The sequence below is a fragment of the Moschus berezovskii genome, chromosome 20, assembly GCF_049115385.1.
Source record: "Moschus berezovskii isolate FMDL1 chromosome 20, NW_MosBer_1.0, whole genome shotgun sequence".
In the NCBI taxonomy this organism is placed as follows: domain Eukaryota; kingdom Metazoa; phylum Chordata; class Mammalia; order Artiodactyla; family Moschidae; genus Moschus; species Moschus berezovskii.
In genome coordinates, this window is record NC_142479.1 from 55,872,485 (window position 1) to 55,983,478 (window position 110,994).

Below are 110,994 nucleotides of genomic sequence, written 5' to 3' on the forward strand. Positions count from 1 at the left end.
CTTTAGTAGATAGGGAAGACAAACAGTTTTGCCAAAATGGCTGTACCAGTTTACGCTCCCACCAGCAGGATAAGCGTCCCGGTTGCTCCACATCCCTGTCAATACATAGCATTTTGGCCATTCTGATGGATGTGTAGTAGTAGTTCATTGTGGTCTTAATTTGCATTTGCCTCCAGGGACGGGGGAGCCTGGTGGGCTGCCATCTATGGGGTCGCACAGAGTCTGACACGACTGAAGAGACTTAGCAGCAGCAGCAATGACTAATACGGTCTTCCCCTGTGGCGCAGTGGTAAAGAATCAGCCTACCAATGCAGGAGACTCCAGTTCGATGCCTGAGTCAGGAAGATTCCCCTGGAAAATGAAACAATAACCCACTCCAGTATTCTTGCCTGGGAAATCCCATGGACAGAGGAGCCTGGCGGGCTACAATCCATGGGGCCACAAAGAGTCAGGCAATACTTAACAACTAAGCAACCACAACAACAATCACTAATAAAGTTGACCATCTTTTCATGTTTATTGACTTCTTTTGTGAAATTCCTGTTCACGCTTTCTATCCAATTTTTTAAATCAAATTGTCTTTTTCTTATTGATTTGTACAAGTTCTTTATATATATTTGGATATGAGTCCTGTACAAATCTCTTCTTCCACTCTGTGGCTTGCTTTTCCACTCTCTTAGTGGTATGATCACTAGAGTCCAATGTTATAAATTTCCATAAACATTTTAAGTCGGCAGTCAAAGAACATATGCATTCTTTAAGGAACTGGATGAAATTATCACTGCATAGACACACCCCCAGCTCTGTCCAGCTCTGCCTGGGCAGGGACGGGGTCTCCAGAACCCCAGAGGATGGAAGCTCTAGCCACATGCACACTTGAACCCACTTTCTTACCCACACACATTTCCCCAACCCTGAATCTGAATGGCAGGTCAACAACACTAGTTGGCAAACATCCTCACTTCAGAGTGAATGGGCTGAGAATGACATCTCAGAGTGGCAGGCTGTCAGAAAAGGCCAGAAGACTCAGGAGCACAGATTGGATGGGGTCAAACCACTTGTGTGTGTGTGAGCCATAGTGTGTTCTCCATGCATACACATGGCCCTGGGCGCCTGCGTGGCCTCCCTTCCTGATCAAGGACTTCATGGGGAGGCTGCCACACGCTCATATACACTACTCTATGTCTACAATGTGAACAGTGCCCCTGAAGGTCAATGCTCTTGTGCAGTGCACAACCTGGATCCTAGTACCTGGCGGTCTTTCTTTCAAGCAGGAACAGGGCAAAATCAGAGAATGTTTGAGCCATGGCTCTAGCCAAAGTAAGGAAATACAAAAACAGGCTTAAGTATGTGGCAGGCTCCTGTGTCTGCTCAGACATGACTGGACAGAATTGGACCATCTTTCAACCTAATCAGATGTCAGTAAGGCTCTGTTGTTGTTTAGTCGTCAAGCCGTGTCCAACTCTTTTGGCCAGTTTGGGCCGAACTGGATTCTGCACTCAACTGGAAATCTGGGCCGTATGCCTATGACCCATCTATGTTTGGCAGGTTTCCCTGGTCTGGGGCAACTGCTCATTCTGTTCCAGATAAGATGGTTTCTCCCGCAGACAACCCTGGGCAGGGGGTGCCCTAAGGAGGAAGAGGAGGGTGGTGGCCCCAAGTCTGAGGTCCCCAGCAGTATAATGAGATCCTGAAGGCAGCTCAGAGTGGAAGATGCAGCCAAAGGAGGGATGTGGGGACAGAGCTGACAGCCCTGGGACAAAGGAGAAAGTGAGACATGGGGTGGCCTTCCAGGGGCTCTCTGGCCCTGACCCCTGCCTGGTGACACCCCCAACTCTGGGGCCTGCTCAGTGTCCCCCAGTCCCAGCCCTGCTGGAACACAGGCAGCCTGAGCTTCCCACTCCTGGGAACCCAGGGGTGTGGGTGCCTGTCCCCAAGGGCAGGAAGGTGAGGCTTGTCAAGGGGCAGTGGACAAGTAGGTCCCCGCGGCCTGGCTGGAGGGGATGTGCTGGATGTGCCCTGGGGGCTCACACTCCACAGGAGGCCTACTAGCGCCCACTGCCAACTCCCCGCAAGCTCGGGCAGCCAGCTCTCACCCTCAAGGACATGGACACCGCACACACACTCCCCCGGGCTCAGGGGGACACACTCTAGAAACTGACAACGCCCCGCAGTTTGCCCCATGCCCCGCCAGCGCGCTCCCATCCCCCACACTGCTCAGCTGTGGCCAGGAAGCCACGGTCGCGCCTGCCCCGGGTCCTGTGCGGCCAGGCGAGTGGCGCCTGTTTGCGCAGCTAAGTGGCGTCTGTGTACAGAGCTGCGCCCTTATCTCTCGCAAACACGGAGCCCACTGCCTGCTTGCATTAGGCCCGGGCCCGGAACCCTTCGTCCTGCGCGCTCATCCGGCCATCGCTGATAAAGAGCGGGTCCAATGGAGGGCACCACCCCTCCCTGGCACCCCATGGCCTCCGATCGCCCCGTGGGGCCAGGAAAAGTGACCGGATACCTATCAGCGGAGCTCTAACCCTGGGAAGGCCGGTGCCCTTCCAGCGCCTCCCCAGCAGCTGCCCCACACCTACTGGTCAGCCCTGATCCCTTCCTCTCCAGACGGCCGGGACTGTGGCCATCAGCCTGGCTGCCCCTCAGACGCCTGGCTGTACTGGCCTCCTTCCCCTTGTGGTACCCACGTCTTGACCTGGATTCTCAATGAATGGGAGCAGGAGACACAACAGGAATTCCTAAATATTGCCACACCCACACAACCACCCCCCACTGCTGCTGCTGCTGCTCCAACTACTACTACTATTAAATAATATCATCATCAAAATAATATCTAACGTGACTAAAGCTTAACCGGGGCACAGAGCTGCCTGAGAAGCATCACTGTCATCTGATTTCATCTTCCCAGCCATTGTCCAACAATTTAGTGAGGAAGACATTGTTATTTGCACCAGCTTACAGAGGGGGAAGGGTGTCCCTTGTAGCTCAGCTGGTAAAGAATCTGCCTGCAATGCAGGAGACCCTGGTTCGATTCCTGGGTCAGGAAAATCTGCTGGAGAAGGGATAGGCTACTCACTCCAGTATTCTCCGGCTTCTCCGGTGGCTCAGCTGGTGAAGAATCTGCCCACAATGTGGGAGACCTGGGTTCGATCCCTGGGTTGGGAAGATCCCCTGGAGAAGGGAACCCACTCCAGTATTCCGGCCTGGAGAATTCGCAAAAAGTGGGACATGACTGAGTGACTTTCACTTCACAGAAGTGGAAAACTGCTGACTTAGAGAAGGTGAAAAGTTTAGCGCACAGCATTTGAACCTGATGCTGCCTGAATTCAGAGCCTGCACCCACCTCCTCACAAGAAACCAGCGGGTTCATCCAGCATCCTGAGTCTACCAATGGAGAAACTGAGGCACGATCAGGAAGGGAACTCCCAGACAGCCTGCAGTGTGCCACGTCTGTGCCCTGCCCACTGCATTCAGGCCTCAGGCAGCAGGTTGGCTCTGGGATTGCTGATATTGATCATCTAAGTCTAGATCTGGACCTGCGACATTGCTACATCTCGGTTTTGCTCTTAATTAAATTCAGTCCAGTTAAACAAGTCCATGAAAAAAGTCAGAGACCCCTGTTTTAAACTGTGAGGAAGGGTAATGCACAAATAACTTACAAATGGGAATTGATTCCATTCCACTATTAATCAAAAAATGCAAATTAAAATAAATCGATGCTTTATTTCCTATTAAAAATTTTTGGCAAAGATTTTTTTTTTATGATAATGCCTAGTGCTGCCCAGGCCCCTTTGCAAACACTAGAGATAAGACTACAAGAGAACTTTCAGAAGGCTGGTAACATGTGTATAACTTTCATCCAGAGTTTCCATTTCTGTGAGTGTAACCAATGGATACATCCAGGGATAAGCAACCAGATACACATCACAGCTGCAATTAACAACAGCACACACACAATAAGGGAAAAACAAATCCCCCAAAGTGTCCAACAACAGTCAAATTATAGTATGTAGGAAATATGTACCATTTTAATGGAGTCATTAAAAATTATGTTTTAGAAAAATGTTAAGGGATATAGAAATGCTTATGACATGTGCTTAAATGGGGGAAAAGCAGAGTACAAAAATCATTCATATAGAATGATTCTGAGTTTGTAAATATATTATGTATATATATGTACTTATATATACATAACCTAGGTTCGGTACCTGGGTTGGGAAGATCCCCTGGAGGAGGACATAGCAACTCACTCTGGTATTCTTCCTTGGAGAATTCCATGAACAGAGGACCCTGGCAGGCTACAGTCCATGGGGTCGAAAAGAGTTGGACACAACTAAGCGACTTACACCGTTCCGTTCCGTCGCTCAGTCGTGTCCGACTCTATGCGACCCTGTGGACTGTAGCCTACCAGGCTTCCCTGTCCATGGGATTCTCCAGGCAAGAATACTGGAGTGGGTTACCGTTTCCTTCTCCAGGGGATCCTCCCGACCCAGGGATCGAACCTGGGTCTCCCGCATTGGAGGCAGATGCTTTAACCTCTGAGCCACCAGGGAAGCCCAAGTGACTAACACATACATATACATTTATAGAAAGAAATGTTTCTACACATCTATTTCTAGAAAGAAATCCTGCAGGGATATACTATACATTAAAATGTTCATATATGTATAAAAGATTCACTTTGCTGACACCTGAAACTAACACAGTATTGTAAATCAACTTTATTCCAATAAAACATTTTTAAAAATTAAAACATATTAAGAGTAAATATCTCTTGGGATGGAATTATAGATTCTTTTTCTTTATATTTCTCTACTTTTTCTAGCTTATAATGAATATGTATTTAGAATCAGAAAAGTGTTAATTGAAAAAATTAAAAACAAAAGAAATGAGAACGAAAAATGTGGAACTGACCGCTGCCTTCCTCGCCCAGTGTCAAAGTCCAGGCCCCCCTTCCACCTCCTCCAGTCTCTGGTCAGGAATGAGGAGCCTGAGTTAGGCCCAGACCCGAGAGGGGCTGTGGTCTCAGCTGGGAAACAGTAGCAACCAGACTTCAGACCGGAGAGGAGGACAGACCCATGGTTCACCAGGATTAGGTAACAGGGTAGGTACACCCCCAAGGCCCATAGAGAAGTGAGTATCCAGCTCTTTCTCTCCTGAAGACACATGCTCAAGTGTATCTCCAGGAAGAAGGCCTTTTGGGTGACTGAGGAGGAGGCTGGGTGCTCCATCACTCCCCATGGAAGTTATGGAGCCTTGTGAACCCCAAGTTTCTATAGCCTTGCAGCCTAAAGGGAAGAGTCATTTGAGGAATATGGTACCAGACAGGCCTAAGCTAGAATCCCAGCTCACAACCCTCTGTTTTTCAGTAAGCCGCTTTGCCTCTCTAAGCCTCAGTTTCCTCATCTGTAAATGGGCATAAGAACACCCTTACAAGGATAATTGCAGGAACCACACATAAGGGGTGTGGTCCCATTATATTTGCCATTATATTTTTCACATAATGGGAAAAAATAAATAAAAAAAAAAATCACAGAGTAAGTGTCTGTTAGCAATACCCGAGGCTGATGTGCCTGCCCCAGGACTCAGAACCACAGACCACCATCAGGGCAGCCTGCGAGTTCCCTACTCCCCACCCGGTCATCTGCTCCCCCGGGGACTCTCACACCCAGCTGTCACAAACTACTTTTTGGATCCCAGCTCCACGTGTGTGTGCTGCTTGCTGAACACTCTGCTCACTGTTTTACTTTTAATCTGCAGAGCAGTCCTGTGAGGTCCGAGTTATTAGCTCCATGCTAATGATGAGGAAACTGAGGCTCAGAGAGGTGAAGCAACTTGCCCCAGGTCCCACTCCAAGCAGGTGGCCATGCCAGTCTAGCCCTAGCCAGAGCTCCTTCCTCTGCTTCAGGCTGCCTCATGGAGCCAGGTGCCAGTGCACTCCTGGGCCCCTGCCCCTCTGGTGTCAGCACAGTTGTGGGTGACTGAGGCCGTGAATCCATGTCTCTATTACCTAAATTCCCAGACTGGGCAGAGCTCTGCCTTCCTGTGCCCTGATTAATTATACTGAGAGCCTCCTGAGAAAATCAGGCTCTTCTCCCCCCACCCCTGCTGCTCTCTGGCTTAATTACTTCTCCTCCTGGCTGCAATGAATGTCTCGGAGCCCCCAGACAGGAAACCTCATCAGGAGTGGCCGCCTCCATGATTCAGCCCCGCCCCCCAGCCCCATCCCTTCAGACCCAGACGCAGGCCCAGCCTCTGCCTCTGACCTGCTTCAGCCACAGAGAGCATCTGTGGGAGGGAGACCCCCAGCCCCTCCACCTCCCTGCCCCCGATCAAATGCAGACCTGAAAACCAGACACAATAGATCTGCCCCAGGTGGGGGGAAGGTTGGATCCTTAGAGTGCCCCCAAACAATCTGCCCTCGGGCTTTGAAGCAGATGATGCGAATGGCAGCTCCTCCTGGCTCCCTACCTGCCCACACTCCCCCATAGGACCAGCCCGAAGAGGCCAACCTTCCTTCATTCACCCAACATTCCCTGAGCACCTGTTCGGTGCCAATCCCTGTTCCCACCACTGGGAACACGATAAGGAGCAAGAGAGACAAGGTATGTGTGTCCTCCAGGAGCTCACAGTCTAGCAGGAACACAGCCCCAAACCAGCAAACAAACAGATAAATACAATTATTTCTGAGGAGGTGGAGAGTGGGAGCAGAGAGAATGATAGCTTGGGTTCAGGGATGGGCAAGGACAGATGACACATACGCCTCCTCCCCATCTTGCTTGATCCTTATCCTGGAAGTTCTGACAGCAGTCTGCTCTACAACTTTCATCCTGTTAGGCCAACGTGGTCTTACTGGATCGTCACCTCCAATGACCCAATGCTTCAGTCACACACCCACCCCAGCTACCACCTAAAAGAACCACAAGGAGTAGAGGGTGATCCGTGGGAGTCCAGGAGCCACCACGTCAGGAAAGAAGACGGGATTCCCTGCAGCCACCCAACCTCCCCTGTTGGTCTCTTTGCCCTTCCGCCGGGGTCCCTGATCCCTGCATCAACCACCAAAATAATTTCCAGGTAGATCAGAGAGTTAAATACAAAAATAGACTGAACCCTAGGAAACCAGGAAGAAACAGGATGATCAGACCTCTTGAGGAAAGAGCTCTTTACGAGTGAGCATAAAAGCACTGGAAGAAATCACAGAGAGAAAGGTCAACAGCAGCCGTGCCCACGGAAGCGTTAAGCGTGTGTGCCCATCATAAAAGCATAGCCAATATTACGACTTGGATCACCTCCCTCTGCCAGGCTAACTACTAATGTGTTCTAGATTCAGCCCTGCAAGGAACTTTCCCTGACCCCCACCCTAACCCTCACCCACTCTGGGTCCCTCTGGATCGGCTGTCACCCTTGACTGCTCCCTACACCCCAGCTGCTCAACCCTCTATTAAAGCAGAGATGAAGCTGTGCTGAGAACGGTGGTTTCTACTTTGATCTTCATGGTCCGTGGGCACCTTGATATCTCCTTGTGTTTATTTTCATTTTTGATGTTGCTGTTCAGTTGCTAAGTCAGGTCTGACTCTTTGCAACCCCACGGACTGCAGCATGCCAGGCTTCCCTGTCCGTAGGATTCTTCAGAGAAGTCCTAGGACGTTATTTATAATTGGATGTAAATTGGATGCAAATTAGGCATTTAATAATAGAAAGCTGATTAAGTCATAAATGAGAGAATTTACCCTTGTTGAAGTCTTAAGCAGTCACTACAAGGCACCGTTAGGAAGTGCTATGGGTTGAATTGTGTCCCAAAAAGATATGTTGAAATTCTAACCCCTATACCTCAGAATGGATTACATTATAGGATGGTTATCAGTTCAGTTCAGTTCAGTCGCTCAGTCTTGTCCAACTCTTTGCGACCTCATGAACCGCAGCACGCCAGGCCTCCCTGTCCATCACCAACTCCCGGAGTCCATCGAGTCGGTGATGCCATCTAGCCATCTCATCCTCTGTCGTCCCCTTCTCCTCCTGCCCTCAATCTTTCCCAGCATCAGGGTCTTTTCAAATGAGTCAGCCCTTCGCATCAGGTGGCCAAAGTACTGGAATTTCAGCTTCAACATCAGTCCTTCCAATGAACACCCAGGACTGATTTCCTTTAGGATGGACTGGTTGGATCTCCTTGCAGTCCAAGGGACTCTCAAGAGTCTCCTCCAACACCACAGTTCAAAAGCATCAATTCTTCAGCGCTCAGCTTTCTTTATAGTCCGACTCTCACATCCACACGTGACCACTGGAAAAACCATAGCCTTGACTAGACGGACCTTTGTTGACAAAGTAATGTCTCTGCTTTTTAATATGCTGTCAGGTTGTTATAGAGGTAATTAATTAAGACAAGGTCATACTGGGTAGGGTGGCACTTAATCCAATATGATTGGTGTCCTTATAAGAAGAGGAGAAACACAGGGAGAAAGCAGCCATGTGACTGTGGAAGCAGAGATCAGAGGAACTCGTCGACAAGGCAAAGAATGTCAAGGATTGCCAGCAAACAGCAAAAGCCAGAAAAGGCAAGGAAGGCTTCTTCCCTACAAGCTTCAGAGAGAGCACGGCCCTGGCGACACCTTGGTCTTGGACCTCCAGCCATCGGAACTGTGAGACAAGAAGTTTCTGCTCTTTTAAATCACTTAGTTTGTGGTACTTTTTAGGGCAATCCTACCAAATGAATTTGTTGTTGCTGTTCAGACCCTCAGTTGTGTATGACTCTTTGCAACCCCATGGACTGCAGCACGCCAGGCCTCCCTATCCTTCACCATCTCCCAGAGTTTGCTCAAACTCATGTCCATAGGGACGGTGATGCCATCCAACCACCTCATCCTCTGTTGTCTCCTGCCTTCAATCTTTCTCAGCATCAGGGTCTTTTCCAATGAGTCGGCTCTTCCCATCAGGTGGTCAAAGTATTGGAGCCTCAGCCTTAGCCTCAGCATCAGTCCTTCCAATGAATATTTAGTATTGATTTCCTTTAGGATTATTTGATCTCCTTGCAGTCCAAGGGACTCTCAAGAGTCTTCTCCAACACCACAGTTCAAAAGCATCAATTCTTCAGCGCTCAGCCTTCTTTATGGTCCAATTCTCACATCCATACATGACTTTTTCCAAGGGCCTGGCTAGGATCTAGCCACTTTCCTCCTCAAAAGTCCTTCACTGACTACTCAGGCTCTTTAATCTGCACCCACAGCACCGGCCTCAACTCACCCTCGAGCTGAGCCCTTTCCTCCCCTTCGCCGGCCCCACCACACTAACAGTCCAGGCGGCAACACTGGTACTTTCCCCAGGGTGTCTCAGCCGACCCGGGCTAAAATTTTAGGGAAAAGAGCTGGAGTAACTGGATCCGAGAGAGGCGCGCTAAGATGGGGTGGCTCTGGGAAGGTGCTGCTGGCTCGGGGTGGGGGTGGCCAGAGCTCGCGGAGAGGGGCGTAAGTCGGGCCATGAAGGACCCCGGGGTCCACCCCCAGATCCACCGCTCAGGGTGAGTTCCCACTAGCCCCTCGCGCAGATCGCTTTCCTGCGGAGATTGCTACACAGGCGGATGGGACGCGGCCAGTCGCAGGCTCACCAGGATCTCGTACCGCGTGGCCGGGCCGGCGTCACCCCCTCGTGGCCAACAGTGTGTAATTACAGCCTGCGGGAGCACAGGGAAATCCGCGTCCACCGCCCGCTGAGGACCAAACGCAAAGTTTGGGGTGCGGAGCTGTCCCCTAAGTTCCCTGAGTCCAGAAGGCTGACTATTCACCCTTAGGACAGTTTCCTGAACCTTGCTGCCCCTTAACCCGCTGCTGCTGCTACTGCTGCTAAGTCGCTTCAGTAGTGTCCGATTCTGTGTGACCCCATAGACGGCAGCCCACCAGGCTCCCCCGTCCCAGGGATTCTCCAGGCAAGAACATTGGAGTGGGTTGCCATTTCCAATGCATGAAAGTGAAAAGTCAAAGTGAAGTCGCTCAGTCGTGTCCACCTCTTAGCGACCCCGTGGACTGCAGCCCACCAGGCTCCTCCGTCCATGGGATTTTCCAGGCAAAAGCCGCTACCTACACGTTAACCTCACCTCTAGACATTCACATCTCAGGATTAACCCCATGAAATTTCCATTGGTTGGCCTTTTTAACGTATAAAGAACACACAAAAGCATCTCAGTACAAATGACACATATGAACTCTGTCCCACATCTCATCTTCATACCTGCAACACACACACACACACCTTCCTGTCTCTTCTGGAGAACACAAGAGCTTTCAGCCAAATGACACAGAAACACCAAGTAGCGCCACAGTACTTTAGCCCTGAGTGCCACATAATACCTCAGTCCCCGGACGACCATAAGCACACACACAACACCCCTCGGTCCAGCTCCCCAACCCCAGCCTCTTCACCTCTCCCTCTCCTCCTCCTCAAACTCACTAGGGACCTCCCCATATCGAAAACCACCACTGCTGACCTCTAGGCACCAGCCCACGTCTCTACAGCACTACTTTTCAGACTTTAATGTCCATAGAATCCCCTAGGGGTCTCGTTAAACTGCAGGTTCTCACTTGGTAGGCCTAGAGTGAACCCCAGATTGGGCATCTCTAACCATCTCCCAGGTGATGCCACCCACACTTTGAGTTCCGTGGCCCTGCTTCTTTCTCCAGCCTCATTTTTCCCAGGACTTCCATGCTATGGTCTTATCCCATGCCCCTTCCCAACTCCCTGCCACCTGACTCCCCACCCTACCTCTCCACCACCACACTGAACAGTCACAGATGAGTGAAGCCAATGGCCCTTTCTCAGGCTTTGGGACATCTGCACAGAGGGCTGCCCCTTCCTTCTTGAAACATGGATTCAGGGTGACTCCTGGTGGGCCTCCTGCGCTGCACCCTCTCTAACCTCTCCTCTTCCTACAGCCCTCCTTGACAGCTCATGCCCAGGCCCACGGGCTCATCTACCACCCTCTCCATGCCTCTCCAGTCCTGACCTCTCTCCTGAGTTCCAGGGCCCTTTTCCAATTGTCTGCTAGGAAGCTTTGCCTATGCCCCGAAAGAACCTTACGTTCACTTATCTGAAACCAGCCTCCTAGAATCTCTGTAATAATGGTGGGAATTCCCTGGTGGTCCAGTGGTTAGGACTCTGTGCTTTCACTGCCAAGGGCATGGGTTTAGTCACTGGTCAAGGAAATAAGAGCCCCTAAGCTGTGTGGCATGGCAAAAAAGTAATGCCTAACTTGATGGCCTTGTGTGAGAATCAAGTTAATACATAACACATGCCTAGAACAGGAAGAGTCTGCCTTATTTGTTTTGCTGTGAAGCACAGCTTCTGGGATCTTACTTCCAGGCCATAGCAATGAAAGCACCAAGTCCTTATCCCTGGACTACCTGGGCATTCCCAGAATTTGCTATTATTATAGTGCGTGCTCAGTCGCTGAGCCATGTCTGACTCTTGGCAACCCTATGGACTATAACCCTCCTTTGTCCAAGTGAGAATCTATAGGGCTCCTTTGTCCATGGGATTCTCCAGGCAAGAATACTGGAGTGGGTTGTCATGCCCTCCTCGAGGGGATCTTCCCGACCCAGGGAATGAACCCGCCTCTTTTATGTTTCCCGCATTGGGAGGCGGGGGTCTTTACCACTGGTTCCACCTGGGAAGTCCATTATTATAGTAGCCCTTCATGAAATAAATATCCTCAATACCTAGAGATTATAAACTCAAGAAAGACCTTCTTATCATAAGGTTATGGACAAATCCTTCTTTCTCCCTCTGTTTCCTTCTGTCATCTCAGATAGAAGGGCTCTATCAGATGTTAATATGTCTGCATGCCAGCCTCATCTTTCTTAAACTGCGGATAGTTTATTCCTTTTAACAAATCCCCAAGACAGCAGGGTGAGCGAGGCGGAGAGTAGAGAGCCCCCTGCTGGACAAGAGGCTCATGACACACTCAGAACTGAAAATCTTAAACCCATAAATCTGCAGGTTTCCTCCTCCACCTTGTACTATGTATTTGTGGAGTATTTAGTATTTCACATATTTATGCCTTGGAGGAAAACTGCTTGGAAGGAGAAAACTAGTTTTTATTAAGTGTTGACATTATGTCAGACTGGGAACATACACATATGGGAATTCATTGAATCTTGCATTTTGCAAATGTCCAAGCATTCATAAAAGCTGAGATTGTATAGTGAATCCCCTGGAGCCATCACCCAGCTTCAACAAGTGTCAGTTTCTAACTCATGGTCAGTCTTGTGGTTTTGTTCCTCCACCCCACTTTCCGTTCCCTTGGCTTTTTTGAAGCAAATTCAAGGCATCTTATCATTTCATTTATAAATATCCCATATGTACACTAAAAACATGGAATCATTTAAAAAATATTAATGCACAATCATATCACACCTAAAAATTAATATACAAAATATCTTTTGTGCTCCAGTTTCCCTGATTGTCAAAATGCTTACTGTTTGTTTGAATCAGAATCCAAATAAGAAACAACAAGGTCCTATTGTATAGCACAAGGAACTGTATTCAATACCTTATGATAAACCAGAATAGAAAAGAATATGAAAAGGAATATATATATGGCTACCCACTCCAGTATTCTTGCCTGGAGAATCCCATGGACAGAAAAGACTGGCGAGCTACAGTCCATGGGGTCACAAAGAGTTGGATATGATTGAGCGACTAACACACACACACACACATATATATAACTGAATCACTTTCCTATATAGCAGAAATTAACACAACATTGTAAATCAACTATACTTCAACTTTTAAAAAAAGGAATCCAAATAAGGATGAAAAGGGACTTTCAAAATACATCTTTTGACTTATATGTTCATCCTTTCCCCTCCTCCTCTTTTCCTTGAAATTTGTTGAACAAACCAGGTTGTTTGTCCTACAAAATTTACCAGGAATTGAATGAGTGCATGCCCACCGAGAACTTTACATCTTCACCATGATGCAATGGGATCAAGTTTTATGATCTTTCCCCCATTTTACAGGTGAGAAAACTGAGGCTCAGAGAATACATGCCTTTCCCAAACCTCTATAACCAAAGAAGTGGCAGAGCCCAGGCCTCCTGTCTTCCATCCAGAAAAAAAAGAAAGGAACCTCATCCTCAGAGCACCTGGTTCAGTACCTGGCATGTACGTACTGAACAGTGAAGAGGGCTGCCTCAGGGCAGCCTGTGAACACAGATTCCACAGACCCGGCAAACCGTGAAGCCAACTTTTCCTTGCCACAGGCTCTGCTTTTTATTTTTATTTTTGGTCACACTACAAGGCCTGTGGGATCTTAGTTCTCTGACCAGGATGAGATCTGCACCCCCTGCATTGGAAGCACGGAGTCCTTAACCACTGGACCGCCAGGGAAGTCTCACACAGCCTCTGCTTCTTTCTCTCTGTTCTCTCTTCAATAATTCATCCAATAAATAGTTGCTGGACACTTCTCACATGCCAGATGCCATCATGGCATGTGAATGAGTGCGGCTGTGTGCCTCTGTACATGGGTAGATGGATGTGGTCTCAAGGAGGAGTGGGTTGGGCTTCTAACTCTGGATGTTGTATGTGTGTGTGTGTGCATGTGTGTGTACACAAATCTGTGTACATTTCAATCTCCAGATCTACATGTTCCTGAAATTGTCCATGACTACAGCTGGATGTATACCTACATGCGCTCAGTACCTTTGCACATATGTGTGCATGCGTTTCTATGTATGACAGCTGCTGAGAAAGTCTGCAAATATGCAAACGTGTGTCTGAGCAGAATTCTCTCTCTCTCCATCTGTGTGTCTACACTTGTGTGTCTCTCCATGTGTGCATGTGTGTCTGAGAGGCTATAGATGCTGGGAGTCTCCAGGTTATGTACTCTGTGTCTCTGCATATCTGTGTGCATCTTAATGGATGGTGTGGGTCTCTGCTTTTGTCTGATCTGTGTATCTGTGTGTGTGTTTCTTCCTGTGCTATGATTGAGACTGTCAGCTATCAGCCCTAGCCCCTCACCTGCCCAGATTCCTGTTACTTCCATGTCCACTTATACTAAGTGACAGCCAAGGAGGACTCTAATGGGAGGGAAAACCTTGACCCTTCAAACCTGCCCCTATGCCCAGGGCTGAGGCACCTGCTGAGGGGAGGTGTCTGGAGGGGTTGGAAGGTTGTGTCTGCTCCCAGCATCTTGAGGACCCAAGACCTGAGAAGTGTCCTGGGACTTCCCTGATGGTCTAGTAGTCAAGAATCCACCTTGCATTGCAGGGGATGCAGCTTGGATCCCTGGGCAGGGAACTAAGATCCCACATGCCTCGCAGCAACTAAGTGTAGCTTGCTGCAACTACTGAGTCCCCATGCCACAACGCCACAACAAAGGCTCCCACATGATGCAACAGAGATCCTATGTGCTGCAAATAAGACCTGACGCAGTCAAATAGATAAACATTAAAAAAAAAAAAAGATAGGAGCCCAGTTCTGAGCACATTGACAACAGGTCTTGCTCTGAAAAATGAAACATCAGCCAGTTCCAGAGGGAAAAACAAAATTCAAGCTGGAACCATAGACCAACAGTGATCCTGCAGGACTTCAGGTCAGAGTGGTGGGTTAGGTGAGGGTGCTGAACCCACACACCCACAGACATCTCCTCCAGAAGGCAGTGTCAGTTCCCAACCATAGGCTGGCCTGCCCCAGGGATAGTGACCCCAGGGTCATCTGGCCTGGAGTTAATCATCTACTTGGGGTATCCCTGGATCCCATTGGCTGTCTGCGGACACAGCCCTCTGGACTGAAGCCCAAGGAGAGGGAAGGAGATCCCCAGCCAGCCTCAGCCCCACCGGCCAGGGGAAATGGGGTAGATGCTCTTGGCTACTGGGCCTGGTGAGCCCTCGGGAAGCCCCCTAGATGAGGAGGGAGAGAGACATCAACCCTGCCCTCAGGGAGCCCAGTCTGAAAAGAGAGGTCGTCCTTGCCCTCACAGGGGCCCCAAGTTGGCAAGAGGCAGGACTCAACTGCAGCTGGTGGGAAAGGACCTGGAAGAATTGACGAGGGGCCAGGACAGAGGCAGGGGTCCAGAACAGCAAAGGCGGGAGAGACACAGAAGCGGGGAAACTGAGTAGGGAGGGGTTAAGGAGAGTGGGCATTCTGAGGAGCGGCTTGGATGGAGAGACCAGGAAGGGAAAGCACATGTGAGGGTGGGGCTGTCTGAGAGCAGAAAGAAGGAAAATCAAGATGTCCCAGTGGATTCTGGGAAGTGGGGTCGGGGTTGGGGGCAGCAGTAAAGAGAGAAGAGAAAGGCAGCCCTGGAGGTGGCCCCACAGGGCAAGGTGTACAAACCCTCCCTCTCATTGCTTCACTGTCTGTTGGAACTCAGGATTTCAAAGTAGGAAAATGGAAAAGTCAGTGGAGATCACAGAGGTCAGCTCCTGTCTCCTGCTGCCAGGAGCCTCCTGCCCAGGACAGTAGCACATGAACTGTGCTCTGTGTGTGTGTGCCTGCTTGTGCAACGTGCTCCTGTTCATGGGGATGTGTCTTTTAATGGGGGAGGCCCAGGAAGGGTCGGTGCACTCACCCGGCATCCTCTGCGGTACTCAGGAGAGAAGAACCCAGACTACACTCCCCACGCAAGCAAAGCCCCAGGAGTCCTGACTTCCAGCACAGGGAACACAGAGCTGTGAGGGGGTGGGGTCAGGGGACCTCAATATGCCAAGGGTCTAGCCGTGACACTAACAAGCTGTGTGACCTCAGCCAATTTGTCGCCCTTCTGCAGTTGGTTTCACCCTCCATAAGGACAGAGGGTGGGACCCCATCGGAGGATAATGTACCCAAGGGCAGGATGTGTACCACTGATTGCGCACTGGGTGTTTTTAAGCGGCACACGTATACAATATTAAGCAATAATGAATCACATCCTATGAAAGCTTTCAAGTCCTTTGCACATCTTGCTTAATAACATGAATCAGGAACAAAACTGCTTTGCCTCAAAGACCAGCTCCACTGCTCATGAACTGTGTGACGTTGGCCCTCACATATTTCTGTGCCTCAGTCTCCTCATCTGTAAAATGGGTATAGTAAGAGTGTCCATTCTGGAGTCATTGTAAGGCTTCAGTGAGTTACTATTTGTGAAGTGCTCTGCACAGGGTCTGGTGTTCGGCGTGCATCAGCAGCTTTTCTACCAAGGAAGAAGCCTCAAGCTTGCCATGGGATCTCTACCACCTGGCGCTTCCTAACCATCTTTGTTTCCAACAGAAGCAGTCAACACTATCCAGCGGGAACTTGTAACATTTTTTAACCTGTTTATTTGTAAGGCTTTCTTACAAGTGGCATCAGCCTTCTAGTTACAGTCCTGATGTGGATAAATTATCCACAAAGACAAAATTCTTCAAGATGGCACCCAGTGGCTGGGGTTTGGCAAACCCTGGTAACCTCCACGTGATTCCATCTTCTTTGAGCTCAGACGGGGCAGAGGCTTCCCCGACCTCCGGGCTTTCACTCTTGCCCCATAAGTCTCCTTCCTTGGTCAGGCGGTTGCTCTGCCCTCTTGCCCTAGTCAGACTCCTTGATTGTTCAAGACCCTGCAGAGCGCCAGAGCCACCTTTGGGGCCCCTGAGCCCTTCGGAAACCGGCCTTGGCAGTAGATTAGACACGCAGCCACCCTTTATCTCGGCCTCGTGACTCTCGCTAGCGGGTTCCGTCACCCCTCCGGGGGCGGGGGATCCTGTCAGCGCCGCCCTCTGACCCATGGCCTGACCAGCGCCCACCACCCCGTCGTCGCCCCGCCCTGGGCTGCCCAGCCCCGCCCCGCTGCAGGTTAAGAGGCCCCTGAAGGCAGGAGCTCCTGACAGACGGTCACTTGTGTGGGGGGGCGATCTGGTCTGGTTGTCATGGCGACGGTGCGGATGGCCTGGGCCCTGTGGGCAGCGCCTGCGGGCGGGAAACTCCGGGGCCCCCGAGGCACCGGGAGCGCCCGGAGGCTGAGCTGCGGCGCGCGGCGGCAGGCGACCAGGAGTACCAGCCCGGGACGCCGGCTCAGCACGGCTTGGGGGCCGGCCCAGCTAGCCCAAGAGGAGGCCGAGGGAGCCAAGGACGACGTCCATCCGTCTGCAGCGGAGGAGCCGTTGTGGACGCCGCCCCCCGTGCTCCCGGTGCCCCCCGATTCCCCGGGGCCCCCCGCCGGCCGCTCGCTGCTGCAGCGAGACATCCAGACCTTCCTGAACCAGTGCGGGGCCAGTCCCGGGGAGGCGCGCCACTGGCTCACGCAGTTCCAGGCCTGCCATCACTCCGCCGACAGGCCCTTCGCCGTCATCGAGGTAAGCCGAGCCCGGCGTCGGGCTGGGTCACAGACCGGGGGTGGGGGCTGTGTGCCGATGTGTCGCCGAACCTGGCAGGACGGGCTGTCAATTGGGGAGGGGAACCAGGAAGGGGATCAACGGAGCCCTAACCAGTGCCCGGGACTGGGAGAGGCCGCGGCCCTCGAAAAGCCTGGCTTCCAGCCCGGTTGAGGAGTCTGGGGTCTCCAGCTCGTGGAATATGATGCGCCAGAGTAGTCCTCCCACCCTGGGCACAGTTAGGGGTTCAGTTGGCCATTGAGGAACCTGGAGAGAAGCTGCCTGTGTCACCCCTCCCCCTAAGGTGTCCTAGAGTCCAAGGTCGCAGGGAGGAGCCGAGCGAGGAACGCTAGTGTGAGATAAGAGAATGATGGCAAGACCCAGCGGGGCAAAGGGCAGAGCAGGTGGGCGCAGGTGACCAGAAATGGGGTCTGATAACTCCTGGACAGGATGGGGACTCCCCCCAGAGGGGACCCTGAGGACCAGGCTGGAGGAACGAGTGGGTGAGGAAGGAGTCAGGGTGGGCGTCGTGCCCCCTGAACGCCCAGGCCTCCGCAGGTGGAAGAGGAGGTGGTCAAGTGCAAGAAGGCCGTATCCAGTCTGGCCTTCGCCCTGGCCTTCCTGCAGCGCATGGACATGAAGCCGTTGGTGGTCTTGGGGCTGCCTGCTCCCACGGCGCCCTCGGGCTGTCTTTCCTTCTGGGAGGCCAAGGCACAGCTCGCCCAGAGATGCAAGGTGTTGGTGGACGCCCTGCGGCACAATGCGGCTGCCGCCGTGCCTTTTTTTGGCGGCGGGTCTGTGCTGAGCGCTGCTGAGCCAGCCCCTCACGCCAGGTGAGTGCCGACCCTGCCTGTCCCGGCGTCCTCGGATCACGCCGCTCCGCCCGCGCAGCCCCAGGCCTGCGGGGCCCGGAGGCGATCTCCTTGAGCCCCGCGTCTGGCCCACAGCTACGGTGGCATCGTCTCCGTGGAGACCGATCTGCTCCAGTGGTGCCTGGAGTCCGGAAGCATCCCCATCCTGTGTCCCATTGGGGAGACCGCTGCGCGCCGCTCGGTGCTCCTGGACTCGCTGGAGGTGACCGCGTCTCTGGCTAAGGCGCTGCGGCCCACCAAAATCATCTTCCTCAACACCACAGGCGGCCTGCAGGACGGCAGTCACAAGGTATGTCTCTTCCTTTCGGGCTCCAGTCCCCGCGCCTCCGCTGAGCGTCTCTCTTGCGGCCCCTTCTCGCCTCCCTTATGGGCCCCAGAGTCAGTCTCTGAGTGTCAGGGAGGGATTCAGCCAACGGTGTTCAGATCTGAGTCCTCTCTGGTGGAGGACTCCGGGAGGAAGTAAGGGAAAGGGGGTTAAGAGGAGAGGTCCTTAGGGCGGGGTTGCAGTCCTGGTGCGGCTGCAGGTCGGAGGCTCACCCCCTAGTCCCGGACACAGGTCCTGAGTAACGTGAACCTGCCCGCCGACCTGGATGTGGTGACCAGTGCAGACTGGGTGAGCACTAAAGAACGCCAGCAGATTCGGCTCATCGTGGACGTACTCAGTCGCCTGCCCCATCACTCCTCCGCCGTCATCACCGCCGCCAGCATGTTGCTCACGGAGCTCTTCAGCAACAAGGGTGAGGGCGAGGGCAGGGGCGCCCCGGGGTTTGGAGGGGGGCGGCAGGAGAAGCCACAGTAAAGGCTTCCTGCCCTTGCCAAACCTGGGGGAGGTTTGCAAGGAGGTGGACCGGCCTGGGCTGAAACGGGTGGAACTAGGCAGGCGGGCGGGACTTGGCTGGGTGGAAGGAACCACAGACTCAGAGGACCCAAGCGGAATGGGTAGCTCAACTGGTAAAGAATCCGCCTTCAAGGCAGACCTCGGTTCGATTCCTGGATCGGGAAGATACCCCGCAGAAGGGATAGGCTACCCACTCCAATATTCTTGGGCTTCCCTGGTGGCTCAGACGGTAAAAAAAAATCCGCCTGCAAGGCAGGAGACCCCGGTTCGATTCCTGGATCGGGAAGATACCCCGCAGAAGGGATAAGCTATCCACTCCAATATTCTTGGGCTTCCCTGGTGGCTCAGACGGTAAAGAATTCGCCCACAATGCGGGAGACCTGGTTTCGGAAGATCCCCTGGAGAGGGCATGGCAACCCATTCCAGTATTCTTGCCTGGAGAATCCTCATGGACAGAGGAGCCTGGCGGGCTATATCCAAGGGGTCGCAAAGAGTCCGACAGGACTAAGCGACTAAGTACACACACAGCACAGGAAAGGTGGGCGGGGCCAGGAGCCGGGGCGGGGCGGGGGCAGGGATGGGCGGGACTAGGGGAAGTAGGTGGAACCACAGGTAAGGCGGGTAACTCCAGGGACAAACTGCCTAGGAAAAGCATCTCCCTGAGTGAAAAGCACAGACGAATCTATGCAGACCATAGAAAGCATCTCATTGTGGAGAGCTCCCAAAGAAGGTAATTGTCCCACCAGCCACCTTCCTATCTGGAACCTCCACCAGGCTGCGCAAACGTAGGAGTGGAGGGGACCTGGATCTCGGGCTGAGCGAACCGCTCCTCTTTCATCCCACCCCCAGGTTCGGGGACGCTGTTCAAGACCGGCGAGCGGACGCTGCGAGTACGCTGCCTGGACAGCCTGGACCAGGGCCGCCTCGTGAACCTGGTCAACGCCAGCTTTGGCAAAAAGCTCCGGGACGACTACTTGGCCTCGTTGCGCCCGAGGCTGCACTCTGTCTACTTCTCTGAGGGGTGAGCCTGAGGCCCCAGAGGGCAGGGGCCACGGGACAAGCCAGAGAGCTTTGGGTCAAGAAGAGGTCCCAGCCTGCCTCTCCCCCGCTGCGCCAGGTACAACGCGGCCGCCATTCTGACCACGGAGCCGGTACTGGGGGGGACCCCGTATCTGGACAAGTTTGTGGTGAGCTCCAGCCGCCAGGGCCAAGGCTCTGGCCAGATGCTGTGGGCGTGCCTGCGGCGGGACATGAAGACGCTTTTCTGGCGCTCCCGGGTCACCAACCCCATCAATCCCTGGTAGGTTCTGCCCTTCCTGACCCCTCTCCAGCTCTCACCAGGCATGCCGGGGATCCACCAGCCTGGAAGGCTGGGCTTCCCCTTCTTTCATTAGCCACCCTTCCCCCATGAGAGATGGACAGCACATCAGTGTGGCCCCACATCCCCCAGGGAGCAGACCACACATGAAGCCTGAGAGTTCGCTAGAGGCAGAGCACACTTAACTCTGCTTTGCCTGTTAAGGTCGCTGCCTTGAAGACAGTCTGCACCGGGGACACAGCCTGCCTGTCCCAGGGTCTGGAGAAATTCAGCCCCTTACCGTTTTAATCCAGGCCCAGTTGCCAAGCTCTGACCCCACTGCATCTCCAGTGGGACACCCCCTCCTCTCTTTCCTTCTGCAGTTATCCCCTCATTCCCCTACTACTCTGCTCTGTGGGCACCAAGAACAAAACAAGAACTCCTCCCCGGGCTGCACAGCCAAGGCAGTGTGGAGAGAGGAAAAGGCAGCCTCACTCTAACCCTCCTAGCTGTGTGACTCTGGCTAGCTAGCTAACTTCTCTGAGCCTTAGCTGCTCCTCTGTGAAAATAGCGTAACACCAGGCTATTGGCTGGTGCTATGAGAATAAAATCCTCAGGTTCTAGCAGAGTGTTCAGCACATACATGCATACCCCAGAGATATTACCAGTTTGGTTCCAGACCTCCACTATAAAGTGAATATTGCAATGAAGCAAATCACATGAATTTTTTGGTTTCCTGGTATATATGAATGTTTAGACTATATTGTAGCCTGTTAAGTGTGAAATAGCATTATGTTTAAAAAAAAAACAATGTACATACCTCAAATTTAAAATAGTTTTATTGCTAAAAACTGCTAACCATCACTTGAGCTTTCAGTGAGCAGTCATCTTTTTGCTGGTGGAGGGTTTGAAATATTTCAAGAAATACCAAAATGCAACAGAGACATGAAGTGAGCAAACGTCCATTGGAAAAAATGACACTGATAGACTTGCTCCACATAGGGTTTCTGCAAACCTTCATTTGTAAAAAAACACAGTATCTGCAAAGCACAATGTGCTAAATTGCTTCAGTCATGTCTGACTGTTTGCAACCCTATGGATGGTAGCCTGTCAGACTCCTCTGTCCTTAGGATTCTCCAGGCAAGAATACTGGAGTGGGTTGCCATATCCTCCTCCAGGGAATCCTCCAGACCCTGGGATTGAACCCAGGTCTCTTATGTCTCCTGCACTGGCAGGCAGGTTCTTTACCATTAGCTCCACCTTAGTGAAACACAAAACGTGGTATGCCGGTAGTGGGTTCTCAATAAATGAACCAGTGAGTAGTGAGCCCTGGCCTTGCCTAAAACCAATCTCCCACCCCCACCAGGTACTTCAAACACAGCGATGGCAGCTTCTCCAACAAGCAGTGGATCTTCTTCTGGTTTGGCCTGGCCGATATTCGGGACTCTTATGAGCTGGTCAACCATGCCAAGGGGCTACCAGACTCCTTCTGCAAGCCAGCTTCTGACCCAGGCAGCTGACCCTCTCTACCAGCCCTTCAGGCCCTGGGACAGCCAGTGTGGACTAAAGGCCATGCCTGCTGGAGGAGACCCAAAGCAGCCACAGGCCAGACCAGACATGCTGGCTTAGTGAACTGCAGAGGAAGCAGCAGCAGCCGTTACTCTATCCTGCCCAGAGAAGGGCACCAAAGGGAGGACAAGCACGGGAAGGAAAAGGGCCTGCCCAAGACCCCCTACTTCCTCCAAAGCCACAACCAGATGGCCCTGAATTTTCAGTCTAGGAATTTGAAGGGAGGAGAGCTTGCCTTTAAAGGCTCTACTCAAGGCTGAGGGTGGGCCAGTGTCTTTGACCACTGTGCTGTTTTGAGGCTTCCTTGCCCAAAATATCAGCCACATCTGCCTTATATTCCACCATTCAATTCCTTCGGGTCTTGCAACTTCTCAGGAGGCCTTGATTAAAATGCAAGTACTTGTCTGAAAGTCAGCTCACACTTGAAAGGAAATTAGCATTGACCCTCTGGGAGCAACATCTTGAGGGCTGGGGAACCAGGGGACTCCTCAAGGGAAGAGAGGACCTAACCGAGGCCGAGGCCCTGAGACGAATGCTGCCACCACCTCCCTCAGTCAACTGTCAGCAGCCCCCAGAGGGGCTCCCCTACCCCTTAGTTAGGAAACATCTTCCATTCCACAAACTGGACTGACAGCAGCCCCATCTCCCTTGCCAGGCAGGGCTCAGAGCCAAGCCCAGACTCGGAGGTCTTCCCCTCAGCCCCGCCTGGAGGTTGTGTCTCCATCTTTGTAGGAGCGGGACATCTCAGACAGGCGAAAGTCCAAAGCCTGAGGTTGCATTCGACATTTCTGACCCCTACAATGTGCCAGGCTCCATACTGGCTGCTGAGGCTACTTTCTGTCAGGAGGCGTGTGGATGTGTAGGGAGGGACCAGGGCTGTTGAGAGACCAACCCCCCAGAGCAGCCTGTCTTCCCTGAGGAGAGGGGTGGCGTCGAGTACACAACTGGGTGTGGGCTGTAGACAGACCTGGCCTGGAATTCAGTTCTGCGGCTTCAGGCTAGCAGCTCAACCTTCTCTGAGCCTCCAATTCCCATCTGTGAAATGAAAATTCCTTGGCCTCAGAGTGGACCCTTAATCAGTCCTCTCCCTCTGCCCTCTCTGAAAAGAGCTGGCACCAAATGGGGAGGAAAAGACAAGCCACGAGAGGGACTGAGTGAAAGGTCAAAGCGTGTGCTGCAGGCAGCGCCTGCAGACTTGAAAGGAGAGCCCAAGGGCAGTGGGGACTCTCGGGACAGGGGCAAGGTCATGGGCAGGGCAAGGTGGGGCTTACCTGGGTACGGGCTTTCAAGAAACCCAAGATCAATCCCAGCCAATGGCAAAGTGCCCCGTGGGGAGAACAGAGAAGCAAAGTCAAATGTCTATATAAAATGTTTAATTTTGGAGGACTGTGTGGTCTGGTGTTTGGGAGGGCACTCACCCACAGCAGGCCAACCACGGAGCTGGAAACAGAAGGCCAGAGGCAGGCAGCTAGCCACTGCCTGCCCCACCCCTGCACACTTCAGAGTAGACTGGGGCCTGCTCTGCCCTCAAGGTAGGTGACAGCTAGTGCTGTGTCTGCTCCTGGCACACGCTGAGAGTCCACGACTTCCGTAGTGCCCAGCCCCTCTACTCCACCTGGGCCTGATCCATGTGTCAATACACACACTTGGTCTCAGTCTCAGAAAAGCACTGCAGAGCCTAGCTGCATCTGCCAGGCTCAAAGAGGGATCTTTCACACTGGCTCACTTCCGGTTCTTGGTCTTCCTCCCTCTGTCTCCCACTCTCAGTGTCCCCCGCCCTCACCCCCTGCCCCCATAGCCCTGCCTTACTCCGTTTCCTGGGACAGGAGACCCAGGAAAACAGCTGGCCTCAGCTCTCCTCAGAACAAACAGGAAAAAGAAACCCGTAGGGCAGAGTCATCAGGGCTCCCACCCCACCAAGACCTGAGCCCAGAACTGGGGAAGAGACCTGCCTCTTGCCAACATACACACACACACATGCACATAACGCAAAGGATCAAACAAACAGACCAAAAAGCATAAATAAACATAACTGGGCCAGCAAGGAGGAATGGACGGTGGCCTTCAGTGGCTCCCTGCACCCATTCTCAGACTCCCGCTGCGCAACTCAGCCGTCAGTGGCCAGGATGACAGCGGCCCCGAAGATGCCCACACTCTCTCCAAGGAGCTTCATCTGGTTCCAGAACTCAACGCGTCGCGTGCTATGCCAGTAGGCCACATTGCCGTCAATGAGCAGCATGACCGGGGGCAGCAGGACAGCCAAGATCTGGGCAGCCAGGGTCACGTAGTAGCCCGACAGGAAGGCCAGGGCCAGGACGCCATAGAGCACGAAGAAGAGCTGGACCATCAGCTCCCCACCTGGGAGATGGTTCAGATACGCCAGCCGGTCCTCCTTGCTGTGCTGCAGTGAGTAGGCCTAGAGACACACCGTCCTCTGAGGCTCTGAATAGGCTGAGAAGCCTATTCTGGGAAGGCCACCCCTGAGATGCAAGCCAGCCCCTACCAAGTGGGCTTTGGACTCCCCTCTCAGACTTGGGGCTTTCTGAAAGGAAGGCCTGTGTCTCCCCTGGGACGAGGGAGCTCCATGAGGTCAGGGTCTCTGTCTCTCCTGACCCTGGGGGCTCAGAAGGAGAGAGGGTCCACAGTCAGGCTGGGGCTCTCACCTCTGAATACAGAGCTCTGCACATGGGAGATGGTGCTCGTATCTAAGATGAAGCTAAGTGACTGGGGCCCGCTGACATTCCTTTCCACGTTGGCCCCACTCCCAGCACCAGGGAGGATGTAACTGGCTCCACCAGGCAGCCACATCAGCTCTCAGTGGCAGAGCCCCAGGTGGGACCTGAACTCTACCAAACCTCTTCTTTGTCCCCTCTCTCAGTGTTCTTTGTCCCCTCTCTGGTGAAGCCATGAGAGGCCTAGTCCCTCTTGTCCTCCTGGCTCTCAGGCTTGGGACTGAATGGCCAATCCACCCTCTTCTCTCCCTGGTGGCAATAATGTTGGAAAGGGACTCTCAGCCAGGTCTCAAGCACTTGAAAGGCTCCCAAGGCCCAGAAGCTGGAGGGGGCAACTGCTGGGAGTCAAGCCCTCAGGACCTACATGCAAGCCTTGTTCTCTCCACCTCCCTGGGTTCTGCCAGGCACCAGGCATTGGTTCACAGCTCACTCCCAGTAAAGCACCTCCAGTCGACAATCCCCCAACCTACCACACAGACGAGGTAGATGCCCAGGAAGACCTGGCCGGTGGACTGGAGGGAACGGCTGCGGGGTTTCCGACGGTACAGCTCCCCAGCACCGCTGGCCAGCACAAGAAAGCCACCGATGATAGCAACTGTGCGTGAGTACATACGGACCTAGGCCAAGGCGAGGGGACCCCGATCAGAAACTGAAGCCACTGCACTTCTCCTGGCTGCCCGCAGCGCAGACCTGCCCATCTCTACACATCCCAGTCCATCTGATGAACCCTCTTACCATTACCAGTGGGCAGGTAGAGCAAAGAAAGATAATTTTATCAGAAGTGGAAATTGAGGCCCAGAGGGGTTCATAAACTTGTCCAAGGTCCTACAGAAAGTGGCAGAACCCAGATACCAAGCGTTGCCCCCTCCCCATCCCCAGGTCTGCACATTCAAAGTTCAATATTCTTTCTGCCATAGGGTATATACTCTGTTCCCCAAACTAACCAATGATCTCACTGCCCAGTAGCTATTCTCACACCTGCCTCCCCTAATTGACTGCCAGTCTATTCCTTAGGGGTAATGCCTTGGTCCAGGCTCATCTCCAAGCCTGGAGTGCCTGGCACAGGTCCTGGAATCGACAAGATTAAATACTGCCCTCGGATTAGATAAATTTCATAAAATCTGATGGGTGGACTAGGTACTCTCTAAGGTTCCTTTCTCCCTGGTTCTGATAACTGAACTAATGGTGCAGAGTTCTGGAAACCAGGTGATCTGGGTTCTGGTCCCACCTGTAATGCTAACTGTGGTGTAATTTTGGGAAAGTCTCTTTCCCATCTCTGGACCTCAATTTCTGCACTCTGAGGGGGAGGTTTGCTGGTCTCTAAGGTCCTTCCATTCTTGCGGTCTGTAATAACAGCTGCAAACCAAGGGGTTCAACCTTCCCAGGCTTCGCGCTGTGCTCCTGGCTAGTTAGTATCAGGCAATGTCCAGCTGTCCCAGGAACCGGCTGCCCCGGCACTACAGCCAAGTCCCACCTAGGGGCGAGGTGCTCACCTTCAGCCAGTCCCCGTAGTGGACGTAGCCCCCGACGTAGGCGGCATAGGTGCTAATGGCAAGCTGGAGTGCGGCCCCCAGCGCGAACCAGCGCCGCTTCACTCCAAAGGACATGAAGCTAGCGCACAGCACGGCCGCCCCCATGTCGAAGTACAGGTAGGGTACTGGGATGTCGGGCTTCCTGCGAGTAGGGAAGGGGGAAGGAACGAGGATAGAGTGAAGCACGGGATGAAGCAGGAAGAAGAGTCTTGAGACCCCTCGGGTTCCCGCAAGCTCCATTGCTTCTCCAAACCTGAGCGCCCTCTCATGGCTAGGACCCCCGCACTGAGCTCCATACCCACCATGCTCCGGACCAGAGTCCCTAACAAGTCCGAGGTCCCAGTTCCTCCCAGTGCAAGGGTCCCAACTTCCAGGCCACAACTTCTTCCCCACCTCACCGCACCCCCGTTCCTGGGACGGGCCGGACCGCCCCCACCACATTCGGCGACCGCACGGACCCGCTCACCGGCGCGCCTCGGCCCTCTCAGCATACAGCATGAGCTGGCTGAAGCAGCCCCAGAAGGGGCAGCGTGTGAGCAACACAGAACCCAACTGCATGATCAGCTGCAACATCCACCGTCGCGAACCCATCTTCGACGCCATCTTGAGGAAGGGCAGTCCGCCGCAGCCTCACCCGGCGGCCGGGGAGGCCGGCGCGAGGATGCGACGCGCAACTTCCGGGCCTCGCGGGTTTTTCTTCCCCCCGCTTCCGTCGGGAAACAAAGCTCTCACTCTCTAGTTCTGGACTGAAGAAAGTATTGTAGCTGCAGGGTTCCGTTATTCTTTCTGCCCAAGGAGGCTCAAGGGTCCTTTCTTATAGCTGCAAAATTGAAAACTAGAGTACAGGAAGGAATAGTAAGCGAAATAGCCTTTGAATACAGCTAAACCTGGGCTCCAACTCTAACTCACCTCTGTGACTTTCAACATATCTCCTATACTTCCCAAATTCATCTGGGAAACTGGAATGACATCGACGTCACAGGGTTGTGAAGTTTAAATGTTGACAGTGTTGGTCCTAGCACATAGTAGGGGTTCGGTGAATGGTGTACAGCACACACACACACGAAATCCCTCTGCTTCTGTTTTAAGCTTAGGGTAAGAGGGTCTCCTCGGAGCCACTTGTAGAGAACTTTAGTCTTGGGTTGCCTTTCTTCTGTCTCCTGAGAGGAGAGAGACCTGATGAGCACACGTGGGTCATCCCAAGCAGTCCATTTCTCCAGCTCCAGTGCTCCGACTCCAGCCCAAGCTACCACTTGCTGTCAGTTTGGCTGCATCAGGCTTCCGACTGGTCTCCCCTTTTTCTTTGGCCTCGTTTGCTCTCAGATCCTCTGCTTTGTTCTCATAACCATCAGGCCCCTCTCCCTCGACTCACTTAGTACATTAACGACTGTGTATTTGAGATTTGTCTATTGATGACTAGATTAACACTAGATTGTGAGCTCCATGAGGGCAAGGACAATGTCTGGTTTCTGCCTATTATATCAACAGGGCCAGGTAGACGGGATGCATTCAGGAAATGTGTGCCAAAAAGATAAGTAAATGAACAAAACGTGTTACCACTATGTCATGTCTCAGTAACTGTTGAATAAATGAGCAAAAGTTCGAGGTGCTCTGGGATTGTCACCACACAGCCACCCCCACCTATCTTCCTGCACCCCCTCTACCACCCTGCGACATACAAATTCATCTTCTAATACTGAATACTCTATAAGCACTTTTGTAAGGTCCTTTAATTCAGGAGGTGTGTTCCCATTTCCCTGGGGAAGGGAGAGGGAGCTTATGTTCAAGTAGCATTTCTGAAGATAGGAATTTAAAATTCCCAATCAGCCAGTGAAAGCTGAACAACAAAACACTTTTCACATCTAATTTTTTTTACAAAGTCACTATGATTAAAGTCTGGGTGTATCAGAAAGAATGTGAGAAAGGGATATATCCAGGCAAAAAACTAGGATATGAGATTGTGTGATTACTGGGGTGAGGAGGTGAGGGTGAGGGTGGGAAAACTCCAGTCAAAGGGAATGAGAAAAACAATGGGTTAAAGGTTATTTTGCCTACCCTTCCTACCCCCTACCACCACATGAGGCAAGTTTTTTACCAAAATACAGGCACACATGCACACACACACACAATACAGGCACATACTACAGTATCAACTTTCCAACTGTTTTTCCAATCTCCTCACCTATCCCCAATTCAAATGGGACAAAATGCACAGCCATCAGGAAGGAGCAAAAGTGCTGAGAACTAGGATCAGTGTATGTCCTCAAAATAGTTCTAGAAGCCTGCCTGGCTTGTGACCATGGGAACAATACCCTTACCCATCCTACCTCCATCAAACTTTAGCAACCAGCTTCTGATCAAGTCCCCAGCAGCAGAGGCCAGGAAAATGTATAAGCAAGAGAAAGGAGAGTAAGATGAATGCCTTCCTTATAGGGCTTCCCTGGTGGCTCAGATGGTTAAGAATCTGCCTGCAATGCAGGAGGCCCGGGTTCAATCCTTGGGTCAGGAAGATCCCCTGGAGAAGGGAATGGCAACCCACTCCAGTATTCTTGCCTGGAGCATACCATGGATAGAGGAACCTGGTGGGCTACAGTCCACAGGGTTGCAGGGGTTGCAGAGTCAGACATGACTGAGCGATTTTGACTGTACCCATCCTACCCCAGTTCCCTCTGGTCTTTCTACCTTTTAGTTCCCTCTTCCCCAAAGAGGTGTTGAGGACTAGGGGCCAGACTGCTCTTCCCAGGGCTGAGAAAGATGAGAGCATTGTGCTAGATCAGGGGGAAATAGGTGAGGGAGGAGTAGTCGGTCCTAGGCCCTGAGAGTTGAACACAGCCATCTCTCTCCCCTCCCACCACTCCTCCCACCCTGCCTGGGCAGACAACTGAGCCCCAAAGACCTCTAAGGACCATCCCTTTTCCTTTCTCACAGCTCCATCTTCTCTCCCTCCCCCAGCTGCCTCTCGAGGGCTCCCCTGTTCTCTGGTTCCCCCGAGGCCTCGCCTACACTTGCACTCAACCATAACCACGGTCACAGCCACAGTCACCAGCCCAGCTGGGAATCCACACTGCTCAGCACCACCCCACCAGCTGCCCAGGGCCACAAGTCAAGTAACCCAGGCTGCTACACACAAGCGCCACAGGTCATCCAGGTTCCCAACGGCCTGTTGCAGGCCACAGTCACATACCCAGGCGTTTGAGGCAGCAGCAGCATCATGCCTGCTGTCCAGATGCCCGTCATGTCTTGAACCTGACATGCTGCAGTCGGTTGCCTACAACAGAGAGGAGGCCCAGTGCTCATGGGGCTACAGAGGCCTCGGCCTCCAGCTGACTGATGTCAGTCCCAGCCAGGGAGCACTTCCAGGCTGGCATGGGGGCCAGGGCTGCACCCCTGACTTGCTGTGCTGGTTCCCAGGCAGCTCTGCCAGCACAGGTGGAAGAGGCCCCCGACCCCAGCAGTGCCCAGCGCAGCCAGGCTGTGGCTCAGGTCTGGCTGCCCCAGGTTCCCAGGCTGGCAAGCAGGTTGTGAGAGGTCTAGACAGGGTAGAGAGCATGGGATGATGGAAAAGTCTGGGCGCGGGGGGGGCCAGCTGGTGTGGCTGAAATACAGCTGCTCCAGGACACCTAGGCCCCCCAGGGCTCCACCAGCCAAGTCCCACAGGACACTGGGAGACAGCAGCAGCACCCGCAGTCCACACAGGCCCTGGAAGGAGCCACCTGCCAAGTGGCCGAGACCACTGTGGCTCAGCTCTGAGAGCTAAACTGTCAGGGAACCTGGAAAGGGTCTAAGCAGGTGGAGGCCTCCACAGCCCACACAATGCCCAAAGCTGGGCAGTTTCATGGTGCTGGCCACCTGCCGCTAGACCCCAAGCAAAGCTGATGCCCCATTGTGGCCGTGGCCACATCTGCTCCACCCTTGCCCCATGACAGGATGGAGGATGGCACCAGGCAGTCATGGATGCTGAGAGCTTGTGTTACTCTCCTCCATCCAAGATATTGGGAAGCGTGGTGATGCTAGGAGAGAAAAATAAATGCAAACACGACTCAGACCTCACCATATGCCAGGTTCCCAATGTGGTCTCAAGGACACCTTCCCTCCATCTCTCAAGATCTTACCTGCTTACCTAGCAGGTAATAGTTAGGTAAATAGCAAAAGCTATTTCAGCCTGAGATCCCAGCCTCCTGACCCTCCCTCCCATCCCCAGCCACCCCATTCATCCTATTATTCCTACTAGGATGAAAGGCAATCAGGGCAATCACCTTTTTAATTCTCTAGACCTTTTTTACTCCTACTCCACACTCCACCTCACTTATGTCCCACACAATCACAGAAACTCCCCCTCCTCCTGCAAAAAGCTTCAACTGGATCTTGGCCTAATCTGACCACCGAGGTCAAGACTTCCAGCAGAACCCCTGTGTACTCAACCTCTATTCCTGGCACTATACTTGCTGAGTGCAGCAGCAGCTCAGGAATGGAAGAGGAATCTCAGCTCTAGTTATCTGCCTGCCTGGCCTCCTGCCAAGCCCCACCGCCCAAAGCAGGAGCAATCAGCTCTCAGGAAGCCATCATCGTGAGGGTGGGGATAGGGAACAGCTTGAGGAAGTCTCCAAGCCCTTTTGGCCTTCTATCCAGGGGAGCAGGACCCTACCCTGCTTTTCTAAGAGCAGGTGTTCCCCCTTCCACCTCCTTCTCTTCTGGAGCCCCAGGGCCTCCTCTATTTCTTGTCAACCATGGCAAATGGGAGAAGCCTTGGAGCCCTCCCTCAAGTCATAAAGCAGACAGGTGTCTCTTTTTTTCATTCCTACTTCCTGCCTAAGACAACTGGATACAAAGGAGGGGAATGTTCTCTCTTGTTCTCACTAGGCCAAAGGTCAAAGTACTCCTCTCTGGCCCTCAAGGAGTGCCCAGCCTTTCCTTCTGAAACAGGGGGCTGGGTTCAAGGTACCCAGTGCTTCTGCCTTGCCTTGGGAGGCCAAACATTTACTTTCTTTCGAGGTTCCTGAGTGTGCTCAGGAGCTCCACCCAGCAAGCTCTTTAAGAGAATAATAATGGCCATATGGAAGAAATGGTTACCAAGGGCCAAGCAGCTCATTAGAGGCTTCATTTAATCCTCAACTGAGACACTCATTTCACAGATGAGAGAACTGATGCTTGGCAAGGTTAGGTAAGTTGCCAAGTCATACTGCTCATTAGTGGCAGAGGTGAAATCTGATGTGACTCAGGCCTGTCTGAATCTAGGCAAGCACCTAACCACTAAGCTACAGTGACCCAGAGTGAGCCATCATCCCTTGTGCCGTCCAAACACCCCCCCTAAGATGTCAAGGTCACAGGTCAATAGTACATATGATGCCCAGAATGGTAAGGGCAGCTGAGCCATCACCAACCTAGGATATTACTCTCAGCTTGTGGTTGATCAGACTTGAGCCCCTTTGATTTAATTCAAGTGATCTGGTTCAAGCAAATTTTGCCAGAAAAACTTGAGGAATCTTTGAAAAAACATTACAAACAGAAGGTTGCCAGAGACTAGAAGAGAATACAAGTATCAATTTTTAAGTCAGTAGAGTGTAACAACCATTAACAAAATTTAGAGGACTCATGAAAGTCTCACCAGTTACCTAAATATGATGGCCACGAGGCCCACATGAGTCCACTAAAAACAAGTTATACCCAAACAACTTTATCCCCCTTTTTGATAAGAGTTGTTAGATGGTTATCACAAACATCTGGATAATATTAAAGTCTCATGCTATCACTTTAGATAATATGAAAACACAGTTTATAAAAACTGGAACACAACCCTGGGATAGATAAGTTGCACACCAGATTGTAGCACCAAGATTTTTTAAAAGTTCTTAGAAGAGGCTGGAATAGTTGGCTGAAAAAGATTACTGCACTGAGAAAACAAGACAGCTCCCAGTCGTATCTGCCTGCTTGGCTGCTTCAATGCCCCTCACTCACGGGAATGAAGAGCAAGGACCAGAGTGCAGGAGACGGGAGCTCTTGCCTCAGTTCTAGAGCTGCTGCAGGGCGGACAAAAGGGTGTGGTACAGCTAGTACATGTTGCTTCTTAAAGTAATGAGCTCCCCACCAATGAAGGTGTTCAAGTAGGGGCAGCCAGGCAAGGATGCTGTAAGCGAGGATATTTAAACTGGGAGGCAGTTTAAATATCCATAGAAGCTCCAAGATCATGGTCATTTCTAAGTGCTAGGATACCTGTGCTGAGCTTCATATACCACACATGGGCCACTCCGAGAACTAGAAGCATGCTGTCTGCACACTGTTCACAGAGTGCCTTCTGGAGTTACATGGCTGCATACCCTTCCCAAAGCCAACGCATGCGACTGACAGCAAGACACTTTCATAAAGGCTAATCTGAACTAGAACTGAACTGTATTTGACACTAGCCATGCACCTGGCTTCCCTTGTGGCTCAGACAGTAAAGAGTCTGCCTGCAATGCGGGAGACCGGGTTCGATCCCTGGGTCGGGAAGATCCCCTGGAGAAGGGAATGGCAACCCACTCCAGTACCCCTGCCTGGAAAATCCCATGGATGGAGGAGCCTAGCGGGCTACAGTCCACGGGGTCTCAAAGAATCGGACAACTGAGCGACTTCACTTTCACTTATGCACCTGGAAGGGTCAAGGGGACACTACTACAATCACCCTCTCTTGCAAACATCCTCAGCTAACTCCTTGATAAACCTCCTATTCTGCTCATACCAAAGAATCCAGTTGTCTACACCAAGTCACACTCAGTACAACTCACCCAGTGGCCACGTGGTTACAGCATAACACATGAGCATGCACCTCTAAAGGCCACTCAGCAACTTACAGTATAATGCATGAGCATGCACCTCTAAAGGCCACTCAGCAACTTATGGGAGTTCCCTTGTGTGTTTACTGAGCCACCAGCTACATACTCTTTCACCCTCGTCTCCCTGCCAAATCCACAAACACACCTGCAATGGTACTGTCTTCTCCTTCCTTCCTGTTTATTATGGAGGAAGGGCCCCATTCAATCAGAGGCCAAAACCCCTACTGTGGCCATGGATCTCACCCACTTCTCAGCGTTCAGGATAAGGGCACAACTCCTAAATGTCTAGCTCGTCTGGTCCTATCCTCAACTCAAAGCTTGTTGCCCATTCACCATCTGTTCTTCAGCGTTTCATGGGTGAGACAAAATAACAAAGCAGAACCCCATTTTCCCACAAACCTCCACCTCTCCACTGTCCACCATTCACAGAGAAGTCATCCTTAGTTCCTCTTTCCCTGACCACCTTGTCCTCACATCCCATCCGTCAGCCAGTCCAGTCTTGCACTCACGTTTGTCACCATTCTCGCCTGAACCACTGCAATAGCCTCAGAGTGCCAAGTCTCTTTTTCTCCTTAAATTTAATCTTGGAATATAGTTGAAAGGAAGTCTACTTCCACTGTTGCCACTTAACATTAGCCTAAATCCCTGACAGCTTGAAACCCTTTAACAGCTCCCACTGTGTCAAGAACAAATTCCGCTCCCTTAGACAATGGCTTCAAGGCCCTGCAAAATCTGGCTCCTGCCAATTTCTCTGTCTTACTCACTAGGCTTCAGCTGCCTATAGTCTGCTGCTGCTGCTGCTAAGTCACTTCAGTCATGTCAGACTCTGTGTGACCCCTTAGACGGAAGCCCACCAGGCTCCCCCGTCCCTGGGATTCTCCAGGCAAGAACACTGGAGTGGGTTGCCATTTCCTTCTCCAATGTGTCAAAGTGAAAAGTGAAAGTGAAGTCACTCAGCTGACCCATAGCGACCCCACGGACTGCAGCCTACCAGGCTCCTCCATCCATGGGATTTTCTAGGCAAGAGTACTGGAGTGGCTTGCCATTGCCTTCTCCGTCCTATAGTCTAGCAGTTCCTAAACATTCCAAGGGCTTCCCGGGTGGCATAGTGGTTAAGAATCCACCTGGCAACGCAAGAGACACAGTTTCCATCCCTGGATCAGAAAGATTCCCTGGTGGAGGAAATGGCAAGCTGCTCCAGTATTCTTGTCTGGAAAATCCCACAGAGACGAGCCTGGAGGGCCACAGTCCATAGGATCGCAAATAGGATGCAACTGAGCACACACACACAAACATCCCAAATTCCCGTCAACCTCAACTGACAACCTCAACCTGCTGGTCCCTCTATCCAAGCACCCTTGGCTGGCTCCTTGTTCTTCAGATTTCAGCTTAAATCACACCTCAGAGGCCATTCCAGAATATTTTCTTTAGAGTAGTACAGAGACCTCCCTACAGTAAGCATAAGCAACTACTTTAATCTAGGAGACAGACCAGAAAGGAGGCCAGAACAGAAAAGGCAGCCATCACTTTTTAGTCCCTATGCTAAAGACTAACTGCTGAAGTCAGCATGAGGATTAGTTTAGGGAAAGAAAGGCTGGCTGAAAAGTCACTAGAGAGAGAATTGCCTTACCCACACCTTACTCTATTGTCTTTTCAACAAAACTAGATATATGGGAGGCCACAGTCCAACCTGCCTTGGTCCTAGCTGCCAGTCTCCTCTTCAGAAACCTGCTGCTTTTCAAGCTGAAACCAGGTATACCCACCTTCCCAGTTCCTCCCATGTTCTTCATTTTTCTAAACTTGACTCCGAGCTTTCCTCAAAAGTCAGTCAGCCTGAGTCAGCCTCACTTTTCATCGTGGCTCAGGCAACTCATCCAGTTATTAAAATGATGACACTCAAAATGACTTCAGTTACGTCAATGGCTGAATGCTAGGGAATACTACATTATCCTTATCTTAGGGCCTCAAAATTCCCCATCAGACCATTAACAATAAACCAAAATAATTACAATGCAAGTCATAAATGCCACATATGAGTGATACAAATTTTAGAAATCACTTTCTATTTTCACCGTCAAGGATGGCTTCACAGGTGGCACTGAAGCAAGGCATTGTAGGAAAAGATAGAGAAGATAAAATTGAAGATTACTGAGGCTGTAAGTAATCTTAGAGGTCACCCAGCCTCCATGCCTTTCATGTATGTTAATTCTAAGATGCCCACAGATGACAGAGTGCACCTGTGGACTGGGGATGAGGGAATTGGTTGGCAGGTTTCTTTTGACACAGCGAAGCGTGCTGTGTTTTCAGAAATGTAAGGGGCAGGGAGAAGGGTGTTAACATCAAGAGGAAATGAAAGATGTGAATAACGTTCTGGGTGATCCTGAATGGAACATGTTTGCCTTGCTTTCTTGTGTGCCTGTAATGAGCCATGTAAGGCTTTTATAATATTAAAAAAAGAAACTCATTTTGAAACTTTATTACCCAGCAGCAGTCTATCACCAGTGGATGGCAGCCCCACAGCACCCCATTCTCACCTGTAAGGTACTTCACGCTGTTATGTTAAACCCCTGAAGTTGAGGCAGTACATGCCGAATTCAAGTTTCTTAAAGGGGAATGCTCTGGCACCAGTGGCCTCCAGCAGTGATGGGAAAGCAAATCTGCTATGTAAACAATGACCATCCTCCAACCCAGATGACCAATCCCAGTTCCCAAACTCTGGTCCCCACCACTCAACCCATACAGTGCAGCTTCTAGTAGCAAACATTCTCATTATACATTCTCAGCATCTGCCATACTGGCAGGACAGGAGTCTCTATTATATGACTGAAAGCATCCTTGATCTTCCTTTATGTCTTATGGGAAAACAGATTTTGACACAATTTGTAGCTTCAAAAACGTCAAGGAGCCTTTACCTTGAATCAGTGGTTCCCAAGCTGCAGCCCTTTAACTAATATTGAAGTGCTTGAGCAACTTTCAAAACACCAAACAAAAATCAGCCATGAACTGTTCAGATATCAACTCACTGTGGGAAGGCTGTTTACTCCGTACTGACCAGATGTTCTAAATAGAAGAAAACACAAAGGCACAGATGTGGCTGTGGGGTGGTGACCAGGCACTGGGATATAAGGGTTTGTGTGCGTGTGTGAGGAGAAAACAGAATGCCTCAAAACCAAGGAGACACTATAAAACCACCAGTTTGTGTTCTATCAGAGATGCAAGCCCTCAACACTGTGTCATTTCTTCAAGTCTAGGTAGCAATTCTTAGCACACTCACCAGTCTTCTCTGTACCCCACCCCAAACCTGGCTAACAGAAGTGAGCAATACGAAAATGCCATCAGTTCACCAAGCACCAGGGCAGCATTAAAGAGACCATGAGTGCATAAAGCCTGGGGTTCAGTCCAGCTCTGCCACTGTGGGCAGCGGCAGTACTCTCAGCAAGTCACTCAGCCCTGATGGAACCCACTCACTTTCTGTAAAATGAGTGGTTTTCATATAATCAAATTCCTTAGAAGCTTCAGTGAAGAGGTAGAGATGAGATCTGAGAAACTTGAGAGGGCAGGGCTCTTAGGACCCCAAATGTTTTACCTATTAGTCTCACTTAAAACGACATCTAGACAAAGACTTCTAAAACAAAGCTGGCACTTCTGAAAACCAGTTAATCCAGACTCATCTCCAGATTTTAACCATCCTAGGAACAAGCTAAAATGCATACTAACATTTATAGAGGACCTTCTAAGTAGTAACCATTTTAAACCATCCTATTTGAACCCTTACAAGCAACTCCAGGAGATGAGTTTCATGTTCACAACTGGGGAAACCAAAGCTTGGATGTGTAAAATGACTTATCCAGAGCCAGGAAGTGGGGAGAAGGAAGGGCGACAATTCGAAGCCAACTGTTTTTGTCTCCAAATCCCTTGTTCTTCCTTCTACACTGTTTGTCTTTCCCACCATACTGATCCACCTCTTGAATTGCTCTAAGCTCCCCCACATTATTTCGTAAACTGAAACCAGAGTCAAAAGTGCTTCCTACCGGAAACAGTTGGTACCTGCTACCTCCCATTCACAGACCTAGAGAATAATGGGGAGGAAGTAATGACATGGGACATGTGACACAGAGCTTCTTTCCAGGACTGCCATTTCCCGTGTATCACATTCACTTCTTTAAATGCCTCTCTCAGGTTTTCTAGACCTTGCACAGTAGGTCCCCTCTCTGCTCCCTCTTTTACCTTCTCCAGAAGTCTACACTTCCATGAAGACTAAATCAAAGGCTTGGTACTTTAAATCAAGTTCTGGCCAATGGCAGATGATATGCAAGTATACCTCCCAGTCTTCTCTCGCTTTTCCCCCAGTCCTGGAACAAAGGTCTTACATATGCACCCACCCAATTCGTTCCTCTACCCCACTTACACACAACTCCCAACCCCGGATCCCTTTCTTCTACACTTGGCACTGTATTTCTGGATGAGTTCTCAGAGGCAGAAGGAGAGAGGTAAGAGTAGGAAGCAGAGTTTAAAGTGAAAGTTTAACCAAACACACACATCCTCAGACCCCTCCCTCTGGGGCCTCTAAAGCATGCACAAACCCGAGACATGAGTGATGGTTAAAAAAATTTGGGTTTTATTGTTTTTGCTAAACAATACTAAAAAAAAAAAAATTTCATTTTGAAGGCAGGGCTTGAATTATTTAATTTTGATCCATTTATTTAATTAAAAAAAAAGGAAGGGGAAAGAGATCATGGCCAAAAAAATATTCATTAACCCCCACCCCACCCCCAAAGCTCTAGCCAGTTACATGAGCATCACCCATGTCCCACGCTACAGTGCCTGATACACACTCTGCCCCTCTGGACTGCCTAGGCACAGGGGCAAGGGTGCCAGGTAGCTCTCAGCAGGTTAGTCAAACCAGACAAACTGGTGGGCTAAAGTCCAGAAATTCTTCCCAGGTTTTCTGCCCATTGGCTGAGCACATACAAACTGTCGTAAGCTTGTAAAATTTTAGGGGTGGTAGGGAAGGTCATAAGAGCAGTAGGTTGGCAGAAGAGAAACGGCAGGTCACCCAAACTTTCTCCTGGGCTAGTGGCTCTGGATACAGACTTAAAGAGGTCAGGATAGGTGGACTCTGGGTTTCTTATGAAAGAAAATCATCCTTCAAGGAGGAGCTGAGATGTGCCATGCAAAACAGTTCTTCCTACAGAGGGCACAAAAGACGGGGCAGTTGACGCTCCCATCGAGGAGACAGGAGGGTGGTGAGAAAGTTCTTCTAGTACCATGAAGTAAGAAAAAGGCAGAAGGAGAATCCTGAGGTTTTTGCCAAATGTGAGACTGGTATACGTATAGTCAGAAGACTAAAAAGCCACCAGGAACCCTCAAAGCCAGATCCCATCTGCAAACAATGGCTCTACAAAGTGCTGCGGCAGAGCCTCCTGTGCACTAAGTTAGGTGCCTGGCTATGGGTGGTGGGGAGGACAATACATTTTTATTCTCAGAGGGATGAGGTGGGAAGAGTGGCCATGATCTAGTAAAAAGAGACCTGCAAGAAGCAGAAAATATTTAGAGAACATTTTAATATATATTTTCATATATATATTTAAAGTTAAGAAAAATAAAACTAATTCAAGCCATGCCCTGTGCAAAAAAAGAAAAAAAGGAAAAAAAAAAAGAAAAATTTTAAAGTGAGACCTTTGTCTGCTGCTCTAGTCTCAACTTAAGTATCACAGTCAGCTTGTTACTTTTATTTTGGAAGAGAAGATGTAAAAGTTTCTTTCAATCACTCGGAAGGCAAGTGTAGCCACTTATAAAAACAGAATGGCAGAGACAGACTGGGAAAGGAAAGTCAGAGGTCAAAGGGCAGAGCAGGAAAGGAATTTTCAAAAATAAAATTAACAAGGTGACTGTTCCAGAAGGGGGCTGTGAAAAGGACATGGTGGACCGAAGTCTGTTAGTCAAGTAATGATTCAACTTTTAAATTATTCTCTTGTTCTTTTTTGTTGGGTGTTTTGTTTGTTCAAGTCTAAGATTTGGAAATGCTGACCCTCTGTTAACAAGAGCCAACAGGAAATATAGGATCCCTTCCCTCCCCCGGCCTGCCTCCGCTGAAGCCACCACCATCGCCTCCTTGGCTGGATGCTGGAAGAGTCCTCCGTATGTGTGGACTCAGGATGACAGGGCAGCCTCCTTCTGTGGTTGCTGGGCTTGTGAACGCTGCAGTATCTTTTGGCTTTCCACGTCTCTAAAATGTTTTTCAACCTGAAAGACATCAGTCAGCCTAGATCAGAAAAACAGATGGGCACACAAGGCCTCCCACACAGTTCACTCTAGACTTCACCAGCCTCGTGCTGGCTATCCAGCTCATGGATCATTCAGCACCATTCCCCTTGCTTGCTGTCTGTTGACCTTCCCAACAAGGGAGGTGAGGGTCCTCTTGTATCAGCCACAGTTTCTGCAGCTTCAGATAAGACTGTCTAAAAGAAGGTAAATCTATAAAGTAGAACACGAAGGGAGACTATTATAAGCCAAACTCCCTCTCCCCTCCTTACACAAGTGCAAAATGAAAAGCAGGCAGGGAATTACAGCCTGAAAACTTTTTACATCCAACATGTTGGTCTCCCAATACTCAGTTTGTTTTTACAAATGCTTCAACTCAATCCAGAAAGTCAGATGACATTTGCAGGGTCACGGATTCCAACAGCCACTGATGTATACCAACCAGCCCTTCCTGAGAAGAATCCAGCCTGGGAAGAGAGGAACTGCTCAGGCCCCAAACCATGGAATGCTCTGAATAATTCCAAAAAGCCACAGTGCAGAGAACATAGGGTTGACCACTCGCTTTATTCTGCATTGCCTGGTGGTTTCATCCTCACAAGAGTATCCACACCATGGCTGCAGAGCACCAGCGTGCAGGGAGGCAAGGTGGTCAAGGCTGCTCACAGGCTGGCCATCAGAAAGCAGGGACTATGGCTAACGTCCTGCCCTGATGCTGGAGGAAAAGGCTGAGCAGCCATTCTCTCCCTAAGGTTTCTCGGCTCCTTTACTTACTATTTTGCGTACATGGCTCAGTGCACTCCCCTCTTTGCCTTTACAGTTTTCCACTTGATATGGGGGTGTAATAACAACTTCTTCCATGACTACGATGTTTTTTTCTTGCCATTTACAGTCTTTAATGCTGGAAGGAAAAGAGAGCAGGTGAAAGTTACCTCTTGCGAGGCATCCCACACTTCCTGCCTGATGAATAAATAACTCCAGAAAGCTAACCCCAAGTTCCTAGCTTACTACTCAGTCAATAACTAGATGCCAGCAGCCCACAGGGAGAAGTAGCCAAGAAACACTTCCTGGGTACCACTGGCTAGGAAAAATCAATGGAACTTATGCACACTTATTCCAAGGATGATCCAGAGTGTTACTCTGAAGTTTTAGGGGCCTGAAAAAACAGAAAATTTGGCGGCAGCCTCAGAAGTCCAAACTAATTTGAGTTACAAATAGACAGCTAGGCTCAGGTCACTAGATCCAATTTAAATAGCAGCCTAGGACAGGAGTTGGCAAATTCTTCTATAAAGGGTCAGGCGGTAAGTATTTCATGCCGTGCAGGCCATACACTCTCTGTCACAACTATTCTTCTGCATGCTGTTCCTCAAAAGCAGCCACAGATGATACATAGACACACCAGGAGATCTGGCCCTCTGGCTGCAGTTTGCCAACCTTTGGCCTAGGGTGAAATGGCACCTTTAAAAAGATAGGAGAACAAACTCCCGCATCTTACTGCAATCTTTACTCTGCTCCCTACTCCATAATGCCGCTCCTCAAAGAGGCCCCTCTCAATTATCAGACAGCTGGGTCCTTGCCAGACTGGGAAAACCCAACCCATTTCACACTCAGGGGAACCCAGAGCAGCTGATATTACTAACAGAGTTCCTTCACATACCTGTAAAGGTTCAGATACTCACACCATGGCCTCAAATGGCTCTGATGCCAGCTGCCATCTGTGCACCAGACCCAGGTGGTTAAATAGGGTAACAGAAGGCAGCAGGGGGGAGGGGGAGTGTCAAATGTTTCAGTTTTTCAGCAGCTAGGGAAGCTAGTGGAGAGTCAAATGACTTCTGCTGTGACAAAATGTCTTTTATGAGGTGGTAATAAGGTGGCCTTATGCTCTCCCTAATTCCCTATGTTCACCCCAATGTATAATTGGGAAGAGTGAGATAGATATAACTTTCCCTTACTAAAACTGCATCAGCTTTTAGAGAAAGGTACAAGATCAAAATAGTAAAAGAGAAAGAAATCACTAGTTCTAAATTATGGCATACAAGGTGTGGAAGGGACCCTTAGGGATAATCTAATCCAAAACTAAGTTCTACAGATGAAGACACAGAAGCCCAGAAAAGATAACCTATTAGTGATCTTCCAAATGGAAAAGCAACAAGCACCACATTCCTGGATGCAAGATACTGCCAACACACTACCTAACTTCCCTGGTGATGTTCAGAAACACAACTACCCACAAATCAGCCACCAGACATCTCAGCCAGGCAGCATCCCCAAGGCAAGGGACCCCTATGCTCCCCCAACTCACGTCTTGTGTATGGTCTGGAAGAGCTGCTGGCCCTCTAGGGAGACACCAGCGCTGATTGCATAGGCCTGGCTCAGCTTCTCCTCCTTCTCTGTCCGTGCTTTGCTGGCAAGCTAGGGTGGGCGAGAGGAAAGAGACTCAGAAAAACATTTACCTTCATCCTTCCCAACATCAGGACGTAAGTTGAAGAAAAGATGCTGGAAAAGACTGGTTTGGGTAGAGTCAGTTTTCTCAGAGATCAAAAGTGAAGCAAACAAGGGATTTTTCCCTGACAGTCCAGTCATTAAGACTCCGCATTTCCACTGCAAGGGGCACACGTTCGATTCCTTAGTTTGGTCAGGGAACTAAGATCCCACATGCCTCACAGCATGGCCAAAAATTTTTTTTAATTTTAAAAAGTGAAACAAACAAAAACACACACAATATACCTGAATAGTTACTGTTATTTCTGGAAAACACCTACTCCTTCTGATACTTACTGAATGCCTACCATGTGCAATACACTCACTACACTAAGCCAAAGATACAGCACTGAAAGGGGCAGGGAGACAGACAATAAACAAAAACATAAACAAGATAACTTCAGACAGGGCTAAGTGCTAGGAAGAAAACAGAGCAGGGCAAGGTTATAGAGCATGACTGGGGGTGGGGTATACCTGACAGAAAGTGACGGTCAGAGACAAAAGGCAATGCGTACATTTCTATGAAAGGAGAGAACTAAGGATATTTAATCAGCTACTGTGGTGGAGCCTCAGGATTAGAAATTAATATCTACCACACTTTCAAAGACCAGGATTTGAGGTTTTAAAGACTCAACCATTCTAGTACCGTTATCTGTGCTCACATGGGGAGCCAGGACTCAAGGAAACCGAACCAGGCACCGTTGACTTGGGCTACAGCTACCAGGCTCTTTAAAAAAAAGAATGATCTACATTCTATCTCATGTCTGCTCCTTAACTGCCCACTAGTGAAACAATCATAAGCTGATCAAAAGTTGCAGTAAAATCTAACAGTCTACTCAAATCCAGTAAATCGCTCCCAGTAGGGGTGGGTATCATGTCAATCCCTACTGCCCCTCTAATACATTTCTGGTCCCACCACACACTATTGGTTGCTGGATTACAAAAGAACAAATGTATTTGAGTGTAAGACAAAAGAAATATACTGATAGTTAAATCAAAAGGCAGATAACGCATTTGAAAGTCAAACAAATGACTTGGAGATTTTTCAGATCCATGAACAAGAACATATACTTAGTATGCTGACGCTGCAGCTACTAAAGACATATACACAAACATACACATGAGCACAGACAAACTGGCCCCAACACCAATTCCTTAATGCAAAGACAGATCATACCTCCAGCACATTCCCAAAGTACCTAGATGCTTGGAGTTCTTAAACATTCATATTCTGCCTTAAGACTAACCCTTGACACCATAAACCAAATATAGATCCACCAGGGGGGAAATAAGCAAAGTGTCTAATTGTTGGCAAAATGAAGCACTTTATTAAGCGTGAGTGTGACTATGAAGAAGAGAGAAAGTGCCCTTCAATCAGGTTATGGGGAACTGAGGAGTCTCAACTGCCTCTGAGTTTCAAAGACTATTTGAGAGGAGGGGGTATGAGCACAGCTCACACATGCTGTCATTTCAGTCTCCTTAGGTAAAAGGGGGAAGAAAAGCCAAGACTCTGTAGGGATTTAAAGCCAGAGCTCCCTTTTCACTTGGTCCCCAGGACATGGAGAGAAACAGATATAGCAGCAATAAATAATCATTCAAACCAGGGCCTGACACTCTGGACCCACCAGGCAATAACTTTACAGAGAAGGAAAAGCACAGGGCTGACAGCTTTCGGGGAGCACTGGCAATCCCAACTGCGGCAAGGAAGCCTGTGGCTGGAAAGCAGTCAGCCTCCACGGTACAAGAACAGCTAGGGGTGCATTTTCAAGCAACAACAAGCAAACCTTACTCGGTCACCAAAAAAACGCTGGTAACAAGGAATTTCCTTGAGTCTCACTTTCCAAACAACCCTGTAGGAAATCTGAAGTCTCCAAAGAAAGAAGGGAAAATTGGAGGGAAGGAGCATGCCCTCGGATTCACCAAGATCCTGCAGACCTCCTGGGAAGTGGCTCACGGTCAGGCAGATGTTTACCCCATGAACAGGCAGAAGGGTCTCACTCTGAGGTGTTTTTAAAAATATTTGTCCCTGAAGACCAAAAACACCTCCCAATGTGGGTCAAACAGAGCTGCTTCTATAAAGCTTGTGTTGACTAGACAGTACCATCACCCATTCAGGAAGACAAGAGTTGGTTCTGGAAAACCAGGCTCTATGCAGAATATTTAAGAGTGAAATTGACAAATTAAGTTGGGGGTGGCGGGAACCACTGGAAGAAGAACCACTTTTGAATTTTTGCCAGAGGCAAAATAAGACGACTATAAATCTCAGCTGTAAGTGATCTGTTTGGATGGCCTGAGTTAATAGCAACATAATGGTTAAAGAAAAATGATTTGAAAGTACATACTACCCCCTCCCCAAATACACTGCACAATCTCTTCTAAAGACATTTAAAGCAAAGGAGAATGGACCAGATGATTCTTCATGTCAGTCCACGGTGCAGACTGATCCCAAATACTAAATGATACAAAGGAGAGCCTTGAGAAAGTCGGCAGAAATCAGTGTAAACTGACCGTATTTCAATTTACCTCAATACCCTCAACTATTCCACCTGTACCTTCAAATATGGTTTGAGGACTTAAGATTCACAGCAAACCCTGAAGCCTCCAGTTGTTGGTTTATGAACTATATTTTCATGGCAATCTGAAAATGCTTAAATCTAATATTCAACTACAGATATCTGCATCACTAAGAAGTTCTATGAACATGGTGAATTTCTCCCAGGAGGACTGCATCGAGTGGGCATGAGGAAGATTACCTTCACAAAAAGAAACTAGAAACGTTTCTTCTCAAAATTGGGGTGAGAGGGGATGGGAGATTACCTTGCTCTTTTTAGACAAGTTATTGAAAACCCGTGAAAAATGTGGATAAGCCTCCTTTTGCAAAGTAAGTGACTCTCTCTACGCTCAAGTCAGCTGTGGCTCTACATTTCCCCACATTGTATTTCTGTAAACTAATGCATATCTATAAACGGTCCAGTTACTCCAAATTAGTAAGTTTATGGTTACTGTCAAATCACCAGAGAACCAATAAAAGCGGCTCCCAACAGAGGTGGTGTCAGATATGCCTTTTAAGCTTGGGAAGGTCATCAGGATTGCAATTTTTAAATTCAGTAACTATCACCATACTACCCCCATTTTCAATGCAAGCCTCTTCCAACTAAAACTGAAGTGCTAACTGGTTAGAATCTTAAAGAATGTTAAAGGCACCAACTTTAAAAAATACACTGGGTTTGCTGCTGCTGCTAAGTCACTTCAGTCGTGTCCGACTCTGTGTGACCCCACAGACGGAAGCCCACCAGGCTCCCCCGTCCCTGGGATTCTCCAGGCAAGAACACTGGAGTGGGTTGCCATTTCCTTCTCCAATGTGTGAAAAGTGGAAGTGAAGTCGGTCAGTCGAGTCCGACCCTTAGCGACCCCACGGACTGCAGCCTACCAGGCTCCTCCATCCATGGGATTTTCTAGGCAAGAGTACTGGAGTGGCTTGCCATTGCCTTCTCCGACACTGGGTTTAGGCAAACCTGAAATCTACAAACACATGTTACTAATGTGCATGTGGCCTAACTGAAATAACTGCACAAAACAACCTGCATTTACCTTCCTTTCATTTTGTATGATTCCCAATGAAAACATTCACTCCTTGTCTATAAACCAGTGCTTCCTCCCTTGGCCATTTTATATACAGGACCTTGATGTGGGCAACAGAGGAAAGTGCATGAACTTGACACCAAAGCACATCAATATCAGAAGGCTTCTAGTCATGCCTGCTGCTGGGTAACCTCGAGTGAGCGAATCAATGAACACTAATGTTATCTCTCTTCCTGCACTGTGACAAGCAGCAGCAGCCCCAACAACAACACAGTCCAGGCATCTTGCCTCATCTGTTACTTGGTCACCAGCTGGGCCATCTTATTTCCACATACACAGACCAGGAAGGCACAGGTGCTGTGGGGAATCCAGAGGGACTCCTACTGCAAGTATTTAACAGGCTGTGACAGCTGATCCAACAAGGGAAGCAAAGTCCAGAGAAGAACCTGCTGGATATGACCTACTGACTCCACTAAGCCACTCTGGGTTTGTCTTCCCTGTGTAGACAACCAGCTGTCCTCACAGAGGGGTTAGGAAGCACTGCAGCAGCTGCCCCGAACTGCGAGTGCTGCCTGCAAGGCCTGATGGAGAGTGAAGGGCGGGCAGGCCAGAACAACTGTCATCCGAAGGGCCCCGCTTGCTCCTGCTGTTTTCATTCTGGGAAGTACTCTTGGAAAGCCCTCATTCTTAGTCAGCAACAGGCAGGCTCAAAACTATGTCTTACAACTATCAGTATTCCCAAGTCTCCCTGCTCCCTAGTTGAAAGGTCCTGTCTGAAATTTTCTAATAAAATACTATTTTTTACAACCTCAGATAGCTAAGAACTCAAAAAACAGAGAACCCTGCTTGAAATCATGTCCCAGGATACCTAACAGTGAACCAAAACACTGAATCAAACGGAGGAACAGCAGAGCCAAAGAGGCCTGGCAGTTAACACTAAAACCCTTAAGAGCTAGCTTGCTAGGTGAGAACTTACCCCACACAACGCACTAAGCCACAGTTTACACGTATTAAACATTTCACCTGCCCAACCATTCTGTGAAACAGGGGCTAATTACACCTACTGAACGGATGGAGACACTAAGGCACAGCTGTTCAGAAACCTGCCTAAGTTTACCAAGTCACAAGTGGGACAGTCTAGATCTGAACCCAGACAGACCAACTCCAGAGCGTGTGTTCTGAATTCTACACTATACCCAAACAGTTCCATCTAAGAAAAATAAGTCTAAATTGTTGAAAACACAGTTATAAACTTGAATGTAAAAGAAATGTTTTTTAAAAAAGAAAATATTTTAAAAGACTCAGCTGTCATCTTATCAGTGAATTCTGACACTTCCATCAAGGTCCCCTGTCCAGAACACATCTGTCCGCCTTTTAGTGAAGGGCCCCAGTCTTGCCCTAAATCTCAAGAACATCCTTTATTTGTTTTGTTAAAGATAATTCATAGGAATGCTTTTAAGAAAACAGATCCTGTGTGAGAAAGCATTTCGGGCCAATAACGATAGGTACCCATCCTTTCCTGATGAGCCAAAACTAGAGAAGCTAAGTCAAGCAGGTCTCCTGCACTAAGAAGTTAAGGTACCTTAAGTGCTTTGAGCTGTGATGAAAAACACCCTGCAAATCCAGAGGCCACAATGCCACCTCACTCTCCAGGTTCTGGCCATCATACTGCTGTCATATAATAGAGGTCAGCCTCTAGTCAGTCAGCGCAGGCCAAAAGCAAAGTTCATGGCTCACCTGGCTTCGAACAAAAACTAGTCGTTGGCGAAGCCGACAGTTTTTCTTGATTATTTGTAATTATGTCACCAAAAGCTGTTCACAGTTACAACAGACAACCAAACTTCCTAGACACCAACAGAATAATTTTCCAGTCCTAAGAGCCTGACACCAGCGCTACCGTGGAACCTCCACAGGACTCTGCCAGGAAAGAAAAACAACTGGCTGGGATGTAAGCTGAAATCTGACCTCAACAACCTACCTGTGAGAGTGCACACTCATATTAAACATCTCACATGTGGCCGTGAAGAATAACATGGGTGAAAGCACCAGGTGAGTTGTAAAGCACTGCACAAATAGCACTGTTATTATTATTATAACATCATTATTATTAGCACAGAGAAGGTGGCTTATAGGTTATTTCGAAAAATTCATATAATCCAACCTTCCTTTAGCCAATGAGCTCAGGGCTCGCTCTCTTCTGCTTTCTGTAAGAGCTGCTAGAGAGGCTATAAATCCTTAACAGAATCTCTTCCAAAATACAACTGGAATAGTAAGCTGGAAAATGCACTTTATGTGCCAAAATGGGCGCTTCACTTATAGAATAAAGAGCTGATTTTATTCAGATAGTGAAAGAACCATGCACTGTCATTTCCTGGGCTCTAAAGAGGGCAGAAAAAGCAACGTAAAAAAGAAAAGCCACCCCCTTGTTTCTTACCCCCAAACAAAAGAGATTCCAGCTCAAACCCCCACCTACCACTCCCTAGCTGCACGAATCTGAGCAAGACGTATAGCTTCTCCTGAGCCTCAGTCCATTCATGGGGGCCCATCCTAAAGGTTGTTACTGGAGTTCATTAACATATATATCTAACAGTGCCAGTACAGTGGCATTAGTCCTCTCCCTTCTGAGAACCGCCACTGGTTTAACTCACTGACAAAACAGCAAAAGTTTTTAAACTGCAGAGATGGACAAACTGATAGCAATCCAAATCAGCTTGATTCCATTTAACTTCCCTCCCTTAATCTAACTGTCATTTATTCTTCAAGACCCTACTCCATTGTCACATCTGAGAAGCCTTTCCTAAAATGTTCACTACTCTATGCCAAGCATTGGCAAACTATACCTGTGGGCCAAATTCATCCAACCACCTGTTTCAGTTAAGTTCTACTGGAATGGTATCACCCACTGCTGCTTCTGCTACAAAGACAAAGCTGACAGTTGTGACAGAGATGTATAGTGCACAAAGCCTAAAATATTTATTATTGGGCCCTTAACAGAAAGTCTGCTGCTCCCTGCAAAAGTTAAACCCTACGGCCCCTCACCACTCCCAAACATGAGATTCTTAAGGGCAAAAGCAGTGCCTTAGTCATCCTGACATATGCAGCACCAGGAAGGGAGGGGTAGGGAGAGGGAAGTGGGATAAAAGGAAGAAACCTCGACTATCAGAGATTCACAGAACTAACAGTTCCCAATCGTTAAGTGACTAACACACGGTCACACAATTCATTAGCAGCCCAGCTGTGAAAAGAATCTAGTTCTTCAAACTCCCCACATGCTCCCACACCAGACTGTTAGCTTTTAGAATGGTATATAGCCCCACTAGTTTTCTAGTTCATGTACAATTTGCTTCTCTCTCCAGGGTAGTTTCTGATATTTACCTAAGCTAGTCTTAAATTCCAATGCTATAACTTGACTGCACTACTTGTTTTTTCTTCCCCCCAAACCTCATCTCTGCCAGGAAACTTTCGGTTAGAATGCCCCTTTCTTAACACTGTAAGAGACACTACTGCTGATATCAGTAAAGCGCTTAGTTTGAATCATCCCTGTGTCAGAGAGAGAGAATGTAGAGGGGGCTGCAACATCACACATGGCACATCTCTGCCAGTTGCTTGGGCCCAGCAATTTGTGTCTTCAGGTGGACGAATCTCCTCCTCTCCACCTCCCCACCCAGTGATGTCAAGAAAGCCCCCTTCAGAGCCAAACTCTTGACCTAAGGAGGCCCAACCAAGTCAGCAGGCTGCTGTGCATTATAGCCTAAACTGAGTCATGAGCCCTAGCCTGGAATGCTGCAGCCCCTACGGCTATGACCCCAGAGTTGAATGCTACTGAACATGACCTCCTTCAAAGGCCAGGGATTTTTAAAGTGGCATCACTCACTCTACCTCTGATTTCATCTCACACCACTCACTACTTAATGGGCCCTATTAACTTAGCAATGATAGGGTCTTCCTCTTCACCCTATACTTTTATCTTCATGACACTTCTGTGAGGAAGCAGCTGTCTGCTCAAAGCCAGATGCAAAACTTACTGGTGGGCTCTAACCTGGGACTGTGGCCTTGACAATATATTCTAATCAAGTGGGCCAGTAGGTAATATGTAGCTTCCAGGAGCCAGAAATTTTCACCTGATAGAAGAGTCTTGCTTCCCCTAGACAAGTCGTTACTTCCCTTCCTGTTTTTTAAAAACAATATTTATTTATTTATTTGCCTGCACAAGGTCTTAGTTGTGGCATGAGGGCTCTTTAGTTGTGGCATGCGAACTCCTAGTTGCGGCCTAGGGGATCTAGTTTCCTGACGAGGGATCGAACCTGCATTGGGAGCACAGTCTTAGCCACTAAGTTCCTTCCCTTCCTACTTTTATAGATAATATGAACACATTCTACCTTTTACTAATATATCTATACCTACTCATAGGGTGGCTAGGTCATCTGATCCTGCTGCTGCTGCTAAGTCGCTTCAGTTGTGTCTGACTCTGTGTGATCCCCATAGACAGCAGCCCACCAGGCTCCCCCGTCCCTGGGATTCTCAAGGCAAGAACACTGGAGTGGGCTGCCATTTCCTTCTCCAATGCATGAAAGTGAAAAGTGAAAGTGAAGTCGCTCAGTCCTGTCCGACTCTTATCGACCCCATGGACTGCAGCCTACCAGGCTCCTCCGTCCATGAGATTTTCCAGGCAAGAGTACTGGAGTGGGGTGCCACTGCCTTCTCCGTCATCTGATCCTACTTGCTAACAAATCCATACCTCAATATATTTGGGTCAAGATACGGTCAAGGGCCCAATTAACAGACTATGTCCATGAATACAAGCCACGATGCAGTTGCTACCAACTACCTCAGGAATTTGCTCATACTTGAGGATTATCCCTCACATCCCTCACATTTAACAGGTTATGCTAAATCTTAGCTTTCAAACTTCTCAGAACTCAAAACAAAAACCAAGTGAAGTTTTCCCGTGTGACACCATCCCTAAAGGTAAGCAAGGTCAGTTACTTTTAAAAGTGAATGTTGTGACTTTCCAATTTTCTCAGTCTTTCCAGGCCCTTCCACAGACCAATCTCCAAGTGTCACTTTTATCCAAAGGCAGCCAACTTATTCTTCATTACCACTTGCTGATGAAAAACTCCTTAAATCTCTTCTTCCTGGTTCTTCTCTATTTAATCACCGCTGTTTAGTAAGGTATAAATGGGTAATAAATACTCACACCAGGCTGATAAATCAGTCAGTGGTTTGGTAAGGGAGGTAGATGCCTTATCTGTGAAGTTCAATTTTCCATGCTTTGTCTCTTTTCCTGCCTCCCCTCACAACATACAAATATCTCCTCCAGAAAGTCGTCTCCAAGTCAGCAAAGTGATAAGACAACTTATACCTCGTTTGATGTACTGGAGGCATTTATCTAAACAGATGAATACATACACCTGCCTTGGCTGTCTCAATGAGTTTTTTACCTAAGAGTCTCAGAAGTTGAAAGCACAACCTCCTAGGTTCTGTGACTGCTCACTCTAACCTTCTGTACTCAGAAAAGTGTTTGCTTAATTATGCCACTCGATAACACTGCCCTAGAAATTCAAGTTAATTCTGGTCACCAACAAGAGGAATCCATATACTATTTTGTTTTCCCCAGTCTTGGGATGGCAAGTTTTGATACCTGAATGAATGTCAGATCCAGTATCAGGAAAGACTGACACAGTAACTAACACTGCCCATGTTCTTGGCTGCTTTCCTTTGTCATGATGCCCTCCTCCCCCTATCCTGCTCCTAAACCATAATTCAAACCACTGGCTGCACACAGCTAATGTGGGAGAATAGGACTAACATGTGTCATCACTGGTCAACCTGAACCAATCCTTCAAACAACTCTATGAGATAGGTTCTAACACAATTCCATTTCTATGGTGAGAAAACTGATGCTTAGTAAAGTTAACAGGCCGAGAAGTGACATAAGAGACATACCCACTTGCTTTTAATGTTCTTTCTGACCATACAACACAGACGTTTCTCTTTACTCAGAAATATTACTTAGGATTATAAACACTTACATACTCATTTCATTTCACTAACCTACCTACTCTGTAAGTTCTTTGGGTAAGCACACAGAAGCAGAAAATACATGAGACTCTGCCGTCAAAACATCAGACTTGAGTTCAAATCTCAGTTCAATTACTTACTAACTCAATGACCTTAAGCTAGTGACTCATCCTGAGACTCAGTTTTGGAAGATGGTGATGGTGAGTGAAAGTGAACATCGCTCAGTTGTGTCTGACTCTTTGTGACCCCATAGACTATACAGTCCATGGAATTCTCTAGGCCAGAATACTGGAGTGGGTAGCCTTTCCCTTCTCCAGGGGATCTTCCCAATCCAGGGATCTCCAGCATTGCAGGCGGATCCTATACCAGCTGAGCCACAAGGGAAGCCCAAGAATACTGGAGTGGGTACCCTATCCCTTCTCCAGCGGATCTTCCCAACCTAAGAATCGAAACGGGGTCTCCTGCATTGCAGGTGGATACTTTACCAACTGAGCTATCAGGGAAGATGGTGATGGTACCCACACCATAAGAATTATCGTTAGAAGTAAATGAGATGTTTGCTGATTGCTATTTCAGAAAGTGGCATGTAAAAATATTGGTTCCCACGCTACTTGCCATATAACCCAGAGCAAGTCACTTAAACTGCTAAGCCTGTTTATTCATCTCGTAAACATCTATTTCTGCTTCATTGACTATGCCAAAGCCTTTGACTGTGTCGATCACAATAAACTGTGGAACATTCTGAAAGAGATGGAAATCCCAGACCACCTGACCTGCCTCTTGAGAAACCTGTATGCAGGTCAGGAAGCAACAGACAGAACTGTACATGGAACTACAGACTGGTTCCAAATAGGAAAAGGTGTACATCAAGGTTGTATATTGTCACCTTGTTTATTTAACTTATATGCAGAGTACATCATGAGGAACGCTGGGCTGCACAAGCTGGAATCAAGATTGCTGGGAGAAATATCAATAACCTCAGATATGCAGATGACACTACCCTTATGGCAGAAAGTGAAGAGGAACTCAAAAGCCTCTTGATGAAAGTGAAAGAGGAGAGTGAAAAGGTTGGCTTGAAGCTCAACATTCAGAAAACAAAGATCATGGCATCTGGTCCCATCACTTCATGGGAAATAGATGGAAAAACAGTGGAAACAGTGTCAGACTTTATTTTTTGGGGCTCCAAAATCACTGCAGATGCTGATTGCAGCCATGAAATTAAAAGACGCTTGCTCCTTGGAAGGAAAGTTATGACCAACCTTGATAGTATATTAAAAAGCAGAGACATTACTTTGCCAACCAAGGTCCGTCTAGTCAAGGCTATGGTTTTTCCCGTGGTCATGTATGGATGTGAGAGTTGGACTGTGAAGAAGGCTGATCGCCGAAGAATTGATGCTTTTGAACTGTGGTGTTGGAGAAGACTCTTGAGAGTCCCTTATACTGCAAGGAGATCCAACCAGTCCATTCTAAAGGAGATCAATCCTGGATGTTCACTGGAGGGACTGATGCTAAAGCTGAAACTGCAATACTCTGGCCACCTCATGCAACGAGTTGACTCACTGGAAAAGACTCTGATGCTGGGAAAGGTTGGGGGCGGGAGGAGAAGGGGATGATGGAGAATGAGATGGCTGGATGGCATCTGTGGACATGAGTTTGAGTGACCTCCGGGAGTTGGTGATGGACAGGGAGGCCTGGCGTGCTGTGATTCATGGGGTCGCAGAGAGTCCGACACGACTGAGCGACTGAACTGAACTGAACTGAAACTAAAAGGAAAAAAAGTATACTCTAAAGATCACAAAGCATGGTTGAGGATGAAACAAGATGTGTCAAAGCTCTCTGTAAACTGTAAAGCACTAGAAAAATGTAAGGAATGGTCCCCAACAGAGCTTACCACAATGCTGTGCATAAAATAATTTTCAGTAAATGTTTGATAAATGCTACCAACATAAAACTTTCTTAATGTTGACATGAACCAAATCATCTGAGCACTGGTAACTCATGGTCAAGCTTTATGCCCAGAGAACAAGATGTAGAGTCAATTTAGAAAAACTTGTTAAGAAACATTTTACTTCACTCTACCACACGGACCCTGGACTCTCCTCCGCATGCAATATTTAAACCTTCCTCATGAAAGGAAACTAATAAGGAGATTTCCCAGGTGGTCCAGTGGTTAAGAATCCGCCTTTCAATGCTGGGGGCAGGTTCCAATGCATGGGTTCAATCCCTTGTCAAGGAACTAAGATTCCACGGGCTATGGGGGCAACTACGCCCGCACCACAGTTCCTGAGCCCACGCGCGAGAGCCCATGTGCCACACAGGAGAGAAACCTGCGCGCCACAATGAAGACCCGACACAGCCAAAAATTATTTTGAAAAAAGTAAACTAATAAGCCACGTGGCAAATAACTTGAACCTCACTTTGATTGGCTTTGGTGTGCTTTTGTACTTTTTAAAGTCAGGAAATTCGAAACAATTTTTACAGAGTACAATGTTACTGTGGAGTAGATAAAACAACATTCAAAGCTTCCATCTTCTGCAACCCCACTGTCCTCTTTCAAGCCTCCTCTTACATCCCACTGCTGTGGACAGACATAGGCCATCTTAGCTACAGTGAAAGTGCCAATCGAAAGCAAAACAAGCTCATTCCAAGGACTGCTAGTTCACACCGTCCTCAAGTTGAGCTGGAATTAAGTATTTCCTTTAAAAGGCCTGCTCTTCCATTTCCTGTTGGGTCAAAGTAAACATTCAGTTTGTATCAACAGGTTTAATTGAACACAGCACTTACTATTTCAGCAAGATGAACCATCATGTGATGGGATCTCCCACTGCACAGGTAGTATTCCCCAAGACCACAATTTTCTTCCAGGGATTTCAGAGCACTTTTAGATCCCTTCTAAAATGCTTAAACAATCCTCCATCGTAAAAACAAAACAAAACCCAGACTCATGCTCTTAAATGAGTTGAACTTTTCATGTCCTTCCAGCAACATGTAGCTACCCAGGTGAGCTGTTTTCAGTAACATAAAGAGCCCAACAGGCTCTTCTAACTGAATCTCAGCGAGAATCACAAAGCATCCTCAAAAGTTCGTTTCAAGGGAAAACCAATATAGCTTATTCATAAGCATCTCAATGAATGAAGAATGAACAAAAGAGCCCCAAAGAGAGCTCTTCAACCTAATTTTAGTCTTAGTTTCGGACTCCTTTTTCAAGACTTCGCAATCAGACCTTGTGGTAAGGTCTGAGAGTAAGAAAAGTGAAGATTTCTGGTATTCCCTAATCTATTACCTCCTGCTGTTTTCTGAAAGAGTGGGTAAACAACTAGTTTACAATAATGCTAGAAAACAACTGATCAGCAGAAAGCAAAACCTTAAAGGCAAAGATAATCCGCAAACTAATAACCAAGAACTATTTATATCTGAGGTCAAATGTAAGCAAAGAACTGCTTCTTAACAGCTCCCACATTTAACAGTCCCATCCACACCACACCAGCCTCTCTCACACAAATGGTGGCACTTTGTGGTACAAGAGCAGAATCCTAGTTATCTTTTAAATTTGAAAAAAATCTATCTTCTTTCAGATAATCTTTCCTCAACTACTTACTAAAGGCTGTTACGGACAAACTTCTCATACCCTGCAAACATTAAAGAATAACATAGAGCCTTTCTCCCTTCAACATACCAGGCATAAGCTATTTTATTTGAACCTTTTAAGATCTCTTCTGGTAATAGATCATCCAAAGATCTCTTAGGAGGAGTAAGCCAGGGTTTCAAAAATCCACAGGTATAAGAATGAGACAGTCTGTATGGAACAGCATTTAATATGAAACCCAAGATCTTTCTGAATCTGTCCTCAGACATCACTAAAAAAAAAAACCTACATGGGGCATTTCCCTGGAATTTAGAAAAAAGGGAGCTCCAGATTTGAGGTAACTACATTCTGCCAGCCTCAGTTACCCCGTGTTGTTTCAGCTGCCTGAGTGTTCCCTTGCTTTGCTGAATTGTAGGAAACACACAACATTCCCAAGTGAGGCAAAAGAATATACATTATTATAATTTTTATAGAGGGAAAAATTTCATCACACTAATTCGACAGACTTAATGAAAGACAGCTGCTACAAAAACTGAAGGCCTAACTTATTCATTCAACAAATATTTATGAAGCACCTACTCTGTGCAAGTTTCTGTACATTCAGTGAGGAACAAAACAGGTATAGTTACCATTCCCACAAAACAAAGTTTGGTGAGACAGAAAAGTATACACGATTATAATCACAAAAAAGCTATCAGTAGGATAACAAGTCCCAATTTGCCCAGGATACACCAATCTAAACTTGTCTCAGTGTAAAACAAAAGCACTGCCCTCCTCTACCCTCGAAAATGTCCCATACTGGACTGGAAATGATACGTCACCTTATCTCTGAAGGCTAGAGTACTGTAAGAGAAAATAATGGAGGCACCACTTTAGCCTGGGTGATCAGAGAAGACTTCCTGAAAGAGATGCCATTAAACAGTCCTGATGGATAAGGTTCTAGTCATTCTGAGAGGGTGTTCCAAGTACAGAGAACAGCAAAACTCAAACAGAGCTTGGGTACCAATATTGATCAACATGAACTTCGGCTGACGGAACTGAAGAATCAGAAAAGTTATTTGAAAGTTCCCAGACACCAATTTATATAGCCGAGATTAAAATATCTTAAGCCTCTAAATTTGTTAGACCTCGAAATTCAAGCAGAAAGACAAAAATGAAGCTCTATGGCAGTAGTTTTCAAATTTTTGTAGGTCATGAATCCCTCTGAGAATCTGAAAAATACTCCAGATCTTCACCCAGGAAACACATGTATATTCTTGTGTGTACACATACACAATTTCAGGAGGTTCAGAAGGAAAGCCCATACCCAACCCCACCAACACTGAAAGTTCACACATGGACTACAGGTTATGGGTGAGGGGGGAGTTCTCTTTCTCTATTCAGGCATTAAGACATTTATTAAAATCTTCTGAAGCTATCAGGGAACAAAGAGATAGAAACTACAGTGACATATGTATTTTTTAAATATGTCAAAACAAGCCAGTTGTAAATCACTGAAAAAAATGAAAAAAAAAAAGGACAATATATGTACCATCAACAGTCAACGAGACTCAAATTTCCCATCATTTTGGAGACCCAGAACTGCCCTCAAGTCCTTACCTTACTAACGTTGAGTGAAGCTAGGGGAGGAGGGGTTTCTGTTCGGTCATTAATTATTTCCACTTCTGAAACATACTGTAAGTTTATAAGCAAGATGTCTGCGTGGTTGGGCTTTCCACTGGAAGAGGGACATTCTGGTGAAAAAAAATAAAGTTAAGGAAAACAGGGGCAAGCAGAGCACTGACACATCCCAAAGGGGCGTGGAAAACACAGTTCTCACAAGGCTTGTGTAAAAGGTGTGCCACAAGCAAGAGGGGGGAGTCCCACAAGAATCACAGCTCTTCTCAGCAAATCTTTGCCTATCACCTTCCTCCCGCTCAACCCCATAACCAAAAGATCTCAAGCTTTTCAAGCCAAACACAACCCAAATTTGGAAGCCTCAACAGGGTTTCCGTCACCTTCCCTCTACTGATTTTACGAGAGGCTTAATGTAGTTTTAACGCTGTATGTATACTGTCTGTCTTGAACCTAAGGAACCACACAGGAGAGCAAGTACCTTCTGTTCTTGGTTTACTTCCTATACCTGAACAGCTCTTTTCACTTTTTGATTTGAGACTTTTCATTTTGCAGAGGCAAAAACTACAGCACTGGAAAGGAAGCTCACTCTAGGTGACTCGGCTGGCTAGTTAACCCACTCACCCATCTATTCATTCTCCAGCCATTTCTCAAAAGCATATTACATGTCAATTGAAAAAGTAACTCCTCATTCCAAAACCCTTCCAACTAAATCACTAATGCAAAAGATCTTACATGGTCCAGGTTCGAATTCCTGTGTTTAAAAAAAACAAGAAAATGCAACTATTCGAGCTGTAATTAGTTTCAAAGGACATTTTCCTAAGCTAGAAATCTACAACTAGTGTTTAAATGAAGTGGTTAAGTTTAAATGAAGTTGGTAAAAATACTTGCCAGTCAAAGGCAGCAGACCCAGTAAGAAACTTCCTTTTGAAAGGTGCCATAAAAGATTCACTCTTAAAAAAATAAGAAAAAAATCCAAATAAATCCACCTGTGGCTCAAATATAAGGAGAAGGAGGTGGTATTACAACCAGGAAGTATTTTGTTTCCAAGACTGAGCTTCCTGGAGTAATTCAGAAATCATTTCCACACCAAAGAAAGAGGCCACCTTTTCCATTCTGTTTAACACTGTCACATTTAAAAGGCAAGGCTACTACTGTGTTGAAGTCAGGATCCCATGTGCTGGCCTGAGCAAAAGATAACTGACTCTTTCACCTGTAACCCACACGTCCATACACAAGCCCCTGAAAAACGTGGTCCTCTGTCTGGATCAGGTTTCCAGTACAAACATCTCCAAAAGAGCAACTTCCAAATGACTGAGAAGCCTACAATTCAGCACCCCGTCCCCAGTGGCACCACGCACACACAAGCACCAGCAAAACAAGCCCCTATCCCCAGTTCTGCTACAAACTCTGTCCTGCAGTTACTCTCCCCCAAACAAGCGAGGCACATCTGGTCACACACCACCGCCCTTCCGTGCACCACATTCTATCAGTAGACAACCCCTCCTTAACTCCATACCCATGTCCCACTCACTAGCAATTCCTTACTCAACACACCCCCTCCCCACTTGATTTCACCCGCCCCTCTTCCATCCGGGCTCCAATCACCAGCCCTCTCCCACGACCACCCCTCTCCTGATCACTGGGTGCCCTCTCCTAGCGTTACCCCCGAAAAGCCATCCGCGTGTCAAGTCCCCCTCCGCCCACCCTCGTTCGCGGCCCAGCTCCCACAAGGGGTGGGCGACAAGGGTCCCCAAGGCGGACCAAGGGACCAGGGAGAGGGGGAGGGGAGCTCAGGGTCGTGCGCATGCGCTCCGGGCGCCGCGGTAGCCGGTCGCCCCTAGGCCCGGAGAGGGCCCCAGCCACCGCCGTCGTCCCCCGCCCCCCCACCACCGCACACACACGCCGGCCCGGCCTCGGGCTCCGCGCAGGGAAGGATACTTAAAGCCAGCATTTTGGACTGGTAGTCGAAGGCTACCACCTCGCCCTGCAGCCGCTGCTCCTGGCACGTCCGGCACGACACCTGGCTCCCAACGCTGAAGTACTCGCCCGGAGGAGCCGCCATCTTGGGAGAGCAGCCGCGGCCGGCGGCGGCGGCGGCAGCAGCGGGCGAAAGCCGGGCCCCCAGTGAGCGCCGCGCCGCGACGCACGGGGCGTGCTGACGTCACACGCCAGGGCGTGGCCTGGACTGGGTGGGGCGGGAGCCTAGGTGGAAGAGGAAAGGAGTGAAAATAAAAGAGGGATCTGAATAATTATGTTTGTGCAGCTGCGCCCGCTTGGTAAAGTGCTTGCAAGGTCCATTTTAGAAGTTAAAGATAAGTGACCTATGTGGAATGAAAAAGGGAGACAGGAGAGAACTGCAGTCTCCGTTACGTACACATCTTGACAGGAGTTTAATGAATGAATTTTCTTTTACATACGAGGAATCAGAGGTTCAGAAGACTAAACGAAACTTGCCCAAAACGATTACACCTAATTACAAAGTGGTAGTGGAAAGGACATTGGCTTCAGAATTAGCTAAACCAGAATCGGAATTCCACTGAGTTACATGACCTTGAGCAAATTACTAAGCCTGATTCTGTTTATTCCTTCTGTACTATCACTATTGAGCATCCAAGAACCTTTCGATGTAGGAATCAATATCCTCTTTTTACAGATGAAGAAACTAAGTCTTAGTTTAAACTTTATCCAAGGTTGCACAACTAGCAAGAATTCAGTCTGTTTCCAGAAATGGTGCTATTAACTTCTATGCTGTATTAGGTTAACACTTCACATAGTAGTTAGGAGTGGAAGATAATGAAATAATGTGTACAAATGCATGACATGTAGTTACTACGTGGTAGTTCCTCCATGATCACCCATTACAGTTGAAACTCAAGATGCTTCCCCATCACCCCTCTTGCCCTCTCCACAGCCAGGAGAAGCAGTGGTAGTGACAAAGGAAGCCTTGGGGCAACAGTTTGGGGCTCCCCCCATTAATGACTATCTAATACACAAAACAGTTTTCTTAACATGTATGATGCAGATGCATTTTCAACCCTACCATCACCAGTCGCCATCCCTAACCCAACTACCCCTCCACTATAGAAATTCTAGAGCCTTATGTAACAACAGGCAAAGAGAAAATGGCAAAGGACCAGTCCTGGCACTATTTAACATGAACAAATTTCAAAAGTGTTTTCATGTCTTGCAAGGGACATCAACTTCATATTACTACAATCATTGTAACAGAAATAAGTATATTTGGGCTTATGTCAGAGAACTTTCATGTCTCCCCCATAACAAGTCATATGTAACTGCCACTCAACTTTTCATGTGATTATAGGTTCTCCCGCACAGAGCCAGGCACTGTTAGGAAAAGCTTTCTGGAAGAAGCGAAAAATCTGAGACCTAATAGACAAGCAGGGAAAGAGAGGCCAGGTACCAGCAAGAGGGAACTGCAGATGCCACGACCCATAAAAGGAGAGAGCTTGGTGATTTCAGGGAGCATAAAGTAGCTTAGAAATATATAATTAAACAGAGTGTGGGACTGGACTGATAAAGGCTGTCTTAGCTTGAGCACAAGCAAACTTTCAAAAGACTTAGAAAATGTGAACTTTTTCCTTGGGGCAACTGAAAAACATTTAGCAAGGGAATGAAATGAGATTTGAATCCAGTTTCCCTTCCCTGGTGGCTCAGAGGTTAAAGCGTCTGCTCCAATGCGGGAGACCCGGGTTCGATCCCTGGGCCAGGAAGATCCCCTGGAGAAGGAAATGGTAACCCACTCCAGTACTCTTGCCTGGAGAATCCCATGGACAGAGAAGCCTGGTAGGCTACAGTCCATGGGGTCGCAAAGAGTCGGACACGGACACGACTGAGCGACTTCACTTCACTTCACTTCCCTTCCCCATATCTTTTTAATTAGTGAAATTAATCTCTTTCCAATTAGAACCCAGATTTATATCCTTATTTTCACCTCTCAAAGAACTCACGAAGAATAAAGTTGCTTGAGGTAGGGAAGCAACCACTTAAGCAATCTCCCACCTCAACTACGCCTCTAGGTAAGACCTCACCCTGACTAGCTGAGATTTCCGTTTGCTGTGTGTGTTCCTCCAGAGGATTATTCTAATTTTTGTCGTAGGTGTGTTCTCCTTCTCCTCCCTCATCAACCTAGCTATCTCAAGGTTTACCTCCCCAGAGGGGTTTTGGAAGGAAAGAAGACAGGATGACGAAAGGAGAGGGGCAAGGCGAGCTTAGAACTGGGAGGAAGTGTGACTTAAGTCTATGCTACGTGTAAGAACTCTCAAGCCTTTAGGAACGACCCCTCAAAATCAAGAGGCTGATCTGTCGACCACCAAATCAACAGCGCATGAATTCAAGCAGGAAAGTCTTGGACTGGAGGAGGAAGGTGTGGACCGGCTTAGCCACCTCTGTGTGCAGATTTAGGGTCCCACTTCAGCGCCGACCGGGGATGCTTGGCTTCCCGGAGCAGGGGTTGTCTCTAGCCTTCTCTCCAAGACATCTCCAAATATCTTTGGAGGGTAGCGGTACTGGAGGAGAAAGGTCTGGTCCGGAAGGAATCCTAGCTCTGGATGTTACATGTCCGTCTTCACAGCAGCGAAGTAAGGACCCTGGACACACCGCCGATCCTCAGGTTAGCCTGTCCCATGACCCGGAAGAGCAGCAAGAGCCGCCTCTACGCCCTACGTCCACGTCCACGTGCCGGCAATAGCAGCCACGTGGGGCTCTGCGGAAACGCCTTCGCAAAGATTTGTCCCCTACGCTGCCCAGTAGAGAGGAAGGGCTGGGAAGAGCGCAGGAGGAAACGGTACCGGCTGGAGGCCCGGCTCGCGCGAGCCTAGGGCTGCGAGGGGCGGGGTCGAGGGCGGGGTTTTCACTGGTCACCGCCAGGGGGCGGGGCCTCAGTTCCGAAGGGTGGGCTCTGGAAGGCCGTGAGTAGCAGTTTACTCGTCGCCTGGACTCCTCGGCTTCCGCTCTACATCAAACCCTGGCTGGACCAGCCCGGGAGTCGCCATGGAGTCCACGCTGGGCGCGGGCATCGCAATGGCTGAGGCACTGCAGAACCAGCTGCCCTGGCTGGAAAACGTATGGCTCTGGGTCACCTTTCTGGGCGACCCCAAGAGCCTCTTTCTGTTCTACTTCCCCGCGGCCTACTATGCGTCTCGCCGGGTGGGCATTGCGGTGCTCTGGATCAGCCTCATCACCGAGTGGCTCAACCTCGTCTTCAAGTGGTGAGACAAGCGAAGCCCTCCGGCGGCCTGGTCCCCCACCCCCAAGGGCCCTGAGCCTTGTGCAGACCCTGATTCCTCTCAGAAACTGCCTCAAAGGCCTGGTTCCCCCCTCCACCCCTACCCCCACCCCCAGGGAACCTTAAGACCTCCCCACCCCTACCCATGGCCACTGACTTTTGCTCTTTGAGCATCTTTGTGCATCTTGGACTCAGACTTCATAGTCCCCATCCTAATCGATAGTCCCCATCCTAATCGTTAGACTAGTGTTTAAGGGGCCTGATCAGATAAATCACTTAAGGGGGCGTGTTTAAAATGCAAATATCCCATCCCACCCCAGACATACTGATTTTGAAACTCCAGGGGAGAGCCTGGGAATCTGTATTTTTAAAAAACATCAATGGTGACTTAAGTAGCAGAAAGTCCTGCTTCTCAACTCACGCTTTGATTCATTTCTTCATTCATTTATTTGATAGAGTTTTTAAGAAGCTTGCTTTGTGCCAGGCTTCAACACTGGCTGCTCAGGACAGAAAAGGCTTCCAAGTTAAGGTGTGGTCACCGGGCCATGGCCATCAACATAAAGAGCATTTGAAAACTTGCTAGAAATGCAGACTCTCAGGCTCCAGGTGGGAGCTCCTGAATCATTATCTACATTTTAGCAAGGACCCCAAGTGGTTCGTGTGCACAGTAAATTTCAAAAAGCACTGAGGCTAAAGCTTTGCCTTTTAGGGAACAGTTTCTCTTCTCCCTTTTCACCTTCATTCACTAGTAGACTCTGACACAGACTTAGAAGCTAAGAATCCCAGGCAAGTGGGTAGGGCCCTTGGGGCTTATCTTTTTGTGCCACCTGTTCTCTTGGGTGCAGAAGGGAGCTATACTTCCTGCTGGGCAGGCAACTGCACCTCTGCTCACCTCACCATCTATTGCCATATTGCCAGCCTAGGGGAGGGAAGGGAGTTTCATAGGAGACACTTGAATGGGCTAGAATGACTTGCTGAAAAACCAAATACCTTCCCTTCCACTTCGCTCTCCCGGGGCTTCATCCCTGCTATAAACGGTAAAGCAGTTGTCTAATCATTTCCTTCCTACTGAGTTGCCCTTTGCTTTGTGCTGTCCTCCCTCGGAGTCTGTATCAGCCTTCCCGTCTCGGTTCTGTTCCCCTAAGACCATTGATTCCCACATGGCAAAGCCCCTATTCATTTCCTAAGTATGTGTTGAGCATCTGGTGTGTGAACCCGGCTCAGTTTTTGGCGGGGAGAGGCAAGTCCCTTTCCCAGCCCTTGGCCAGCATCTCTGCTGCTCTCCCAACCTTTTCTCTTTCTGGCCACAGCAGCCTCTTAGTCTGCTGTGTGTTTTCCAGGGTCCAGCGAAGCACCTAGCTAAGCCAGGGGATTTTGAACTGTTTTGTCTTTATTCTCCCTCAGCTTCCCTGTGCATTCCCCGTCTCCGTTTTTGCTTTTGTTTTAATAGAAGGACTTTATTTATTATTTTGGACCCGCTGGGTCTTCATTGTGGCGTGGGGGCTCTTAATTTTGGTGCATGGGCTTTCTCTAGTTAAGGCACATGGGCTTCTCTTTGGGGGATGCTCAGGCTTCTCTTGCTGCGGCGCGTGGGTTCAGTCGTTGCAGCACATGGGCTTAGTTGCCCTGCAGCATGTGGGATCTTAATTCCCCAACCAGGAATCAGATCCACATCCCCTGTGTTGGAAGGCGATTCTTAACCGCTGGACCACCAGGGAAGCCCCTCCCCCTTTTCTTGTATTTGTTTTATTTATTAGTTGGCTGTGTCAGGTCCTAGTTGTGGCACATAGTATCTTTAGTTGCAGCACGCACACTGTTATTTGCAGCAAGGGGATCTAGTTCCCTAGCCAGGGATCATACCTGGACTCCCTGCTTTGGGTGTGTAGAGTCTTAGCCCCTGGACCACCAGGGAAGCCCCGCCCCCTCTACCATTTCCAAACATGAGAGACTTTCCTAAGTAACTGAGGCTGGAATTTGGGAAATGGAGAAACGAGAAGCAGCAGAGTGAGTGAGGATCTGGGAAGGAGAGGGAGAGTCAGGTCCTGGGCCCTCTATAAATGACAAGAGCAGAGCTGGCCTTGCAGTGGGAGGGATAAGAATGGGACTTTTGAGCATCTCAGAGCACGCCCATGCACACCACAATCTCTTGCCTCCTTATCACTTTTTTAAAAAATGCACACTTTCTCCTGTTCCAAGGTAAAAAACCGTGGCAAGGCAGTGACCCAGAATCAGATGTCCTCTCTGACTCCACCCTGTAAGCCCTTCAGAGTATTCCAGGTGTCCATCCGCCTCACCCCCATTCCCCTGGCCTTTGTGTGTCTGTGTATGTATAGTGGCATCTGCTCTCTTCTAGGTTTCTGTTTGGAGACAGGCCCTTTTGGTGGGTCCATGAGTCTGGGTACTACAGCCAGGCTCCAGCCCAGGTTCACCAGTTCCCCTCTTCTTGTGAAACTGGCCCAGGTGAGAAGCCCCAAAGCTCCCTCGTCCAATGTGGTTAGCGTTTGGTGAGTGTTTGATAGTACTTTTCAGCCGGGACCACCTAATCATCAGAGGCCTAGTCTCCCAATTACTGGGCCAGAGAACAAAGAAACCCAGGGAAGAATTGTAGGAGAAAAATGAGCATGCCAGTGTGCCAGTTGCTCACCTCGTATCGACTCGGGCCCAGTTGTCAAGGCAGAAGTCTGACAGCAGTGACTGCAGGCTGGGGGGTGGGGAGAAGGCTTCAGGGCAGAGGGAGCTGTGGGCCGGTGCGGAGGAAGGCTGTCTTGTGGCCACAGGGAGGCAGCTGTGTTGAGCTTGTGCCAGGTGCACCTGTGCTCCCACCATGAACTGACTTTCTAAATCCCCCGGCAGGCAGCCCTTCTGGACACTGTATGATCACAGGAGCAGCCCTCTGGCCCATAATGACGGCCATCTCTTCCCAGATGGCCACTCGGGCCCACAGGTACACCTTGGCATCGCCCACCAGTGGGGGTGGGGTGATGGTACCCTGGACCCAAAAGCCCTGCAGCAAGGTGGCCTGGGAGCTGGAGTTCTGGGGACCCTGGGTTATTTGGTCCAAGTGCCTGGGTGCTCAGGGAAGCCCAGCAGTGCATGGACATCTCATGAACCATCTGCTTCTCTTCTTTTTAGCCACTGGGTGAGGGTGATTCCTAGCTTGGCTTATTGCACCTTCCTGCTGGCGGTCGGCTTATCCCGGGTCTTCCTCTTAGCACATTTCCCTCACCAGGTGTTGGCTGGCTTAATAACTGGTGAGCAACTGGGACAACAGGGTGGACCCAGAGGGTGCCGTTGACAGTGGGAGGACCAGTGTATGATCTTCCAATTGTACAGCCAACCCCAAGTCCCTCTTCTGACAAACTACCCTGCTGTTCGGGGTGAGGGTCATATCCCCAAACTCCTTGAAGCTGCTGTCACCTTGCTTCCCTAGGTGCTGTCCTGGGCTGGCTGATGACCCCCCAGGTGCCCATGGAGCGGGAGCTAAGTTTCTATGGATTGACCTCGCTGGCCCTCTTGCTGGGTGCCAGCCTCATCTACTGGACCCTCTTTACACTGGGCCTGGATCTTTCTTGGTAAGTTCTGGTTTGAAGCTTGGGGAAGTAGGGGCCTGTCCTGCCTCCCCTGTGTCTGGCCTGGTTCGCTGTTGTTAAATAGGGACACGTTACCCGTTCACATACAGTCTCCTGAACACGGCGGTAGACCCCAAAGGGATAGAAAGCCATCAGCCCTCTGGGTCCCAGGGGAATACCGCTCCTGGCAAAGACCCTTGCTCTCCACAGGTCCATCAACCTAGCCTCCAAATGGTGTGAGCGGCCCGAATGGGTGCACTTGGACAGCCGGCCTTTTGCCTCCCTGAGCCGCGACTCAGGGGCCGCCCTGGGTCTGGGCATCGCTCTGCACTCTCCCTGCTATGCCCAGGTACGGCGAGCACACCTGGGACATGGCCAGAAAGTAGCCTGCCTTGCGCTGGCCATGGGGCTGCTGGGCGCCCTGAACTGGCTGGGCTACCCACCTCAGATAAGCCTTTTCTACATCTTCAATTTCCTCAAGCACACTCTCTGGCCATGCCTGGTCCTAGCCCTTGTACCCTGGCTGGTGCACACGTTCAGTGCCCAGGAAGCACCGCCCATCCGCTCTTCCTGACTCTTAAGTTCCTCCTGCACCCACCTCCCCTCTCACAAAGCCCATGCTCTGTGACCTCCATCCTTGGGAGGCAGCTCCGTCCACTTCCAGCCCCCAGTGAGCCCTGCTCATGTTAAATTTTCTGATTCTCCCACTACCTGGTCACAGCCCCAAAGAGGGGCCTTTTCTCTCCCAGAAAGGTCCTCCTGCCTTCCCTCCCAAGTCCCCAAAGAGCAAAGGCAACAGTGAGAACAGTGGGTTTGTATAACACTGTGAGGGGCTCGGAGCAGCCCCAATAAAGCTCTTCCACACCTCTGGACTCCTCTCTTGCCTCCGTGAACATCTCCACTGGACTTGGCTATGCGCATGCAGGGCAACCCTTGCCAGACCGCTTGTTCTGCACCCGCTCCAACCTTGTGCCCACAGAGGCTGAGAGTCAGGAAAAGCAAGCCCTTTAGCCCTGTGCCCCCTTCCTACCACCACCAGCTCGGCCACACAGAGGTCCCAGGAGATGCTGTGGCTACGTTCAGGGAAACCTTGTTTTTTAACCTACAGGACAGAGATCCCACTCCCTCCCACCCCAGCCTCTGTTTCCTAAATTGGTTAGTCCAGGGACTGGAGAAAAGAAGAGTAGGAAGCCCAGAGAACAGAGACAGTGGCCCCAGAAGGCACTGCCAGAAACAAGTTTATTTCCACAAGGATACGCAGTGTAACAGCCCACAGGATACTTAACTGAAATCTATGTCCAGGGAGACAAAGCAGGGAGTAGGTTTACATGAGAACCAGACAGCCCATGGGAAGAGGGAGGGGAAGGGGCCCAGAGCTGGGGCTCAGCCCCACACCCCAGGAAGGTCTAGAACATGCTAACAACACACAAGACACAGTGCTTGATAAACCTGTGGTGGTGGGACTCCTGCCCCTCCCCTGGCTCCCTCAACCCTGCTCAGGACCCTATTAGCATAATAAATATGTAAACAGATTGGTGGGGCCCTGGGGAGGGGAAGAAAGAAAGAATATGCGGGGTTGGGGAGGAGGGAGGGAGACTTAGCCCCCCAGGAGCTTCTTCCCATCTTTGGTTTCCCACAGGCTGGACAGCATTCCCTAAAAGTTTTGTGGGCTCCTAGCCCTGGAAACAAGGCTAGGCTGGGCTCCCGGGAGAGAAAGGACAGGTCCCAGCCTCATCCAGGTCTTAGTTTCCCTGGCCGTGGCCCACAAAGGAAGCCCAGAGGAAGGGAAGCTAAAGTTGAGAGCAGGCTCCTGGGTTCTGTCCCTGCTCCTTCTAGAACCCCCACCCACTCTCACCCTCCCCAGGCTTCAAAGCCAAAGGTCCTAGGAGGGAGTTGGGCCCTGACCCTTCTGCTTGCAGTATGCTGGGTGGCTGGGGAAATCTGGTCCTGAACAGCAGGGGGGCTCTCACCAGCCTGGAATCCCCCTGCAGGGACCACCTTCTCCCCCTCCCCAGACCGTGCCAGCGGAGGGGCAGGGAGGCCGACAGATTACGAGGGAGAGCAGGTCTGCTTCCACAGCTCCTCTTGGTCCCTCAGAACCCAAGAGTCCATCCCCCTCCCTCCCCACACACTTTCCCTCTGTCCAGCCCCTGAGAAGGGGAAACAGGCCCTGAGGAGTGCAAGGCAAGGCTGCCCTGCCCACAGACCTCAGGCCCACGTCCTAGAGCACAGAGCTGAGGCCAGGAGAAAGATGGAAGAGAGAGGGGCTCTGTGGAGATGGTGAGGACACCAGGAAAAATGGTGAGACTCGCAGGGCGGGAGCCCACCTCCCCTCCCCTCCACATCTTAAGACTGTAGAGGGACCCTCGGGATCCTCCCCTGGGGCTGGAGAGGGGAGGAAGGTGAAATTAAGGCATTTCTCCCTACGTCAGCTGAAGCCAAGGCACCAAATTTACTGTTCCTTCCTCACTCAGGGAGCTCCCAGAGCCAGAAGGTGCTTTCTGGGCCCCGTGCCCACCTTGAGCTGGCCCAGGCTCCAGGGGGAACAAGGACAGGATGCAGGAAGTGGGTGTGGGAAAGAACATGGGAGAAGGCCTGGACAGGGTACCCCTCACCCCTCAGAAAGAGCAAACTTCTAAGCTGAGACATGGACCACGGAGCCGGAAGCAGGGCCTGAGGCAACTTAGAGGAGCAGCAGGGGCAAGGCTGAGAGACCCACACAGCACACGTTGTTGAATGTGTGACTTTTTGTTTTTAATAGAAAAAATAAACAAAATCACAATGATGAAGCCCAGAGAGATGGGGGCCAGGGCATCACAGGGCAGGCTCCTGTTCCATAGGCTCCTCTGCCGGCCTGTGGGGATAAGCACAGGGAGAGGCGTTGAGGCAGGGGTTGGGGGGCGGCTTGGGTGAGGGCTGGGAGGTGGGGGGCGCCTCACCTGGGGCTGTGCTCCCGGGCTGCAGCCGCCTGGGCCTGCTCGGCCCCTACTGACAGCAAGGCCATGGCGCTCACAGTCTCAGCCTCCTCTGTCTCACCTGCCTGGGCCTCCCGCAGGGAACGGCCTAGGCCAGCAGCGAACCTCTGCACACAACTCCAGTGTTTGCCTGTGGGTGAGGGGTGGGCAGGAGGTCAAGGAGGGGCAGAAACCCCCAACCGCATGGACTCCCCCAGCCCTGCCGTGCACCCCGGTTTTCCGCCTCTACTCAGCAAGCTGGGCCTGAGCCCCTCTGCCTGGCCCCACGTACTCTGGATCTCGATGACTTTCTCCAGCGTGGCCACTGCATTGATGTTGGGCTTTTGCTGCAAGACTGCCTCGTCCAAGGGCTGCAGCTGGCAGGGGAAAGAAGAATAAGCTTAGGGTTGGGAGTGGCCGTGGCTGCCCCTCTAACCACCCTCGTCAGCCCCACGACAGAGGCAAGCGTAGCCTTTTGAGAAACCTCTGTTCAGAAAGCCTTCTCTGGCTACCAGCTATCCTTGGGAACAACAACAACAATAAAAACCTCCCCAAGGACCCTGGGTGCTGCCTGACCCAGAAAAGGGTCCCTCCCCCACCCCGCGGGCCCCATGGTCCCTGGCCTACCGGCCCACCTCCCCCAGCCCTTCTGTGCGCCCCTTACCTCCACGCTGAGCAGCGCTGAGACACAGGCCTCAGAGGCATCACAGATGGCGGTCAGGTCGTGGCCTCCCTCCAGGGCCAGCACCACCCGGCCCCCGGCCAGCGTCATCAGCTGCCTGGTCAAGTGGCCAAAACCTTCAGGGATGGGTAAAGGGAGGAGGATGAAATGGTTAATGAAAGAAAATCAACAAAAAAAAAAGTAAGAAAGGAGAGAAAAAGAAACACATGAGGCAAACAGCACAAAATGAGATGGTGGATTTAAACCTAAACAGATATCCATAATAAAACTCAATGTCGTGGATTCAATGTTCCATTAAAGACGAAGAGACTAAAAAGATCCGGTTATACATCTCCTAAGGAGGATCATGAGAAACCACCACTGAAACACGCAGGGTCATCACTCTACAGCTGCATGAGGAGGTACACGCCCCCGCCTATCGGCCCCTCAAGGCCAGGGCTGCAGAGGGAGAAGGGAGGATGCTGCCAGGATGATTCCAAGTCTTAGACCTGCCCCAGTGTTCCAGGGCTTCCCAGGTGGCACTAGTGGTAAAGAACCCGCCCACCAATGCAGGAGACATAAGAGACGTGGGTTCGATCCCTGGGTTGGGAAGATCCCCTGGAAAAGGAAATGGCAAACCACTCTAGGAAAGTACTCTTGCCTGAAGAATCCTATGGACAGAGGAGCCTAATGGACTGCAGTCCACAGGGTCGCCAAAGAGCTGGACATGACTGAAGCCACTTGGCATGCAAGCACGCACAGCACTCCTCCCAGCTTCCCACTCGTCCCCACCATCTTCACTGCTCCATAGCCTCCCTCAATCCCCCAGCAGGCTCACATCTGGCGGTGACAGAGTAGCCACCCAGCGGAGACAGGTGTCCCTCAACAGCATCAAAGCCAGCGGAGACCAGGACCACATCAGGTGAGAATTCGTGGGCAATGGGCATCACCACTGTCCTGCAAAGGGAAGGCCCGAGCTGACCCTGGCAGGTGACTCGGCCAGGCCTGTGTCCCCCAGGGCCGACCCCCTCCACCCAGACCAAACTGCGTGCCTTCTGCCCCTCCCACGGCAGGGCCCAGGGCCTCCCACCCCTTGCGGGGCTCTTCTCAGTCCCCACCTGAAGGCCGTTAGGTACTCCACGTCTCCAATGGGGGGGTCCACACCTCCCGTCCATGCCACGTTCACATTGTACCCCACGCCTGGCCCTCCGCCAACCTGGCAGCACGGTGGGGGGGTAGGGGGTTACTCTCACTGCCTGGGGAGCCCAGACGTTGCCCCGCCCTCAACCCTGCCTCCAGCCCTTACTCCACTGACCTCTGTTCTGCATGGAAGGGCAGTTGGCCGGCGTGGTCCTCCCACTAGGAGCCCAGACTCCCCAGGTTACCAGCACCACCACGGGCCTCCACGGCTCCCTGCCAGGTCCCATTCTGCTACCTCCCCGCGGGCCCTGAGTTTGAGCCCAGGAGCTGTACCTCTTCAGGAGCCCCGGAGCCTGGAAAGAAGTTCCCGTTGTCATAGCGATGCAGGGAGATGTAGAGCACGGAGGGATCATTGTAAAAGGCTTGCTGGGTGCCATTGCCATGGTGAATGTCCTAGTGGAGAGGGGTGGAAACGTCAGGAAAAATGGCCCAGGCTCTGACCCAAAGGTCACAATCCACCTTGCCCCCAACCCTCACCCTCTGGTGAACTCTGGGGGTGCAGCTTGCCCCTAGATACAGGGCATCCATGTTCCATTCATAGTGAAATCCCCCCATGCTTCTTTAACCAGGTTCCGTGGGCCAGGACGTGGCACTGCACAGAGGAGATACAAATCCAGGGGATGAATGGTGGTGACTATCCCTGCAAGGCCCCTCTTCTCAGTGCAGAGGGGGACAGTAAAGTTAGGCAGGAATTGAAACATTCTGAAGAAGAATCCAGTGTGATGAACTCTGAAGCCCAAGCTAGGCTTTAGAGAAATCAGATCCCTTCTTGCCAAGGCATGCTCCTGGCTACTCCCCAGCTCACAGAGAGCAGTAGGGGCCTCTCCCTCTGCCGAGAGACACGGGTGGAGAATCTAAGTGACCTCAGTTGGGTGAGTCCCTCAACAGGCCCATGTCTCCATTTATCAAATAGACATCCCACTTCTTAGGAAGCGAGGTATCCGTGAAGCAGTACCATATGTCAGCCCCCTGTCAAGAGGGGTTCTAGCAATGGCAGGGGATATCTCTATCACTCAAGGCAAAAAAACCTCCTCGGCTGTTCAAGGCTGTGGGGGATGGGGGGACAGCAGCTAAAACCATTTTCGAGTCTTTCCCCAGTGAAGAGGGAGCCCCAGGGGACTGGGAGGGCTGGGCTAATACCCCAAAGTCAGCAGCGCAGCCCATTCTGGCCCCTGAGGATGAATGGATGGGACTGGGGTGGGGGCTTCCTGAAGGCTGACCCTGGCCCCGCCAGGCACTGCCTACCCAGTCCACGATGAGAACCTTGCCCACGTTCAACTTCTGCTGCAGGAGCTTGGTTGTGATAGCTACTGAGTTGAAGAAGCAGAATCCCCTGCGGGGTGGGGAAGAAGAGGGCAGGGCATCAGCCTTACTGGATGTTTGCTCTGGGAGCCACAGATACACAGTGTCGGCTCTGCTGAGAGGGAGGGGGGTGAGGGCAGTGGGTCCAAGGCAGGGCTGAGGTGGCACTCACATGGCTGTGGATTCCTCCGCGTGGTGTCCTGGGGGCCGGATGATGGCAAATCCATTCTGAAGAGGCATGAACAGAGGGACAGAGATGAGAGGCAGGCGGGCAAGGTGGCCATGGATCAGGGTAGACACAGAAGAAGAGAAGCATAAGCCAGGCAAAGAACACATGTGAGAAACATCAGTCACACAACCTTCAGGAGTGTGGCCAGCCAAGGGCGGCGTGGGTCAGGAGCGACCTTCTGTGGCCTCACAACCCACAAGAGCACCAGGCGCTGGTTGTCTCATGGTTGTCTCTCTCTACCCCTCACCCCCAGTCCGCCCGGAGCTGTCGCCTCCTCCCACCTGCACCTGAGAGATGAGATTACAGAGGATGGGGCCCTACTGGTGGGAAAGCTGAGGCTGCCCCATCCGCTGCTGCTCAGGCAGCAGGACCAAGTCGTTCCCCCCCACCCCCGCCCCGGCCAGCCCGCACACACTCACCTTGAGCTCCCCTGCGGCCACCTTGAATGCCAGCTCCACCAGGCAGCCCACCGCCATGCGCACGGCGCTGGAGGAGTGCATCTCGTTCCACACAGTGTCGCTGTCCACCTGCAGGGGTGGGAGAGTGGGCTTCAGTGTGCCCCCTGCAGGGGGAGGGCAAGAAGAGGGGTGCAACTGTGGTGGGGGGGAAGGGAGGGGCTGGAGCTGGGAGCACTCCCCGCTCAACCCCAGGGGAGGGTGCCCTACTCACCCCAATGCCCCCACAAGGCAGCATGGCGTACATCTTCTGGCTGATGGGGCCTGCAGGGGAGAGGGACAGAGCTACGCTAGAAGGCGCCTCCACTGCCAGGGCCGCAGGTGGGCATGGTGCAGTGGGCAGGGAGCGCAGTCACAGAGAAAGAAAGGCAGACCCCAGCAGAGAACAGGCCACTGCCACCCACGCCAGGTGGGAGATGACTGTCCCCCGTCCTGAGGGGCGATCCTTCCCCGGGGGCAGGTGGCGGGGAGAAAGGGGCCCAACGGGTGAGGCAGAAGGGCACAGCCCATCACAGCTCATCGGCAGGCCTGACGGGTCTCCTCCCGCCCTCCTGCACGCAACCCACCCACATGCTGTAGTCTGTGTGAATGGCGCCCTCTGGAGGCGTGTGATGTGGCAACCATGCCCCTGGAGACCCACCTGCCTACCGGGTGATGGTCTTCCAGACAGCCCCCGTCCCATCCGGGCAGCAGACCCGGCCTGGCCCACCACCCCTCCCTGCTGGCCGCTCAGCTCACCGAGCAGCTTCTTGCTGTCCAGCTTCTGCCGGTTGAGGGGGCTGGTACCGTAGAGCAGGGTGTGGTACTCGGAGTGCACCGTCTGGATCTCATCCAACGTGGCTTTACGACCCCGGATTCGCTGTCGGGAGAGGGGGGAGCAAGAGGCGGGGCTGGTGATTAGGCTGGCACTGCAAGCCCAGCACCTCTCCCCACCCCACAGCCTGGGCACATGAAGCCACCCTCTAGCCTCAGGAGATTCAAAGGTGGTTGTGTTTTTTTTAAATCGATGGGACATTGCTATTCTTTTTATTTTTGGCCATGCCGTGCAACACACAGGATCTTAGTTTCTCAGGCAGGGATGGATCCTGGCTCCTCTGCAGTGGAAGCGCCGAATCCTAATCAATGGCCCTCCAGGGAAGTCCCAGGAGATACAAAATTTTTTGAGAAAGTATGCCCCGGTCCCCCAGGGATCCCAGCCCAGGACCCTCCCCCATTCAGCTGGGGACCAGGGGCACACCAGGCCACAAAGGATGGAACTGGGAAGCACATGGGGGCCTGACCTGAAGTCGGGTTGAAAAGAGAATGAGGAAGAGACACAGGCAGAGGCACCCGGACAAGAGAAACACAGGACTTGCGCTGGGTTTGAGGTGGAAGCTGGAAGGAGGGGGCCCTTACCTCACACTTGCTGAGCAGGCCTGTCTCCTGCAGCCGAGACCAGATGCTCTGAATCCGGCCAGCATGCTCAGGGTGCACGTGTGTGTTCCCGCACATGCACTGGTGCTTCAGCATGAACGTGTCGTAGACCACACCTGGGCCGGAGACACACCTGTCAGCCAGCACAGCTGCGGGCTGTGCCACAGCCCGGCCCGCCACCCTCAGCGGAGCTCACCGAGCTCTCCCTGGCCCACCCTGGTCCCAGCCCCTCCTCGTGGCCACTCCAGCTGCCCTCCCACATGCCTGCTCCTCTTCTCTTCCTGAAATTCCTTTCCCCCATCACCGCCAGTCAGCAGTCTCCCTGCTCCTCAAGCCTCCACCAGGCTGCCTGACACCACCATCCGTTTTAACCTCACAGCACCTCCTCCCTCCCTTTGTCCCCCGTCAGAGCCTCTGTGTGCCGCCCCCGACCCCCACACCCCATTGGTGAGTGGGGACCATCCTCAAGTGGGGTCCCTCAAGGGGACCATCCATGCCCCTACAGAGCCCAGCACTGGGCGGTTTCACGTGGAAGAGCCTTCTGGAATGGACTGAGGCCTCACCCTTAACCTCAAAGGGAGGGGAAAGAGCTAGAAGAGCACGGCCCCACTGAGGCAGCGGGCTCCCTCCACCCAGGCCTCCAGGGCAGAGGCAGTGAGGAAGCAAAATCAGTGGTCCCTCGGTGTGCGACGGGGGGGGGCCCTGAGAAAGATGCTGCTCCCAGGGTACATGGACATTCACCCCCACCTGCCCAGTGAAGCAGAGGCTGCCACCATGACCACAGGGGGCTGTGCACACAGGGAGACAGCCAAGGCCTGTTTTCCCTCCCTTCAGGGTGCTCTGAGGGTCCCTGGCCATCCCTCCAGGGCAGAGGCTATATCTCATCCCTTCACAACGCCCAAGAGCGGATGCCATGCCATGCACAGCATGCCATCCCCTGCAACACACACAATGGAAAGATGGCTCATGGGGGAAGGGCTCACCTGTGGTGAAGAGGTGCTTAGTGGGCTGGTCTGGGGGGCTCTTCATGCCCCCAGGGGCAGCAGGTGAGGACTGCGTGCGGCCCAGGGCCTGGTGGGGCACAGTGGCCAGGCTGAGGGGTGCCTGGTACACCTGCAGCGGCTGCAGCTGCTGGGTGTCTGCAAATGCCTGGGAAGGAGAGAGCAGGAGGGAGCCTGGGTGAGGCTGAGGCTAAGACGGAAGTGAGGACAGGTGCCCGAGGGCCTCCCAGGGGGCCTGAACCCAACCCTTCTCCTCCAGGTCTCCTCCTTCCTCCAGCTCCTCCCTCCAGGGACAGGAGACACTCCAGTCTTAGCCATCTCCATCCTCATCTCCATCCCCGAGGAGATGGGGAGGGATGGGGGAACGAGATGAGTCATGCTACCAGAGTAACATTGAGGTAAGCGGCTGGGAGGGACGGGGGCGTGGGAGGGGGTGGGATGAGTCAGGCCCCGAGGGCTCAGCTGTGTCCGCCATGAATGGAGTGTGCGCCCGCTCGCTCGCTCGCTCGGCGCCAGGGCAGACTGTAGTAACAGCGGGGGCGGGTGTGTACACACGCACGCACACAGAGACCGACGCACAACCGGCCCTACGTAGGCAGAGATGCAGATATACACAGACCACGTGCATCCAAGTGTGCCACGCACGCACACACGCACGCACACACGCAGAAGCAGACAAGCGGGGGCAGGCACAGTCAGAGGGGGGCTGGCAGACGGGGCAGAGAAAGCTCTAAGACTGACAACAGCTCTCTCCCTTCCACAGCCCCTTGTCTCTTTCCAGCTCCCCTGGGCACAGCCTGTAAACTGCAGACTGCGGAGAGGGAAGGGCAAAGGGAAAGGCAAGGGCGGAAAGAGGAGGCCGGGGTGCAGGGCGCCACCTTTTTGTAACCAGCACTGGACTCCTCCAAGTCGGGCCCCTCTTCAGCACCGCTCTCGCGCTCCTCGTCCTTGACCTGGATGCAGTCCTCCTCCTCTTCCTCCTCCTCCTCCTCTTCCTCCTCCTCCTCCAGGTCTTCTTGGGTGCTCTCACTCTCCGTGGAGCCTTCTCGGGGTATGGTCAGGGCTCCCTCCCCCAGCAAGGCCTCCTGCTGCTCCGTCAGCTCCTCCTCTGTCTCCTCGGGGTGGGTGGTGGGCTGCCGTGGCAGCTCCCCCGTCTTGGTAAGGATCTGGAAGCAGAGCCAGGAGGCCCATCAGCTGGGAGAGGGGGCGCAGCCATGCAGCCCGAGGCCCCAGAGAGTCTATTCCTGCCCTCCTCTCTCCCCAGCGGCCACTCAGCCCATACAGAGCTTTGATGTGGACAGAAAAAAGCAAGGTGGGGACTTCCCTGGTGCTCCAGTGGTTAAGAATCCACCTGTCAATATGGGGGACCACAGGTTCGATCCCTGGTCCTGGAACTAAAATCCCACGTTTCAGAGGCAAACTAAGTCCTAGCACCATAACTACGAAGCCCGCACTCTAGAGTCCATGCCCCACAACAAGAGAAACCACGGCAGTGATAAGCCTGTGCACTACAACTAGAGAAAGCCTGCAGCCAAAAATAAATAAGTAAATAATGAGCTTTAAAAATAAATATCCCCCCCCAAAAAAAAAATACAATATATTCTCTAAAAAAAAAAAAGGCAAGGTGACTCCTCTGATGCAGCAGGGAGTGGCCGAGGAGGTCAGACACGCCTCCCTCTCTGCCAGCCTGGCACCCTCTGTGTCCTGCCCCTAGCAGAGCCCCGGATGTCGGCTTCTCCCAGCTCACCTTGCCCAGCCAGCCCAGCACCCTTGTGTCCTGCCCCCAGCACAGCCCCGGATGTCGGCTTCTCCCAGCTCACCTTGCCCAGCTGCAGCTGCTGCTGCTTCTGCTTCTCCAGGAACTGCTGGTGCTGCTGCTGCATGACCAGCTGCTGCAGGGCCTGGGGGCTCTGGGGCAGCGGCGAGGACTGGGTGCGGCTCAGGGGCCGGTGCCGTGGGAGCTTGCCCACTGTCCGCATGCTGGTGGCCACGCGCTCACCCGTCACCAGCGGGGACTGCCCATGGAGTGGCACTGTGAGGTGGGGAAGAGGAGCAAGCATTACTCTTAGGGCACCAGGCTCCCCACTCCCACCCCAGACTCTCCTCCTTCCAGAACAGCGCCCTACCCCCTGGGGCAGGGCAGGGGGTGGAACCTGGGAGGGGCCTGGAGCACCTCTGCCCCCAGACCTGAGCCCTAATCTTCCTCCTCCCCACGACTGAACAGTCTTGCTGCTCAGAGCCACCACCTCCAGCCAGCCTTCCTGGACTCACTGTTCCCTCCCTTTAATTCATTTAGTCAAACTTTTATGGTAGGCCCAGGAACATTTTTACCAAAGTATCAGAGTTCCTGGGCTTCTCTGGTGGCTCAGTGGTAAAGAACCTGCCTGCAGTGCAGGGACCCACGTTTGATCCCTAGGTTAGGAGAAGGGAATGGCAACCCACTCCAGTATCCTTGCCTGGGAGAATCCCATGGACAGAGGAACCTGGCAGGCTACAATCCATGGGGCCGCAGAGTCGGAAACGACTGAGTGACTAACACACACACACACTACACACTCCCTTTAATTCACTTACGACTGCACAGTTCTGGGCCCTCCTTGAGCATGAACAGTGACTAGCTCTCCCCAGCTGTAAGACCTCCCTGATCATGGACATGGATCCCACGGCTGAGAAGCCTAGGGGCCAAGATCATGTGACTTTTAGGTAGAACCTCTTTTGACGCTGCCAGGTCCTTACGGGCTGTTTGTCTAAAGCTATGCTGTCCGATCCCATAGCTGTCAGGCACACATGCCCACTGAGCACTTGCAACGTGGCCTGTCTAAACTAAGATGTGCTCTAAGTATGAAATACCCACCAGGTTTAAAAGACAGTATGACAAACAAAATAAAATACTTCACTGTTAACTCTTTACATTCATTATATGTTCCAATAATAGCATCCTAGATAGACTGAGTTAGGTACATGTTATTAATTTCACCAATTTCTTTTTGCATTTTTTAATGTGGCTACTAGAACAAACACTTGAAAGTACATGTGCCGCTTGCATTATATTTCTACTGGATGGCACTGCCCTGGAATAGGAACTCTATTAGGATGGTAGAGGTCAGGTACAGTGCCTGGCTGGCTGCAGGAACTCAATAGCATCTGTAGAATGTGGAAAAAAATCAATGATGCCATTGAGGGGAACTGTAACACACCTGGTGAGTGTCCCTGGCTACTTCTCCCTGACAAGTGGTCCCTCCATCTGAGCCTTCAGGATGGGGTCCGGCCACGCCCCCTCCTCGCACAGCTGCCTGCCACTCACCAGCAATGAGGGTGCTCTGCTGCCGGGCTTGTTCCAGCAGCAGCACGTGCTGCAGCAGTGAGGCGTGCCCATGGGGGCTCGAGTCGCCCTCCAGTGCCACGCCCAGCAGGCAGCCAGGGATGGAGGATGTGCTCATGAACTTGCCGGTCAGTGCACCGCCCTGCCGCAGGGACTGGAGGGCCTGCCTCTCGGCCTCCTGCTGCGTCGACAGCTTCGGGGAGGCCTGGGGTGGGACGGGAGATGGCGATGAGAGAAGGGTTTATACTGCCCCCCAAGGTCTACCAACGTTGAACCAGCATCCCTCATCTACCCTCTGCCCACCCCCACTCCCAGCTTTGGGGAGGACCTTCTGATCTCCCTCAGGACCTTGGGAGGACAAACGCGCCAGCTGGGGGCATCCAGGACCAGAGACCTCAACACCAGAGGGGGCGTGCCCCATACTCACGGTGAGGTGCGAGTTGGTGACAGTGACCGTGGCCTGCAGCCCTAGGGAGATGTTGGGCAGAGAGGGAGACGTGTAGAGGCTGAACTGGTTGGGGGAGGTGTCCGGAGGGAGGGCCCGGTGCTGGGGGAGCATCTGGGGAGCAGTTGGGAGAGACAGGCGTGAGAGCAGGCAAAGGACAGCCACCTGGGACCAGGGCCAAGGCGGAGGGCTCCGAATGGCACCCCACTTCCCACACCAAGCCCCACCTTGGGGAACTGAGAGGTCAGAGCCATGCAGAGGCCACGGGACACATCCCACTACGGGGCAACAGGTCCCTCCAGTCTGTTCATGAGGGGCAGAAAGGCCCCTGCTGGGCACTCTCAGCCAGACAGACCGCATGGGACAGGAAGCAGCTCTGGCCCACCCACCCAGTCCCTGGTGGGCCAGTACCTCGGTGGGGATGTTGGGAACCGAGCCGGTAAAGCCATTCTCTGCGATGGTGCTGTGGGAGCTGTTGGGAGAGCTGGGGCCAGAGCCTGGCGCGCTGTTACACACGGCGGACACTACGGGAGAGGCGGCTGTCACCTGGGCCTGCTCGGAGCAGCACCCCTACTCCCCAGCCCTCATAACAGGGACAAGAGACGAGCCCTTACCCCCAGGTCCGGCACCTGTGATCTCAACAGCTCTCTTCTTAAAGGTGCTAATGACAGTCCCGTCCTTGCGACGCAAGAGGGGACTGCTTCTCCGCTCGGCCACCTTCTGCTTTAGCCTCGAACGCACTTTTAAGTTGGGTTCAGAGGCTGGGGAGAAGGCAACTGGGGCTCAGACACGTTCACACAAGTGGACACACCTGCAGCCTGGCCCTTCCACATTCCCACCTCTGCCTAACCCCACCCCCCCATAACCTGGGCGGCCAGGCTGTACTCACCTGTTTTGCGGAGGGGGAAGTCATCGCGGCTGTCATAGGGCCCAAGCAAAGGCAGTTTGTATGAGGGAGGCGTCCCAGGGGGGCCGCTCTGGGGAGGGGAACTCTGGTCCAAAGAAGCATGGTGGGTTCCCCTGCAGGGTGGAGGGAAGGAATGGAGACATGTCTAGGGGATCACCCAGCCTTTGGGGTGGAGGGAGGGGATGGAGACAGTTCTAGGGGATCACCCAGCCAGCTGGACCCGCAACCAAGCAATCTACATTTATGAAACATCCACTGCCTATGGTGATACGAAATGGATCTTGGGGAGGGCAGCAAGAAGAGAAACCAGGAGTGGGGGGGTCTCATCTGCTAGGAGAGATTGCAGGGCCCCTACATGACTTCAGCCCAGAAACCCCATGTCTGCCTGCAGCTGGGCACCTCTGCAACCCATGCCTGTCAAGAGTCGTACCAGCATTTGGGATGCTGTGGGAGGGAATGGTTGAGGCCGCCTGGTGTGGGCTCCTTTGACTTCGACAGGAGAAATTCTTGGAGCCGTAGCTTCACCTCGGTGCTGGCGATGGCACCTGTGGTACAGGGCATGGCTGACTCAGGAGCTGGGGGCCAGGACCCCACGGCTGGGGGAGGGGCAGGAATCCCAGCTGCGACCCCCCCAACCCAGAGGCACCCCAGCCTCACTCTCTTTGCTCTTCTCCTTGTTTCGAAGGATGAGCAGCTGCTGCTCGAGCCGCTGCTTCTCCAGCTCCTCCTGCCGCTGCTGCTCCCGCTGCCGCTGCTGCTCCAGTTCCTGCTGCCTCTTGGCTGCCAGCATCTCCTGCTGCTGCTACAGGGGCAGTGGAGAGGAAGGGTGAGCCAAGTCCAGGGCAGGGCTCGAAGGTCTGGATGCCCCGGTCCCCACACTCACCTTGAGGTGCTTCTGCAGCTGGACTTCATGCTGCCGGGTCAGGTGGTCATGCTGTTTCTGGAACTCAGCAAACAGAAGCTGCTTCTGCAGCTGCTGCTGCTGCTTGAGCGCCAGGAGCTCCTGCTGCAGTTGCTGCTCCCGCAGCGCAGGGTCGACAGGGCCTGCCAGAGCCCCCCGCAGCTCCACGGGGCTGGGGCTGCCTCCTCCGCCGCCCCCCATGGAGCTGGGCATGGCTCCTGGCAGCACCGGCTTCACCTCTACTGCGGAGAGAAGAACCAGGAAGGGGTCAGCAGGCCATCTGCACTGGGCCCTGGCTGCCATGCCTGGGGCCCAGAAAACTACCAGACAGGACTACTAGACCCCAAGAGAATGGGGGACGGGAGTGAGAGGAGTCAAATCCCTCTGCTCCGTGAATACAGCCTTCTGCCTTCATTAAATGAGACTGAAGCCATGAACTTCACTACAAAGACGTGCCTAAATAGAGCAGGGTACCTGGAAGATCATGACTATTTAACAAAGATGACCACTGGACATTTTATGTGAATTATTTGGCATGTGTGTGTGCTATGTCACTTCAGTCGTGTCCGACTCTTTGCAATCCCATGGACTGTAAAGACTGCCAGGCTCCCCTGCCCATGGGATTCTCCAGGCAAGAATACTAGAGTGGGTTGCCATGTCCTCCTCCTGGGGATCTTCCTGAATTACTTTCATGATAAGGAAACTGAGATTTTAGAGAGGTTTAAGTAACATGATCAAAGACAGCCCAGGTGATTAATGAACCAAATGAAGTGAAGTCGCTCAGTCATGTCTGACTCTTTGAGACCCCATGGACTGTAGCCCACCAGGCTCCTCCGTCCATGGGATTCTCCAGGCAAGAATATGGAGTGGGTTGCCATTTCCTTCTCCAGGGGATCTTCCCAACCCAGGGATCAAACCCAGGTCTCCCGCATTGCAGGCAGACAGTTTAACCTCTGAGCCACCAGGGAAGCCCCAATGAACCAAGATGTGACTCCAAATCCTATGCTTTTTAACCACCACCTTTTCTGTGCTTCCTCCCCCACCTCTCAACACCACACTGTCCCTGCCAAGAAGCCTATAGAACAGGAGAAACCAAGGCATCGACATTGATTCTAGAACTGATGGGGCTGGCAGCCAGGGGCCCCAGTAAGCCTAGGAAAGGTCTGTGGATACCCCCATGGCCAATGGACCGTCTATCCATTCTCCTGTCCCTGCCTCACACTCAGCTAGGGCAGATGGGGTGGGAGGGTGAGGCTATGGGAACGGGGTGGGATGGGAGCAGGAGGCTGCAAGGGAAGGGGGTGCAGGGCGACCAAACCAGGGACTGGAGGGGGCTGGGAGTCAGACTCGCTTCCTTTGCTGGATTATCTCCTTTCAACAGTTTTATTGTAATTACCCTGAAAATGCCGCTATATATAGAGTGAGCCAAACAGCAGCTGTGCCTGGGGGGAGGGGGGAGGAGAGAGAGAATGGGCGGGCAGGCGCAGGGAGGAGGTGGGAGGAGGAGACAGGAAAGGAAAGGGAATTAGACAGGAAGAAGGGTAACGGCAGGGGTGTGGGGGGCTGGAGCCCAGGCAGAGATCTCAGAACTCCAGTTTCAGGGAGAACCCACTGGGAAGAGAAAAGGAGTGGAGGGACCTGCTGGGCCCCCAGACCTTGGGTCCAGGCCCCCTAGTGGACAATGGGCCAAGGGGCCCCAGGGAATGGCAACAGATTCCAGTGGACTTATGGGAAAAGATGGGTCTCGACCTCTTGATCCCTGTACACTGTCCTCTGGCCGCTCAATGTCATCACTCCCCACCACTGCCCTGTGGTTGCCAGGGCAACTAGGCAAACACCACGCCAGCAGGGAGCCCCAAGCCCAGCCCACACCCCACAAAGCCTCCTGACGCCTGCAGGAAAGGGAAGGCAGGCTACCCACTGCCTGGGAAGGAGGAAGTGAGAGAGGCTGAGCCAAGCTGTCTTGTTCTTTTCCATTTCTTTCTCCAAAGACAGCCCTCACTTTCCCCATGCCGGTCCAGGGAGGTCACGGGGAGCTGGGAAGACTTTCTGGTGGCAAGGAGGCCTACGCCAACCCAGGCCTAGAGACGGAAAGACCCTACCATTCTGATGGCAGCCAGAGTCCCCTGTCCTCACAAACAGGCCCAGGCCTCTACCACCATCCCTTATCAGGAGTGGAGAGGGAGCCAGGAGCGGGGTGAAGGGCTGAGCTAATAAGAAAGGCTCCCACACCTTCTGCGGGCTATGAGCCTGGTTCTCTCCAGGGAGCCTGAATGAATGTCATCAAGGCAGGGGCAAGGCCCGCTGAAGGCCAAGGTCGTGCCATCCTCATGGCTGAACGTGGCCCCCGGGACCCACTGGAGGTGGGAGAGGGAAGGTAGCCTGAGCACAGGCTCTCCCTCGCTCCCCAGCAGCCCTTCTTCCCCCAGCACAGGCGGGCACATTCCTCTGTGGTTTGCCCGCCAGCCACACTGACGACTCTGCGGCCACAAGGCCAGAGCCACATCTGCAGGAGTGGCCAGATGTGGCCAGGAGGGTGGGGTTACACACACACACACGCTTGCTCACTTTCCCTCCCAACCCATGTCCTGCCCCAGCACCAGGAGGAAAGACCCTGGGAAACTACAGAGGCCCTTTCTGGAGGTGGACAGCCCTGTCTGGGGTGCAAAAGCAGGGTGGCAGCAAAGAGCCAGCAACCAGCCTCGGGTGTCCCCAGCCCTGGAAATACCCAGCAGGGCCCCAGGCTGGCTGGAGAGTTATCTGTTCCTCGGCAAGGCTGGCTTGGCCTGTGGAGCTCTGATCGCTCGGCCAAGAGGTGGACAGGCTTCAACCTGCTACTCCCGGCAGCTCCAGGGCTGTGGGAGCCGGATGCCAGCCCGCCCATCCAGGGAAGGGCAAGGGTCCAAGTGCTCCTGGCTCCCAGCAGATAACCCTGCTTGGGCTGGAACTGCTGCCAGCAGTGCTGGCTTCCCCTGCCGGAGCCCTGCAGAGAAGGCACAGGCTCAGCTGAGGGGACTCTCCCACCGGGGCCCCTGCGCTGCCGTCGCGGCCGCGGCCCCATTGGTATGCAGGTGGTGGGGCAGCCAGCAGGCTCCACAGCACAGTCTTGTTCCCACACAAGCAGGAAGCACAGGCGACTGGGGAATATTAATCTGCAGGCCCTGTGGGGCCCAAACAAGACGCGGCACCCCCTGGGTCTGCCAGGTAGTAACCCAGCTCCATCCAAGATGGACAGTGCCGAGACTGGACAGCTGGAGTCAGGGAAAGGGTCGGCGGTGGGGTGGGAGGGACACAGGGCCCTCCAGATATAGTTCTCTGGGCACACAACCTACAATGTGCCACCCCTCGAGGATCTGCGCCCTCAGCCAGTTTGGCATGAGCAGAGCAGGTGGCAGTGGAGACCATCAGGACCGAGCACCTGGAAGGGGAAACGGGTGTGTCATGACAGGAAGAAGCTCTCGACCGCCTCCTGGTGGACAGAGAAGGAGGGGAGGACTTCTGGAAAGGGAAGAAAGGAGATGCAAAGACTACTGGTCCCTAAGAGGGCAGGCTGGGGACCCTGGCTAGCGAAGGCCAGGGAAGGGATCACGTGGGAGGGCACAGTCCCCCATCCCATGCCTCCACCTGACAGAGTTGCAGGAAGTCGAAAGGAAGCCAGCAACTGGCTCAGGGACCTCCTGCAAAGGGAGACAGAAGGGACCAGGTCTGCCCTGCTCCATACTGCACCCCTTCCAGGAGCTCTGACCTTGCCTTCTGGGAGCCAAGGCCATAGGAACAAGCAGTAATAGCATCCGGTCCCCCAGCTTTCAGCAGGACTAACCAACACTGTCTCCCTGGAGAAGCCCCAGCCCAGGCAGCTATGTGGGCAGCCATGAGAGTGTGGCCCCGCACGCACCAGGCTCTGGCTCAGAGGGAACCACTCTGCCCTGCTCATGGGGACAACTGAGCAGCACTGGTGACACTGTAGTGGACACTTCCTTCCCATCTCGCTGGGCTTCCAGTCTCTCCATGAACCCATCAGCCCATCAGCCCAGTGGGGGCTCCCACAGCAGAGTCTTTGGGCGGTATAACCAGGGATAGCCTGGCTCCTGGAGTGACGGGGGGCGGGGGGGTGCAGCAGGGGGCAGGGGAGATGACGCAGGTGCTGACAGGGTAACCTCTGGGAGGACGGCCAGCACAGGCTTAGACTAAAAAGAGAGTGCCCAGGCAAAGGGACACTGCCCCCAGGCAGACAAGGGATTCTAGGACACGAAGAGCAGGTTTCAGCAGCACCTTTGGGAAAAGGGTTCAAAATAAAAAAACAGATGGAGCTGCCCAAGGGCAAGGTCAAGCCTGCCTCCTGCTCTGAACAGACCACAAGCTATGCCCCAACTCTCAGCCTTCTCTTGGAGAAATCACCAACTCCAGTGTGCCTGTGACCCAAACTCTAGCAGCAGGGAAACGGTACCTTGAGTTCCCCCTGGAGAAAAGTCCTGGGGCACACCGCAGTGTGTGAACCCACTCAGCAGACCTAAGAAGCCTAACACTTGACTCTAAAAAGACCCTGCTCCTGGAAGCCCCCAGCCACAGAAGGCCAGGGGAAGGAGGGGAGCCAGGGTACAAAGAATATGAGGGAAGAGGGCATCAAGCAGTTTGGAAGGTCTACACACCCCCAACAATAAGAGGGAAGAGACTTCCCTGATGATCTGTTGGTTAAGACTCGGTCCATCCGACGCAGGGAGGATGGGTTCGATTCCTGGTCGGGGGACCTAAAATACCACAGGCTGTGTGCCGTGGCCATACAAATAAATTAAATCTCCAAAAAAGAGGGGAGAGGGAGAGAAGGAATTCTGTTTCAGCCGGCTCGTAACACGGATGAGGAGACCAAGCCTCTGAGGCGGCTCTGCAGGAGATCCCTCCAAGGAAGTAGCAGGGCCTCAAACCCACGTGTCCTGACTCCTGGCTCAAGCGGGTTCACGAACCCCATTGCCGGGCATCCTGGGCCCTGGAGAACTGACCCCTCTGGAGAGTAACGGGCTGGCAGCCCACCCTGGAGGGCAGCGTCTTCCACCCACAACCAGGCCCCCCAGGAGCTCCCTCAGCAGGCCAGGGAGTCAGCAACTTCCTTAAACGTCCAGTGACCTCGTTCTATGCCTCTGGAGAATGGGGAAAGGCTCTCATCCCTTTCCTGGCCTGGAGGGATTTTGGAAGAAGGCAGGGAACAGCATTTCATACTCCTCCCCGTGACGCCGATGACCCCTCCCCACCGAGGACGGTTTCCCATGATCTATTTCTGTGCTCTTACGTGACTAGCGAGGCCAATTTAGGTTCGACAGGTTCTACCACAATGCAGACAGTATTTCCACATGTGCGAGCTGGGGATGACTCTCACCTAGCAATTTTCCCAACTCCTCCTGCAACGCAAGCCAACACACATCACGTAATGGTGAGGAGCGAGGGCTCTGGGGTAAGAGACGCCAGGGTTCAAACCAGGCTCTTTCTGGGGCAAGACACTGAGCCCCCTCCCTGCACTCCAAGCAGGCATCTGTGAAATGGGAGAAAGAACCCACCTCCCAGAGCTGCCGGGGCTCCAGAGAGATAAAGACATGCAGTGGAGCTTGGCACAGAGCCTGGGAAAATCTCAGGAGGTACTGGTAGAGGCTATTAATGGCTCCTGACATTTTTGGTGTGTCCTGGACCACTTCGGCGGTCTAGCAGAGCCTATGGACCACTTCTCAGAATGTTTCTAAAGCGCATGAAATAAAATACTCGGGATTCCATGGGAACAAGTTCATAGACGGCCTGAATTCTAAGGAAGTCAGGCTCAGACCTCTACCAGGATGAAGCCTTAGCTCTCTCATGTCAGACTGTCCCAAGGTCACTCTGTGGTCCTGTCCCAATCAAATCCCTTCCGGTGGGCCCCACACAACACAAGCTGGTGTGGCTGGAAACAATCCCAGAGCTGGAGGAGGCACCCCTTGGGAGGAGCCTTCTCCCAACGGCAGCATGTCTCTCCTGCCTCCCTTGCCTTGCTACCTCCAAGAAGGACCACACTGTCCTCTGAGGCTCACCCCCCAGCAGTGGGGTCCCGCCGTCCCTTCAAAGCATTTCTTAACTCAGATGAACACAAGTTGTGGTCCATGCTGTCGGGGAACCAGCTTCCAGGGGTGTGAAAGCCTATAAAGGCATCTAACTTTTCTGTGCCTGCTGCAGACAACACTCCTCTCCCCAGCACCATTCTACATCCTCCTGAGGCCAGGACTCAGGGGACCCTAAGCCCCTTCGAGTCAGAAGCAACATGAAACCTAGACGGGTGGGATGTGGTAGCAGGTGGGAGGGAGGTTCAAAAGGGAGGGAATACATGTATATTTATGGCTGACTCATGTTGACGTATGGAAGAAAACAACACAACATTGTAAAGCAATTATCCTCCAATTAAAAAGAAATTTTTTAAAAAGCAACATGAAACTGATTTCAAAGACTCTTAGAATGTCACTGAAGGAAGGGCCAGCAGGATCCGTGACTCAACTCCCCCAGGTGACAGAGGAGTAAAGTAAAGCCAGAGATGGAAGAAATTCATCCAAGGTCACCCGGAAAGGAGGAGGCAGGGCTTAATCCTGGGTCTTCTGGTTCTCTCTTGTTGCTGTTGCTTAGTCGCTGAGTAGTGTCTGACTCTTTTGTGACCCCACAGACTATAGCCGGCAGGCTTCTCTGTCCATGCGATTTCCCCGTTAAGAATACTACAGTGAGTTGCCATTTCCTTCTCCAGGGGATCTTCCTGACAAAGGGATCAAATTCACTTCTCCTACACTGGCAGGCGGATTCTTTACCACTGAGCCATCAGACAAGCCCAGTTCTCTCTTGCCTTCCACCAAAAACCAAGAGAAATCTAGAAAGTTGTTCCTAAATTTAATGAGAGATGGAGCAGAGAGCTAGACTCTGTATGAGGGTCCAGGGATCTAGACAGGGCAGCTGGCTGGCCCCCAGAAGCCCAGAGCCAGGAGTGTACGGGAAAAGGGCAGCAAGTGAAAAGAATCCCAGAAACCTTGAGGTAGACTGTGCCTCTCAAGGGTGGCAAGGTCTTAAGCATAAGGGATGCAGAGCCCTGGATGTTGTTATTGTTCTGTCGCTCAGTCGTGGGCGACTCTTTGCAACCCCATGGACTGCAGCATGTTAGGCTTTCTTGTCCTTCACTATCTCCCAGAGTTTGCTCAAACTCATGTCCATTGAGTCCATGATGCCATCCAACCATCTCATCCTCTGTCACCCTCTTCTCCTCCCGCCCTCCATCTTTCCCAGCATCAGGGACTTTTCCAATGAGTCGGCTCTTTGCATCAGGTGGCCAAAGTATTGGAGCTTCAGCATCAGTCCGTCCAATGAATACTCAGGGTTGATTTCCTTTAGGACTGACTAGAGCCCTGGTGGAAGGCACAAGTCATCTCTCACTAGCGAAGATGGAAGGAGTCACTGGTCTTGGGCTTCTCTCTGGAGGAGAAGTAGATTTACTTCTCTCAGCCCAGCCATTTTCAGGAACCACTCGGGCACTATGCTAGAGGCAATTAAAAGGCACACTAAAGACATTCTGAGTCTGCAGCTGCTGCTGGGACTGCTTGTTCCATACCTGGGATGGACAGCAGGGGCCCCAGGGCAGGAGCTCCGTCTCTCCTCCGTAAGCACAGCCCAGCCCTGAGCATCCAGCAGGGTGCCCTGTGCCCCTGGCCACTTGCCATAATCCCCAACCCCGCTGGCATTTAGATACCTGCTCCCCAGGGTCTCAAGATGCCCTCCGTCTCAAGATTGCCAGGCTGCTGGGGGCTGGATTTGACTCTGACCGGGGCAAAGGCCTCCATCCCTCTGTTGTAAGCCCTTCTCCCAAGAGTCCCAAAGCTCACTGAGGCCTTCTAGGGAGACAGGCAACACCCACTGGCAGGCTGCAAGGCCCCACGACCCCTGTCCACGGGACCCCTGTCCATAAAGCCCTTACGCCAAGCATGGTCTGAGCCTACCTACTTACATCGGAATCATCTGAGATGTGTTAAAAATGCTGGATCCTGGGCCGCCCTGTGGAATATGAAACTTAGGACTGGGGGGAGCAGTACAGTTTGGAAATCTGCATCGTAACATATCCACTTGGTAATTATGTGGCAACTGGAAGTTTGAGAACTACTTTCTCACAGTGTCCCCCGGATGGCGACACTCATTTCTGCTGCCAACCTGACAGCTGTTACAGCTGTGTGCATGGACACAGTTAATTTGATTTCCTGTCTGGCAGCTGTGCAGCAGGGAAGGGACAGCTGAGGGTCTCAAAAACAAGAGGAGAGGATGAGGTAGGAGGGGATGGGGGCAGGGGAGACTGTCTGAATGGGACAGGGCGTTCAACTTTATTCCTGAGCCCGCTTCTCTCCCTTGGGTCGAAATCCTTACACGGAGGAAAATAGCTGATCCGGTGGCCCCCAGGATTTAGAGTCTCCTCTCAGAAACCTGAGGAGTCCCCAAGGCCAGACTGGTCTCTCTTGTCGAGGAGCACAAACTTTGGGAGCTCAAAGACAGGCACACCACGTCTGGCGGTTCAGGTTGTCACTGTACAAGTGTCCCCAACTGAAGGGCCAGGTTGGGGGCTGAAATCTAGTGCATGCTCCAAGCATGCTAAGCCATCCACTCTGGTATGAGTATATAGCCACCTGGAAGAAAGGCTGCCTTTTAAAAATTTGTACAGGGAAGCTCTTGTGTAGGTTAGCGGTGGCCCTACACAAAAACCCGAGTCCAAAGCCCAAAGTCATTTACTCTGTGACCTTCGGCAAGTTCCGTAACCTCTCAGATCTTTCTCAACTGTAAAACGTAACTATTAATACCTTTCCAAAGGAAACAGGTAAGGAAAGCACCGATACCCATCATTTAGTACATTATAATATTAATTTCCTTCCCACCTAGTTTCGCCCTTTCGATCTTCCCACACCCCGACACCCACACACCCACCTACCTAGCCAAGCTTGGAATGGTATGAAGAATGTGAACAAGAATGTCCAGGGGACAGGACTATCCAGGGGGTGGTCGAGTAGCTAAGCATCCGAGTTCCCAATGCAGGGGGCCTGGGTTCCATCCCTGGTTAGGGAAAAAGACCCCACATGCTGCAACTAAGAGTTCACATGCCCTAAGACCTGGTACAGTCAAATAGATAAATAAATTTTTTTTAAAAAAAAGAATATCTAGGGGAAACCCCAATACCAAACACAAACCTCACGGCACTTCCCAACATCCACAGCATCCCTTCCCGGCATAAGCGGAATTCACACCCTCCCTCACTAGGGAAAAAGAACTCCTCCTCCATGCCTGCTTTTAACATCCTGCACATTGCCCAAGCAGCAGCTCTGCCCAATCCAGGCCAGAGGGAAATCCAAGGCCCAACAGAAGGGAGCAGGGGAACCCCAGCACCGTGTTCCCTGGGAATCCCACACCCAGAGTTCAATCTCCTGGGTTTCCTGAGCCTAGACCAAGCCTGAATGAGAAGGGTGCCTAATTTGGGCTGCAGGGGGAGCCAGGCAGAGACCCCATCCATCAGGGCAGCCCTGATGGCAGTAGCAGAAGCAGTGGTTTGTCCCCCTCCTTCAGCAGGAACGGTGGAGAGCAACCCGCAACCTTCGTGGGCTTGCCTGCCAGGACTCTGGCTCACCCACTGGGGCAACTTACCCTATCTGTCTATTCACCCAGAGGGCCAAGCCCGAGAATAGAGCCCAAGGATCCTGCTGTCAACCAACCCTGGATGCCAGCCCCCTCAAGCAACATTCATTCATTCATGTGCCAGGCACTGTGCTAAGAGTGCACAAGAGTCCAGAGAGCCAAGGATACCCCTCAAATAGGGTTCCAAAGACTTGCTGCTGGAGTGCGCAAAGAGCTCAGGGCAGACACCCACCCTGGCAAGCCCCCTTTCCTCAAACCCTAGGGCTGGGGAGGCCTAGCGACACACACTGCCAACCAAGTGCTCCTGGACACCTGCTTTTTTAGCCACAGGCTTTTGCATCCTGTCTGGAGACGGATCAAGAGATGGGGAGAGGGGGTGGGGCAGGGAGGGGGGTGGGGAGGGAGGAGGGGACGGTGGGGGGGAACACCAGGCTGCCTGGGCCCTCATCGCTGTGTTTATCCGGGGTGGATTTTTTTTTTAACCCAAAGGTTAAAGCGTTTCTATTTGAAACATCTATTTACATTCCAGAGTCCAAAAAAAAACAAGGCAGCCGAGATCCAGGCCTATATCTGTCCCCAGCCGCGTCACAGACACAGCATCAGAGCTGCACAGGGGGAACATTCTTAGCCCTCTCCCCGAGCCGCTGAGGTGACTCACGCCTCCCTCCTGCCAGCATGGACCACGCCACCACTCAGAAGGCTAGGCAGTGTGCGTGTGTCAGTTTCGGGGCCGGGGGGGGGTTGGGCACGGGGCAGGCACAGGGATCTAGAGAGCTGGACTGGCTGCAGAGGCCAGGGGGTTCTATGCAGAGATGGGAGCCTTTAGGAAAGGGATGGGGGCAGCAGGGATCCAGCCTGCAAGGATTCTGGGGTCCAACTTGAAAGAAGAAGAGAGGACATGCTGAGGAGGAAACTTCAGGTCAATGGCCAACTGCTTCTGGAAGGCAAGGAACAGTGGGGACAGGGCAGGATGGGTAGACTGAAACGGCATCTGCCAAATGGGGTAGAGCTGTCCCCCTAAGCAGAGATGCTCTGCACAGTCAGCCCTTTGCTCTCCAAGAGACCACCATGACTCCCAGGGGCTTCAAGGTTAGAAGTCAGCAGATAGGGTTTTTAGCTAGAGCTGTGGGCTCGACTGGACCAGGGCTAGACTGGCCCCCTGTATTTACACCCCTCCCAGGGGACTACACACAGACTCTGCACCGCTGACCCTAGGGTTCCAGTCCCATCCCAGAGGCCTGCACAGCAGGCATCCTCAGGGCTGGTCCCCAGAGTTATGCCACGACCTTAGGAGACCGCAGGGGCATCCCTGCCCAGGCAGATGGCTGGCCTTGTTTGAAGGGTTTTCCAATCTTCCCCAAACCTTCATCCTCTGACACATCCCAGTCCAGCTGCAACCTTATCCCTGGACAGCTTAGAGCCAAATCACGGGTGCCTGTGCAGGCACACTGGCTCTCACCTTCCGATCCAAAGCCTGGGACCCACACCCACCTACCCAGAGGCAAAGACTCCCAGTACATACACACACAGACACCCACACCCAAGTGCCAAGCCACTGCCAGGAGGGGCCAAGTGGGCATGGGTCCAGCAGGCCCCTCCCTAGAGGAAGCATCTGGTGGTGCCGGCCTGGTGGGGAGGCTGTGCCAGGAAGGCCTGATGCTGCCAACAGGTTCCTGGGAGGGAGAGAGGGAGTGGCTCAGCCCTGGGGGATCCCACCCCCAGCCAAGAGTCCCTGCTGAGAAGGGGGCAGGGTTAGGGAGTCCTCAAGCCCTGTGAGCCTGAGTAACATTCCTTCATCCTCATGTGTTGACAATAAACCAAGGCCTGGGGGAAGGAGAAATATGGGGGATGGGGGTGGTCAAGGGAGCCAAGGCCTCCAACATCCCAGTTGCCAGCCTCTGCCTAACTCACCAGAACTGGACAAGCCTCCTCCCCAGGTGTCTGATTCCCAGGATACTCTCACTTGTGGACTGACAGGCATCACTGCAATGGACCCTCTGACCCCAAGAACCCACCAGAGGAGCTGGCGGGGCGGGGGGGCTGGGGGGAAGCCTTTATTCTTATGGACACTCTGGTTCTAGTTTCTTCTCTTGTCCAGACCTGGGAAGCAGATGGCCTGGAGGCAGGTCACTGACCCACTTCCTCCCTTCTTGACCATGGTGCCAACTAGGCCAGGATCGTCTAGTAATCCACAGCCCCCAGCAGTGGATGCCGACCCTGCCAGCGGCCAAAGAGATGCTGCGCAGTGCAGCTGGAGGGTGTGGTGTGGAGGGCAGGTCTGGGAGAGCAGGGGAGCCCACCTCAGAGAGCACACCTCCCCTGACTGCACATATTCTCAACAAAGACCTCCAGAAAGATCTAGGCAGGACCCCACCTGGGTGAGACCTGGAGCCAGACGCTCAGCCACAGAGACTAGGATGCCCAATGGCAAAGGGCAGGCGGGGACACGGAGGCACTTACCTGTCACGGGGATGCCGTGCAGAGGGGTCCGGGGCAGGATTTCCAAGGCTGGTTCCCGGCCTGGCATCCCATCTGCTGAGAAACAGGATTCCGTCTCATAGATGGTCTGCAGCATCTCCACCAGCCCCTGAGCCTTGGGCACTAGCAGCATGCCCGGGAGGGGCCGCCTGAGGCGGGGAGTCAGCCACAGGGAAGGTGGTCGGGCAGAGCCCTCACGGCTGCTCGGGGGCTCCCTCAGGCCACGGCTGCTGGGACCAGTGCGGCTGCCGGGACCAGTGCAATGGGGAGGTGCTTCATCCGGTCTGGGCACTCCTGGCGGCAGGAGGAGCCAGGAGCCCCAGAGCTACGGGCCCAGCGCCCCTCTAGAGGGGCATCCGACCACCGGCCTCTCCAGAGCTCCCAGGAGCAGGGTCTGGCTGAGCACTCAGGGGACAGGAAGGGGAGCTGGGCAGGCAGGCGGGCTCTCTGTGTTCCCTCCCAGCCCTGGGTGACAGCTCTGGGCCCGGCTCCCTGCTCCTCCTTCCCAATGAGCCGCCGGCAGCTGGCAGGAGACTGAAATAGCAGTTGGGGGAGGGCCCTGTCTATAAATAGGTGGAGCATGCTCAGGGAGCCGCCGGCCGGCTGCCAGGAGCCCGGGCCTGGCGGAGGCCCCATGGGGGGGAGGGGGAGGCGCGTTCCACCCCAGGAGGAAGCGCCAGGGAGGGGGATGGGAACCGGGAAGAGCCTGCACTCAGGGCCAAGGCCACAGAGCTGGGTGGCCAGAGGCTGCGCTGGGGCAGGGCTCGGGCTAGAATAGCCATACATTTGGGGGCACCTCTGGGACTGCTCTTGGCAGGCGAGGGGCTAGAGCCCCCAAAGCCCGACTCCGTCCTCTATGTTCCCTCACACCGTCCAGAGCAGATAAAGCAACTGAAAGGGTCTGGGATAGGTGGGCAGACAGGGCCACCAGGCCAAACCGTGCATCTTCCTGGGAGTCCTAACAGCCAATGGGAGCCGATTTACCTTCTGCCCTCTTTCAGACCTGGGAGGTGCCTCCCCGCCCCCCTTGACCAGCAGGGAGATCCCTGAGCAGCAGCTAAATGGTGGCTCCCTCCTACCTATTGGGGTGTCACTTCCAGAGGCTGCTCAGCTTCCTTCCAGGGGGCAAAGAGACCCTTCTAGGACAGGCCTCACCCCACCCAGAGAAGGGAATCTGGAAGCACCTGCCTGTGCTCAGACCACAGGTAGCTCTTCCTGCGGCGAGTGCAATGCTAAGTAGCACATAGGTCACCTCGTTTATTCTGCACGATGACCTCGGGAGAGAGGTGCAGACGGGGAAACAGAGGTACAGAGAGATGAAGTCACTCAGGTCATACAGCCGCTTGAATGGTAGGGCTGGGACATCTGAAGTTCCTGTCTGAGCTCTAACCACCACAGCCCCTGCTTCCTGCATGGGGGGGGCACATGAAACTGCCCCAGGGTTTCCAGGAACAGGTACAATGTCCACCCCCTGGGGACCCAGGTAGGAGGAGACCTGGGGCTGCAGCCCCAGTAAGAAGAGTTGAGGGGCTGCCAGCATCCAGCCCTTCCCCATCAGCTCCAGGCCTGGCAGAGCAGGGCCCGCTCCTGAGGCCCTGCTGGGACCTGAGACTGGTGTGCCATGAGGACCAGTGATAACCCCACTGACGCTTCCCACTGCTGGCCCACCCCTCCTCCTGAGGTTGTGCCTCCCACTGATACAGAGATCCCACTTGGCCCCCTGACCTCACTGAAGCCTTTTAATAGCCTGGTTATTCCTGGGTCTGTGTCCCCCTCCCCCTTCTTGATGTCACAGCTGCTATTTTGGAGCCCCCTCTTGGCCCCTCCTTGCCCCCAACTCTAGGCATGGAGCCAGGGACACCTGTCCTTTCCCTGGACTGGATGACCTCACCCTCCCGTCGGGAGCCCAGGAGGAGCTGGCCAACCAAGGACACAAGAGATGTGGCTCCTGCCAGCTGGGGACAGCAAAGGGGCCTCCTGGCCTCAGGTGGAGAGATCACATGGATGGGGAAGGGGCAGAGGTGGGCTGTCCCAAGCACTAGTCTGGCTGGTAAGATGGCTATGAGGGAAGCTGGAGGTTAACAGGCGCTCTGAGCCTCAGCTTCTTAGTCAGGACCCACTCCAGAAAACTGGTGATGGAGCAGTGTTCCCCACAGAGGTCTAGAGTTGTGGACACTTCAGAGTAGGTCTGGGGACTCTGTTCAGCACCCTGCAGCCTAAACTCATCCTGGCCAACCAGGCTCCCCAGAGAGCAAGGGGAGGGAAGGTCAAGGTCTCCTCAGCAGGGTGACAGGCAGAAGTCTCAGGGGGAGCCCAGAAAGCTGGGGGTAGCAGCCCGTCCCAGCCAAGACTCCACCCACCCACGCTGAAAGCAACTAGAAGGGCTGGCTAGCCCTGTCCTGGCTCTCTCTCTGCCTGCCCCAGGCACAGGTGAGTATGGTAGGGGAACCCTGTTCTGGAAAAGAGGAAATCATCAGTCACAATGACTCAAAAGGCAGGGCCCCCAGAACGTGGAGCAGTCAGAACCCTAAAGAAACACAGCTCCCTGTTGAGGGAAGCTGGGAGCCCCCGGGAGGCTAGGCACCCAGAGGTGGCCAGAGCAAGGGGTTCACAGCAGTTCCCAGCACTGCTACAACTTTCAGCAACAGCTTGAAGTGGGAAGTAAAGTGTCAGACAAAGCCAGACGATCCTCAGCATAGTTCCCAGAATCCTCCAGGGCAATAAGAGAAGAGGCCTGGGACAGGGACAAGTGTCATTTTTTTTCTTCTGAGGTTCAAGTGATGCAACATCTTCCTAACGTCTAACCTCAATCCTTCCTGCTTTATAGGTTCTCTCCTCGGAGTTCATGTCTCTTCTCCATGCCCCATCCCCAGCTCTCCCATGCATGTGTCACCCCACCAATCTTACAGAGCACCCACCAAGAATGGGTCACCGCAGCCTCATGAAAAGCAGGCACCATCCCCTCCAGAGCCACCATGACCTCGTTTGCTCCCTCCCTCCCTCGGAGGCTGGGCTCAGGCCTCCTAACCCTTTAAATGTAGAAAAGGAGAACCTAAAGTGGCTCCTTAAGCTCGTGAAGGCTCCCATCTTCTGGGCCCAAAAGGCCAGGATAGGGCACTGACTGTAACAAAGAAACCGAAATCTGCTTTGCGCAGAGTATAAAAGTCGAGGGCTGGTGAGGGGGTATCCTGGATGGAGTGCAGGGTGCAAGCTGCCATGGGGCCCTGGAGGCAGACCTGCCTGATCTCCAGTTCTCTCCTGTCCTCAGAGTCCAGTCATGCTGGAGCCTGTCAGCATGGCCCAGGAGCCGCCATGTGCCAGGTCCCATGCTGGGTGCTGGCTAAACCCTCTCATTTGAGACCCAGCCCAGGGAAAATGTGAACACCTACTGTGGCATCTTCCACATCCCCTCGGGGTTGACCCTGCCTCCTCCAACCATTCCATGCTAAGCCTTCAATCCCTTTGGAATGGTGGGACAGGGGAGGGTGGCGCCGATCTCAGTCCACAGTGAGTTCAGAGGCATGCCAGGGGGCATCAAAGTGGAGAAGGGACACCATAGTCCACTTCCCAGACCCCTGCCCCATGACGCCTCTGACCCACTTTCTCCTCCTTTCCTGGGGGTGCAGAGGCAGAGGCTGAGCCTGAGGCTGGGAGGGAGGACGCTGAGGTTCCTGGCTCCACCCCACGCCTATGCCCCAGTTTCTCTGGTCACCCAGAAAGGAGGGGGCAGCCAGGAAAGGGAAGGAGAGAAAGTGTGCAGCGAGCTGGGAGGTGCTGGGCAGGCAGGTGTTGTCATGAAGCTTGTCTCCCTCCCACGCTGGGGCTAAGGAACCCAGCCGCCTCCTCCTGGGGCCCTGTCGCCATCTAGACTGGCTCAAGGGGCAGGCCTTCCCCGTGCCCACGCCTCTTGGCCACAGCATGGAGGACAGGGCAGTGAGGGACCAGAATGGGCCCAGGCCCTAGGACAGTCACCCACTGATGGGAGCAGGAATGAAAATGAAGCCTCAGTCCTCAAGCCTCCCGGTGCCTAAGGAGAAGCCAGATACCAAGCAGAGGCCTCCTCAGGGAAGCGGGCAGCCCCATCAACAGCCTCTGCTTGTCCTCCCAGGACTGCAAAAGAGGCAAATCAGGTCAGATGCTGGCATCTGGCCCAGCCCAGAGGGAAGTGGATCAGCTCCCACTCCCCGGGGAGGACTGGGGAGCCCCAGAAGTAAATCTCTCGAGATCTCCACTTGTCACCCCTCACCCGGAAGACACTTTCTCACTAACTTGTCCGCTGTGAGGGCAGGGATGGATCATCTCCTACTTTTCTTTTCCAAACAGGAAAGCTCTTGCCCTGAGACAAAAGGAGGGAAACTGCCCCCTCACCCAGGCCTGCCCTTCTGAGTCCTGAGGGAGACAGAAGTGAGTCTTCAGGGACTTGGGAGAGGGTCGGGGGGCTGCCCAGAGACCCGGGGGACTAACCACTCTCCTCATCCCCACCTTTAGCCCCAGGCCTGCGGCCACATGCTCTTCCTAAGCTCCCTGCGAGGGACACCAGCTACAATTCGTAGTTTCGTTAGACTTCCGTGGAGTTCAGGCAAGCAGTTTCCAGACTTTTGCCAGGCACCCGACACCCACAGCCTCAGCCCAGATGCCACCCTGCGCTCTGGGAATGGCAGATGCTGGTCCCCTCGATGGGGGAGACTGTGCAGAAGTTGGCCCTCTCTCCCGGTCAGAGCAGCTGGAACTCCACATCGGGGAGAGGAGGCCTGGAGCCCCAGAAAAACTCGGTAGGAAGGGACGCTGCCCCTGAACAATGATTCCAGTCTGAACCTGGCAGCAGTCCTAAAACCAGCTTTCCAATCTCTGGCCCCCTGTCCTTCCTCCTTGCCGAACACAAGCAGACGGCATCTCCCCCTGCTGGGGGGAGCGAGAAAGCCAGCCAGGAGGTGCAGCCAATTCGATGGGCCCCTCCTGGCCGGACTCAGGGTTGATGGACCCCTCCAGCCCCTGCCAGCTCTGGGACAAACGGCTACAAGGAGGATTCAGCCCACCTGCATTTAGAAAGACAACCCACTGACCTGATACAGTCGAGGTTGATCATCTTAGCCTTTCACTGTAAGGCACTAAAATCCCAAAGCTGGAAAATGTCCTTCCAGAGCCACCAACAGATGCCTCTGGCCAGCTCCCATTCCCCTGGTCAAGGGTTAGACCCCAGGCCTGGTATGACTAGATATGGCTCCCAAACAGGTCAGTGTTGTAGCTCCGAGGAAAGAAAAAGTTGGCACTCCTGTTAGCACAACCGACCCTGAGAGGGGCAGCATCCAGCTGAGATGGCCAAGGGACTGTTGAGAACCCACCAGGCCTCTCCTTCCCCTTCGCCAGCCCATCCTCATAGGAGGAAGCAGGAAGTCAGGGTAGCCCACCCTCCAGCACCAGACCTCTCTAAGTCTAACGCCTGGCACAGTCCCTGCAGGGGAAATGAAGGCAGGCATTGGCAGGAGGTTCAGGGGGGGACCGCAATCCCGGCAGGAGAGGGCCCAGTGACAAAGCTGACTTGGTGAATCTCAGGAGCACAGCCTTACCCAGCTGGCACTCTACTCTGTCTTGTGCCTGGACGATGTCATGATGGAAAGGGCAACAGAAGGGGGCACAGCCTTAACCAAAACAAAGGTCACAAAGCCAACCAATCCCACCAGCTTCTGGCTTCCCTGAATCTGTTGGAAGCCCTGGGACTGTGGTCAGAGCCACACGTCACCAGCACGCGGTCCTCACGACAGGAAGCCACCAGATCAAACACAGTGATGATGACGGGGAATGAGCTGGGCCTCGACTCCTCCCTGATCCTGCTGTGCACCATCCTGCTAACTGGTTTCGGTCTCCAGGCCCTAGTTTCCCTGTCTCTAAAAGAATGAAAGGTATCTCCCACCCCTGCAGAAAAAGATGTAAGTAATAGGAAGGGCTGGGGGGGGAGAGTGGTGGTTAAAGTTGAGCAAGATGGACTCTGACCCTTTTAAGTCTGTGCAGAAGGAGACAGCCAAGGAGGGAAAGCAGTTATTACTCTGACCACACTGACCCATGACCCCGCTGTGAAAGCCCTGAGGGTCCAGCTCAGGCCGCTTGGACACATCCACATGGGCACACATCCAGACTCACCCGTGCACAAAGCTGCCTGGAGTCCCACCCACAGACTATTTCTGGCAGCACTAGGCAGGCTCCTAGGAGCAGAGGGGAATAAGAAATCTCATGGTTGGAGACCCCAAATGAAGAATCTCCCCTGTCCAGGGCATGTCTACCTGGACTCAAAGAAAAAAGCCAAGTCTCCTCTGCCAGCCCCTCACCCCAATACTATTCATCCCAGCACAGGCTAAGGCGGGAGGCCTTGCAAACCTCCACCGAGTAAAAGAGTATAGAACACAGAATATGGAAAAGAGTATGGAACTTCAGCAAGAAGAAAGGACACCACCACGACAAGGAAGCTGGGCATTCAGCTATCAGAGGCAACTTCTTCCAACATCATCCCCAGACCTCCCGGGGGGGTTCAGGGGCACACAGCCCCCTCACCCCTGCCCATCTTGGTGAACAGGGGCAGGGTGGCATGGAATTGAAAGCCCCTGAGTCAAGAGGGCCAGCCTGGGATCACAGTGGGACCTATGCCCTCCCAGGGCTAGGCTGGACCATCAACCCATCAACTTCAGGACTGCCCCTGAGTCAATCACTTTGGGCTTGCCTCTGTCCTTTACTCACCATGCTTCTCCACTCCTGACCCCTCGTTCCCTTATGGCTCAGACCCTGAAGATCAGCTGGCCTGGAGTGGATATACCCATACAGCCCATTACATCCAAAGCCACCCCAGGTGCCTTCTCCAGCCTCCCAACTCTTACCCGACTCGGTCGGAGAGTTCATGCCGGCTCTGGGCCTGCAGGAAGCTGGCGTTGGGGGCTGGGACGGGAGGGGGTGGAGCTGCGGTGATGTCAAGAGAGACAGACGATAACAGACAGACGGACGGGACAGGAGCCCGGGGCCGCTGTGCCTCTAACGCCCATCCGAGGCCATCCTTCGGGGCGAGGCAGTCAGGCATTCAGAACGGCATTCCTGGGGAGAGATGGAGCAGGGTTAGCGGGCCCCAACTCAGGAACCTAGGGGTGGAGGGAGACCTTGGAACTTGTCAGTTACATCTAGGGAACAGAGGGAGGGCCACCTGCCCAGCAGCACAGCACTGGACCAGACCTAGTTTCTTCTCTTTCTAACTGGTGAGGCTGCCAGCTCTCAGGGGAAGGGAAATGGCTATGGTAACCACATCCAAACTCCCTTTCAGGTGACCATGTCCACTGCCAGGTGGGGAGATCTCAAAGACTCCCAAGGGTGCCCGATGCGGGATAGGGTGTGCGCCAAAGGTAAAAGTGCAGGAAGGCTTCTCAACTCTGTCCAGGGCAGTGGAGAGATGCAGGGCTGATCTGGAGCCCCTCAAAGAACTTAAGGGAGAGACTGGTCTTCCAGCCCCATAGTCTGAGCTTGGATGTTCATCTTCTCCCTACTCCCAGATCCTAGTGTCACCCAACCCCAGAAACGCCAAGTGCTTCTGTCTTGATCTCCCCCATTCAACAACAGGTTGCCCTCAGAGAAAAAAGGGCAACAACTGCTCTTTCTCTACCCATTAACTATGCTGTTTCTAAGAATTTCGAAAGACAGAGACATTCATCCCACATCCGGTGCCCTCTGGACTAGGGGTCCAAGGCCCACACCCAGGGCCTTGCATGTGTTGTATAGGTTGTGCCCCTCCGAACAAGGTCTGAAATCCAGCCTCTGCTCTGCCTGCCAAGCTACACAGGTTGAATCCACCCAGAATAAGGGACACTGTTTTCCAGTCTGTACAAAGACTCCAAGATATCCAGCAGCAGGCCTGCTGAGGCCAGTAGAGTAAGAGAGTATGTCCCAGTATTACAGAACCATGTGTTTCCCAACTGTCTCCACTCCTCCAGCTCCCCAACCCCCTCTAGCCCCACAGCTAGCCCTCAAGCCTCAGACACTACACGTGCACCCACCTGGGCCCATCCCTAAAGAGTTCATGATCCACCCTAGACGTGATCTCATTCATTTTTTTCCAAACGAAGACAGGCCTTCCAACACCTAGTGAAATGGAGGGAGCAGGAAGCAATAGGCAGGGGCCAAGTTTTAAACCCTAACTCTGCTTCCCAAACTAGGAAGAGGCAGCCACTTCTGCCCCTGGACAGCCTACCTCCTGGCCGGATTAATTCTTGGTAAACTTTGCATTCTCATCAAGGATGGCCAGGCATGAGGTCCATACAGGGCCGAGAAGCCCAGGAGTCAGCCGTGGCAGGGACACAAGAACACAAACATTGACACACACACAGGTATACTGCACATATACTAGGAAGATCTAAAGTCTTCTACTGCCCCCTGGGCTTTGACTCGGTAGCCAGGGAAAGGTGCGCTCAGATGGGGAGGTGGGAGTAGGCCGAGAGAAGGGGCTGGATGGCTCCCAGCAGGCACAAGTGTGGGGCAAGGTCAGAAGAGGCTGTGCAGGGTTGGGGCCAAGCTCAGGAATGCAGCAGGTGGGGCTGTTGGTGCCCTGGCAGGGCCCGCGTGGGCAGACAGCTCAGCCCATGCCCACCCCGGGGCTGGCGCCCGGTCCTGCTCACACCCTTTCCCGTGGGCTGGGGAACACAGGTTCAGAATTTCCCACGATTCCCAGCAGCCTGAGTGACCCAGCCCGTCTCCTCAGTGAAAGGAACCTCCACAACAGGGCTCTCAGGAGGGGCAGAGTCTTCACGGGCCAAAAACTAGGTTAAGATCCGCCCTGAGCCCCCATCAGTCCTCAACCCCTGGAGAGAAGAGGAAGGGTGGGGCTCCCAGAACTCCCAGGAGGCTCGGGGCTCTGAAAGGCCACACTCCGGCCCACACTACCCACCCTACCGCATGTAACAGGACCCCAGCGCCCCCGTCCACCTGCAAAGAGTGTCTGCCAACACTCCTAGGAAGCCTCCCTGGGAAACAAAGCAGCGTTCACTTTGATCGTTCATGGGGACAGCCATAGATATTTGACTGCGAGTGGAGGGAAGGGCTGAAGGGGGAAAAGGGGAGCTTAATGGTGAAAACCTGAGCTGCCTGGTCCCTCCTCAACCGGAGAAACTCACTACTGACCATTGTTATAGGAAGGTCGGGGGTGGGGGGCAGTTGGGGACCAAGTGCTCCGTGGCTCCGGGCACAGGAGCAGTGAGCAGACTGGCTTCCATGACATCACAAGCAGGCAGACCCCAAGGTCCTGTCCGCACCCCCTGAGAACTCTTGTCTTCCAGTCAGACCTCTGTCCCACTCCAGGATCCAAACCCACCTTTCACCTCCAACCAGGGTGGCAGAAAACCAGCTGCATCTCATGGCTAAGCCGGGGGAGGAAGGGCAAAACATCCTAGGGTGATACGCCCCACTCCATTCATAGGCAATACAATCTCCAGTGGAGGGTGGGAGGAGAAGGGCAGACAAGTGAGGGACAGGCAGAGGATGCACTGCCTCAAAAGCCCCAAGTTCACAATGTGCCCCACAGGTATCTCATCCTTCAAGGAACCTGAACTGCACCACCACGAGGCAGCTCCCTCTCCCAACACACCAGCTCCAGCCCTGCTCAAGACACGCCCAAGTCCTGAGCACTGAGGGGCCGGGGACCCAGGTGAGCTGTCTGAACCAAATCCCGTGAGACTGCTCCCAGTCTGATATGTGCCCCCAAAGTCTTCATCAGAAAGCCACAAGCCCAAACATCCCATCCCAAGGCACAAAGGAACTCTCATCTTGACCCCTCCTGACCAGGGCCCCAGCCGATCACTTTCCCTAGCCTGGAGCCTTTCCCCAAAGCTGGCCCACCAGAAGCCTGGAGGCTGATCAGAGCCAGGAGGGGTGGCTGACTTGGATGTCAGGGCCCAAACTAAGGGAGGGGGGAGGGCGACAGGGGAGGAAAAAAGGCACCAGGCTGACAAATTCATTTTTGCAATCGGCCCATTTCTGTTTGTCTGCTCAGACGCAGCTCCAGGCATCTGCACAAGCCAGATGGAGGGAGGCTGCTATTTCTAGAAAAAAAAGAGGGGGGGTGGTGAGAGGGGAGGGAGGGACGAGGCAGAGGGCAGAAGACTGGGTCTGTTTGCCCTAAAACCTCAGGCAGAAGGATACCCCCTCACCAGCACTACCAGACAGGGTCCCCATTCAAGAAAGGGCTGGGGCTGGGGCTGGGGTGAGGTGGGGTGGGGGAAAAGAAAGGCAGACAAAGTTTAATTAGCCAAAGTCGGCTACAATAGGCCCCCTCACGGGCTGCATCAGGTTTTCATTCATGAGCAAGCGACAGTGCTCCAAAAATGCCAAGAACCGCCCCCCCTCGCCGTCTCCCCCCCCACCCCCCACCAAGAGGAGTGCGTCCTCTAGCAGGCTGGCTGAGCCTGATGCCGTGTTCCAGACATCCCTCCTCAAAGGGATGTGAGTAGGAAGAATTAATTATTAAAGAGCAGCTGGTACTTCAGCACCAACTGCACTCCCCCCAGCTCCTAGAGCTGTTGCCCCCTCCCCCCTGCAGAAACACAAACTACCCGTGCCCCTCCTCAACATCCCCAGGCCCCATTTCTAAACACACAGCTAACATGCCACCCCTAGGGAAGGGAAAGCAAACCTTTGTCTCTGCAGCTACTTAGAGTGGGTGGGGCATGTGATACTGCCAGCGCCCCCCCCTCGCCCCCCGTTACTCCATCTAGCCACAGAGAAGGGTATACTGGGAAGGGGAGGCTGGCACAGAGCTAACGTGTCCTCCATCCTTGCCCCCAAGTAAACTGCACCTGGTATCTGCTCTCCGGCCCCCCACATGCATACCTTCCCAGGATAGACTGGAGATGCTGGTGGACCTAGTCCTCTAACTCAGAGACCCCCGCCTGCCTTGTCTGGACACAGCCCACAATCAAGTTCAGGGGGAGAAAAGCAAACGGAGGTTTCAAGAGACGGGGCAGAAGGCAAACCAAGAGCTCCCCAAGCTTTGTGTTTAGGAGGAAGAGGAAGGAGGGAAGACTGAAATGAAAAAGCAGGCAGCCCCCAACATGGCTCACCCACCATCCCCAGCCCAGCCCAGCGTCTCAACAGCCAGCACAGGCTGAGGAACTCTGATGCCTAGAACTCAAACGGAGGACCCTTCCTGCCTACATCCTCTAAACCTGAAGAGGCCCAAAGCAGGACCCAGCTCCAGGCTCCAGTCCTTCAAAGCAGACTGGTCAGGGGTCCTTCTGGCTAAGACTCCTGGATCTCTCATCCGCTGCCTCCTTTTGGTCCTGTGGTCTGGCTCCATCCTTCCCTCCCAGTTGGACCTTGAACCCAGTTACCACCAAACCCACTTACCCCAACCAACCGCCAAGGCTAATTCCAGGCCCCAGAAGTACAGTGGTCATTGTCAGAGTGGTGGGTCTCTTGAGCACCCCAAAGCAGCTGCAGCTGCCACCCTTCCTCTTTAGAGATACACCTCACCTCAGAAGGCCAACCAGGGAGTATCAGGTGGTCACCTCCTCCCCAAAATGAGGCACTCCCACCTTCCCCTCTTCTCCTCCACCAACCAGCCTCCCAGATTAATTACTTATTATCCAGCCAGTTCTCATCTCCCCCAGGACCCCAGAGAAGGGTGGGGTAGGGAAGCAGCTTCCCCGAAGTTAAAAGGCACGGGCAGCGCCCCCTCCCTCTGTGAGACACAGGGGTGAAAAACGGGGGACATCCACCCCAGGCAAGAAGTGTGGGGGGGTAGCTTTCATCTCCTAGCTCTCTCTCTGGCTCCAGGGTGTCAGACGGGAGAAGAGGGTGGGAACAAACGCAGTAACGCCTCACTAGGGGAAGAGTGCGAATAATGGGAGAGAGAGGTAAGGTGGGCCCGCCGGCCCCCTCCTCGGGCATGTAAGTCAAGGACACAAAATCAAGGATGCGTTCCGAGGTATGGGTAGAAGCGCTGTGGGGTGGGGGCGCCCCTCACCTCAGAGTACCAAGAAAGGCTGTCCAGCGAAGAGGGGTCTGCACAGAATTCGGGTGCAGGGCTCAAATCGCTCTGCAACGCAGAGCGCGCCGCCCGGGAGAGGGCAAATCAGACAGCCCTGGCCGGTCTCCGGGCCATTCGGGGGTGTGGGTCGCGGGAAGACGGGCCCCTCCCTTACCTGTAGGGAAGGCGCCCCTGCCTGGGAGGGGCAGGGAGGGGCGCGGGCAATAACCCCGAAGCCCGGCTCCCGGGCTGGCGATGCTCCCAGGGGGCGCCGCCTGGCACCCGGGCGCCGGGAGGAAGGAAGAGGGGCGCGGAGCTCGGCGCGCGCTCGGGGAGCCCGCGGGCAGCGACGGCAGGAGGAGGGGGCGCTGCGTCGCGTCCGGGGAGCCTGGGGGAGATGGGATCGGGGCTGGTGCGGCGCGCTCACCCCCTGCGGCTGGAGCTCCGGCTTCGCGGGCGGCGGCGGCAGCAGCGGCGGCGGCAGCAGCGGCAGCACCTCCTCGACGGCTCCTCCATCTTTGCGGCGGCTCCTCCGGCTCCGCTCGCCGCCGCCACCAACAACAACATTCGGAGACGTCACTCCTGTCACGTGACCCTGCCCGGTGCTAAAAATAGACCCAGACCCCCCCCCGCAACTTCAGCCGCCACCAACCCCTCCCCTCTTTCTTGGCCCTCCCCGCCGGGCGGGGCCAACAGCGCCACCGTGACAGCTTCTTAAAGGGCCAGTACCCGCAAAGGATTGGGCTGGGGAGGGGGAGGAAGGCAATGGATCCGAGCCCTTTGAGCAGTGTTGGAAGCAGCGTTGTGGGCTTACGGGTTTGGTTCTTGGGGGCTCGGCCCTTGGGATGCACTATTTTCCTCCCTGCGCTTCCTCCACTTCCTTTTCAGACCGTGGATGGTGCAATCGTTGCCTGCCTAAGCTTCTCCCTAACACGCCCTCCCGCGGTGGGGGAGGGGACCTGGGGACGGATTCCTAGGGGCTGGGAGGGCCTTGGAGGCCCCATCTAGGGGGCCATGCTGGGGGTGGATGTCTGGGATAAGCCTCGAACCCGCCAGCTCCGACCGCACACACTAAATCTGTGTCAAGCCAAAAAAAAAAAAAAGACTGGGAAAGGCCAGGACAGGGTTGTAATAGTCCAAGGCCTTCAAAAGGAAGACTTCCGGTCCCTGGCTTCGGTGCCATCCTCTTTTACAACTCAGTAACTCAGTAATTCCATTAACGAAAATGTATCCTAAGGAAATAACATTGCTGTGTTCAAAAATAAGTATGGAAGGAAAGAGATTGCTTCTAATGATGTGAAAAGTTGGAAACAACCTAAATATCCATCAGGAGAGGATTAGCAAATAAACTAGGGCACATCCACTCAGTGAAATCCCATCCAGATCCAGACGTTTAAAATGATACAAATCTGTATAGACCTTAAAAGATGCTCAAGATATGTGGTGTTCTTGAAAATCAGGAAACAAGTACTATAGAATTGTTCCATTATTTTTTTGTCTCTCCCCCTTCCATTATTATAAACAACAAACTACATACTACATCCATATGTCTGAATATGTATGTGTATTAATAAGCCTATAAGAATTTATGCCAAAATACTTACCTTTGCTTTCCTCTTTATCTTTTTCTGTATATCTGAAATTTTGTAACTATCATGTATCACTTATCTGATCGAAAAAAGTGAATATGTAAATATTTCTATAATAAATAATAAAGGTTCTTCCTACAAAGTAGCTCATGAATAAGTCTCACCCATCTTCATCCCCACCCCTTTTTTGAAGTCAAATCTCTCATTTGAGATATTCTAGCTGCCGCCCTGGCCAGTCCACTCCCTGCATCATCCCAGTCATCTCCCAAAGCCAGAATGACCTTTTCAGAACACAAATTTAATCAAGGGAGGGCTTAAAAGCTGTCCACTTTTGTCACTGAAATCTGTATCTGGCCCAGAAAACTGGCTTTCAAACTTTAGGGTAATCACAAATTACCTAAAGAACATGTTCAAAATGCTGACTCCTGAACCCTAGTGACAGTGTCTGTTTTTCAGTGGGGACAGGCCTAGAATCTTCATTTTTAGTAATTTTGCTGCAGCTGGTCCTCTCCTCATATTTGAAAAAGAAAAAAAAAAAACAGCCTAGAAACTTCTACATGATCTGGTCCCACCTCAACTCTCTTCCTTTAGCTCTCTGTACTTCAGCCATTGTGGCTTTCTCTCACAGCCTTGAAAAGTTAGTCTCTTGTTCCTCAGGACCTTTGCACAGGCTGGTCAGTTTTTTCTCTTTCTGAAATGCTTCCCTCCCCTCTTCTCGGCCTGGCTAACTCTTATTCATCCATAGCGCTCAATTAAATATCACTTCCTTGAGACCCCATGCTTTCACTGCCAAGGGTCTGGGTTCAATCCCTGGTTGGGGAACAAAGATCCCACAAGCTGCACGGGCATGCTCACACACACACACACACACACACACACACGAATATATATATATATATATATAAAACTTCCTGTACGAGGCCTTCCTTGGTCCTTTTAAATCGGATCCTCTTGTTATGTTAAGGTTGTGTGCTTTCATTGACCCTGATAACAATTTGTAAATATACATCTATTTATAGCATTATTGGATTAGTGTCCATCTCTTCCTCTGAGGAGTATTAAATGATTAAGCAAAGGTAAGCAGTTGTTTTTTTTTTAAGATAACTTCTTTTTTTAAATATTTATTTATTTGGCTGCATCAGGTCTTAGTTGCTGCTCTTCGCTGTGTCCCATGGCTCTTTCCTTGGATCAGGCAGGCTTAGTTGCTCTGCAGTTTGTGGGATCTTAGGTCTCCAACCAGGGATGGAACCAACATCTCCTGCATTGCAAGGCAGATTCTTAACCACTGAACCACCACCGAAGTCCCACAGATAAACAATTTTTGACTATGGACTCTGAGCAGAAAGGCCACCTCAAAAAGTCATTCCATGTAACTCCAAGACAGGCGTCTTCTTGTGTCTATCCTATAATGATGGTGCCATTTGCTGTCATTCTTGTTTTTTTCCTAGCCAGGCCTCACGGCATATGGGACCTTTGTTCTCCCACCAGGGATCAAACCCATGCCTCCTGTGTTGAAAGAAGGAGTCTTAACCACTGGACTGCTAGGGAAGTCCTGCATTTGCTGTGATTCTTATGCAATCTATGACATCTCTTGGGTGGTTAGGTTTGGTTGAAGTTTTGATTTTTCAGTGCTTATGTTTTGCCTCCCCAAGCAGAGTAGGAGTTGCCTGGAAAAAGCAATAAAATCATTTATATTTTTTGCCTTTCTAGCACCTAGCACTCCACCTGACACATAGCAGATACAGATTCAGGGACATTGAAGACTCTAGAGTTTTTTCTCTCAAGATCTCAGAACATGGGGAAAAATCTTCCCATCAGATACAATAGATGTCAATGACTGTCTCATGGCCAAGCCCTTCCCATTCCACAGATGAAGGGACTGAGGCCCAGAGAATCTAAATAACTTGCCTAGAGTCACAGAGTTCATGCAAGCAAGAACTCGGATTCAAACTCAGATTTCTCTGGCTGACCCCCAGATACTAGGGAAAGGACCTGGGGGAACTGGACTCCCAAGTTCAACACTCTAGCCCTGATCTCTGGAGGTTTCTGAGATGAACACCTTGTCCCTGCCATAGCCAAATGCACCAGAAGTTAGAAAAATTCACCATATGTGGCCCTGATGAGTCTTCAGATTTTTTCTTATCTGGTAAGTGGGATTAAATATTTCCCCATGAATTCTTCTTATGTTTCTTGAGTATAAACAGAAAGTGCTGGAGATATAGAAATGAAACTACCTTTAAGGATCTTAGAGGTCTCTCACAGAGAATAAAACTATCTTTTGTTATGAGTCCCTGTGCTGTGCTGTGCTGTGCTTAGTCGCTCAGTCATGTCCGTCTCTTTGTGACTCCATGGATTGTAGCCCACCAGGCTCCTCTGTCCATGGGGATTCTCCAGGCAAGAATACTGGAGTGGATTGCCGTGCCCTCATCCAGGGGATTTTCCCAACCTAGGAATCTAACCCAAGTCTCCCATATTGCAGGTGGATTCTTTACGGTCTGAGCCACCAGTGAAAGTGAAAGTGTTAGTCGAGTCTGTTCTTTGCGACCCCGTGGACTGTAGCCTGCCAGGCTCCTCTGTCCATAGGATTTCCCAGGCAAGAAATCTCCTCCAGGTGATCTTCCCTACCCAGAAATTGAATCCAGATCTCCTGTATTGCAGACAGATCCTTTACCAGCTAGAGCCCTAGGAGTCCCTAAGGTGAGCCATTGCCAGGACCATTCACCATGGAAACGGGAATTACAAGGTTGTTTCGTTAACCAGTGCCTCAGATTCCCCATGTAGAATGATGAGGCAGAAGGGATCAACTAGTTGACTGGAAAACTTCTGACCCTGGGACCCAGTAGTGAATTTGGATTCTTGGTAGAAGGAAATTAATCTTGGAGAAGAGCCAGGTGTTTAACCTATAACCTGACGGGTTGGCTGCACCATTGGACTTTGAGAAGGAGGCATCCGGGCCAGGGAGAGGAATGAGGACTGGTGAGCAACACTGCTAGGGGCTCTGGGAGCTCCTACTCCTGTCGGATGTCACCAGCAGTGTCCTGGCCAGTTCTTGGAGCAAGACAGAAGGCAGCCTTCCTCCCTAATCAGTGGATGCTATGGAACTCACAGATACCCCCGTCTCCTCCACCACCCTCTCACTCACCCAGCAGCTAATGTCAGCACTGCTTGAGGACTTCCCTGGTGGTCCAGTGACTAAGACTCTATGCTCCCAGTGCAGGGAGCCCCGGTTCCATCCCTGGTCAGGGAACTAGATCCTACATGCCAAAACTAAGAGTTTGGATGCTGCCAATTCCACATGCCGCAACTAAAGATCAAAGATTCCAAGTGACAAAACTAAGATCTGGTCCGGCCAAATAAAATTTTTTTTAAATTAATAAATAAAGTTAGCATTGTTTGGCGGAACAGGTGAGGCACCCAGTACCAATGTGCCCTCACCTGAAACTCTCACCCAGACCCGTGGATAGAATTCTAGAGGCTCTGGGGCAACCCTTGTAGAGTGTTCCAGCCTACAGTTCTGGTCTCCAGTGGAGCAACGCTTTAGGTGGCCCTGCTGGCCTCCAAAGAGTGCCTGGTGGGGAAATAGTTCACCACAGCTGTGCCTAAATACAGCGTCAAGTGGAAAATAATACAGAACAAGGAAGAACTAAGCTGATAAATTCATGCAACACACATTTACTAGATATTTATCACAGGAAATAGGCTTTCTTTAACACTTTTGTCAATTACCGAGGGCAACTTGTTCATGGAAACATGTTGTTTCTAGTTCATTCAGCAAGAATTTATTGACCTCATTGAAAAATCATGAGGTCAGCACAATACTAGTTAGTTTGGGGATGGCAAAAAATAAGAAAACAGGACAGGAGACAAGAAAACCTGGGTCCTAGGATCACTCAGGGCTTTCCTGGTAACTCAGCTGGTAAAGAATCCACCTGCAATGGCAGGAGATCCCGGCTCAATTCCTGGGTCAGAAAGATCCCCTGGAGGAGGGTGTGGCAACCCTCTCCAGTATTCTTGCCTGGAAAATCCCCATGGACAGAGGGCAGTAGTCCATGGGGTCGAAAAGAGTCAGACACGACTGAGTGACTAAGCAGAGCACAGCACAGGATCACTCCATTCTGGTGTGCTATTGGATAAGTCCCTCTAGGCCTCAGTGTCCTTACCTGGGAAACAGGACGGGACTGCTGTTCTCTGTGGTCCCTTTCAGTTCTGACCCTCTGAAAATCCCAAATTAGATGTGTTGACGGCATCCAGAGTAGTGCTGGGCTTCAGAGTTTAGGCTGGATCTTCATTCCTTCAGGATGCTTTAAGGTTTAGTCCTGCCCATGGGTGATTTACAATATGCCCAAGAACCAAGGGGCTTCCCAGGTGGCGCAGTGGTAAAGAATCCACCTGCCAATGCAGGAGATGCAAGAGACGTGGGTTCATTCCCTGTGTCAGAAAGATCCCCTGGAGTAAGAAATGGCAACCCACTCCACTATTCTTACCTGGACAAGTCCATGGACAGAGGAGCCTGGCAGGCTACAGTCCATGGGTTTGCTAAGACTTGGATATGACAGAGCGACTGAGCAAACACACAAGAGCCAAAAATGAGTTTATTTCAGGACAAACAATTCATGTGCTCCAAGACACAAAGCAAAAGTCATGTCACAGAGAATGGTAATGCAAACTGCCCTCAAGATGCCTAAGTATGGCCCAGGTCTCCCAGTGTGACCCTGGACAAATCCCTTCCTCTCTGTGGGCCTCTATTTCTTGTAGGATGAGAGTGCTGTACTAGATTTCCTTCCCTCCAGCTGGAGACATTTCTGGAGGCTCCAGCAGGTAAGGTTGAGAAGGAAAGGTGGAAAAACCACTTTTTCTCCCCTCTCTCTCCTGCCTTCTTCCCAGGGCCCTCTTCTCCAGGCTTGGGGCAAAAAGAAGCCAATTTCAGGCCAGCATCCAGGATACAGTCATGCTTGACTAGCTGAGATGTTTGGGGGAAGAGCAACAGACAGGGGCCTAGGTAAGCTGCTACCGCTCGGACCTCAGTTTGCTCATCTGTAAAATGGTATGATTCAATGGATGATGTCTAAGGATTTTTCCAGCTCTGTGAGCTGACAATTCTAGAGCTGTAGCTTAAAAAAAGCAAAAACAAAACAAGTGTGTGTAGTGGGGGGGAACTTGCCTGGT

The 110,994-nt window shown here is 52.1% G+C and overlaps 5 protein-coding genes across 11 annotated transcripts; 2 read left to right on the plus strand and 3 right to left on the minus strand.

Moving 5' to 3' along the window:
* Positions 1-16,870: 16,870 nt before the first annotated feature.
* NAGS (N-acetylglutamate synthase) lies at positions 16,871-21,841 on the plus strand. The gene is made up of 7 exons (XM_055407995.2): positions 16,871-17,296; positions 17,873-18,147; positions 18,262-18,475; positions 18,743-18,923; positions 19,874-20,045; positions 20,142-20,324; positions 21,688-21,841. Exons 1-7 carry the CDS (start codon positions 16,871-16,873, stop codon positions 21,839-21,841), a joined length of 1,605 nt encoding a protein of 534 aa, XP_055263970.1.
* A 1,407-nt stretch (positions 21,842-23,248) lies between these two features.
* On the minus strand, positions 23,249-26,832 carry TMEM101 (transmembrane protein 101). The gene is made up of 4 exons (XM_055407996.2): positions 26,621-26,832; positions 26,116-26,296; positions 25,093-25,239; positions 23,249-24,306 (listed from the first exon to the last, which is right to left on the minus strand). Exons 1-4 carry the CDS (start codon positions 26,755-26,757, stop codon positions 23,998-24,000), a joined length of 774 nt encoding a protein of 257 aa, XP_055263971.1. The 5' UTR covers positions 26,758-26,832; the 3' UTR covers positions 23,249-23,997.
* A 10,726-nt stretch (positions 26,833-37,558) lies between these two features.
* On the minus strand, positions 37,559-61,149 carry LSM12 (LSM12 homolog). The gene is made up of 6 exons (XM_055407997.2): positions 60,916-61,149; positions 58,450-58,713; positions 56,494-56,627; positions 41,527-41,636; positions 39,999-40,125; positions 37,559-39,209 (listed from the first exon to the last, which is right to left on the minus strand). The coding sequence occupies exons 2-6, from the start codon at positions 58,571-58,573 to the stop codon at positions 39,117-39,119; spliced, it is 588 nt and encodes a 195-aa protein (XP_055263972.1). The 5' UTR covers positions 58,574-58,713; positions 60,916-61,149; the 3' UTR covers positions 37,559-39,116.
* A 245-nt stretch (positions 61,150-61,394) lies between these two features.
* Positions 61,395-66,197, plus strand: G6PC3 (glucose-6-phosphatase catalytic subunit 3). Of its 2 annotated transcripts, XM_055408002.2 has the most exons (6): positions 61,398-61,739; positions 64,110-64,216; positions 64,610-64,700; positions 64,889-65,007; positions 65,187-65,328; positions 65,536-66,197. In XM_055408002.2, the coding sequence occupies exons 1-6, from the start codon at positions 61,522-61,524 to the stop codon at positions 65,897-65,899; spliced, it is 1,041 nt and encodes a 346-aa protein (XP_055263977.1). In that variant the 5' UTR covers positions 61,398-61,521; the 3' UTR covers positions 65,900-66,197. The 2 variants fall into 2 exon arrangements, with proteins under 2 accessions (XP_088685285.1, XP_055263977.1); XM_088829159.1 differs by lacking the exon at positions 64,889-65,007 and having other exon boundaries at positions 61,395-61,739; positions 65,536-65,709.
* Positions 66,198-68,051: 1,854 nt separating this feature from the next.
* HDAC5 (histone deacetylase 5) lies at positions 68,052-104,823 on the minus strand. 6 transcript variants are annotated; one of them, XM_055408001.2, is made up of 27 exons: positions 104,667-104,823; positions 99,117-99,327; positions 92,233-92,304; positions 80,098-80,354; positions 79,872-80,016; positions 79,645-79,759; positions 79,197-79,327; positions 78,922-79,068; positions 78,719-78,831; positions 78,290-78,421; positions 77,845-78,067; positions 76,361-76,572; positions 75,419-75,706; positions 74,523-74,688; positions 73,522-73,655; positions 72,865-72,985; positions 72,341-72,390; positions 72,091-72,198; positions 71,615-71,670; positions 71,386-71,473; positions 70,414-70,533; positions 70,059-70,156; positions 69,779-69,897; positions 68,944-69,077; positions 68,572-68,656; positions 68,265-68,430; positions 68,052-68,179 (listed from the first exon to the last, which is right to left on the minus strand). In XM_055408001.2, the coding sequence occupies exons 2-27, from the start codon at positions 99,136-99,138 to the stop codon at positions 68,140-68,142; spliced, it is 3,342 nt and encodes a 1,113-aa protein (XP_055263976.1). In that variant the 5' UTR covers positions 99,139-99,327; positions 104,667-104,823; the 3' UTR covers positions 68,052-68,139. The 6 variants fall into 6 exon arrangements, with proteins under 6 accessions (XP_055263976.1, XP_088685282.1, XP_055263975.1 ...); XM_088829156.1 differs by having other exon boundaries at positions 80,098-80,357; XM_055408000.2 differs by having other exon boundaries at positions 92,233-92,307.
* Positions 104,824-110,994: the final 6,171 nt, after the last annotated feature.

What these genes read in the sequence shown, in the direction of transcription:
- NAGS (XM_055407995.2), top strand. Translation starts at nt 16,871, where the DNA reads ATGGCGACGGTGCGGATGGCCTGGGCCCTGTGGGCAGCGCCTGCGGGC. An exon ending in TGCAGGACGGCAGTCACAAG is followed by an intron (nt 18,476 to 18,742) that starts GTATGTCTCTTC and finishes TCCCGGACACAG; the next exon opens with GTCCTGAGTAACGTGAACCT. An exon ending in GGAGCTCTTCAGCAACAAGG is followed by an intron (nt 18,924 to 19,873) that starts GTGAGGGCGAGG and finishes TCCCACCCCCAG; the next exon opens with GTTCGGGGACGCTGTTCAAG.
- LSM12 (XM_055407997.2), bottom strand. Translation starts at nt 58,573, where the DNA reads ATGGCGGCTCCTCCGGGCGAGTACTTCAGCGTTGGGAGCCAGGTGTCG. An exon ending in GTCCAAAATGCTGGCTTTAA is followed by an intron (nt 56,628 to 58,449) that starts GTATCCTTCCCT and finishes TTTTTTCACCAG; the next exon opens with AATGTCCCTCTTCCAGTGGA. An exon ending in CTTCACTCAACGTTAGTAAG is followed by an intron (nt 41,637 to 56,493) that starts GTAAGGACTTGA and finishes CGCCCACCCTAG; the next exon opens with CTTGCCAGCAAAGCACGGAC.
- HDAC5 (XM_055407998.2), bottom strand. Translation starts at nt 92,383, where the DNA reads ATGCTGCTAGTGCCCAAGGCTCAGGGGCTGGTGGAGATGCTGCAGACC. An exon ending in AGCTGCAGAAGCACCTCAAG is followed by an intron (nt 80,017 to 80,097) that starts GTGAGTGTGGGG and finishes CTGCCCCTGTAG; the next exon opens with CAGCAGCAGGAGATGCTGGC. An exon ending in TTCCCAACATCCCCACCGAG is followed by an intron (nt 78,422 to 78,718) that starts GTACTGGCCCAC and finishes ACTGCTCCCCAG; the next exon opens with ATGCTCCCCCAGCACCGGGC.
- G6PC3 (XM_055408002.2), top strand. Translation starts at nt 61,522, where the DNA reads ATGGAGTCCACGCTGGGCGCGGGCATCGCAATGGCTGAGGCACTGCAG. An exon ending in CTCAACCTCGTCTTCAAGTG is followed by an intron (nt 61,740 to 64,109) that starts GTGAGACAAGCG and finishes GCTCTCTTCTAG; the next exon opens with GTTTCTGTTTGGAGACAGGC. An exon ending in TTCTTGTGAAACTGGCCCAG is followed by an intron (nt 64,217 to 64,609) that starts GTGAGAAGCCCC and finishes ATCCCCCGGCAG; the next exon opens with GCAGCCCTTCTGGACACTGT.
- TMEM101 (XM_055407996.2), bottom strand. Translation starts at nt 26,757, where the DNA reads ATGGCGTCGAAGATGGGTTCGCGACGGTGGATGTTGCAGCTGATCATG. An exon ending in ACTACGGGGACTGGCTGAAG is followed by an intron (nt 25,240 to 26,115) that starts GTGAGCACCTCG and finishes GCCTTGGCCTAG; the next exon opens with GTCCGTATGTACTCACGCAC. An exon ending in GCATCTACCTCGTCTGTGTG is followed by an intron (nt 24,307 to 25,092) that starts GTAGGTTGGGGG and finishes GTGTGTCTCTAG; the next exon opens with GCCTACTCACTGCAGCACAG.